Genomic DNA, 141798 nt, shown 5'->3' on the forward strand with positions numbered 1-141798 from the left:
TACTACAAAGAGTCATTTTCCCTCTTTGTATTCTCCTCTTCCCTTCCACTGTTGGGAGTGGACCACACCCCAGTGACTGAATCAGCCTCATTAGCACTTGTCCACCACATAATAATGTAACACTCCCACTTTTCCATGTGTATATATATTCCTGCCAATCTGGAGTTTCCACTTCATGTATCTGATGAAGTGGGTTATAGCCATACAAAGCTAATGCCCAGATCAATGCATTAGTCTCTAAAGTGCCACCGGAGTCCTCGTTGTGTTTACAGCTGTGGAGAGTGACCTGGGTAGGCCAGGAGCTCAGACTCGTGTGGGCCAGAGGGTCTCTCTGGTGAGGTAGCAGTTTTTGCCTTATGCGTGCAGTATAGACGTAGCCTATTCCAAAATAGCAATTCCAAAATAGCACATCTATACTGCAGGGAATCCTTAAAATTAGTCTGAGGCAGGTTCCCCTAATGTAGACGTGCTCTCTTGATTCAGAGCCCCAGGAGGTATGGGGAGGTGTAACTTGGAATGGCCGGGGGAGGGATGAAATAGCAGCAGTGGAGCATCTACACAGGCCTTATTTCAAATTCGCTATTTCGGAAGAGGCGTTATTCCTCGTGGAAGGAGGTTTACAGATTTCAGAATAAGCCTTCTGTTATTTCAAAATTATTTCAAAATAACAGAATGGCTGTGTAGACGCTCGCATTGGTATTTCGAAATAATGCTAGTTCTCTCGAAATAACGGTGCAGAGTAAACACAACCTTAGTTTTTGCCAGTCCGGACAAGGGGTCTCTCACACAGATTTAGCAGCTATCCGTATCCTAGACTAAAAAAGGATGTTCCTTTCCCTGCATAATTTGGTTGCTTTCTTATTAATACAAATTGTTATGCTCTAAGTATCACTGGCATATGAGGTGCGTGGGCTGATTCACGCTCTGATGCGCTCAAGTCTCCCTTTGCAAGGCTCAAATGGGCCTCGCTTCGACAGGATGGGTCCTGCATTTGGCAGCTCAGTTTTCCTGGCAGATTTTCATGTCCAGACTCTGCATTTATCCACTTGATTTTCCTCCCCAGCTGGATTATGCTCCTGTTGCTCGCTCATTTAAGAAACCTGCAGCCATTTTCCCATAAACTCTACCTATATTATGAGGCGTGCCATGGGGACCCCCGGGCAGTACGACTCAGTGGTGATGTTCTCCAGCTTCCTGAGAACAAAGGGTTTCAAAGGGCTTTGCAGACACTCATTAATGCCTTATACACGCAACAGTTCTATTATTATAGCACTGCAAATACATTACGGAGTTTAATCTCCCCAGTCCTGAGTAATAGCATCCCTTTAAATAAGTGGGTTGAGGTAATCGACGTCATTTCCCTAGTGAGGTCATGAGTCACAGTCTCAGAATTCTGGATTCTTTTATTTTTCATTGAAAGCTCACTTTATTGTTCTCCCCCCCTCCCCCATTAACATTCCTTAGTGTAGGGGTCAGATCCTTTTCTGGTGCCCGTGGGCATGGCTCCATCAACTCCAAGGATGGACTTTTAGCTAGCAGAGGCGTTAGCATTATATTTCAAAGAATATTTTCCCAAAATACGCCAGCTCTGCAAGTCACTCGCTTGCCCTTCTTCTGTGGTCGGAAAGGGTGGTCTGTTTGGTATGCCTACACATGCATGGATCTAGTTGCCTGTTGTCTCCCTAAGGGTACGTCTAGACTACATGGCTCTGTCGACGGAGCCATGTAGATTAGGGTTGTAGACATAGCAAAATGAAGCGGCGATTTAAATAATCATCACTTCATTTAAATTTAAACAGCTGCCACACTGTGCTGATCAGCTGTTTGGCGGCTCAGCGCGCTAGTCTGGACGCTCCGTGGTCGACATCAAAGCCCTTTGTCAACCACCCCAGTAAACCTCATCCCACAAGGAATAACGGGGAGGTCGACAAAGGGCTTTGATGTCAACCACAGAGCGTCCAGACTAGTGCGCTGAGCCGCCAAACAGCTGATCGGCTCAGCGCGGCAGCCATTTAAATGTAAATGAAGCGGTGATTATTTAAACCACAGCTTCATTTCCTTTTGCCTACAACCCTAATCTACATGGTTCTGTCGCCAGAGGCACGTAGTCTAGACATACCCTGAGAGTCCTTCGACTGTCAGTCACCGCCCAGTGGGTTTAGCTCTGGGAGAGGACAGAGGGTCTATTGCTCTAGACTTCAGGCTCCGCTTAGACCTGGGTCAGAGCTCAGGCAAGATTTTCCAAAGTGATGAGGTTTAGACTGGAGGCCCCTCAAATGGGCCTCGCTTTGACAGGATGGGATTTGACAGCTCAGTTTTCCTGGCAGATTTTCATGTCCAGGCTCTGATTTATCCATAGGCTCTTCAATCAATAAATAACCTCTTTGCCCTTCCTTCTCCCCCAGAAGGGCCGACAGCCATTGTGGGCCAGGACAAGGGAGGGGTGGCTTAGAATCTCCAGGCCCGGGTCCAATTGCATCCCTTGGTCCCCTCCCATTGGTGGATCTGATCTCCCCAGATGTGACAAAAATGACAAGGGGTTTGGAATGGGTCCCATATGAAAAGGGATTAAAAGAATGGGGACTTTTCAGCTTACAAAAGGGGAGACTAAAGGGGAATATGATAGAGGTCTATATAATAATGACCAGTGTGGAGCGAGTAAATAAGGAAAAGTTATTTTCTTGTTCTTATAACACAAGAACAAGTGGTCACCAAATGAAATGAATTGATTGCAGGTTTAAAACAAAAAAAAGGAAGCACTCCTTCACACAACGTACAGTCAACCTGTGGAACTCCTTGCCAGGGGATGTTGTGAAGGCCAAGGCTATAACAGGGTTCAAAAAAGGGCTAGATAAATTCGTGGAGGACATGTCCATCAATGGCTATTAGCTGGAATGGGCAGGGATAGTGTCCCTGGCCTCTGTTTGTCAGAAGGTGGGAATGGGTCACAGGGGAGGGATCGCTTGATGATTCCCTGTTCTGTTCCCTCCCCCTGGGGACCTGGCATTGGCCTCTGTTGGGAGAATTTGGGAAAGGGGTTCTGCTGGAAGGCCTCCTGAGTAGGTTTTGCCATGGTCCAAGTCTTCCCCAGGATAGATCCGTGTGGCTGTTCGGGCCAGGTTAGTGAGGAGCAAAGAGTAAAACTCCCAGAAACTGAAAGACTCGTCGAACCCAGTGGCAGTTCTTAAACTCTCCACAGACATTGAGAGCAAGACGTGTACCCAGAGCTGTGTCCCCTGTAAGCTGAGCACTTGGGCCGTCACCCAGGAGAGATTCAAATGCCACACAGTTGACTAGCAGAGTGCCCATCGGCTCCCGCATGTTTTTCTATGGGCAGTGAATGCATCAGTGCACATAATAAAATTTATTCCACACAGATATGGAAAAAATTGGAGGGGACATTGGTCCAGACCTTTGTGGGCTGGCAGGGATTTCTAGCTGGGCACATAACTCAAAACAGCTATATCGGTTAGACCAAAGGTCCATCTAACCCAGTGTCCTGGCTGCCGACAGTGGCCAAGGCCAGGTACCCCAGAGGGAGGGAACAGAACAGGGAATCCTCATGTGATCCTTCCCCTTTCATCCATTCCCAGACAAAACAGAACCTAGAGACCCATCCCTGTCCAGCCTGGCTAGTAGCCATTGATGGACCTAATCTCCATGAATGTATCTAGCTCTTCTCTGAACCCTGTTAGAGTCTTGGCCTTCACGCATCCTCTGGCAAGGAGTCCCGGTAGACATAGGTAGCCATTTATTCAGGGGGCGGGGTCTGCCAGTTATCTGGAATCCTGTCTCTCGTGTTTAAGAAAGATGAATTCAAACTGGAGCAGATGAAGAGGCGGTCTACAAAGATGATCAGAGGAATGGAAATTCTACCTAACGACAGGAGATTCAAAGAGTTGGCCTTGTGTAGCTTAAAAAAAATGGACGGCTGAGAGGGAGACAGGATTGCTCTCTATAAACACATCAGAGGAAAGTGTTTCTTAAACTTTTTAAGACCGAGGAACACAAAACAAAAACAAAAAAAAGTCAGGGGAGAGTTAGGAAAGTTAGAGAAAAAAATGTCGCCTGCCCCTTTAAGGGCGGCCATTTTGAATTATGTTGTTCTCCTTGGCACTCTGGTGTGCCATGGAACACAGTTTAAGAAACACTGTGATAGCGAGACATGCAAAGGCGGGAAAGGAGGTTTTTTAAGTTCAGTGAGGGGATAGATTGCACCCTCAGCAAGTTCACAGATGACACAAAGCTGGGGGGTGAGGTAGATACACTGGAGAGCAGGGAGAGGATCCAGAGTGACCTGGACAAATTGGAGGATTGGGCCAAAAGAAATTTGATGAGGTTCAACAAGGACACGTCCAGAGTCCTGCTCTTGGGAGGGAAGAATCCCAAGCATTGGTACAGGCTGGGGACCGACTGGCTAAGTAGCAGTTCGGCAGGAAAGGACCTGGGGGTTACAGTGGAGAAGCTGGAGACGAGTCAACAGTGCGCCCTGGTAGCCAAGAAGGCTAATGGCATATTGGGCTGCATTAGTAGAAGCCTTGCCAGCAGAACTAGGAAGTGATTATTCCCCGGGGGGGGGCGGCCACATCTGGACTTTTGCATCCAATGTTGGGCCCCCCACTACACAAAGGATGTGGACGCATTGGAGAGAGTCCAGTGGAGGGCAACAGCAATTATTCAGGGCTGGAGCACATGACCTACGAGGAGAGACTGGGGGAATTGCCTTTGTTTAGTCTACAGAAGAGAAGAGTGAGGGGGGATTTGGTAGCAGCCTTCCACTTCCTGCAGGGAGGTTCCAAAGAGGCTGGAGAGAGGCTGTTCTCAGTGGGGGCAGATGCCAGAATGAAGAGCAATGGGCACAAGTTGCAGTGGGGGAAGTCTGGGTTGGGTGGTAGGGAAAACAATTTCCCTGGGAGGGTGGGAAGCGCTGGGCTGGGTTCCCTAGGGACGGGTGGAATCTCCATCCCTAGAGGTTTTTACGCCCTGGCTTGACAAAGCCCTAGTTGTGATGATTGAGTTGGGGCTTTAGGCAGGGGGTTGGACTTGATGACTCTGCCAACCCTGTGCGTCTATGATTCTAAGAACAAATGGATATAAACTGGCCATCAACAAGTTCAGTCTTGAAACGAGAGAAACGTTTCTAACCATCCAACAAGTAAAGTTCTGCAACAGCCTTCCAAGGGAGCAGTGGGTGCAAAAGCCTAACCTTTTTTTAACGTTGAGGAGAGGGTCGTGTGATGAGACCACCTCCAATGGCATCTAGCCAGCCTACAACTGCTACCCAAAAATATCGCCAGCCGCTGGATCTGGGACACTACATGGGGAGGACTCTGAGGAGTCTCTCTCCGATGTCTGGCCGGTGGGGCCCCATTTGGAGTCAGGATGGAATTTTCTCCCATGTTAGACTGGCAGAGATCCTGAGGGTAGGGCAGTTTCTCCTTCATCTGCAGCATGGGGCACTGGTCTCTTGCAGGTTAGAACAAGTGTAAATGATGGATCCTTTGCAAAGTGAAGTGTTCCAGTCATGGGGGGGGGGTCAGTAACTCAGCCAGAGGTTACCAGTGTATTACAGGGAAGGGTGGGTGAGGTTCTGTGACCTGCAACATCAAGGAGCTCAGATTAGCTGGTCATGTGCTCTCTTCCAACCTCAAAGTCTAGGAACGGTTCATGCTCAGAGTGAGTACAACTTTCCTCCTGTGCAAGTCAATGTTCCTCCTTTGTTTGTTAATTATCTTAGATTTTCATGATGTACGTAGGCATTCAAAGTGTGGCCTACATGCCATAAATTATCCCTTCCCAAGACTCTGTGGGAATCATTAAAATCAGTGGGGATCAGCCTCAGTTGAAAGGGTTTCAAAGCGCTTTGGAAGCCCTCACTGAAGGCGTAGAGATGCAATGCACTGTATTCGTCTACAATTAAAGGCTTGTGACTGGACATGGATTTCGTAAAACAGTCACCCTAAAAATATGTTCCCAAGTCATATCTGTCCATCCCCTATTTATATAATGAGTCATGGCCTCCACATTCATTGCTCTTCGCTTTTCATTCATGTTTTAATAAAGCATTTAAGACCCCAGTCCTATAGAAAACCTCTCACACCATAGTCCTGCAACAATTTATGCACATGCTAATCTCTAAGGCTGTGTCTACATTGGCACCCCTTTACGGAAAAGGGATGCTAATGAGACCAGTTGGAACTGCAAATGCCGCAGGGGATTTAAATATCCCCCGCGGCATTTGCGTGAACATGGCTGCCGCTTTTTTCCGGCTCGGGGTTTTGCCGGAGAAAAGTGCCAGTCTAGACGGGATCTTGCGGAAAATAAACCCCCCGCGGCATTTGCAGTTCGACTGGTCTCATTAGCATCCCTTTTCTGGAAAGGGGTGCCAATGTAGACACAGCCTAAGGGTATGTCTACACTAGCCCCCTAGTTTGAACTAGGGTGGCTAATGTAGGCATTCGAAGTTGCAAATGAAGCCCGGGAGCCATTTTTAAATCCCCCTAGTCCGAGCTAACTTCCCGCGGCTACACGTGGCAGTCAAACATTAACTAAGTCCTTAGTTTGAATTAACTGTTATACCTCATTCCAGGAGGAGTAACAGGTAATTTGAACTAAGCACTTAGTTTGAATTACCGTTTAGCTGCCACGTGTAGCTGTGGTCAGTTAGTCTGGACTAGTGGCATTTAAAAATGGCGACCGGACGGGAACATGCAAATAAAGCCCGAGATATTTAAATTCTGGGCTTCATTTGCAAGTTTGAATGCCTACATTAGCCACCCTAGTTCAACTAGGGGGCTAGTGTAGACATACCCTAAGCACACTGTGATTACTGCCTTAGTTAAAGTCAAGGGGCGTTGTAAATCTTTGAAAGGTTGTGACCCAAGCCAAGCAATGTTAAAGAACATTAATGCCCCAAAACTTTTAACAAAGACACCAAGCCATGCTCTGTGAGGTTCCAGATTGTTGAGTCTGGTGAATAGCTAAGAAAACATTAAAGTAATATCTGGTCCTGGCCGACAACTTCTATGATGTCCTCAGAAAGGGCATTGAGAGTATAGAAGCATTCTCTTTGTTCTGAATAATGCTATGGGATGGATTCAGCCATCCAGTTTCCGTATTCTTAAACACATTATACTGAGCACTGCAGATCTGTGAAGAACCCGCCATTGCTGTCTGTGACTCCCCAGCACATCTATAGAGGCTAGTGGTCCACAAGTGATGTCAAGGAAAAAGGAGAATACAAGAGTACATGACTGCATTTAGCAACCCTTCATATATTAACAGACTAGAACCCAAGCACACTACAGCGCTGGGGAATTAACAGTCTCCCGTCTCCCAAAAGTGATTCCAACTCACAAGCCAGAGGTTACAAAGGTCATATCCTCTTTAGTAAACAACTTACAAAAGATTATCCATATTTTAAAAAAATACCTGCAGAAGGAATATGAGTTAGAGCCATACAGCTGGAAGAGACCTCAGGAGTCGAGTCCAACCCCCTCCCCAAAGCAGGACCAACTCAATCGTCCCAGCCAGGACTTTGTCAAACTGGGATTTAAATACCTCTAGGGATGGAGATTCCACCCCCTCCCTAGGGAACCCAGCCCAGTGCTTCCCCACCCTTCTAGGGAAATTATTTTTCCTCATATCCAACCTAGACCCCCCCACTGCAACTTGAGCCCATTGCTCCTTGTTCTGCCACCCGCCCCCACTGAGAACAGCCTCTCTCCAGCCTCTTTGGAACCTCCCTTCAGGGAGTTGAAGGCTGCTCTCCAATCCCCCCCCCCCTTCTCTTCTGCAGACTAAATAAAGGCAATTCCCTCAGCCTCTCTTCATAGGTCACATGCTCCAGCCCCCAAATCATTTTGTTGCCCTCCAATAGACTTTTTCCAGAGCATCCACATCCTTTCTGTAATGGGGGCCCAGAATTGGATGCAATGGGCCACGCTTGGAATATCTGTAAGCAGAGATGCTAAGGGTCTCCTAGTTCATTACATTAACTATTGAGTTTGTAATCTGGTTTTAGGTACCTCTGAGTATCTGAGCTCAGGAGTTTTGTATGGATTAAACTCACTACACTTTCCCGGGATCTGCACAAATACAGTCTTAAAAGCAGATCATGTTGGGGGGGGGGGGGGAACGGCAATATAGGAGCACCATGACATGACACCCAATTCGCACCATAATGTGCTGCTGCTGCTGCTGCTAACGTGACTTACTTTTTCTTTCTAATTCAATTTGTTCTTTGATTTTGAAAGCCCTTTGAATTTTGTCCAGACACAGAGCTATTTTGATAGCCTGTCACAGCCTAAGGAATGTCCTGCGCCTGTGCTCGGTTTGCCTGCTTGACTACGCAAGGGCCTTACATTATGAATCCAAAGTGGAAGTGTAACGCTTTGAAAAATAAGTTTTTTTCGGTGGCAGGTCCTCAATGAGAACCTAGGGGCAGCCCGTAATGTGAGTTTTATCATGACGCTGCTCATCACAGTTTTCCCCTGCTGGCAAGCAGTCGTTTACACCAGTGCAGAGAGTCAGTTCTCTGTTTGCATCCTGCTAGTGGCATCTAATTTCTCTATCACATCAGACATGAACTACTAGTTTTCCTTTCCATGTCCAGAGAGGCGTGCTGAGATATTATCTCATTATTTTCTTGCACGTCCCTGTACTTTTGTATCCCTCTTTTGTCTTTCAGATTATACATTCTCTGGGACAGGGACTATCTTTTAGTTGTGTTTGTACAGCACCTAGCACCAAGGCCTGGTCTGCACTAGAGCAGAAGGTTGACTTAAGATACTCAACTCCAGCTACATTAATTATGTAGCCAAAGTTGATATATCTTGAATCACTGTCCACAGAGTAGGAGGTCATCGAATCATAGAACACTAGCACTGGAAGGGACCTCGAGAGGTCATAGGGGTCCAGTCCCTGCCCTCATGGCAGGACCAAGCACCATCTAGATCATCCCTGTCAGGTGTCTGTTCAACTTGCCCTTAAATATCTCCAGTGAAGGAGATTCCACAACCTCCCTAGGCAACTTATTCTGGTGTTTCATAGAATCATAGAAGCAAACGCTCCCATCAGCTTCTGAGCATGATTTAGTGGGTCTTCACTAGACCCGCTAAATCAAACCCTGGAAGATCGACCACAGCAGTGTCAATCTTCCACATAATGTAGAGATGTCCTCAGTGTCCTGTTCCATAATTGAGGACCCTATATACAAGGGTAAAATACTCATGAATGCACACAGCATTATCATTTATTTTATTAAAGGGATCTCACTGGCATACTCTGCTGAAAATCTGTTGTAGCTATGATGAAAATTAAACGAACAAGCAGACACATTGCGTGTGTCTTGCTGTTTACATCCTGCTAGAATTGCATGCCGAAGTTCCCGTTTCCAAACTTGTGTTGCCCATTTTGAGTAGACACCATTTTCAGTGAGTGGCAAACTTGTTCAGCTGTTCGAAGCAGGATAGTGAGGTGGGAAGGGGACCAGTCCTCCCAGAATTTTGTTTCGTGTGTACCTGGGCCGAAAGGATTCACCAGCTGCAACTGTGTAAAGCTTCTCCCCAGGGGTGCATCTCACCATTACAAGGGTAGTGTGTGACTGTGGGCAAACAGTCGTTAGTGGGCCAAACAGTACCTAGGGTTGACCTTGGTGTCTGCCTGTAAGGACAAAAAGGTGTCATGCTCAGAGGAGGATTTAAAGCTTCACCTTTGTTGCAAAATCTATGGTCTGTTCCCACCTTCGTTTCTTTGCACATGTGTTTGCTAACTAGACAAGGTTATTAACTATTCCATAGATGATCCCTAAATTATTATGTTCCCTCTCAGGATCAGCTAGACAATTACTTTTACTGGGAAACTGTGAGGCTTCCCCAGAACAAAGGATTCCGGAGTGTTCCAGAAACGTTCATTAATGGCTGACACATGCAAAGGTTTGCATTACGTTAATAGTCAAAGCAGGAGACTGGAGGTAGAGGCTCAAGGACAACTGAGCCATAGCATCTCTTCAAAATATGTGTGTCAAGGTCACGCGTGTTATTCCTTGAATAGGTCATGAGTCATCACCCTTAAAACTCTTGAGGGGGGGAAGGGTTCCATGCAAAGTATCTTTGTATTGGTTTTAGTTCATATTCTTTTTTAAAAATTCTATCTTTGACCTTAGTGTGTGCCAACTGGCAATACTTCAGTGACTCTGCTCTGATTTACGGTATTTCAAGAGCTGGCCTTAGAGTTGATATATTTTTCTAGAAAACTTCAGCTCTATCAGAACTTGTGCCTGTATGGTATAACATGGCAGTGTCCCACTTCTGTAGAATATCTACACTTGTATATGCCACTCTGCCAGCCATCTGCTTGAGACAACCTTTGCCTTCAACCCTCTGCTACCTACCTCTGATAAAATTATACATAAAGGAAGGTAGGAAGTGTCTGAGGCATGAGACTCATAGAAACGAGCCAGAGAATTCATGAGTGATCCTGGTCAATTCAATTAGATTTCTCTTCCTTCCCCTCCCCATAGATAGGACTCGGCTCCCCTGTTCTCCCCCTGCACGGAATTGAGGATAAAAGCCAACAAGCCCGGACAGCCTCCTCGGATGGATGCCAAAGGTTCCAGGTCTCTCCAAAATTGCAGAGAGCTGCACACGCCCCTCCCCATGGCCTGAAGAACTGGCAGGGTAAAGGTTCTCACAAAGGACTCTATATATCTGGACCAGCCCATGAGCAGCGAAGGATGGGATTCATGTGCACCCAGGTACACAACAAAGAATCATCAGTGGTAGAGATGACAGGGACTCTCTCCGGGGGTGGCTCTAACTCTTCCTACTAGAGCTGAGGATGATTCAGGGCAAACAATGTGCCCAGGCTTTTGTTAGCTCATTTCACAGCCCCCACCCCGTCCTTGACCAAAGCGCCTTACTCTCCCATCTCATGGGCGCTGCTTCTCATCGGAGAGGGTAAAATTGACCCTGTGCAGACGGCTCCCATGAGATTTATGCACCTCTTCAGCTCTACCTACGCACTGCTTTTCAAGCAAGAAAGTGAGACTTTAATCATGCCTGGGCTGCGTGCCGGCCCAATGTGCAGGAGTTCATTTCTACCTGCGTATCGGAGCTCAAAGCCAATCTACCCCCTTGCAGAGATGCCCTGGTGTGTCTCTGGGTATTTTACTAGACCAACAGTGAACAGAGTTAGAGATAACAAAACAGATGGAAATCACCTCGAATCTTCAGATTCACTCTGCCCCAACTAAACTGTAAGCTGGGTTTAAAGAACCGAAGACGCACCGCTGTGCATGACAGCACTTTATGCTACTGATGCGCCTCTGAACCATTTATGTTTGAAAGCTCATAAAGGAAGAACAAAATCAATGTCAGCTGCTTAATTCCTGGAGTAACTGAAATGTGGTTAAGCAAATGAAACCCCGAATTCATTTGGACACACAATTTTGAGATCAAAGGAACGGGCACAGCATAATGCGCAAGCCGTCCCGTGGGGAGCGGAGGATGCACTAGGAGACAACAAACAGAAGCAGCATAATCCCATCAGTAGGAGGAGCTAAGAATACAGCAACATTTGGTTTGTGACTAATTTCCACCTCCCATGGGAAGGGTGTCACATCCTCCAGGCTGTCTGGGAAAGGGGATAAAAGCAGTGGCCATTCGGGAGTCTTCTGTCCACTGCTCAGCTGTTCTCCGTGGTGAACCTGGTAAGTGTTTTTCTTTTAATTATTCATTACTGTTTAAATGTAATTTTAGTGATGGCTCTTAGTCTGCCCAAACAGTATCTGAGTCTCGAGAAAGTTACGGATTTCCTTTCCACAACCCAATCCTTTTTGTAGCCAGTTTCCGGCAGTAGTGCCTGCAGATTTCAAAAATTAAGATTGGGCTTTTGAGAACTGCCTATGTTAATTAAGCTTGAGCTCCTTCTTCTATTGCACATGGATCACAGCGACCCCCCTTTGCACCTGGGTGTTCTGTTAGAAATAAGGTTTGCCTAGAGTAGGGGAAAGAATTTGCTCTGGTAAAGCCTCCGAGAGTTTGCTGTGTGCACTGTCTTGAGTAAAACCCACTTCTCTGCTCATCCGAGGAAGTGGATTTTTTAATATTTATATCTATGGTTAGCCTCTAAGGTGCTACACGACTTCTTGCTCTGGTAACTAGATAGCTTTTTTACATTGTGGATGAAATTGTGAAAAGATTGGTAAGGAGTAACTAGGAAATACACTACAATTAATTTGAAATGACTAAATTAAAAACTAATAAATCCCCAAATCACTGTTTTGAAATAAGCTTATTCCTGGAGGAGTGCAGATTTTGAACTAACCAGCCGACTATTTCAAAATAACAGGCTTGGGAGTGTGGACGCTGTGTTTATTATTTCAAAGTAAGCAGAACTATTTTGAAGCAACTTGCTAGTGTAGACCAGAGCTAAGGGGCCGAGCCATCTTTGTGCACCATTTCCTGTCTACATGGTTCCAAAGCCACAGACTGAGAGTTTTGAACCTCTCATTCGAAAGACTTTTGTGCGTTTTGTGTATTCAACTTGACATTGTGTGTTCCAGGTTTATCTCCATCGCAGAAAGATGTCTTTCTATGGCCCGTGCAACGTGCCATGCGAGGGTCCACACCCAATGCCAAGTGCTATCACCTACCACGAGCCTTGTGTCATCCAGTGCCCTGACTCGATGCACGAGACTGACTCGCCGCCGGGTGTTGCGATCATCCCTGGCCCAACTCTCACCACTCTCTCTCATTATTCTCTAGTGGGATCCTCAGCGCTACTTGACATGGAGCGACCATTTGGTCCCCACATGTGTCTTGGCTCTGAGGGTTGCATGAACTCGTTTGATTAGAGTTTATCGTCCTTTGACACAAGATGCTAGAATCCTTATTCATCCCAGCCGCCCAATATGCTCTGCTACGAAACCTGAGAGCCATGTTCAACCCAGTGGGAGTAGCCAGGATAGAAGTAATAGATTCATGGTTGAGCCCCCAGAACTCCCATTCAAGCCAACAGACGTTGTGAAGGCTCAAACTAGAGCTGGGTGAGAAGAATTCTCAAGGCAGTTAAAATTCTCTACTTTAAATAGCTTAGTTTTGTTCCAAATTAGAAATAATTTTTGAATTGGAAATGGAATTTATGAAAAAGCACGATCTTGACTTTTTACAGATTTTATAGTAAACTATAAAATTAAATTAAAAAACTAAAAGCAGCTTTGAAATGAGGAATCAAATGTGCAATTCCAATGCTATCTGATGATGACACAAAACACTTCCCTCCCCTCCAATTGCAAATCTCATTGAAATTAACAATCTACCGTGGAAAGTTTCAGTTTAGCTAAAAAGTACATTTTCCTTTGTATGTGCATTTTCTATTGGAAAATTAACCAGCTATTTGGTAACTCTTAAAATTAGGCCTAAATAAGTTCCTCATGTTATACGTTACTTTAGAATTATAACAGAATGGCTTTCCAGCTTAATTATCTGCTTGCAATGTGCTTTGCCCTATCTCATGCTGTCTGGGACAAACCAAGTAACTAGAAATAGACAAAAATGGGATCTGATTGTTAAACTCTATAACAATAACAAAATGCAAATCTTGGAGTGGGCGATTAGATGTAGCCTTTTTTGAATCCCTGGAAATGTTTTCTTTATCTACAGAATAATTTCATTTGGCAAGGAAATACTCTATTTGTTATTCTCATTAAAAATTATGCTGCATCACAGAATTGCTCGTTTTCTTTTCTATTCCTTTCTCTATTTACAAACCATTCTGATGAAATTCACCCAGTAGAGATGGTGAAGACTGAGTCTATGAACTATTTAACATGGCCTGATGCTGAAATTCCAGGCTAACCATGCCCCTTATATGGTCTTCAGCATTTTGCTGGCCCTCTGCAAAGGTGATTTTCACTCTTGGCACTCATTTCGGAACTCATCCTATGGTGTGGCAATTCTACTTCCTGGAGAGGTTTGCTTCTGTCTGCTAGCTGCTATGCATAAAAGAGAGAGGCAATGAAATAAAGAAATGGTGTTTAAATGTATGAAGAAGAAATGTATGAAAATGCATCTGTGCTCTAAATATTTATTTACCTGGACAGGGACATCACTGGCTGTTCCACCATCAGGGAGGGAGGGGAAAGGTCCCACTTTGCTGCCTTCCTGGCTCTGGCTGGGGTGCCCAGATGGCAGATGAACCTGCACCTGCCCCACCTGAGGGATATGTTAGATAACAGACAGGTTGGATAGACATCCACCAGGGATGGTCTAGACGGTGCTGGGTCCTGCCATGAGGGCAGGGGACTGGTCCTCAATGACCAGGACTGGCCTTACCATGATGGGAACTGAGGCGGCCGCCTCAGGTGCCAGACTGTGGGGGGGAGGCACCACTAGGACCCAGAATGTAGAAAATTGTGTCTGCTGCTGGTACATATGTACTCTCTCTCTGCTCTAGATGCACAGAGATGGTGGTAGAGTAGAACAGGAAAAAGGCAGAACTGAGACCTTTCAAAGTTTTGGCCCCAGTGAGAGGGCATGGGGGCGTCATTTGAGCTCCCCGCCTCAGGTATTGTGGGCCAGCCCTGTCGATGACCTCTCGAGGTCCCTTCCTGTTCTAGTGCTCTATGATTCTACTTGGCGCTCAGAAACACTCACCCGTTGTTCATGTGTCAATGTCTATTTTGCTTATTTTGAACTGGAACATTTGCCAAGCGTTGCTCCCGTCCTTGACTCTATTTTTGTTTTACTCTCTTAAATACACAATAGATTTGTTGCAAGCTTTTGCCAGCAGATGGCTCCCTACGTCACAAAATAAGAACCCCAGTGCTCAGGTCCTTAATTTTTGTTTTTCTTCATTTAAATACCTGCTCTGGGGTGGGGCAGGAGAGGAGGGGGTCAGGGTGCAGGCTGCCCCGGAGACAGAGGACGACCCCAGACCTCTCTCACCACAGCACTTGTGGCCAGGTAAGAAGCAACTCTCCATGGCTGCTGCAACTCCAGCAGGCACAGCCAGGGGCAGGGTGCACATCCCTCTGCTGGGGCTACATCTACACTGCACCCCTCTTGCGCAAAAGCCTCTGCAAATGAAGCAAGTATTAGCATATTGCTGTGCTTCATTTGCATAATTAATTAGAAATGAGAAAGAACGGCTCTTACACAAGAGGGGGGTTTTGTGCAAAAAGGAGCTGTGTAGACACTAATTAACTATGCAAATGAAGTGTGGCGATATGCTAATCTGCACTTCATTTGCATAGGCTCTCTCACAAGAGAGGTGCAGTGTAGACTAGCCTGGGGCAGATCCAGGTTCATCTGCCCGCCTCCCGCCGGAGCAAAGATTGCAGCAAACTGGGCCCTTCCCCTCCTGCCCTGAAAAGGGGAACAGCCAGCAACGTCCCTGCACAAATTTGGACTGGCAGAGCTTCGGTCTCCTCCATCCTCCCTAGAAGGTGACTGGGAAGTGGGAGGCTCAGGGTTGGGGCAGGCCTGGATGAGGGGGGAAGGGAAGTGCCCCCAACCTGCCCCTTTCGATTGCCTGGTGATGTCTCTTTTCTGTATGATGTTATGCATCCCTGTACGAATGGCGGGAGGGGAGGGGAGGGCTGCAGCACCCCCTACCCTCACTAAAGGGCACCTGGTGGGGAAAGGCTGGAGGCGGGGCAGTCCTGGATGAGGTGGGGATGGGGGCACACCAGCAGTCAGCCCCTTTCAGCTGCTTGATTCTCTCTCTTTTCTGTATGGTTCTATTAGAAGCAATCCCATTCCGGGCACATCCCATTTTCCTGGCACAACCAAACCATGACCTTGGTTTAAGTTATAGGGGAAGCCCCATACCAATTTTGGAGGAGTTTTTAGGCAAACAGACACAGACCGACACAGACATGCACTCACAGACACACAAACTCTCAAATATAGAATAGATAACCTTTGAGGATTAGTGGTACTCTTTGAAAAAGAAGTTTTGCATTTCCAACTTTTTGGTCCCAAATTGGAATGATTTTTTTTCCAGAAATGTATGATGGGATGGGAAATCCAGTTCCAACCCTTCTGTAGTTGTGTATTTTTGCTGCACACCCAGTTGAACCAGGGTGTGTGTGTCTGGTTAGGACAAAGGATGATTCATGCCAAGTTGGTGTGGCTAGAGCTGTCCTTTGCTGTATTGATTTGGGCTAGATATGAGGGAGCTGCAGACAACCCACACTCATACCTTGAGTTGCGATAGGACCGAAAGCCCTGTCCACTTAGGGTATGTCTACACAGCAGGGTTAAAGTTGAATTAAGCGATGCAACTTGAGCTATGTCAATTGCATAGCTTAAGTTGAAATAGCACCAAAAGCCCAGTTAAGTTGTCTACAGAGCAGGAAGTCAGAGGAAGAACACCCTTCCTTCGACTTCCCATATTTCTGAGGGTTACAGGAGTCCGAGTAAGAAGTCCTCCAGCTCAACATTATTTTGAAGTAGCAGTGTACACATGGCACTGGCACGTGTTATTTCGGGATGATGTCGGTTATTCCAAACTAACACTACTGCGTAGACGTACCCTTACACTCCTGCTGCCTTAAGGCTTTCCCCATTACTAACCCCGGAACATGGAATCTGGCTTAGGGCAAAAGCCTATTCTTATCCTGAGGATTATTTGCATATTATTAGCATATCCGTATTAGCATATGGCTGCTGAGTGTAATTCAGCAGTTTATGTTGTCTTCATGAGGGGAAGTAATGTTGCTCAGTAGCACAGGTCTGGTTGCTGTATAGGAATTACGGGGATCCCATGTAGCTTGGAATTAAAGGCCAGACAGGAAGGACAGCCTGGAATCTACACGTTTAAGAAACATTTAAAATAGCCCCTAGTATCCTCCAACGCCATTATAAGGTAGCACAAGATGAATTCTGCCAAATCCACTTACGAAATGACCCAAGAGGAAGACTAAGAGGGAGAGTCTGTAGCTTCCTGGGAACAAAAGATTTCAAAGAGTGTCACAAGCATTCCATACGCAGTGTTTTACTCTAATATTAAATAGCATGCTCCTGGTTTAGATGCCACCAGATTGAGTTATAGCATCACTTTATGATATGTGGCAAGGTCACATCACTCTCTTAATCAAGCCTAATTTACAGCCTCATAATTTGAGACCATTTGATTTTCCATGAAAAGAGAAAAGCCTTTCATTTCTTTTCCAACTTGGCGTTCCCCAGTCAGATCCCTCAGCGTGTGTAAATGCAGCACAAGTCCACAAAATTCCATGATGCTCCTTCAGTTTACACCAAGGGAGGAACTAGAGCTAAACATTTTCCTAGGACAACCCAGTGTGACCCAAGATTTAGTTTCTCTTCCATGAGGAGGCATTAACTACTTCTGTGTTGTGAAAGGATGAGCTGCCTTTTACGACATTTTAAGATTTGCTCTGAGCTTCAAGCTCCCTTGGCCTTCAACAGGAAACTTAGAAAACTAAAAGTCAAGGGTTTCACTGACAACTTGCAGGTCCCAGCGTGCGACATCATCAAGGGGACACATTTGCAGAGGGTAGCGACTCATTTTGTAATAAAGCCCCTTTAAGGTATTTCAACGAGATCAGCGTTCCCTGTAAGCTGGGCACTTGTGGTGCCACTCAGGAGAGATTCAAAGGCTGCCCGGCTGATTAGCAGAGTGCCCACTGCTTGGTTTTTTGTTTCTACTGATGGTGCACATTCACACCTGCCTCAGTGCACATACAAATTTATTCTGCACACGTATGGAAAGGGTTAGAGGAAACATTGCTCAAGATCCAAAAATGCCACTTTTGAAAATTGCCAGCTTGGGTTTAGCTAAAGACACCCTGAGAGATCTTGAGTAAGTCAATCCCTCTCCTCTTCAGCTTACTCATTATTTCAACAGGGCACAACCAGACTTTTCTAGCTGTCTTTGGTATCAATCTATTTGAGGATTTTTCATTGCTCCCACTGGTGCTGATAGTTGTTGGAGACAACATAAAGAACACGGAAATGTAAGACTTCAAAAAAACCTGGAAAGGATGTCTAGTTCAGCCTTAGGTGCTGAGACAAGACCAAGAATACCTAAACCTGACGGGCGTTCTTCAAAAGCTCCCATGATGGGGATTCCACAAATCCCCTTGGAAGCATGTTCCGGTGCTTAACTATCCTTCAAGCTAGAAACCTTCTCCTAAAAGCTCACCTAAATCTCCCTTGCTGCATATGTAGCCAGTGACTTCTTGTCCCACCTTCAGTGGACCTGAAGAACAAAGGATCACCATCCTGCTTAGAATACAGGCAGTCCCCGACTTACGTCGGATCCGCACTTAGGAATGGGGCTTTCTCGCCCCGGAGGTCGAGGTAGCGGATTGCTACCTGCGAGCTCCGGGGCGAGAAAGCCCCGTTCGTAAGCTGCTCTGGTGCCCCTGGTCTGCTGGAGACCGTCTCCAGCAGACCAGGGGCACCGGGCAGGTTCCCGCGCTTCTGAGGCTTTGCCAGAGCAAAGCCTCAGAGGCGCGGCATCCCGCTGCCGCTGCGGCTCTGCTCCCCGTGTCCCTGGTCTGATGGGGGGGGGCGCGGCTAGTGTGTCCCTTCCCCCAGCAGACCAGGCTTTTGTTTTGGACCCTGGAGCAGAGCAGCTGAGGCGCTGCCGATTGGTCCTGCAGCGCCGCTCTGGGCACTACTGGACCAACCCAGCAGCACCCCAGCTGCTCTGCCCCAGGTCCTAATTCAGCCGCTGCTGGTCAATTTCAGCAGTGGCTGAATCAGGACGCCTGGGGCAGAGCAGCTGGGGTGCTGCTGGGTTGGCCCAGTAGCGCCGAGGAGCGGTGCTACTGGAGCAACTCAGCAGCACCCCAGCTGCTCTGCCCCAGGCGTCCCCAAGTCAGCCACTGCTGAAACTGACCAGCGCTGACTACAGGAAGCCCGAGGCAGAGTTGCTCTGCCCCAGGCTTCCTGGAATCAGCGCTGATCAGTTTCAGCAGCAGCTGACTTGGGGACGCCTGGGGTTCTTAAGTTGAATCTGTATGTAAGTCAGAACTGGCGGTCAGTTTCAGCAGCGGCTGAATCTGGACGCCAGTTCCGACTTACATACAGATTCAACTTAAGAACAAACCTACAGTCCCTATCTTGTACGTAACCCGGGGACTGCCTGTAGCCCTTAGCATGTGTAGACATAGCCTGATAGACCTTCAGGCTACAAGGTTTTTTGTGGCAGAGAGTATGCTAATGACGGACTCATTAGCATGAGTCTCAGTGTCATTAGCATATTTTCTCCCGATGCTTTTTGTGCAAGGGGTTTTTGTGCAAAAAGAAGCAGTGTAGCCACTTCCGTTTTGTGCAAAAAAACCCTTGGCTACGTCCAGACTGGCATGATTTTCCGGAAATGCTTTTAACAGAAAAGTTTTCTGTTAAAAGCATTTTCAGAACAGAGTGTCTAGATTAGCACGGACGCTTTTCCACAAAAGCACTTTTTGCAGAAAAGCGTCTGTGCCAATCTAGACGCGCTTTTCCGCAACAAAGCCCTGATCACCATTTTCACCATCGGAGCTTTTTTGCGCAAAATAAATCTCAGCTGTCTATACTGGCCCTTGTGTGCAAAAGTTTTGCACAAAAGGGACTTTTGCCCAAACGGGAGCAGCATAGTATTTCCGCAAGAAGCACTGATTTCTTACAGTAGGAAGTCAGGGCTTTTGCAGAAATTCAAGCAGCCAGTGTAGACAGCTGGCAAGTTTTTCTGGAAAAGCAGCTGATATTCCGGAAAAACCGGCCAGTCTAGACACAGCCCTTTTGCGCAAGATCCAGGAGAGGCATAAGGATCTTGCACAAAGGGTTTTTTTATGCAAAAAGCATCAGCAGAAAATATGCTAATGACATTGCAACTCATGCTAATGAGCCCATCATTAGCATACTCTCTGCTGCAAAAACCTTGCCGTGTAGACAGCCCCAGAGTCCAGAGGGATCACTGCTCTAACGCAGCTTGGCAATCTCGAAGTCCCCAGGTACTTGCTGACCTGTGCTAAGTGGTCTGCATAGAACTTATCGCTCCTAATTCTTCCCTGCTTACAGGAAGCTCTGCTTGGAATGTGTGTAATGAATCGAGGACACTTCCAGCAATGACAATTTTCTTCTTCCCCAAAGAGCAGGGTCTTGATTCCTCTAACCGATTTTCAAACCATGAACTAGCAGGAGAGCCGACAGCCTCCACAGGCCGCTGGGCAAGGTAGAGAAAGAGGGCTGGCTCCGTGCTGGAAGGGGCGGAGCCTTGGGAAAAGGGGCGGGGTCAGGGCAGCCAGGCAGTGCAGACCCTCAGAGTTGCATGGAGCGCACACTGCAGCGCTGGGGCGGCAGTTTAAATGGGCCAGGACTGCCACTGCTGGGCCCCGTCGACTCACCAGGTCCTGGGGCAACTGCCCCTTTTGCCCCCCTGCTGTCAGTGAGCCTGCCGAGCATCCTTTGTCTCACACTGTCCAGGACAGAGCAGTAAGTTCGATATTTCAATTCCAAGCCCTCGTGCAATGCGACACTATTTCCTTTCATCCCCCTTGCTCCTCAGCCCGAAGGAGGGAGCTGCACCGGGCAGCGTGGGGCTGCTCACCCTGAGTCCCTGGACCCAAAGCAGTGAGGCCATGACAGCAAGGCTCTCCAGACCAGAATTCCCAGTTGTTCTGGGATAAAACTCCCCCTGGGCCTCGGAGCAGAAGGCAGGCACAAGCCCCTGTACAGCTGTTCTGCAGACAAGCACTGGGGATCACAGTGGAGGAGAAGCTGGAGATGAGTCAGCAGGGCGCCCTTGTAGCCAGGAAGGCTAATGGCGTATTGGGCTGCATTAGTCTAGAAACGAACCACAACCCCTAGGGTCAAACTCATAGTCCATGGAACACGTGGTTGGAAAGACACTCGCAGACTTCAGTGAGCACTGATCTCTTAGGAGCAAATGGCGTTTGGTGCATTCTCAGTCACTCAAGAGGAGCCCGTAGAAAATGAGAAATGAATTTGCCCCCTAACGTTCTGAGAGAGAAGAATCCTGTAGGCTGCAATGTGCACTTTATATCAGCTCAGGCTGGGAACTCAGTAATAAGGAAATTGGGAGCAAAACAATGGCAGACACACGAAGAGTCGCATGCGCAACCACGCTCAGTTCGTAAGCGAGCAGGGCTTCCTGCATACAGGGCGGCTCATGGCCTCCAGCAATCGCAGAACGCCTATAAAAGTCCTCCCAACTCAGGGCTCAGCTAAAGGCTTCTCTTGACTCATTCTCCTCCGTGAACTGAGTAAGTCCAATTGACTCAATTGGTTTTATAACTATCTTTGGGTAACTAATTACTGTAGAGAGTGTTTTATTAACCTAAAACCAAGTGCGGCACAATAATCTGTGTGTTTCCCAGCAGGGTTGAGGGAGGTTTCTTGCTATAAATCTATGTTTGTAGCCAGTCAGTAGCACTGGGATGCAGCCGGTCTAAAAAGGTGTTCTCCAAAGCCACCTATGGATTTGAGACAATCTTGCCCTGTTAGTTGTATTTGGATAATGGGAAAGCAAATACCTTAGATAATGATGAACAAATTCCTTTTGATTCTAGCCATTTGCATTGCTTTGGCATATGCATGTGCAACCCGGGATGAGAAATGATTGAGATGAATGTATCTATTGACTGCATTTTACTGCTGTTTTCCAGTTGGTTTCTCTAACTGGATGTAGCAGGGATGTAGCAGTGGCTTAGCACTCAGTAAATGAACTTCACACCTTTAGCTGCTTTATCTGGAGTCATGGCAAATGACACCAGCTGTGGATAATCCTATTGTCATGTTCCTACAGTGATCAGCTTTCATAGATCACTATTACAATATATCTTTACTGCTGTTTTTAAATTCATTTGGTCTCTGCAGCTGAAAACTTGAAAAGCTATTTATGAAAAATGGTAAAGCTCCTTGCAGTCCAAGCCAACTTCTCACGTGGGAAGAAAGGCTCGGTGGTCGTGTTTTTCCATTAATGAGCACTGTGTTCCTCAGAAGCAGCTGAGAGTGTTTAAATTTGTGGATTAAATTAGTTTAATGCAGAATGGATATTTCTATGTTCTTATGTGAGCATGTAGCAATTTTAGATCCGCACCCTCGGCTTCAAATGAAGCAGCACAGCCTTGCTGAAGGCAGGGGAACCAATTACAAAGACGCAGTCCTTAAGGGTTGTTGTGACAGCACATGACTGTTTCTTCAGCAATGATTGCTGACTCACAAGCTTCAAGAAACAAGAGCACCAGGGTGATTTGGAAAAACTGGTTTGCACGCTAAGATGAAATCTCAGCCAAGGAACCGGCCTAATGAACACCCTCCCCACCCTCCAGCGTGCGATAATTGTCTAGGGTAGCTTAGAAACACCCATCCATGATACACTAGAGAGAAATGTTGTGTTCCCTGATTAGGCAGGTCTCTCCCCACTCTCCTCTGTAGCAATCACTCTTCTGGGACTGGGAGGAGAACAGCTCTGGGAAAGGCAGGACACACGCTCCAAAAGGTGAGCAACGAATTCTTTTACTGCCAGGAATTGCTGACTTAGGAGCTTCAGGAACAAAGTCCCCCTGCAGCACTGAGCTGGGTTGGTTTGCATGTTACCATTGAATCTGAAGAGGAAATTAGGATTCCTCTTTCCCCAGCCCTAACACAGGCTAGAGTTGTCTGAGCTGGTTTGAAAACACCAGCGGCCCATGAGCCAAATACTCTTCAGTATTAAGTATTAAGTAATCACTACCTCCCCTCTTCCCCCTCTGGTCTAAAATCGGATGTCAGTTTTGTATGTGTTCACTTTTTTTGACTGTATCCCTTTGGTATATATGGTCCTGCCAACTTTCTTCCACTATTTGATCTGAGGAAGTGGGTCTGGCCCACAAAAGCTCATCACCTAATAAACCATCTTGTTAGTCTCTGAAGTGCTGCATAGTCCTGCCTTTTGTTTCAGCAAGACCAGACTAACAAGGCTACGTTGCTATTACTCTTCAGTGTGGCTTTCGCTTATTACAGTCATTGTTTTTAACCCACCCCTCGCCCTTCCTCATTGTGTTGGGGGTAAGTGAACAATTCCAGGAGGTTACATGCTATTTCCACAGACAACAGGAGGTAGAATAGTCAACTGACCACAGCACAGGCTAGATGGCCTTGTAGTTGGACAGGACTTCAACACCCTGGGCCTTCAGCATTGCTGCCCAGCAAGCCTTCTCCCTCTGCCTAGGCTGTACCCACTGGTAAGACTAGGGCAAGAATCCTGCCTCAGGTTGGCTCAGGCAAGTTAGTCCCAATTCTAGGGAGCTGGCATGCTATCCCTGCCTGTGTCTGTACAGCTCACCCCCTCCCTTCTCAGCCACAGCCCCTCAGAGCAACTAGGATTGGCATGGCAGATTAAAAGACCTGGCCACTGGCAAGGCCCCAGAGCACTCCAGCTAGCACTGGTGCCTTAGCTCCCTTAGGAGCAGAGCAGGGACTGTGGCTAGGAAGGGCAGGCGGCTGCTGGGAGGAATGGAGAGTGCACAGAGCAGTTAAAAGATTTCTTAATCTGCAAGGAGGCTGCTACTTACAGAGCCCCACCTAGAACAGTCATCAGCCCAGCAATCACCCCGGCTCTGCTACCAGGCCACACCTGCTGCTCATCCGACCTGCAATCACTTAGCTTGTTAACCGGAGACGCTCCAGAGGAAGCTCCTAGAGTCAATATATTCATTCTGTTGTTTTCTGAAACCCCTTCCTCCTGAGACATCTCTGCCTAGAGGGGTCTCCTCTTTTAAGCAGCTGTTCCTAGCTCACTAGAGCTTTTGCTCCTCACAACTTAGCCTTTCTTGCAAGAACATGCTGGCTTCCAGCACTCCCTCCTCCTGCCCCCTCGTCTCTCCAGCGAGCTCCCTGACAAGCCTTCTTCCTATGCTCTCAGCCCAGAGTCAGTCACGTGGCCAGTTTTCCCCAGCTGAGGAGTCAGGTGGGGAATTAGCACAGGTGCGGCCGACACTCAGCTCCCATATAGAACCAGCCAGGCCCTGCCCCTCTGAAAGCACCAGGGCTCTGCTGGAGGGAGGTTTGGGGGCTAAGGCTGAGAGGGGAGATACAAGCACAGAACAGAATTTCTCAGACTCGTGGGGCAGACTTGGCAGAGGAGATGCCTTTTACAGGCAGCGTCCCCAGAAACAGGGATGTTTCTGGCTGAGTGAGGGGCTGGCTTGCCCAAGGGGCTGTGAATTTGCCGGGTGCTAACTCAGTGGCTTTCAAACTCTTTTCCCCTTCGTGACCCAGTTGAGGAAAATGGCTAAGGCCTGTGACCCAACAGAACTGGACTGGAGTGTGGGCTCTGGGGTGGGGCTGAATGGACATTTTGGGCCGTAGGAGGGGGCTTGTGCTGGGGGTTGCCTTGAGTGGTTCCTAGGCAGCAGAAGGGGCTAAGGCAGCTTCCTGCCCCCCCTGGAAGGACCAGGCTGCCCCCAGCAGCAGACTCCCAAGTTAATGCTCAGAGCAGGGGCATTGTATGGAGCTCTGTATGCTCCTCCTATCCACACCCCCTCCCCCACACACACCTAAGAGTTGGGGTTACTGCTGGCTACTTCTGGGGTGCAGTGCAGTCTGCAGTGTCAGGACAGGCAGGCTTCTGCCTCTTCCCCCCCCCCCCCCAGCGGCTCATCTGATCCCCCTGCAGCAACAAGACCCAGTGCTGGATATTCCACCTCCCACTCTTGGGCTCTGACCCCCAGTTTGAAAACCGCTGTCCTACCCCTCACCGACCGCGTAGCCCCTGGTACCACGCACTCAGGCATGTCTGCACTGGCGGCTTATTGCAGTCTTCTGCAAGAAAACGTCCACACTGCCATGTGCGAGCTGTGCTTTTGCTCAAGAGCATCCATGGCAGCGTGGACACTTTTGCACAAGAAAGCTCCGACGGCCATTTTAGCCATAGGGCTTTCTTGCGCAAGAAATCCCTGCCCGGCGTCCACGCTGCCCTCCAGCGCAAGAGGGCTTACACCTGATAGAAAAGAGCGTGGCTCTTGCGCAAGGAGCTGTCTCTTACCTCGCCGTACTGCAAATTTCCTTGCGCGAGAGCGGGTGGGCAGTGTAGACACTCTGCAGATTCTTGCGCGAGAACGGCCGTATTTGCGCAATAACCCGCCTGTGTAGACATAGCCTCAGTCTGGAGCATGCTGGGACTCCGTGCCCAGTGCTGGTGCCCACCTCGTACGTGGCAGACTAGTGAGCCGCAGCAGCTCCGCCTGGCTTGGGCGCACTTACCAGCTGCATGGAGAAGTCCTGGGAGCGTGACAAGGGCACAGTGGGGCTGGGTAGGCTGGAGGCTGAGGACGTAAGGAACAAGTAAGCAGAGGCAGCTTTGTAGCCAGGAACTGTGGCTAGCCTGGGCCTATCTCCCTATCCTCTGTCCTTACGCAGTTCTTGCTGCCTTAGTACCTGTGTTTCTGCTAGCACTTGTCTCCAATTTACACTGCCACCTCCTCTGTTCTCAGGTGTATCCCCGTCCCAGAAAGATGTCTTTCCAAGGGCCAGCGACGTGCACCCAGAGCTCCCAGCCGTGTGAGGTGAAGTGCGGAGAGCCATGTGTTCTCACGCACAACGAGCCCTGTGTGGTGCAGTGTCCAGACACACGAGTGATCATCTACCCGCCGCCAGTGGTCGTGACCTTCCCGGGGCCCATCCTCACCACTTGCCCTCAGGAGAGCGTAGTGACAGCCGCAGGGCCGCCAGACATTAGCCTGGCTGAGTCAAGTGGTATGATATCCTCAGCGACGGGCAGCAGCGGCAGTGTGGGGCCACAGATCCATGGGTGCGCTCCAAAGGCCACAGCAGGACTCGAGTCCCGGTACACCTCAAAATACTCCTCCACTTCCCGACTGTCTGGGCAAGGTCTGGGCGAGTCCTACTGCTATGGAAACCGCCAGCTGTAGTCCACCCACGCAAGGTGGCCACAGAAATAAGAAAATAAGAAGGCCAGGTGGGAAGAGCCCTCAGGAGGCATCGAGTCCAACCCCCTGCCCAGAGCAGGACCAATCCCAACTCAATCATCCCAGCCAGGGCTCTGTCAAGTTGGGACTTAAAAACCTCTAGGGATGGAGATTCCCCCTTCCCTAGGGAACCCATCCCAGCGCTTCCCCATCCTCCTAGGGAAATCGTTTTTCCTAATATCCAACCTAAACCTCCCCCACTGCAACTTGAGACCATTGCTCCTCGTTCTGCCACCTGCCACCTTTCTCTATCCTCTTTGGAACCCCCCTTCAGGTTTGGCACCTGACCGTGCGGACGTGGCTTTCGGAAGGGCTGAGCAACAGAAATCCATGCTGGGCATGAGTGTGTCGGCCTTCTGGAAATCACAGCGGTCGATGGCGTTTTGTTCTGTCCTCCTGCACCTCAGACGTGCACTCTCATGGCTCCCCCAGCTCAGTTCTCTGTCCGTTTCAGAGGTTGGAAATGGGACCTGGTTGTCAAACATGGCAGCTGCACCACAGAACACGCACCACCTGGGAGTGGATGACTGGGCGCGGCCACTTCTGAATTCTTTATTGTCTTTATACTCTGCATTGTTTTATCCTGCAACTTTATCCCCCCTTCTCAGTCTCATTAAAAATGTTAGTGCATCACAGCATGGGCCTTTGATTTTCCTTTGTCCTTTATTATTTACAGAAGGCCTACCTGGCTCTGCCTGAGTCCTTCAGGGCAGGAGGCCGGAGGTGTGGGAGGTACAGGAGTTAGAGTAGGGCCTTGGGGATATGGAGGAGTGGGGGTGGGGCAGGGCAGGAGTCTGGGGCTGTGAGGGGTACAGGAGTGAGGGTTAGGGGGTGAGAAGGGACTCAGGATGGGGGGCTCCTATCTGTCAGGGGGTTTCTCTTTCCCCTTCCCCCCCAGTCGGTAGGGGTTTTCTTGCCCCCAACCTCCGCCCATCCGACCATGAGGGGCCTTCTGTCTGCCCCCAGACTCCCCCCATTTGGCCACCAGGGGCCTTCTCTTCTCCCATCCAGCACTGTGGCCCATGTCGGGGGGAGGAGGGGTTTGGTACGGGAGGGTCCTTACCCAGTCTGGTGGCAGGCAAGATGGCTGCGCCCAACCCTACTGGCCATTCTCTTGGTGGTGCAGCTGCTCCCCGGGGTGACTCTCCCCTCCGCTCGCTGCCCCCAGTGGCCACTCTCATCATGTCCTTCCGAACAGCAGCCCCTCCCTTTCCGCGTCATGGAAAACTCTCCCATTCCCAGCACTTCCCATTTTCTGGGCACAACCAAACCCTGGCCTGGCTTTGAGCTGTTATGAGAGGAGGAAGCTATGTGCCAAATGTGGTGGCCCCAGCTCTTAGCGTTTAGGAGGAGTTCTTGAACGACCAGACTCACAGACAGACACTTTGAAAATAGCTTGAGGGGTCACCGAGTCGAAAATATATCGCTAGAGATAGAGACTTCTATGGATATTGAGCAGAGGAACGACTCTGAATTCCTTCCGTCCCACACAAGCCCTGTTGTGAAAGAAGAATCTGGCCTTTTAAATGGTCAGTAACGCTGACCCGGCTCTGGTACAGGGGTCTAATCTGTCTCAGTACCCACACTACTGAGTGGAATTTTCCGTTCTGGCTGGGAGAGGTGACAACAAATACAGGGAGACTGACCCATTTTTCAGTTCAATGCACGTGGAGTTCTGGAAACTTCTGTGTGTGGGGGAGGGGAGGCAGAAGAGTTGAAATTTCTGGAAAATGGCAGCCAAGGAAATAAGTCAGCCACAGCGGTGTTCCTGTCAATGACACGTTGCATCGGCAGACCTCTTGCAAATACAAGCAAAGGCAGTGACGGGCTCGATTCCCAAAGTGGAGTGAGGAGGAGTTGTCCTATTACAGCCAAACACAGGGGTGAAGACACCAGCGTGGGATGTGGGAAACCAGGGGGATGATAGAATTGCTCTATCGCTGAGTAATGGGGACGTCGGGAGGGTGGGGGGGGACTGGCTCTGTACTCCCAGCAGGGGCAGGCCTAGGACCAGCCAGTCCTCAGCATCACACAGACTGTGCTGCTGCAGCCCTCACCCAGCCAGTAGCGATGCCTGGCCTGTGCCGCCTGGGGCTCTGGCCGCAATTTGAAGGCTCCAGGGATCCACCCGCCGCTGCGCCATCGTAGGGAGCTGAGTGTTTTGTCTGTCTCCCACCTCCTCAGCGAGTACCCTCCTATCCGGTGTTACAGCCATTTCCACCCTTTCTTTTTCCTCAGGCCACGCCTCCACTTGTGGGAAGATCGATGTTCAAGCGGTCAATCCTCTGGTATTTGATTTAGCGGGTCTAGTAAAGACTCACTAAATCGAATGCTGAGGGTGCCCCTGTCAGCACTGGTAATCTTCACTGTCATGAGGACTTAAGGAAATTCATGGGAGTGTTTCTCCCATTGGCTAACCGCTGTGACCCCTTGAGCCGAGCTTGGTGCTGTGATGTCAACTCCAGCGATGGTCTGTATGTAGTTGCAGTTGTGTTCCGTAAGCCGAACTTCCCAGATAATATAGACCTGGCCTCAGCGTCTATGGACGTATTTTATATAAAGTGACATAGCCCCAGTAGACATCTGCTTCAGAATGCCCTATGGCTATAGAGTCATAGATCTAAAGCGCAAAAGGAACCATCAGATCTTCCAGTCTGATCCCAACACATCACGTTACACTATCACCCAGCATGGGCATGCTAAATCCAGCCACGGAAGTTAGACCAAATTATCACAGCCCACGAGAAACCAGGTTATTATGCACTACAAGCAGCGAACAGCAGCAGCGTCGAAGGCTCTTGCAATAGAAGGGAAATGATAGAGATGCACCTACTTAACCCAGAAAATAAGACCGAGAACATCTTATTGCCTCTATATAAAACCATGGGATGCCCATATCTTGAATACTGAGTATAGATGTGGCTGCCTCATCTCAAAAAAGATATATTGGCATTGGAAAAGGTTCAGAAAAGGGCAACAAAAATGATTTAGGGGCTTGGAAGGGGTCCTATATTGAAGTGAGATTAAAAAGTGTTGGACTTTTCAGCTTAGAAAAGAGAGATTGGGGGGCATATGATCAAGGTCTATAAAATCTTCACTGGTGTGGAAAAAGTGAATAAGGAAAAATTATTGACTTATTCCCACAATAAAAGAACTAGGAGTGTCATCAAATTAAATTAATAGGCAGCAGGTTTACAACAAAGTTTTTCTTCCACAGTCAACCTGTGGAACTCATTGCAAGAGGATGTTGTGAAAACTAGGACTTTAACAGGGTTCAAAAAAGAGCTAGATAAATTCCTGGAGGTTAGGTCCATCAATGGCTGTTAGTCAGGATGGGTAAGAATGGTGTCCCTGGCCTCTGTTTATCTGGAAATGGGTGACAGGAGAGGGATCATGTGAGGATTACCTGTTGTGTTCTGTCCCCCTGGGGCATCTGCCATTGACCACTGTCGGTAGACAGGATACTGGGGCTGATGGACCTTTGGTCTGACCCAGTCTGGCCGTTCTTATGCCAGTTCCTACACCCACCTGCTATAGAGGAAAGTGAAACGTCCAATGTTCCTGCCAGTCTGGCCATGTCTATACTACAGAGTTTTTCAAACCTGGAAAAATTCTGTTGCATGTAGGGAACACGTCCGCTCTTTCGTATCAGTTTGCGAAAAAGCGGATGCGTTCTTTTGGAAGCCCTGTATTCCTTGTTTTCTGAGGAATAAGGGCTCTTCCAAAAGAGGAAGCTTTTCCCACATTTGGCCCTGTGTAGACGGGCCAAATGTCGGAAAAGCCTCTTCCGAAAAAAAATCGGAAAAGGGACACAAATAGCAGTTTGCAATTTGCGTACCGTTTTCCAAAAAATAACTGCAGTGTAGACATAGCCTCTGGCTTGAGGGGAAATTCCTTGCTCACCCCACAGATGTGAATCAGTCAGATCCCGAGCACCTGAGCAAGACCCAGCCAGCCACACCCCTGAGAGAGAGAGCTCAGAGCCCTGGCCCTACCCGTCCAATGTCCCACCTGCAGCCACGGCCACTCCCGCTGCGTCAGAGAAAAGGAGAATAAACGGAACCTCGGGCGGTGAGAAACCCCTTCTCTCTGCAGGCGGCTGGCTGCGTGAAGCAGGATCTGCAGGAGCATTAGACACAAACCAGAAGTGAGCCCCGTGCCCACTGTCCAAGCAAGCCCGTCCTCCGACCCCCCCGAAACGTGTCCAGCTCTCTCACGGCTAATTAGTTATTTGCCCTCGTCTCTCCCACTCGCTGGGGGAGGCTGTTCACCCCTCACCCCTCTGGTGGCTAGAAACCTCATGTGCAGACTGCTGGCATCGCTGGCCTGTGACAACATCGTCCTCTAGCTTCAATAGCTCGCTGCCCTTCCTGGTGCTTACTCCCGGGTGTATTTCTAGATAAGTCAAATTTCCGATATTGCTTTTGTCTGTCAGTCCCCCACCCCCTCTCCTTTCTCTCGCTCTCTCTTTTGTTCTTTCTCTCTCTCATACATATAGGCTGTGTCTAGGCTGGCCAGTTTTTCAGGAAAATCAGCCGCTTTTCCGAAAAAACTTGCCAGCTGTCTACACTGGCCGCTTGAATTTCCGCAAAGGCACTGACGTCCTACTGTCTGAAATCAGTGCTTCTTGCGGAAATACTATGCTGCTCCTGTTCAGGCAAAAGTCCCTTTTGCGCAAAAGTTTTGCGCAAAAGGGCCAGTGTAGACAGCTCAGATTTGTTTTCCGCAAAAAAGCCCTGATCGCAAAAATGGCAATCGGGGCTTTTTGCTCAAAAGCGCATTAGATTGGCCACAGACGCTTTTCCACAAAAAAGTGCTTTTGCGGAAAAGCGTCTGTGCCAATCTAGATGCTCTGTTCTGAAAATGCTTTTAACGGAAAAACTTTTCCGTTAAAAGCATTTCCAGAAAATCATGCCAGTCTAGACGTAGCCATGTAACATGAGCGAGCAAAAGGGAAGACAAGGGTACATCCTTTTCACAACAGAAAGAACTCCCTGAGAATATCTCATGGCCCAGTGGTTAGGGCTGGCTTCTGAAAAATGAGATGCTTAACTTGAAATGCCTTCTCAGAAGGAAGAGCAGAACCACGAGTCTTTTACACCCCAGGCTTCCCCCCTTTCCCACATGCTTAGCAGTCAGAGAAAACACGGTATTCAATATTCTAAGGAATACGGCTGAATTGTTTCAGACCGACATTGATTGACGTGGTGGACAGAAAATGCAAAAACTTTCACCCGGCTCCATCTTCCAACTACAGAGGCTGGAAGGGACAGGAAGGAAAGAGACAAACGACTTCCCGCTTGCAAATATTTCCCTGCTCAAAATACTCTGTGCTTGAAGATCAGAAATGAGTCCCCTCAAGGAGGGATTCGATGATCACGGGGCGGAAGTTGCCTCTGTGAAGCTCATGCGTCCTCTGTGACAGACCCTGTGTAGATGTGTGTCGGACGGCAGGCTCCATTTTGAGTGTGGGGTTCCTTCGTGTTGGGGGGAGGGAGGAAGAGGGCTACAATCCCCACGGATAGCGCCCAAGGCTAGTGAAGGGGTGTTCAGATGTAGGCAAAAGGCGCCTTGTGGCCGTTCCTGAGGTGAATTGGTTTACCAGACAGTTGCTCATGTGGGTTGAAACTGAGCCAAGGGCCACAGGCAGTGGAGCCGATAGCCACCACGGTCCTGGGGGCAAGGGGTGTGTGTGGGGGGGTCTCCACACCCCCGGATAGGGCAGGGCTAGGGGGCAGCCAGCCCTTAGCACCACCTGGAGTGCAGCGCTGGCCCCCATCTGCCCCGCATGGAGGGGCAGGGCAGTGTTCCCATGGCAACTCAAGAGGCCTGGAGCTCCAGGCCCCTTTGAAGCACCAGCCCCCCGGCAATTGCCCACTTTGCCCCCCTCCCCCCGTAGGCAGGCCTGGCGCAGGACAGGAGAGAGTGGGAGGGTGCAGCCGGGCAGGAGCTGCTCTGTTCTGGCTCCGTGGCTGTTTTCTGCAGTTCACGCTGAGGGGAGCCGTTGCAGGCAGCCGAGGGCCTGGCAGGGAACCCTGCCTGGGGGGCTCGTTGGCACCCTCCAGTAACGAGGGACGGGCCAACGGGGAGTCAGGCTGCAGGGCCCATGGGGGAAGGCCGAAGCTCCAAGTCTGGCGGGCAGGGCAACGAGGGCGTCAGGCTGGGGGCCCCGCTCTGTGCCAGCAGCTGCTGGAGCTGGGGCCGAGCTGAGGGGGCCCAGCAGCCTGAGCCAGGCTGGAGGCCAGCTTGGGCACCGGAGCAGAACGGAGCTGCAGCAGCCAGGCCCTCGGCGAGCCAGGTCGGAGGCCAGCTGAGCGCCAAGCCAGCTTGCTCTGCTTTCTGCTGTCACCCGGTAAGTCACTGGGCTGCAGCAGGGAGCGCTCCTGGGGCAAGAGCGATAATGGGGGCAGACAGGGGTGGGAAGAAGTGGGGCAGGCCTGGGGTGGGGGTTGTCTGTGACCCCACTTCCCCCTAGGGCTGGCCCTGGTGGTGAGCCCCTGGGAAGAGCCAGATGGGGACCCTGGGAAAGGCCGATGGGCCCCCAAACCCCTGCACCCAGGTATCCCCTGCCAAAACCATCTTCATTGGTCCCCGCCCTTCCCCCGTGGATTCCTATTGCCCCTGTGCATCCAGATCCCCTTTTAGGCCACCTGCACCCAGGCTGCCCCCCACAGGAGCCCTCTTATCCCCCCACAAAGTCACTCTGCATTGGCATCCTGCCGGCGGCTGAGCCTGCCCACCCATGTCTGGAGCTTCTGGTGCTGGGGGGCAGGGCCCCTGGGTGTTTCTGGGGCAGAGGGGCCTGCCCCTTGTGCTGTGTCGGGGTCACGCACGGCCTCACTGCCACGTCCCTGGGCCGGAGCGGGGTGGGTGAGGCTGCTGGGTGATCTCTGTGCTCCCCAGTGCTAGGCTGGGGGGCCCACGTGTATTTCGTGACAAATACAATTTGCAGAGTTTTAAAATACCGGGCATAGAATTCTTAGTGGTTTTTGATACAGCCTCCCCTCGGCAGCCTGGGGTCTGTGCAGCTGTCATGGTGGGATTGCGAAGACAGTGCTGGGTGGGGGGATCTACGGGTGGGAGTTCTGGGCAGGGGGTGTGCAAGGTGCTGGTCAGTTGAGGGGGAGGGTCAAAAGGGGTCCCTGGGCAGGGGTCCTGAGTACAGGAGCATGGCAGGAGATGACATGCAGTCGCGCTGGGTCTCTGGCTCCATCTGCTGTTGTGCTGAGTGCTAACAGCTCCCAGAGGGATTTGCTGCTTGTCACTAGCAAAGGATTGGGAGGCACAGCCCCGGCTGGAGAGGAAGAAGGGACAGCGGTACCCCAGTTCCAGGCTGTGCCCTGCGGAGCCCACCACAAAGGACAGAGTACACAGTAGCTTGAAGACGAGGGTGGAATCAAGCTATCTAACCTCTAAGGACTTGCCCTGGTCAAACACATCCCCAAAGACGTTGCAATACGTCAGTATTCGCCACCAGCGATATTTCATCCTTGTCCTGATAAATCCACCCAGGACATCACTTGGGCCACCCCTGCCTGAGCCCCTGGTGATGCCTGTTAACACACAGCTTGCTCTCTCCAGAGCTGCAGTGCAGCCTGCAGGACTGGTACAGGGCAGCGTGAAAATTCCAGTGCCAGGGTGGAGGTCTGGGAACGTGCCAGGAATGGATACAAATGGGGGATGTTCTTTGAGTGTCTCTTTCCCTCGTGACATCCCTGCCGTCCTGTTAGCCTCTGAATGGGGCAGAGAGCTCCCTGGGTCCATAGCCCTCACGGGGACTGGCAAGTGCGCTCTGAGGCTACGCCTAGACTGCAAGCTCCCGGAAAAGCTTATTTCGAAAGAGAGCGCCCACACAGCAAAAGCGCGACAAAAAAGCGATGCGCTCTATCGAAAGGTAGCGTCAACACTCACTGGATGCTTCTTCCTCGTAGAATGAGGTTTACTGCCATCAGAAAAACCCCTCCATTCTTTCCTCTTTCTGTCAAAAGACCTCAATGGCAGTGTGGATATAAGTACTGTGTTCTGGAAATACACTGCCGTGTAGATGCCCCCGGAGTCAATAATGCTAAAGAGCAAACCGAGGGATAGTGCAACTGTGGATGAACGCTGTGAAGTCATGCTGAGAAAAGACAGACCTTCCCTGTTTGCAGCCCCTATCGCCCTGCCCAGCTGCAGAATTAAGGGGGAGACAGGGATGGGAAAGGGTAACCAGCTACCCAATTAAGCAGTAAGCCTCACTCTGAGGGTATGTCTACACTACCCCGCTAGTTCGAACTAGCGGGGTAATGTATGCATACCGAACTTGCTAATGAAGCCCGGGATTTGAATTTCCCGGGCTTCATTAGCATAAAGCCGGCTCCGCCATTTTTAAAAGCCGGCTAGTGCGAACCCCGTGCCGCGCGGCTACACGCGGCATGGACTAGATAGTTCGAACTACGTAGTTATTCCGAACGAGGCGTACAGATAGATCGGAATGGCTACGTAGTTCGAACTATCTAGCCCGTGCCGCGTGTAGCCGCGTGGCACGGGGTTTGCACTAGCCGGCTTTTAAAAATGGCGGCGCCGGCTTTATGCTAATGAAGCCCGGGAAATTCAAATCCCGGGCTTCATTAGCAAGTTCGGTATGCATACATTACCCCGCTAGTTCGAACTAGCAGGGTAGTGTAGACAGACCCTGACTGGGTAATGCTGACTAGTTATGATGAACTGGGAACTGGTGAAAGCTGGAGCATCCTCTGTCCGTGGGTAGCCCAAGCCCCCCGTGGACAGAGGCTGCTCTGGAAGGGACTGGGAGGCAACAGCAGCCCCAGTCCAGGTTAGGAGTTGGCAGCCAGCCCCAGCATGGGGTTGGAGCGGGAGCCCCATGGGTTGGGGGCTGATCCACTTGGCCTGCAGCTGGTCCCCAGCCTTGATCCCACTTTAACCAGACAATTCATTCACCAGGATTTTACATCCCTAGTTGGAGAGTGGAGCCCTTATCAGCCAAGTGAGATGCACACAGGTAATCCTGCACCACCCGCTGCGGGGAGGGCATGAAACCTCCAAGGTTCCTGCCAGACTGACCTGGTGGGAAATTCTTCCCCACTCCACCCCACCCCTCATATGGGAATTGGTCAGAACCTGAGCCCAGCAGCAAGACCCAGCCAGCCATACCCCTGAGAGAGAGAGAGAGCTCAGAGCCCTGGCCCTACCCGTCCAATGTCCCACCTGCAGCCACGGCCACTCCCGTTGCGTCAGAGAAAAGGAGAATAAACGGAACCTCGGGCGGTGAGAAACCCCTTCTCTCTGCAGGCGGCTGGCTGCGTGAAGCAGGATCTGCAGGAGCATTAGACACAAACCAGAAGTGAGCCCCGTGCCCACTGTGCAAGCAAGCCCGTCCGACCCCCCCAAAACGTGTCCAGCTCTCTCACGGCTAATTAGTTATTTGCCCTCGTCTCTCCCACTCGCTGGGGGAGGCTGTTCACCCCTCACCCCTCTGGTGGCTAGAAACCTCATGTGCAGACTGCTGGCATCGCTGGCCTGAGACAACATCATCCTCTAGCTTCAATAGCTCGCTGCCCTTCCTGGTGCTTAGCCCCCCATGTCTGTGCTCGTGTGTGTCGAACCTGAGGCTGCAGGACAGCGGAGAGTGGGCCGGGAGAAAGGGCAGGAGCTGCTCCGTTCTGGCTCTGAGGCTGTTTTCTCCAGCTCAAGCTGAGGGGGCCATTGCGGGAACAGGCGCCAGAGGCAGCCAATGGCCTTGGTGTGAGAACTCTGGGGGAGGGGGTTGTTTTCTTCGGCCATTCCTTGTAGCAAGAGAGGGGGCCGGGGGAGGAATCGAGCAGATGAGACTGACAGGCCGCAGGCCCAGTGCGGGAGACGCCAAAGCTCTACATCAGGCCGGTTGATGGGGTCAGGAGGCCGGGGGCCCGTCCTCTGTGCACACTGAGCCACAGTCGGGCTGAGTGGTGGGGGCCCGGCAGCCAGAGGTGGGCTGGGGAGTGTGCAGCAGCCCACGCACCAGGGCTGGCTGGGGGGGCGGAGCAGGCTGCACCGGAGCCGAGAGCGGTGAGCAGAGAGTTCCCATCCACACAACGGCTGGGCCCACGTGTTGGGGGCCCACAGGGTGGCCCCACAGACTAGCAGGGGACCTGGAGCCAGCAGCAGGGATCGGGCCCACCCTGCACTCCCCGGCGGTGGCTGCAAGCCATGGAGCAGGGGGGACCTTAACCCTTCCTCCAAGCCCCCTGCCGTGGGCGACATGGCTGGAGCCAGCTGGGGCCAGGTCTCTACTTCCTGCCACCCCCAGTGAGTGCAGGGGAGGGCCTGACCCTGCTGCTGGCACTGGGTTCCCCCGGTAATCTCCCAGGTTCCATGGGTCGGAGAAGGGTCTTGCGGGAACGATGGGTGGGCAGGGGGCAGCACAGAGTGGGTGGAGGCAGGGCAGGGCCTGAGCTGGAGGGAAGGTGATGAGGCACCGAGGAAAACGAGATGGGGACCCTGGGCAGAGGCCCTGGTACAGGCAGGCTGGGGGGGGGGGCGTGAACCCCAGTACCAGGGAGACGGGTCCTGCCGCCTAGCGCCGGAGGGCACGTGGTCATCGCTGGAGCAGCTGCCTGGCCCGCGGTATCGCCACAGCACAGCCAGCGCCTGGCAGGAGCCCTGGGCTGTGTGAGGAGACTGAACCTCCCTTGCATCCCAGAGACCACTGTGTGTGGCCAGCTCCATGCCCACGGGGTGGCGCCCCTTGTCCCTTTCCCTTTCCCTTTCCCTTCCCCTTCCCCTTCCCCTTTCCCTTTCCCTTTCCCTTTCCCTTTCCCTTCTCTCCTCATTTTCCTCACAGATTCTTGCCCTTTTCACAAACAGCTTTGGTTTGTACATAATGGACGGTTGCTGGGCCGGGGAAGGGGCCGGTGCAGAGACGGTGATGCTCCCAGATAGCGTGAAGGGGTGGGGGGCATACAGGGTGTGAGGTCACATACTATCCCCCCCCTCATTCCTGTGAATACGGAGCTGCCTAGCTGGGGGAGGGGGAAAAGAAGATTCTGCTCAGATCCAAGGACTCTGCAGCTGGACGGCTGGGGCCTAGTGCTGGGTTTTGCCTCCTTTTCTGTGAGGGAACCCAGCCTGGATTTTGTACCCAGCAAGGGCCTGGGCAGGGGCCATGAGGGGGCAGTGGGCTGAGGAGGCGATGGAGCCGTGGGGAAGGGGCAGTGGAAGAAGAGATGGGGGGAAGCAGGAGCCCAGCATGCAGCATCCCCTCAACAGCAGCTGGGGCTCCTCTATTGAACAGGCCCATCAAACCCACCCCCTGACAAGCCTCGACTCCCTGCACCACCCCAATAAACCCCTCCCCGAAGCCTTCTCCATTGAGCTCCGACCAGCTGCAGCTGCACCGAAATTACCCCCAGCTCCCTTGCACCTGGACCTTGCTTCTGGACCCACAGGGGGAAAGCGGATCCTGTCGGGGCTTTCACACTGAAATTTGCCCTTGAGCGTAGGGATGTTAACACTTGAGTAAATGTGTAACCCTGAAAACACATAGAGGCAGTTGGCTCCACAGGAGCTGGTGCACGCAGGTGCTCCTACTGGCTCTCACCTGACATCCACACCCCCGCCCCTGGCTGCTGCCTTTGGGAAAACTTACCCGTTACAATGAACATTTATGTGAGACTTTGCAGGAAAAGACTCTTTGCTAAACAGGTAATGCCAGGAGGAAAGTACAACCTCGCACACAGAAACTTCGCACATGCCCGGAGAGGCCTCCACTACTTGGACGAATTTCAGCCAGTGTGAAGAAGCACAAGAAGCAGAACCAGGAGGCCAATATTATGATGCAGCATAGATTTAATACAAATACAATTTGCAGTTACAGTTACAGAAAGAAATAATACAGCAAAAACCCAAGTATTTCTAGTGCTTCAAAACCAGCAATGAACAATCATCCCAGGGTCCCGGGATGCATTTCAGACAAGCCATTCCTTTTACTTTGCTACCGCTGCAGAGTTTGACAAAGAAATCCCATTTCAACTATTTCAGTTGACCCATTTAATCCTAGTTACTAAGTAATGAGACCAAGAAAATATAGAAGCAGAGGCCAATGCAGCTTCTCTGTTCAACATCTGCCACAGCGAAGTTCAAAGTGAGATTTCGAAGCTGTGTATAAATGGGAAGTTGCAACCTACAGAGCTTAATTCTCCTGGACAGTAAGACCAGCTGGTCCTCCGTAAAGGGATTTAAAGACATAATACATCTCACTGATGTCTGCTTTAAAATCCCTCTTCACTTCACACTGCAGGTTTCATGCAAACAGCCTGGCTATGTCTAGACTGGCCAGTTTTTCCGGAAAATCAGCCGCTTTTCCGGAAAAACTTGTCAGCTGTCTACACTGGCCGCTTGAATTTCCGCAAAAGCACTGACGTCCTACTGTCTGAAATCAGTGCTTCTTGCGGAAATACTATGCTGCTCCCGTTCGGGCAAAAGTCCCTTTTGCGCACAACTTTTGCACAAAAGGGCCAGTGTAGACAGCTCAGATTTGTTTTGCGCAAAAAAGTCCTGATCGCGAAAATGGCAATCAGGGCTTTTTTGCGCAAAAGCGCATCTAGATTGGCACGGACGCTTTTCCGCAAAAAGTGTGGAAAAGCGTCTGTGCCAATCTAGACACTCTTTTCCGCAATTACTTTTAAAGGAAAACGTTTCCGTTAAAAGCATTTCCGGGAAACCATGCCAGTCTAGACGTAGCCCCTGAGTGTACTTCCAAATGAGACTACATTTGACTGAGCGAAGAAGAATGTGGCTGGGGAAGGACTGGCAGAAAGAGTTGAGAAGCAGAACATTCGAAATAGGTCTGTGAGACGAAGGTGCTGGGCAGACCTAGCTCGCATTGAGCTCAACTGGAGCCAGGCTGGCACAGCACTTCTGAAATCAGTATGGGAATCTACAGTTTGCTGGCCATTCCCTGGTCTTTCCTTTTGCCATGGCTATTCCTGCTGTGTCTAGCATGGTGTGCAGCTTCCACTGAGGGACCTACCACAAGATACCCCGGTGCCACATGTTCCCCTAGAGCCGTAAGGGGGTGGGTAACCATATAGTCCTCCATAACCGTAACCGCTCCCATAGCCACCCAACCCCCCTGAACCACACCAATCTCCGTAAAGGCCTCCATGCCCGCACCACCCACCAAAACCAAATGAGACCCCATTGCCGGCTCCGGCCAGAGGAGTTTCTGCAGGACCCACTGAGCACTGCTGAGGGTGAGTGATCATCATAGCGCCTGGTTTTCTAACAACAACCGGTGCTGGTTTGATCGTTGTAACGGAGTCAGGGCATTGCACGACGCACGGTTCCTTATAGGTGGCAGAACCTGGAGTGGACCAGGCCATGCCGTATTCTGGATAGCACAGGCTGGAGCGGGACATCGTTCTGCGATGGAGGTCAACCTGAAACACACCCCAGAAGGAAGATGGATTTAGCTGTGTGTCATTGGTGCATTGACATCCAAAATCTCAGAATGAAGCTCAAATATTTATTCTCTGTTTCCCTAAATCTTTTCAGCTTATCTCCACCATTGCAAAATTAGGAACAAAGAGCCTACGTGGTTGAATTTCCCAGGATGGAACAACGAGGAAAAGCACAAGACTGATATTACGATGCAGCCTGGATTTTAATGCGAAGCTTATCTAGTACAGAAAGAAATGATTTTCAGAAAGAATTGTGAGTGATGACCCACTCTGTTGAGATGCGTTTCAGACCAGATGTTTTTTCCTTTGCTGCTGCTGCATAGTTGAATAATCAATTGCCCCTTTCAAGCATTTCAAAGTGATTTACCCCAGTTCATAGGCAGCGATGGAAAGAAAATCTGAAACAGAAGACTAGGCAGCTTCTTTGTAGTACCTCTGCTACAGGAAAGGTCAAAGTGAGATGCTATCATAGAACACTAGGACTGGAAGGGACCTCGCGAGGGCGTCGAGTCCAGTCCCTGCCCTCACGGCAGGACCCAACACGGTCTAGATTGGGGTGGGCAAAAGGGCCTCCACCGGCTGGATCCAGCCCTGCTGCTCCCCTGCCCCTGGGCCAATTAGCGCCTGGGGGTGGGGGAGCACACAAAGCCTCCCCCCATTCTGCCAGGAGCACGCAGCACTTAAAAGCACCGCACACTGCTCACAGGGCAGAGACAGAGCGGAGGAGGCTTCATGCACTCCCCGTCCCCAGGCCCTCTTTGGCATAGGGGCAGGGGAGCGCGGGACGTTTCCTCCCACGCTAGTGACATGGGCACCTAAGGGAAGCGTGGGGGGGGGGTTGGGGCAAAGGCACTCCCTCATACCCAGACCATTCATAGTCCGGGGGTGGGGAACCCAGAAGTATCTTGGCTCTGCCCCTTCTCTTGGTGCCCCACCCCATCCACTTGATGTCCCTCTCCTTCCTGTGAGGCCCCGGCAAAAAATGATTGCCCACCCCAGTTTAGATCATCACTGACAGGTGTCTGTCTAACCTGCTCTTAAATATCTCCAGGGATGGAGATTCCACAACCCCCCTCGGCAACTTATCCCAGTGTTTCACCACCCTGACAGGCAGGAAGTTTTTCCTAATGTCCAACCTGAACCTCCCTTGCTGCAGTTTAAGCCCCTTGCTTCTTGTCCTACCCTCAGACACCAAACTGAACAATTTTTCTCCCTCCTTGTGACACCCTTTTAGACACTTGAAAACTGTTCTCATGTCCCCTCTCAGTCTTCTCCTCTCCAAACTAAACCAACCCAATTCCTTCAGCCTGCCCTCCTTGCTCCTGTTCTCTAGGCCTTTCATCGTTCTTGTTGCTCTTCTCTGGACCTTCCCCAATGTCTCCACATCTTTCCTGAAATAGTTACATGTAAATGGCAAGGACAGGGTATGTATCGCTGGAAGGGCCTGATTTCCCTGAGCAGCAGGGTCACTTTCTCCCCCATAAAGTGATAATAAAGGTGACTGATGCCAAGGTTAAGGTCATTCTTTAATTCACATTTGAGGTGAGCGCAAACAGGCTGAGCAACACGCAGCGAGTCCCCATGGGACAGGGAGGAGCAGCACATCGCTGGAACAGCATTGGCAGAAGGAGCATAACACTGGAGATGTGCCCATCATGCAAAGGTGCTGAGCAGACAAAGCTTGCTTTGAATTCCGCTGCTGCCGTGCTGAAATCCATGCCGAAGAGATCAGCTGTGAATATGCAGCCTGAGTTCATTGCCTGACTGTTTCTTTTCTGAGGGTATGTCTACACTACCAGCCTAGTTCGAACTAGGGTGGTTAATGTAGTCATTCAAAGTTGCAAATGAAGCCTGGGGTTTAAATATCCCAGGCTTCATTTTCATCTTGCCGGGCGCCGCCATTTTTAAATCCCTGGTAGTGCGGACCCCGTGCCCGCGGCTACACGCGGCACAGAGTAGGTAGTTCGAATTAGGCTTTCTAATTCGAACTACCGGTACACCTCGAACTAGTTCGAACTAGGGTGGTAGAGTAGACATACCCTGAGAGATGTTCCTGCTGGATTTAACATGGTGCACAGCTTCCACTGAAGTATCCGTGGGAGGGTATCCCGGAACCATGCATTCCCCCATAACCATAGTGACCCAGGCAGCCACATATTTCCCCTAACCACACACTCCCCATGTGACCACCAAATCCCACTATGCCTCCCAGTCCTCCGTAATGGCCTCTATAGTCATATAATCCCACCCAAACTCCTATAGCCAGCTCTGACGACAGGTGCTCCTCTAGCTCCCCTCGCATTATGCTGCGTGAAACAGCTGACAATTGGTACTGGCAAGGTTACCACAACTGATGAGGGTCTCATCAGCATTTCAGAGTCAGGACAGTGCCTAATTCATGGCTCGTTACAGCTTCCAATAAGAGGTTTAGGCCGGGTCAACCTCCTGTCTGGATAGCATAGGCTGGCACAAGACCTCTCTCTGCGATGAAGGTCAACCTGAAGCACACAACGGGGAGTAGAGTAAATAGTAAGAGGAGGTACAAGTTTGGCTCTGAAGATCAGTTACTGTTGTAGTCAGTCTACGTTGGGTCCAAGAGGGGAGAGGAGGAATGGACTTAGCCCCCAAATTGAGGGCTAAGGATCTGATCCTTTTTTTATTTCCTCTTTCTACATCTCTTGTCCAGGCAGAGACAGGGCATCCTGGAGGTGAATGCCTGGCTGCAAAGAGGGTGTTGCAGGAAGGATTTGGCTATTCCAGAAAGAAGGACTACTCGGCAGTGATGGAGATCACGTCTCAAGGAAGGGGAAGAGAGTATTTGGACACAGACTGGCTAATGTAGCCCAGGAGGATTACAGGGCTTTCAACTAGATTTTATGGGGCAGGTGACCAAAGCCCACAGGTAAGTGAAAAACATGGAGCCCTGGGAGATGGGTGAAAAATTGGAGGAAGCGTGGGCTGTAATAGCAAGGAGAAACAAGGCAGAACTGGGGGGTAAAATCAAATCAGTATCTTAGTTGTCTGTATGCAAATACAGGATGTGTGGGGAATAAGCAGGAAGAACTTGAAATGCTAGTACATAATCAATTATGACATGACAGCCGTCTTCAAGTATCTAAAAGGGTGTCACAAGGCAAAGGGAGAAAAATTGTTCACACTGACCTGTGAGGGTAGGACAAGAAGCAAGGGGCTTAAACTTCAGCAAGGGAGGTTGAGGTTGGACATTAGGAAAAGCTTCCTTCCTGTCAGGGTGGTGAAACACTGGAATAAGTTGCCTGGAGAGGTTGTGGAATCCCTCTCTCCAGAGAGATTTAAGAGCAGGTTGGACAGACACCTGTCAGGGATGGTCTAGACGGTGCTGGGTTCTGCCATGAGGGCAGGGGACTGGACTTCATGACCTCTCAAAGTCCCTTCCAGTCCTCGTGGTTTCTGATTCTGTGACATAGCTGGTATCACAGAGACTTGGTGGGGTGGTACACATGACTGAAATATTGGTATAGAAGGATGCAACTTGCTCAGAAAGGTTAGGTAGGGGGAAAAAGAGAGGAGATGTTGCCTCATATATTACAAGTATATACACTTGGGTTGAGATTGAGATGGACGGAGGAGACAGACCTGTGGAGAGTTTCTGGCTAAGGTTAAAAGCAGTAAAACAGTAAGTGTGATGCTACAGTAGGTTCTAATACAGACCACCTAACCAGGTAGAAGAGGTGGATGAGGCTTTTTAAAAAAAAAAAAAAACTAACAAAATCATCCAAAGCACAGGACTTAGTGGCAATGGGGGACTTCAGCTATTCAGACACCCATTGGGAATTTAAGACAGCAGGACACAGATTATCCAACAAGTTCTTGGACGCATTAGAGACAAAGTTTTATTTCAGAAGGTGGAGAAAGCTATTGTTGGGAAGCTGTCCTAGATTGGATTTTAACAAATAGTGAGGATCTGGTTGAGAATTTGAAAGAGGAAGGCAGCTTGGATGAAAGTGTTGATGCAGTGATGGAGTTCACAATTCCAAGAAAGGGTAGAAGGGAGAAAAACAAAATAAAGACAATAGATTTCAAAATGGCAGACACGTGCTCTCTGAGTTTGCTATTATGTAAGATCCCATGGGAAGCAAGGCTAAGAAGAAAAACAGTTTTAGACAGTCGGCAGTTATTCAAAGGGACATTATTAAGGATTCAAAATCAAACTAAGTCTCACAAGAAACCACCCTGGCTTACCCAGGAGATCTTGAATGATCTAAAAATAAAAAATGAATTTTATAAAAGCAGAAATCAGGTCAAAGTACAAAGGATGAATGCAAACAAATAACACAAATATGTATGGGCAAAATTAGAAAGGCAAAGGCACAAAATTAGCTCAGCCTTGAAGATAGGGAGAAACGGTGGATCTGGGAATCCTATACTTTAGTAAAGCATTTGACACAATCTTGTATGAACTTCTTATCAATAAACTAGGGAAATGCAACACAGATGGGGCTCTTCAGGAATTGGTTTTGGTACCGGTTCTGGTCAATACTGTTCCCAGCCAATGAGAACTGAAGAAGCAGCGCAGGCTAAGTGATACGCTGGCTGCCACTTCCCGCTACTCCTGTTGACCCAGAACGGTGAACGGCAGCGACCGGGAGATGACAGGCTCCATGCTTGCAGATGCTCTGTGGACACAAACGTCCCAGCACACCAGCAGTTTGCCCTGACGAGCTGGGAAATGACCATGCTGCAAACTGCTGTATTCAAAAAGTTGGAATCAGAAGAAATGCACAAGTTTTAGTAGATTTATTGTAATGCAATCGAACAAAAAGCCTGTTGTAATAACTGAACAAATATGTATCTACGCGCTGTCAAAATTACAGTCCATGTTTTAATGTCTCAAGTCACATTAATGCACTTATTTAAAGTCTTAAATTCTTTCAAATGCTGAATCAGTCTCCAATTCAACAACCCAATCACTGAGATCTTGCTCTAGCTCACGAAATGAAATTCACTTCGCTGGATATTTTTTCTTGCTTCTTGGCATCTTTTAGTGTTCATTTAATTTACCTGCTTCTCACGGATGCAGAATTCTTGCTTATTATAGCACTTCTCTTGACCCTGTGGCAGCTTCTTTCCCTTCCTGCCTGCGTGCGGTTGCAGCGGAGCCTTTGGTTTTACAATTTCCCTTAACATTGGCTGTTCCTCATTCAGTGTCAGCGTTGCTCTTGAAAGGGAAAACCCAGCACCTTTCTAATGCCCGTCTTGTTAAATATGAACGGCTCCTTTTTGCCTCTCCTAATGTTTCTGTGGTTCGTTGTGCCTCTTTAAATCCTGCTACACTGCTCCCTGCACCCCACGAGGGGGAGCCGCATGACTGTTTGCAAGTTGTTCAGGCAATCGCTTCTCCTCGACCTGATCTTTCGGAAACCCCCTTGCATAACCCTGATTTTGTGCTTTATGCAGATGGTTCTTGCTTTTATAATTCTAGTGGAGTTTTAGTAGCAGGCTACGCGGTTTGTACTGTCTGGGATATAGTGGAATCCTCTACTCTACCTGCCGTTTCTTCTGCACAGGTGGCAGAGCTTATGGCTCTTACTCGCGCCTGTCATATCGCTGCGGGAGCTTCTGCTACTATTTACACAGACTCCCGGTGAGCCTTTGGTGAAGTTCGTGATTTTGGCACACTATGGAAGCAGCGAGGTTTTCTTACCTCCTCTGGCCACTCTATAAAGAATGGACCTTATGTAGCTGCTTTGCTTGATGCTGTATTGTTACCCTCAGCTCTTGCTATTGTTAACTGTGAAGCTCATTCCTCTTCTTCTAATGAAGTTGCAATAGGGAATGACATGGCCGATCAGGCTGCTAAGGCAGCCGCCCTATGTCCTCCTCGGGCTGAAGCATTGTACCCTTCTCTCCTACCGTCACCATCTCCTACGCCATCCCTTTGGGAACTGGCCCTCCTGCAAGACCAAGCCCCAGAATCGGAAAAGCAGGGGTGGAGACTGGCAGGGTGCACCCTGCACCCAGACCACTTGTGGCGCAGCTCTGATGGCCGCATTGTTGCCCCAGTGGTCTTGCTACCTCACCTTGCCTCCGTGCTCCATGGATTGTCGCACGTTGGCAAAGGGGGGATGGTAGCAACTCTAAAACAAAATTGGTTTGCTCCCAAATTCTCCCAAGCAGCCCAAGATCACTGTCTGGCTTGCCCTGTCTGCCAAGCCCACAACTTGGGTAAAGCTGTAAAGACAGTTCTGGCAACCAGACCTCTGCCTTTAGGACCATTCCTGAATTTACAAATGGACTTTATTCAATTGCCTAAATGCCTATCCTTTGAATACATGTTGGTTATTGTCTGCTTGTTTCTGGGATGGGTAGAAGCTTATTCCTGTAGGAAAGCCGATGCCATCACAGTGGCAAAGAGACTTCTAAACCATTACATCCCATTACTGGACAAATTATTCAAAATCTGGCAAAGTACTACTCTATCCGACAAGCGTTGCACTGCCCGAACTACCCTAGTCCATGCCGCGTGTAGCCACGTGGCACGGAGTCCGCACTAGCGGACATTTAAAAATGGCGGCGCCCGGCGAGATGGAAATGAAGCCTGGGAAATTCAAATCCCGGGCTTCATTTGCAACTCCGGTTGCCTACATTAACCACCCTAGTTCAAACTAGGGTGGTAGTGTAGACATACCCTTATTAAATAAAGCAAAGTTAAGCTGTTAGCCAGAGGCAGGGCTGCTCACCGAACGTGGTCCAGAGAGCACAGATAGGACAGAAAAACTGATTGGTGCCAGGCACCTGCTGTGAGCACAGTCTGGCAGGATTGTAACAACACCCCATTAAGAAACAACTTAGTACCAACCCTCTCCTCCCGACACAGACATACCGACCCAGGTTCAGCACTGGGGCTGAAATAACAGCCACACTGACGCACCAGAAGTGATGTCTAATTTGTTCGTACCTGTGTATAAAGATGTGTCTTGGAGCAGCTGTCTTCATCTGGTCTAGAGATTAATGGATAGTCCCACCATTGAGCTGGTCCATTCTGAGGGACAGTCCATATGCGGAGTGTGTCAGTAGAGTCTGCTGTCAACTACTACTGCCCTTTGTTTGGTAATAAAGCCTTCCCCCTTTTTTCTGATGTTGGGGGGCTGTCTTGGGGGCTCTCTGAGTCTGCACAGAGCCAGCACATCACACAAGGGGAGCACATGCTCGCCACTGCACAGTTGTCATTGTGGGACAGAGCAAGATATTTGCCAAGATACCACACCAGTGACTTCTGACCACGCCAGAAACTCTCCTGGGCTGGGCCACCCCACCTCCTAGATGGCACAGGCTGGAACAAGACATCTTTCTGTGATGGGGGCAAACCTGAAACACACAACAGGGAATAGTATAAAGAAAAGGTACACGTGTGAGCGGAAGAATGGTGTCAAAGGTTGGTTACTATGACAGTGAGGTCTGCAGGTCACAAGCGAGAAAGGATGAGAATACTGTATTCCTATGTGTGTCCATAGCGATTTTGTTCCTATTTCCTCTTTCTAGGTTCTTATCCCACTCACACTCAACTTCTCTCCCAACTGGTCCCTTTGAACTCTTCTAAATTACTTTATCTGGAAAATGCCACCTGAAACCCGTCCTGTTCTTTCTGTGATGGGCATCTAGGGGCCTGTGTCCATTTTAGACCCTTCTCAAAGAGAACATGGCTGAGATCACACTAAGCCTTTCCTTTCTTTTGAGAAGTCACCCTCAGACCAGTACAATCCAGTGCAAGCCAGTATCAGCGCGTGGATCTTTGGTTTTCCCAACCTTCAGCGTCACCGAGAATGGTTGATGAATGAACAGAAACTTTTCTTTTCTCCATATAACTTACTGACAGCAAGATCTTCAGCTGGGGTAACATAAGTTCAGGTTTAGTGACCAGACTGGAGTGACGTTAAATTCTACCGTCTGAGGAGAAACCTCTTCAATGGGCATGTCTGCTTCTAAGAATATTGAAATTCCTAGACTGAATCATACCACATCAGTTTCATGATTCTCCTATCCCCAATACTGGGGTGTAATGTGGAAGACCCTTGAATTGGCCCTATATGTATTAACATGGCAACAATTCTACCTAAATTAGCTAAGGGAGAAATGGCTAAGGGATTTGCTAAAGTTAGTTAAAAGACTATAAATGTCCTAATTCTGTTTCTAGCTATGAGGAAATATTATCTCCAATTGCATATGGTGTTCCTATAATTTCTCCCCGTTGGCTTCCCCCAGCATCTACAAGAAAGTTATGGAAGAACCCCCTTGTCCCTGATAAAAATAACTGGGGGTCTGTGCAAGACTCAGGATGAAATAGTAGGGCTTCTCTTTGGTTAGAAAGAGATCGAGTCACATTGGACTTACCCAGTGCACTGAGGAGTTGAAGTCCGGAGAAGTGTTTAGAAGAGTCCTACTTGTGAGTGCTTTTATACCGTTTCTAGGACTGCCTGGAGGGATTAGTAATGCATTTTTTTGCAGAAGGTCCCAATTAGTTACCAAAGAAACGTGATTACCTCGGTAACTCCTCCTCGGGATAGAGCAGTGTTCTCAGGGCTTGAGATTAGTGGGATAATCCCAGCCTCAAAGGGAGTGACGTGCACCTTGCATTTAGTATTTCTCTTGTCATTCCACTGAGTTTCAGGGTGGTGCAATGAGAATGAATGTCAAGGTGATTCAGAGGTGCTTCAGAACTGGCTTTCAGGAGCAGAAATCCTTGTTGGTCCTTTCAGTCCATGTAGGTCTGTGTGGGACACTGAACAGTTCTGTCCAAATTTGATGAGAAGCCAAGAGCTGCTTCTCTGAACTCTCACGTCCTTCATCTCAACAAGTCAGAGCCAGCTCCCTTTGAAATGAATCGCAATCATTCCTGGCAGGACCCTGAAGTTCACCTTCGAACCAGGGCACAGCATGAGCATGGGCCTTTGTGATGGCCCTCTGCCCAGTGTCAATTTCACCCTACTGTGATGAAACCTTGAACTCACATTGGACCTCCACTCGTGTCATCAGTGCTGTCTCAAAGGGCTGCTTGGTGCAGCTGTGCCCTTAGGTCAAGAGAAGGGATGGTGGGGAGTGAAGAAAAGCAGTGCTCTTTTGGGATATGTCTACACAGCAACACTATTTCAAAATAACTAGAGCTATTCTGAATTAACTTAATCTACGTCTACACAGCAAGCAGTTCTAAATAGTGTCAAAATACTGTCGAGCTGGAGGATTTCTTACTCCAACTCTTGTAACCCTCATTGTATAAGGAGTAAGGGAAGTTGGAGGAGCAGTGCTCTATTTCAAAATAATATATGCAATTGACATAGCTCAATTTGCATAGCTTATTTTGAGTTAAGCCCTGAAGTGTAGGTGCATCCTTGTAGAAAGGTTTTGACTGGCCATAGGACACACTGCAGGAAAAAAAAAACGTTCCTGCAAGAATCCTAATGTTGTTTGAAATGTAAACTCCACTCCAGGAGTGTGTTCTATATCCAGGAGAGAAGGCAGAAATGTCTTCCTTAGATTTTGACGCCTTGAACTTCTTTGAAGTTGAAGCAACTGGGCTGATTTACCCCAGGAGGGCACTTTCACGTTCCCAGAAAATTATATATATATGTTTATTTGCAAGACTCTACACAGTTGATCATTGTTCCTGTTTAGAAGAGATGATGTTTCACCCAAAAGTTCAGCAGCAAAAGACAATGAAAACAAGACATAACCATATTGAGAGTCGGCCTCTGCAAGTGTCACTCTCCGGTTAATTAAATATTTGGAAGTGATGAATCTAGTCTCTACAGGTTGGACCTCTGTGGTCCAGCACGCCTGGGACCTGACTGGTCCTGAAAGAGGGAATTTGCAGAACCAGGTGAACCGGCCTCCCAAGTACCTTCTGGCTCTGCTTCTGGCCCCAGCTGCCATCCCCCGCTCACCCGCACCCCCACCTTGAGCCAGCTTTGCTGCCAGTCCTGACTGGACCCCTCAGCCCCGGGACTCTCAGCTGCACTGCATGAGCTCCCTTCTGTGGCGCTCCTGGCTACACCACCGGAGCTCACCACATTGCCTGAACCCCTGCTCCAAGGCCATCACTGACCTCCCTGCCCCTCAGCTCTTTGGGCCAGAAATGTCCAGGGTCCTGCTGGACCACAGCTGTTCCCAGACCAGAGAGTTCCGGTGTAGGGAGGTACAACGGGCCATATCTTGTATCCAGGAGTGTTCAGGAGATTGAGATTATCATTTGGCATGAGGAGTCCCATCCATTGCTCTTTTTTTGACTCTTTGACCTTTTCCTTAACATGTCTCTGGCCTGTTTCAAACAGGAGTAATCATAACTTTCCTGGTGGATTGTCTGAGGCTTCCTTTAATCTAAGAGTTTCAAAGCCCTTCACAACCACTCAGCAAGTTTTATACGGCCAAGGAGAGGTATTATTATCATAGTAATAACTTTTTACTGGGAGTAGATGTGCCCACTTAGATGATTCAGTTCAATTTAAAAATGTATGTCAAGGTCAAAAATGTCGTTGAAGGATTCACTTTGCAATTCTCAGCCACTGAAATGGGGGCGCTCTCCTTTTCATTCATTCCTTCTCCTTTGCATTTCCCTTTTATATCTACTTTAAAGTAGAAGGGGCGATGTTGAGCGATGATCTGGACAAACTGGAGAAATGGTCGGAGGTCAATAGGATGAAGTTTAATAAAGACAAATGCAAAGTGCTCCACTTAGGAAGGAACAATCAGTTTCATACATATAGAATGGGAAGCGACTGTCTAGGAAGGAGTACGGCAGAAAGGGATCTAGGGGTTGTAGTGGACCACAAGCTAAATATGAGTCAGCAGTGTGATGCTGTTGCAAAAAAAGCAAACCTGATTCTGGGATGCATTAACAGGTGTGTTATGAGCAAAACACGAGAAGTCATTCTTCCACTCTACTCTGCACTGGGCACGTCTCAGTTGGAGTATTGTGTCCAGTTCTGGGCACCGCATTTCAAGAAGGATGTGAAGAAATTGGAGAGGGCCCAGAGAAGAGCAACAAGAATGATTAAAGGTCTAGAGAACATGACCGATGAAGGAAGGCTGAAAGAACTGGGTTTGTTTAGTTTAGAAAAGAGAAGATTGAGGGGGGACATGATAGCAGTTTTCAGGTGTCATAAGGAGGAGGGAGAAAACTTGTTCATCTTGGCCTCTGAGGATAGAACAAGAAGCAATGGGCTTAAACTGCAGCAAGGGAGGTTTAGGTTGGACATTAGGAAAAGGTTCCTAACTGTCAGGGTGGTGAAACACTGGAATAAATTGCCCAGGGAGGTTGTGCAATCTCCATCTCTGAAGATATTTAAGAGTAGGTTAGATAAATGTCTATCAGAGATGGTCTAGACAGTATTTGGTCCTGCTATGAGGGCAGGAGACTGAAATCGATGACCTCTCGAGGTCCCTTCCAGTCCTGGTATTCTATGATTCTATGACTTCAAAACAGCACAGCTCCAGCAACTTCAAATTGGAGAAAGGAGCCTTGTCCAAGGCAGGTTAGTGAAAACTTTGTTTGGAGTGTACCTGTCGGACTGTTCTCTGCACCTCCACCTGCTCCTATTCAGTGTCCAGCGAAATCGATGGGATGCACCAGCCACTCACCTCTCTAACGGCTCATACCCACATTTCGGTACAGGATTCTTCCGGATCTGTAAACAGCCACTTTTATGGGTGAGGATAGCCATTGTCCAAAGGGATTTCAGGTGTGGCTACTCCAAGTTTGTTGATGTGCGTTGCAGGAATAATACTCTCCAGATTGAATTCTAATGGGAAATGCTTTGGTACCATATACATGACAGAGCCAACGCCTGCAAATAAAGGGAGTTACAGTACATTACAAAACAATCGATTATAATTGACCTGGGTTTGTGCTTCCCTCGTAAAATGTTTCACGCCAAAGTTCCCCAAAAGTCGCCAAAACCAAGTAAGACAAAAGCCAGGATGAGCGTCTCTAAGAGGCCCTCTCGGGTGTGGGACATATTTGAAGTGACGAATGGGAAGTGTCCAGTGGTTTTCAGGTTATTGTCTGGCATGAGGCGTCATTCTCTGTCTGGCCTTCACCTGAATTGCCGCAGAGGCAAACAGAGGCACGGCTGCTCTAATTGCAACATTCCTAGAGGATTAGCTGAGACTCCCTATGATCTGAGCATTTCAAGCACTCAGGACTGGAGTCCTTCCAAATTTGACCAACCAAGAGCCTTCTGCAAGACCCTTCTTCAACAGAAAGCTTTTCAGACATAATTAGAATGAGTTTGACAGTGGAAAACAGAGCCCCAAAGCCATTTCTATTAACCTGAGCAGTAAGGGTGCTTTCCCTCATTTTTACACCATGGTACATCACAGAAGTCTCTGGACCATTGCTGATGTGTAAATTCATCGAATCTACACTTTGGGGGCATCTAATTCCAGGAAAATATTCCCCTATTAAATTCAAATAGAACAGGAGCCCTAAGGTGAATGGTGCGTACACATGTATTGATATTAATGCCTCTCTCCAGTGTCACACAAGTGTGAAAAGACTTTAGTGTCAATTAGAATCCAGATAGGTTGTGTGCTATTCTTGAATATGGACAACTTCCTCCTGCATTTTAACTTTGTAACAACAGCGGCATACGGGAGAAGCTCTGACCTTCAGCTTTCATTGAGTTTTGTTTTCATCGTGACTGTCCCGGAATAACGCGTAATTTAAAAAATGCCTTGTGGATTCCATTGTCCAAAGCTCTGGTTGCTCTAAAGAAGTGAGAAAACTGAGAAGAATACATTCCTTTGGAGTGAGGAATAAGAGATGGGCCTTCATGGAAACATCAAAATTTACTCTTGCTACTCTGTTGTCTTTCACTCCTCTTTATTAAAACCCTTTTTTGTACTTTTCTTCATTATTTGAAATTTGCATTTATCCTACAACTGACTATCGGTCTTCTGGTATTTAATTTCTTTACTTTGAGCTCTTTGGATCTTCTCCCGTCAGGGATCCAAAGTGAATGGCTCCTTAGCAGGGAGGTTGTCATGGCTGAAACCAGAAGTGAGATCACTGGAATATTTGCTGATTTCACCCAGGCCCAGTCATGTTGGAGCTGGATCATGGCATGAAAAGCTCTCACTGGATTCAAAGAAGAAGAATTGCTTGGCCTTCCAATTTTATTTTTAAAAAGGAACAGAAATGAAGTAGATATTGCAGAGAGGAAGAATGGTGACATTGGAGCTTTTGTTCCCAATGAAGCTTGTGATCTGGGGGTTCAAGGCTCAAATTTATTCCTCAGCAGCTTTGAATTTATGATGCCGACACAATGGTGTTTGCAGCACACTGAAGGAAATAGCGATGCAGATGGATCGGTTGCATTTCTTCAAGTTTGGCGGGGAGATATACACTTTTGTTTCCTGGTATCATCCCATAATGGGGTCTGATTGGATTAACAGGGAATAATGGAAAAGTGCCTGTAGGGGCGGGCAATTCCAGATCTGTGTTTGGCTGCATTCTTTGCACCTCCCTGGGAAACATTTGATACTGGCCACGGTTGGAGAGAGGCCCGGTTTTAAATAGAAATGTCAATGCTTATGCATTCAAAGGAGGAGTCTATAGCTCTGCTCCAGTATTTCAGAATAAAGCTCTTTTGCCCTTCAGTAAAATGTTGATGTGAAATGGCTAAATCTCCTTTCCCCCTTTCAGTGTCCTATTATGTCATTGAAGAGGCAGGATGCTTTGCAGCTTTTTTTCCTTTTGTGTCATCAGCTCAAAACTTTGATTCGTAATAAATATTTATCTTCTCAGCACTGAGGCTCACAATAATTTGAAGAACAGTGTAGCAGACAGTGCAGTCTTCCTATCTTCAGCTCCAGCGATATCCAACTCTGATACAATGAGAGGAATTGGTAATACAGAGTGTATTGCACGTTAGGTTCCTGTAATACACCAATGCTCCGTGCCGGAATCTCCTTATGATGCGCATGAAATTCCTAATTGCTGCAGACCAGTTTGGAGAACAGGAATTCGTATCTATGGGCAGAATGAACGGAATCGGGTGGGTTTGCAGCCTCCTTGCCAAATTAATATTGGGCCATGGCATTTGACAAGGGAGTGCAGGTTGCCTGTGACCTGCAGACAAACACATCAAGGCAAAGAAAGAGAAGAAGGTGAATTTTATGGAGTTTTACTTGTGCAATGAAAGTGAACATCTGTGTAAATCTTTGCAGGAAAAGGCTCTTCGCAAAAACTGGAAAAGTGAGGAAGAATTCCACCCCCCACCCTCCGGGCAAGTGGCCTGCATAATCCCAAGGACCCTCTCAGCACCTTTGTTCTCTAATTATTCCAAAGTTTCCAAAATTGCAATTTGAGAATTGCCCAGTGCTGCCTGCACAGATGAGCCACAAGACTTGTATTGTGATGCAACGCAATTTTTAATGTGAATGAGATTTGCAAATACGCAATTACAGAAAACAATAATACAAAGCAGAAAGAACGTATCCTCCGTTCTTAATATGGGCTGCGAATAATCACACACACACTCCTGTTGCTTGGATACATATGAGGCAAGAAGTTCTTTTCCTTTTGTTATAGCTGCAAGGTTGGACAAACAATAAATAAATGCAACGGATGCTTTCATAAGGCCCCTGTTTCCTACACACTGTGGGGTTAGTAAAACACGAGTGAGTCCATATGTGACAAAGGGAATAAACACGTGGTGGGGAAGCACTGGCAGAAAGGGATCCTAGCAAGACATTCGACACGGATCCATAAGAGAAAGGGGCTGGGCAGATACAGCTCACGTGGAGCTCAGCTGGAGTCAGGCCGGCACGGCCCTTCTGAAATCGATATCGGGATCTATCAGTTGCTGTTCATTTCCTGGTCTTTCCTTTGGCCATAGAGTTTCCTGCCGTGTCTAACATGGTGAGCCGCATGCACTCAGGTACCGATGACAAGACACCCCAGTGCCACATGCTCCTCCATAACCGTAACCTCCCCTATAACCACAGAGTCCCCCTAAACCTCCCCCGTAACCACAGAGCCCTCCATAGCCTCCCCCATAACCACAGAGCCCCCCAAAACCTCTTCCATAACCATTCAATCCCCCATAACCATAACGACCTCCATAACCACAGAGTCCCCCAAAATGTCCCCCATAACCACCAAAACCTCCCAAGCCATACAATCCCCCGTAAGGAGCTCCATAGCCGGAGAGTGCGCCTGCACCAAACGAGCCCCCGTAGCCGGATCCCACCACAGGGGCTCCGACAGCTCCCACTTCACTCTGCTGAGGGAAGGTGCTCATAATGGGCCCTGGGATGGTCACGGCAATCGGTGAGGGTCTGATCACCACTTCGGAGTCAGGGCACTGCCTCACGCACGGCTCGTTGCAGGTGCCGGAAACTGGGCTGGGTCGGGCCACCCCGCATTCTGGATAGCAAGACATCTTTGTGTGATGGAGATACACCTAAAACACACAACGGGGAGACAATAAAGAGAAGAGACAAGTGTTGGTAGAAGAATGCTCTCATAGGGTATGTCTACACTATGGCTTCTAATCCGAACTAGCTAGCCGTGCGGCACGGGGTCTGAACTAGCCGGCATTTAAAAATGGCGCCGGCCGGCTTCATGCAAATGAAGCCCGAGAAATTCAAATCCCGGGCTTCATTTGCAACTGCGGATGACTACATTACCCCCGCTAGTTCGAACTAGCGGGGTAGTGTAGACATACCCATAGTTCAACTCCCATTGTCGTGAGATCTGCCTGGGCCCTGAGACACAGAAGCAGTATGTATTTGCCCCATGTCTTCTTTCTCGTCGTATAATCAACGTCCCTCCCAAAGGGCCCCTGGAAACCTTCTCAATGAAAAAAACAGCCTGGAAAAAATGTAACTAATTAATTGATGGAAACCTGGGATTCTGTGTCCATTTAAGACCTTTCTCAGATGACCATGGTGGGCACAATACCAATCCTTTCCTTTCTTTTCCGGGCTAAACCTCTGTATGTAAATCACCCGTGCCTCCTTTCCTAGCAGGGCTCCTAACAATCCCCATGACTCCACCGCAACCTGCAACTCAATCACTTCACAAGATAATGAGGGAAGAACAACACCTCCGTGATGAGAATCGCAGAGCGGCAATGCCGTATTCAGTCTGAAACAGACATGGGCCCTCCTGTGACATCTCCTGAAGGAGAGAGAGACGGAATCAAATTGGACTTACCAGGATCACCGAGGAAATGGAGACCAGGGAAGCGTTTAGAAGAGCTGTGTGTGGCGAGCGCTTTTATACCGTTTCTAGTTCTCCCTGGAGGATTTATGATGCATTTCGTACAGGAAGCCCCAATTATTTCTCAAAGGCACTTGATTGCCTTGGCAAATCCTCCTTTTGATGTAGCTGCATTCTCAGGGTTGGATATTCTTAGGCTAATCCCACTGATGCACCTTACACACTGCATTCCTGCCGTGATTGCACTGAGGCTCTGGGTGGTGCAATGAGAATGAATGCCAAGGTGATGCAAAACTGCATCAGGAGCACCATGGGCTCTCAGGAGCAGCAATTCAGTTTGGTCCTTCCACTTCATATTGGTCCTGTTAGGGACATTGGGCAGTTTGTTCCCAACTGGCTGGTGTGTGGGGAGCTATTTTGGAGCTTTCTTACACGTATCTGTTGGTCAGATCCAATTCCCTTGGAAATTCATCACTCTATTGCCTCCAGTTTATTTTCTGTCGGGACCTTAATTCTCTAATTTGCCTTGTGGCAGGAGGAAAAAACAACGTCACCGTCCATCTACATTCCCACATTAAACTATCTCGGAAACACAGACTGCAATTGAATAGGAGCCTCTCTCATGACACTCTGCTCAGGAGAGAACTTCACCCGTTTCTGACCTAACTTGGCCTAACACTGGACCTCCACTTGTCTCACCAACACTATCTCAAAGGTCTGCCGGAAATTGATTTCCTCATGGATCCAGGGAAGGGATGGAGGCCTGGGACAGGAAGCAGAGCTCTTTGATAGAAAGCTTTTGAGTTAAGTCATGGAACGTTTACTCCATTGGAAACATTCTCTCTGTGACTGAGCTGACAAGAAGCTGAGGTCCTGTTATAAGACAATGCAGATGACTATGCTTTGGAAGAAGCACAGAAGAGGTGGAGATCTTGGATTCTTGCTGAAGGAGGAGATGGCTATGGTGTGAGAGAGGACATGAGTTCTGACCAGCTGTAGGGCACATCGTAGAAAACATTGCAGGAAAAATCTGAATGAGGTTTTAAATGTAATATCCATCCCTAAGAATCTCTTCTATCCTGAGAGAAAAGGCAGAAATGTTTTCCTTTCATTTTAAGCCCTAAGCAAGTGATTCACTCCAAAAGGCACCATATTTTTCTCTCAAAATATATTTTATATATCAAATGAAAAATTGCATTGCAATGAAAATAAACTACCCTAAATTGTGGGACTTTGTGTCATGACCTGATTAAAGGAGAGACACAAGAGACCTTGGCCTCTATTTTTTTTAAAGTGACTCTATTACTCAGTGCAGAGGCATCTAATACCAGAATAATTTAACACTATTTCAGAATATAGCCTCTTTGCATGTGTCAGACACCCAGGAGTGTTCTGAGGTCCTTTGAAATCTTCATTTCGAAGCGCACATTATAATTTCCAGGCCTAACACCCTTAGTATTCCTGTTTATTAGGGACATATGGGTGTGACTTGTATAGCAGAAACACAGCAACATTAATGACTCCTCCTACCACAGGCTCAAAGTGATGTTCATCACTATTACGCCCTTACAAACAGAAAGTTGAATAACATGCCTTGTTGTTATTGCTTTTGTACCATATCCAAAACGAAGCCTATGCCTGCAAATAAGGGGAGGTACAGTACATTGCAAAATGATCGATTATTGACCCGGGTTCGTGCTTCCCTCAGACAATGTTTCACACGAAAATTCCCGAAAAGTTGCCAAAATCAAGTAAGACAAAAGCCAGGATGAGCGTCTCTGAGAGGCCCTCTCGGGTGTGGGACATATTTGAAGTGGCGAATGGAAGTGTCCAGTGGTTTTCAGGTTATTGTCTGGCATGAGGAGTCATTCTCTGTCTGACCTTCACCTGAATTGCCACAGAGGCGAACGGAGGCACGGCTGCTCTAATTGCAAAATTCAGGGTGGATTAGCTGAGGCTCCCTCTGATCTGAGCATTTCAAGCACTTTGCAACCATTCGTTAAGTTGCATATGACCAACGTGCAGCATTGTTATAGGAGTAGCTAGAAAACTGGGATCCTCAGGGCAGGGAGTGGGTGGTGTGGGGGTGCAGGTGTTAGCACATGGCCTTGGGAATGTGGGGGGCTCAGATCAGGAGGCTGGAGGGAGTGGGGGTTGCAGGTGTCAGAGAAGGGGCTCAGGATAAAGAGCTGGGGATGTGAGCGGTGCAAAAGGGAGGGCTGGGCATGAGGAAGGGCTCGAGGCGGAAGGTGGGGGATGCAGGAATCAGGGCAGAGGATTGGGAGAAGGGGGAGCTTAAGGCAGGGGATGGGGGTGGCCCCTGACTTCTCCCCTTTGTTGCCCAGGGCAGCTGAGACTGCCCAACTTGCTTGGCAGCTTGTCCCCAGTGGGGGCAATGCACCCCACCTTCTGGCTTCTCCAGGAGTCATCCAGGGGGAGGGGCCTAGATGAGGCTTTCTCGCTCCCACCTCCCCCATGGTGGGGAAGGAGAACACGGGCTTTCTGGTGTCCCCCTCCCCCTCCTGCCCCATGAGAGTTTGGGGGAGGCTTTCTCCGTCTCCCTTTCTCTTACCGGCCTGGGGGGTTTCTGGTGGGGCCGTTTCCCTCTCCCCATCCAGCAGGGCTTCTCCCCCAGACACACACTTTGGTGCTACGGCCAAAGGCAGGGGGGGAGGGGTTTGAAGCAGGTGGGCCTTTTACCCAGTCCAATGGCCAGCAATATGGCAAGCCCCTTCCCCTGCTGGCCACTCTCTTGGTGCTGTGGCTGCCCCAGTAGTTGCTCTGCTCTACAGCTGACCCCTGCGCTCACTGCTCCCAGTGGTTATGGTGAGTACAGCATCCCTCCACTCCGCCACCTCCCATTCTGTGTGGTGGAAAACAGTCCAATTCCAGGTACCTCCCTTTTCCCTGGCACAACCAAACCCTGACCTTGCTTTAAGTTAGGAGAAGAAGAAGCTGCCTCCCAAATGTGGTGGTCCTAACTTTTACTCTGTAGGAGGATTTCCTGAACAAATGGACTCACAGACAGATGGAAAGATGGACAGACAGAGGCATGTTTTTAAAATATATTGATAGATGACATGTATTGGGATTATGTATTCCAACGACAAACATTAGATACACTTTAACAGTGGATGTCAAAGTCTAAGATGTCATAGCAGGATTCAGTTCATGATTCCTAGCCTCTGAAATTGGGACCCTTTCATTCTCATCCAACGTACCTTTGCAACATAGCCAGGATAGGTTAGAGAAAACTGTGTTGGGAGAGTATCCGTCTGTTGCTCCGCCTGCAACTGCACTGCTCCTATGGACAGTGAAATCACTGAGAACCGTCAGCTACTGCATCTCCGTTCATGAGCAGACAAGAGAACTTGCTCCTGTTGGAGAGTCATCTCATAAAGGAATGGAAGAGAGGTGTGTTGTGGAGTACTTGGGCAGTGGTCAGTTGGCTGTGAGGTGAGACTGGAGTCCTTCCAAATTTGACCAACCAAGAGCCTTCTGCAAGACCTGTCTCCGACAGAAAGCTTTTCAGACATAATTAGCTTGAGTTTGACAGTGGAAAACAGAGCCCCAAAGCCATTTCCATTAACCTGAGCAGTAAGGATGCTTTCCCTCAATTTTACACCATGGAACCTCACAGAAGTCTCTGGACCATTGCTGATGTGTAAATTCATCAAATCTACACTTTGGGGGCATCTAATTCCAGGAAAATATTCCCCTATTAAATTCAAATAGAACAGGAGCCCTAAGGTGAATGGTGCGTACACATGTATTGATATTAATGCCTCTCTCCAGTGTTAGACAAGTGTGAAAATAATTTAGTGTCAATTAGAATCCAGATAGGTTGTCTTCTATTCTTGAATATGGACAACTTCTTCCTGCCTTTTAACTTTGTAACAACAGCGGCATACGGGAGAAGCTCTGACCTTCAGCTTTCATTGAGTTTTGTTTTCATCGTGACTGTCCTGGAATAACGCGTAATTTAAAAAATGCCTTGTGGATTCCATTGTCCAAAGCTCTGGTTGCTCTAAAGAAGTGAGAAACCTGAGAAGAATACATTCCTTTGGAGTGAGGAATAAGAGATGGGCCTTCATGGAAACATCAAAATTTACTCTTGCTACTCTGTTGTCTTTCACTCCTCTTTATTAAGACCCTTTTTTGTACTTTTCTTCATTATTTGAAATTCGCATTTATCCTACAACTGACTATCGGTCTTCTGGTATTTAATTTCTTTACTTTGAGCTCTTTGGATCTTCTCCCGTCAGGGATCCAAAGTGAATGGCTCCTTAGCAGGGAGGTTGTCATGGCTGAAACCAGAAGTGAGATCACTGGAATATTTGCTGATTTCACCCAGGCCCAGTCATGTTGGAGCTGGATCATGGCATGAAAAGCTCTCACTGGATTCAAAGAAGAAGAATTGCTTGGCCTTCCAATTTTATTTTTAAAAAGGAACAGAAATGAAGTAGATATTGCAGAGAGGAAGAATGGTGACATTGGAGCTTTTGTTCCCAATGAAGCTTGTGATCTGGGGGTTCAAGGCTCAAATTTATTCCTCAGCAGCTTTGAATTTATGATGCCGACACAATGGTGTTTGCAGCACACTGAAGGAAATAGCGATGCAGATGGATCGGTTGCATTTCTTCAAGTTTGGCGGGGAGATATACACTTTTGTTTCCTGGTATCATCCCATAATGGGGTCCGATTGGATTAACAGGGAATAATGGAAAAGTGCCTGTAGGGGTGGGCAATTCTAGATCTGTGTTTGGCTGCATTCTTTGCACCTCCCTGGGAAACATTTGATACTGGCCACGGTTGGAGAGAGGCCCGGTTTTAAATAGAAATGTCAATGCTTATGCATTCAAAGGAGGAGTCTATAGCTCTGCTCCAGTATTTCAGAATAAAGCTCTTTTGTCCTTCAGTAAAACGTTGGTGCCAAATGGCTAAATCTCCTTTCCCCCTTTCAGTGTCATATTATATGATTGAAGAGGCAGGATGCTTTGCAGCTTTTTTTCCTTTTGTGTCATCAGATCAAAACTTTGATTCGTAATAAATATTTATCTTCTCAGCACTGAGGCTCACAATAATTTGAAGAACAGTGTAGCAGACAGTGCAGTCTTCCTATCTTCAGCTCCAGCGATATCCAACTATGATACAATGAGAGGAATTGGTAATACAGAGTGTATTGCACGTTAGGTTCCTGTAATACACCAATGCTCCGTGCCGGAATCTCCTTATGATGCGCATGAAATTCCTAATTGCTGCAGACCAGTTTGGAGAACAGGAATTCGTGTCTATGGGCAGAATGAACGGAATCGGGTGGGTTTGCAACCTCCTTGCCAAATTAATATTGGGCCATGGCATTTGACAAGGGAGTGCAGGTTGCCTGTGACCTGCAGACAAACCTATCAAGGCAAAGAAAGAGAAGAAGGTGAATTTTATGGAGTTTTACTTGTGCAATGAAAGTGAACATCTGTGTAAATCTTTGCAGGAAAAGGCTCTTCGCAAAAACTGGAAAAGTGAGGAAGAATTCCACCCCCCACCCTCCGGGCAAGTGGCCTGCATAATCCCAAGGACCCTCTCAGCACCTTTGTTCTCTAATTATTCCAAAGTTTCCAAAATTGCAATTTGAGAATTGCCCAGTGCTGCCTGCACAGATGAACCACAAGACTTGTATTGTGATGCAACGCAATTTTTAATGTGAATGAAATTTGCAAATACGCAATTACAGAAAACAATAATACAAAGCAGAAAGAACGTATCCTCCGTTCTTAATATGGGCTGCGAATAATCACACACACACTCCTGTTGCTTGGATACATATGAGGCAAGAAGTTCTTTTCCTTTTGTTATAGCTGCAAGGTTGGACAAACAATAAATAAATGCAACGGATGCTTTCATAAGGCCCCTGTTTCCTACACACTGTGGGGTTAGTAAAACACGAGTGAGTCCATATGTGACAAAGGGAATAAACACGTGGTGGGGAAGCACTGGCAGAAAGGGATCCTAGCAAGACATTAGACACGGATCCATAAGAGAAAGGGGCTGGGCAGATACAGCTCATGCGGAGCTCAGCTGGAGTCAGGCCGGCACGGCCCTTCTGAAATCGATATCGGGATCTATCAGTTGCTGTTCATTTCCTGGTCTTTCCTTTGGCCATAGAGTTTCCTGCCGTGTCTAACATGGTGAGCCGCATGCACTCAGGTACCGATGACAAGACACCCCAGTGCCACATGCTCCTCCATAACCGTAACCTCCCCTATAACCACAGAGTCCCCCTAAACCTCCCCCGTAACCACAGAGCCCTCCATAACCTCCCCCATAACCACAGAGCCCCCCAAAACCTCTTCCATAACCATTCAATCCCCCATAACCATAACGACCTCCATAACCACAGAGTCCCCCAAAATGTCCCCCATAACCACCGAAACCTCCCAAGCCGTACAATCCCCCGTAAGGAGCTCCATAGCCGGAGAGTGCGCCTGCACCAAACGAGCCCCCGTAGCCGGATCCCACCACAGGGGTTCCTATGGCTCCCACTTCACTCTGTTGAGGGAAGGTGCTCATAATGGGCCCTGGGATGGTCACGGCAATCGGTGAGGGTCTGATCACCACTTCGGAGTCAGGGCACTGCCTCACGCACGGCTCGTTGCAGGTGCCGGAAACTGGGCTGGGTCGGGCCACCCCGCATTCTGGATAGCAAGACATCTTTGTGTGATGGAGATACACCTAAAACACACAACGGGGAGACAATAAAGAGAAGAGACAAGTGTTGGTAGAAGAATGCTCTCATAGGGTATGTCTACACTATGGCTTCTAATCCGAACTAGCTAGCCGTGCGGCACGGGGTCTGAACTAGCCGGCATTTAAAAATGGCGCCGGCCGGCTTCATGCAAATGAAGCCCGAGAAATTCAAATCCCGGGCTTCATTTGCAACTGCAGATGACTACATTACCCCCGCTAGTTCGAACTAGCGGGGTAGTGTAGACATACCCATAGTTCAACTCCCATTGTCGTGAGATCTGCCTGGGCCCTGAGACACAGAAGCAGTATATATTTGCCCCATGTCTTCTTTCTCGTCGTATAATCAACGTCCATCCCAAAGGGCCCCTGGAAACCTTCTCAATGAAAAAAACAGCCTGGAAAAAATGTAACTAATTAATTGATGGAAACCTGGGATTCTGTGTCCATTTAAGACCTTTCTCAGATGACCATGGTGGGCACAATACCAATCCTTTCCTTTCTTTTCCGGGCTAAACCTCTGTATGTAAATCACCCGTGCCTCCTTTCCTAGCAGGGCTCCTAACAACTCAATCACTTCACAAGATAATGAGGGAAGAACAACACCTCCGTGATGAGAATCGCAGAGCGGCAATGCCGTATTCAGTCTGAAACAGACATGGGCCCTCCTGTGACATCTCCTGAAGGAGAGAGAGACGGAATCAAATTGGACTTACCAGGATCACCGAGGAAATGGAGACCAGGGAAGCGTTTAGAAGAGCTGTGTGTGGCGAGCGCTTTTATACCGTTTCTAGTTCTCCCTGGAGGATTTATGATGCATTTCGTACAGGAAGCCCCAATTATTTCTCAAAGGCACTTGATTGCCTTGGCAAATCCTCCTTTTGATGTAGCTGCATTCTCAGGGTTGGATATTCTTAGGCTAATCCCACTGATGCACCTTACACACTGCATTCCTGCCGTGATTGCACTGAGGCTCTGGGTGGTGCAATGAGAATGAATGCCAAGGTGATGCAAAACTGCATCAGGAGCACCATGGGCTCTCAGGAGCAGCAATTCAGTTTGGTCCTTCCACTTCATATTGGTCCTGTTAGGGACATTGGGCAGTTTGTTCCCAACTGGCTGGTGTGTGGGGAGCTATTTTGGAGCTTTCTTACACGTATCTGTTGGTCAGATCCAATTCCCTTGGAAATTCATCACTCTATTGCCTCTAGTTTATTTTCTGTCGGGACCTTAATTCTCTAATTTGCCTTGTGGCAGGAGGAAAAAACAACGTCACCGTCCATCTACATTCCCACATTAAACTATCTCGGAAACACAGACTGCAATTGAACAGGAACCTCTCTCATGACACTCTGCCCAGGAGAGAACTTCACCCGTTTCTGACCTAACTTGGCCTAACACTGGACCTCCACTTGTCTCACCAACAATATCTCAAAGGTCTGCCGGAAATTGATTTCCTCATGGATCCAGGGAAGGGATGGAGGCCTGGGACAGGAAGCAGAGCTCTTTGATAGAAAGCTTTTGAGTTAAGTCATGGAACGTTTACTCCATTGGAAACATTCTCTCTGTGACTGAGCTGACAAGAAGCTGAGGTCCTGTTATAAGACAATGCAGATGAATATGCTTTGGGAGAAGCACAGAAGAGGTGGAGATCTTGGATTCTTGCTGAAGGAGGAGATGGCTATGGTGTGAGAGAGGACATGAGTTCTGACCAGCTGTAGGGCACATCGTAGAAAACATTGCAGGAAAAATCTGAATGAGGTTTTAAATGTAATATCCATCCCTAAGAATCTCTTCTATCCTGAGAGAAAAGGCAGAAATGTTTTCCTTTCATTTTAAGCCCTAAGCAAGTGATTCACTCCAAAAGGCACCATATTTTTCTCTAAAAATATATTTTATATATCAAATGAAAAATTGCATTGCAATGAAAATAAACTACCCTAAATTGTGGGACTTTGTGTCATGACCTGATTAAAGGAGAGACACAAGAGACCTTGGCCTCTATTTTTTTTAAAGTGACTCTATTACTCAGTGCAGAGGCATCTAATACCAGAATAATTTAACACTATTTCAGAATATAGCCTCTTTGCATGTGTCAGACACCCAGGAGTGTTCTGAGGTCCTTTGAAATCTTCATTTCGAAGCGCACATTATAATTTCCAGGCCTAACACCCTTAGTATTCCTGTTTATTAGGGACATATGGGTGTGACTTGTATAGCAGAAACACAGCAACATTAATGACTCCTCCTACCACAGGCTCAAAGTGATGTTCATCACTATTACGCCCTTACAAACAGAAAGTTGAATAACATGCCTTGTTGTTATTGCTTTTGTACCATATCCAAAACGAAGCCTATGCCTGCAAATAAGGGGAGGTACAGTACATTGCAAAATGATCGATTATTGACCCGGGTTCGTGCTTCCCTCAGACAATGTTTCACACGAAAATTCCCGAAAAGTTGCCAAAATCAAGTAAGACAAAAGCCAGGATGAGCGTCTCTGAGAGGCCCTCTCGGGTGTGGGACATATTTGAAGAGGCGAATGGAAGTGTCCAGTGGTTTTCAGGTTATTGTCTGGCATGAGGAGTCATTCTCTGTCTGACCTTCACCTGAATTGCCACAGAGGCGAACGGAGGCACAGCTGCTCTAATTGCAAAATTCAGGGTGGATTAGCTGAGGCTCCCTCTGATCTGAGCATTTCAAGTACTTTGCAACCATTCGTTAAGTTGCATATGACCAACGTGCAGCATTGTTATAGGAGTAGCTAGAAAACTGGGATCCTCAGGGCAGGGAGTGGGTGGTGTGGGGGTGCAGGTGTTAGCACATGGCCTTGGGAATGTGGGGGGCTCAGATCAGGAGGCTGGAGGGAGTGGGGGTTGCAGGTGTCAGAGAAGGGGCTCAGGATAAAGAGCTGGGGATGTGAGCGGTGCAAAAGGGAGGGCTGGGCATGAGGAAGGGCTCGAGGCGGAAGGTGGGGGATGCAGGAATCAGGGCAGAGGATTGGGAGAAGGGGGAGCTTAAGGCAGGGGATGGGGGTGGCCCCTGACTTCTCCCCTTTGTTGCCCAGGGCAGCTGAGACTGCCCAGCTTGCTTGGCAGCTTGTCCCCAGTGGGGGCAATGCACCCCACCTTCTGGCTTCTCCAGGAGTCATCCAGGGGGAGGGGCCTAGATGAGGCTTTCTCGCTCCCACCTCCCCCATGGTGGGGAAGGAGAACACGGGCTTTCTGGTGTCCCCCTCCCCCTCCTGCCCCATGAGAGTTTGGGGAGGCTTTCTCCATCTCCCTTTCTCTTACCGGCCTGGGGGGTTTCTGGTGGGGCCGTTTCCCTCTCCCCATCCAGCAGGGCTTCTCCCCCCGACACACACTTTGGTGCTACGGCCAAAGGCAGAGGGGGAGGGGTTTGAAGCAGGTGGGCCTTTTACCCAGTCCGATGGCCAGCAATATGGCAAGCCCCTTCCCCTGCTGGCCACTCTCTTGGTGCTGTGGCTGCCCCAGTAGTTGCTCTGCTCTACAGCTGACCCCTGCGCTCACTGCTCCCAGTGGTTATGGTGAGTACATCATCCCTCCACTCCGCCACCTCCCATTCTGTGTGGTGGAAAACAGTCCAATTCCAGGCACCTCCCTTTTCCCTGGCACAACCAAACCCTGACCTTGCTTTAAGTTAGGAGAAGAAGAAGCTGCCTCCCAAATGTGGTGGTCCTAACTTTTACTCTGTAGGAGGATTTCCTGAACAAATGGACTCACAGACAGATGGAAAGATGGACAGACAGAGGCATGTTTTTAAAATATATTGATAGATGACATGTATTGGGATTATGTATTCCAACGACAAACATTAGATACACTTTAACAGTGGATGTCAAAGTCTAAGATGTCATAGCAGGATTCAGTTCATGATTCCTAGCCTCTGAAATTGGGACCCTTTCATTCTCATCCAATGTACCTTTGCAACATAGCCAGGATAGGTTAGAGAAAACTGTGTTGGGAGAGTATCCGTCTGTTGCTCCGCCTGCAACTGCACTGCTCCTATGGACAGTGAAATCACTGGGAACCGTCAGCTACTGCATCTCCGTTCATGAGCAGACAAGAGAACTTGCTCCTGTTGGAGAGTCATCTCATAAAGGAATGGAAGAGAGGTGTGTTGTGGAGTACTTGGGCAGTGGTCAGTTGGCTGTGAGGTGAGACTGGAGTCCTTCCAAATTTGACCAACCAAGAGCCTTCTGCAAGACCCGTCTCCGACAGAAAGCTTTTCAGACATAATTAGTTTGAGTTTGACAGTGGAAAACAGAGCCCCAAAGCCATTTCCATTAACCTGAGCAGTAAGGATGCTTTCCCTCAATTTTACACCATGGAACCTCACAGAAGTCTCTGGACCATTGCTGATGTGTAAATTCATCAAATCTACACTTTGGGGGCATCTAATTCCAGGAAAATATTCCCCTATTAAATTCAAATAGAACAGGAGCCCTAAGGTGAATGGTGCGTACACATGTATTGATATTAATGCCTCTCTCCAGTGTTAGACAAGTGTGAAAAGAATTTAGTGTCAATTAGAATCCAGATAGGTTGTCTTCTATCCTTGAATATGGACAACTTCTTCCTGCCTTTTAACTTTGTAACAACAGCGGCATACGGGAGAAGCTCTGACCTTCAGCTTTCATTGAGTTTTGTTTTCATCGTGACTGTCCTGGAATAACGCGTAATTTAAAAAATGCCTTGTGGATTCCATTGTCCAAAGCTCTGGTTGCTCTAAAGAAGTGAGAAACCTGAGAAGAATACATTCCTTTGGAGTGAGGAATAAGAGATGGGCCTTCATGGAAACATCAAAATTTACTCTTGCTACTCTGTTGTCTTTCACTCCTCTTTATTAAGACCCTTTTTTGTACTTTTCTTCATTATTTGAAATTCGCATTTATCCTACAACTGACTATCGGTCTTCTGGTATTTAATTTCTTTACTTTGAGCTCTTTGGATCTTCTCCCGTCAGGGATCCAAAGTGAATGGCCCCTTAGCAGGGAGGTTGTCATGGCTGAAACCAGAAGTGAGATCACTGGAATATTTGCTGATTTCACCCAGGCCCAGTCATGTTGGAGCTGGATCATGGCATGAAAAGCTCTCACTGGATTCAAAGAAGAAGAATTGCTTGGCCTTCCAATTTTATTTTTAAAAAGGAACAGAAATGAAGTAGATATTGCAGAGAGGAAGAATGGTGACATTGGAGCTTTTGTTCCCAATGAAGCTTGTGATCTGGGGGTTCAAGGCTCAAATTTATTCCTCAGCAGCTTTGAATTTATGATGCCGACACAATGGTGTTTGCAGCACACTGAAGGAAATAGCGATGCAGATGGATCGGTTGCATTTCTTCAAGTTTGGCGGGGAGATATACACTTTTGTTTCCTGGTATCATCCCATAATGGGGTCTGATTGGATTAACAGGGAATAATGGAAAAGTGCCTGTAGGGGCGGGCAATTCCAGATCTGTGTTTGGCTGCATTCTTTGCACCTCCCTGGGAAACATTTGATACTGGCCACGGTTGGAGAGAGGCCCGGTTTTAAATAGAAATGTCAATGCTTATGCATTCAAAGGAGGAGTCTATAGCTCTGCTCCAGTATTTCAGAATAAAGCTCTTTTGTCCTTCAGTAAAACGTTGGTGCCAAATGGCTAAATCTCCTTTCCCCCTTTCAGTGTCATATTATATGATTGAAGAGGCAGGATGCTTTGCAGCTTTTTTTCCTTTTGTGTCATCAGATCAAAACTTTGATTCGTAATAAATATTTATCTTCTCAGCACTGAGGCTCACAATAATTTGAAGAACAGTGTAGCAGACAGTGCAGTCTTCCTATCTTCAGCTCCAGCGATATCCAACTATGATACAATGAGAGGAATTGGTAATACAGAGTGTATTGCACGTTAGGTTCCTGTAATACACCAATGCTCTGTGCCGCAATCTCCTTATGATGCGCATGAAATTCCTAATTGCTGCAGACCAGTTTGGAGATCAGGAATTCGTGTCTATGGGCAGAATGAACGGAATCGGGTGGGTTTGCAACCTCCTTGCCAAATTAATATTGGGCCATGGCATTTGACAAGGGAGTGCAGGTTGCCTGTGACCTGCAGACAAACACATCAAGGCAAAGAAAGAGAAGAAGGTGAATTTTATGGAGTTTTACTTGTGCAATGAAAGTGAACATCTGTGTAAATCTTTGCAGGAAAAGGCTCTTCGCAAAACCCGGAAAAGTGAGGAAGAATTCCACCCCCCACCCTCCGGGCAGGTGGCCTGCATAATCCCAAGGACCCTCTCAGCACCTTTGTTATCCAATTATTCCAAAGTTTCCAAAATTGCAATTTGAGAATTCCCCAGTGCTGCCTGCACAGATGAACCACAAGACTTGTATTGTGATGCAACGCAATTTTTAATGTGAATGAAATTTGCAAATACGCAATTACAGAAAACAATAATACAAAGCAGAAAGAACGTATCCTCCGTTCTTAATATGGGCTGCGAATAATCACACACACACTCCTGTTGCTTGGATACATATGAGGCAAGAAGTTCTTTTCCTTTTGTTATGGCTGCAAGGTTGGACAAACAATAAATAAATGCAACGGATGCTTTCATAAGGCCCCTGTTTCCTACACACTGTGGGGTTAGTAAAACACGAGTGAGTCCATATGTGACAAAGGGAATAAACACGTGGTGGGGAAGCACTGGCAGAAAGGGATCCTAGCAAGACATTAGACACGGATCCATAAGAGAAAGGGGCTGGGCAGATACAGCTCATGTGGAGCTCAGCTGGAGTCAGGCCGGCACGGCCCTTCTGAAATCGATATCGGGATCTATCAGTTGCTGTTCATTTCCTGGTCTTTCCTTTGGCCATAGAGTTTCCTGCCGTGTCTAACATGGTGAGCCGCATGCACTCAGGTACCGATGACAAGACACCCCGGTGCCACATGCTCCTCCATAACCGTAACCTCCCCTATAACCACAGAGTCCCCCTAAACCTCCCCCGTAACCACAGAGCCCTCCATAACCTCCCCCATAACCACAGAGCCCCCCAAAACCTCTTCCATAACCATTCAATCCCCCATAACCATAACGACCTCCATAACCACAGAGTCCCCCAAAATGTCCCCCATAACCACCGAAACCTCCCAAGCCGTACAATCCCCCGTAAGGAGCTCCATAGCCGGAGAGTGCGCCTGCACCAAACGAGCCCCCGTAGCCGGATCCCACCACAGGGGTTCCTACGGCTCCCACTTCACTCTGTTGAGGGAAGGTGCTCATAATGGGCCCTGGGATGGTCACGGCAATCGGTGAGGGTCTGATCACCACTTCGGAGTCAGGGCACTGCCTCACGCACGGCTCGTTGCAGGTGCCGGAAACTGGGCTGGGTCGGGCCACCCCGCATTCTGGATAGCAAGACATCTTTGTGTGATGGAAATACACCTAAAACACACAACGGGGAGACAATAAAGAGAAGAGACAAGTGTTGGTAGAAGAATGCTCTCATAGGGTATGTCTACACTATGGCTTCTAATCCGAACTAGCTAGCCGTGCGGCACGGGGTCTGAACTAGCCGGCATTTAAAAATGGCGCCGGCCGGCTTCATGCAAATGAAGCCCGAGAAATTCAAATCCCGGGCTTCATTTGCAACTGCAGATGACTACATTACCCCCGCTAGTTCGAACTAGCGGGGTAGTGTAGACATACCCATAGTTCAACTCCCATTGTCGTGAGATCTGCCTGGGCCCTGAGACACAGAAGCAGTATATATTTGCCCCATGTCTTCTTTCTCGTCGTATAATCAATGTCCCTCCCAAAGGGCCCCTGGAAACCTTCTCAATGAAAAAAAAAAACCAGCCTGGAAAAAATGTAACTAATTAATTGATGGAAACCTGGGATTCTGTGTCCATTTAAGACCTTTCTCAGATGACCATGGTGGGCACAATACCAATCCTTTCCTTTCTTTTCTGGGCTAAACCTCTGTATGTAAATCACCCGTGCCTCCTTTCCTAGCAGGGCTCCTAACAATCCCCATGACTCCACCGCAACCTGCAACTCAATCACTTCACAAGATAATGAGGGAAGAACAACACCTCCGTGATGAGAATCGCAGAGCGGCAATGCCGTATTCAGTCTGAAACAGACATGGGCCCTCCTGTGACATCTCCTGAAGGAGAGAGAGACGGAATCAAATTGGACTTACCGGGATCACCGAGGAGATGGAGACCAGGGAAGCGTTTAGAAGAGCTGTGTGTTGCGAGCGCTTTTATACCGTTTCTAGTTCTCCCTGGAGGATTTATGATGCATTTCGTACAGGAAGCCCCAATTATTTCTCAAAGGCACTTGATTGCCTTGGCAAATCCTCCTTTTGATGTAGCTGCATTCTCAGGGTTGGATATTCTTAGGCTAATCCCACTGATGCACCTTACACACTGCATTCCTGCCGTGATTGCACTGAGGCTCTGGGTGGTGCAATGAGAATGAATGCCAAGGTGATGCAAAACTGCATCAGGAGCACCATGGGCTCTCAGGAGCAGCAATTCAGTTTGGTCCTTCCACTTCATATTGGTCCTGTTGGGGACATTGGGCAGTTTGTTCCCAACTGGCTGGTGTGTGGGGAGCTATTTTGGAGCTTTCTTACACGTATCTGTTGGTGAGATCCAATTCCCTTGGAAATTCATCACTCTATTGCCTCCAGTTTATTTTCTGTCGGGACCTTAATTCTCTAATTTGCCTTGTGGCAGGAGGAAAAAACAACGTCACCGTCCATCTACATTCCCACATTAAACTATCTCGGAAACACAGACTGAAATTGAACAGGAACCTCTCTCATGACACTCTGCCCAGGAGAGAACGTCACCCGTTTCTGACCCAACTTGGCCTAACACTGGACCTGTACTTGTCTCACCAACACTATCTCAAAGGTCTGCCGGAAATTGATTTCCTCATGGATCCAGGGAAGGGATGGAGGCCTGGGACAGGAAGCAGAGCTCTTTGATAGAAAGCTTTTGAGTTAAGTCATGGAACGTTTACTCCATTGGAAACATTCTCTCTGTGACTGAGCTGACAAGAAGCTGAGGTCCTGTTATAAGACAATGCAGATGACTATGCTTTGGGAGAAGCACAGAAGAGGTGGAGATCTTGGATTCTTGCTGAAGGAGGAGATGGCTATGGTGTGAGAGAGGACATGAGTTCTGACCAGCTGTAGGGCACATGGTAGAAAACATTGCAGGAAAAATCTGAATGGGGTTTTAAATGTAATATCCATCCCTAAGAATCTCTTCTATCCTGAGAGAAAAGGCAGAAATGTTTTCCTTTCATTTTACGCCCTAAACAAGTGATTCACCCCGAAAGGCACCATATTTTTCTCTAAAAATATATTTTAAATATCAAATGAAAAATTGCATTGGAATGAAAATAAAATACTCTAAATTGTGGGACTTAGTGTTAAATTATTCTGGGATTAGATGTCTCTGCAATGAGTAATAGAGTCTTGTGTCTCTCCTTTAATTGGGTCATGACACAATTTCAAAGTATAGCCTCTTTACATGTGTAAAACACCCAGGAGTGTTCTGAGGTCCTTTGAAATCTTCATTTCGAAGAACACTTTATAATTTCCAGTCCTAACACCCTTAATATTCCTGTTTATTAGGCACATATGGGTGTGACTTGTATAACAGAAACACAACAATATTCCTGATTCCTCCTACCACAGCCTCAAAGTGATGTTCATCGCTGTTACGCCCTTATCAACAGCAAGATGAATAACATGCCTTGTTTAAAAAGTGTGCATCTAAGCACTAATGCTAAAAGCTGGCTAAAGTTTTCTCCAATTTAACTGTGTCTCCTTTAGATACAAAGACAATACTTTCCATAAGTATGGTAGCAATGTAAATCACAGCATCTAATTCTAGCATCCAAAACTTGCTTTGAAGCATGTCACCCATTGGGATGAAATCGCCCACTGCCCTGTGTGTGCAACGTTTTCTCTCCTTGGGAACATGTCTCTTTAATGGGTCGTAATGACCTGGTGGTGTGGAATTCCTTCATATTTGTGAAATGAGGTTATAATTGTCCCAAAGAATTCCAAGCGTCTGCATTTTTGAAGTTTGTTCATATGCAGTGCAGGAATAATACTCTCCAGATTTGATTCAAAGGCAAAACACTTGGCTACTATATCATTTAAATCTGCTGAAATGTAACTAGCCATCTGTATGTTGACATCTGCAACTAATCTATCACTTGCTGTCCATGGTTCACACTTACATCAGACAATGATTGGCTCAATGGTTCTCCCTAAATCATCAAACCAAAATAAGAAAATTAGATGTGCTCTCAGGAGAGGGACGTATTTCGAAGTGATGAAAGGTAATTGTCCAGTGGGATTCAGGAGAGGTTGGGGTTTTTTGATTTGCCAATCGCTCTCTGTGTGATCTTCACCTTAACATGCTTCTCTTAACCTCTGTGGTAAACTGTTGTAATTGTAACTTTCATGGTGGATTGTCTGGGGCAGGAGTTCCCAAACTTTTTGACACGGGGACCAGTAAATCCATTCATGAACTTTTGGAGGACCAGTAATGTTCATTTGCATATTCATTAATCCAATGATGACTATTCAAATAGTTGTTTCTGGTACTCCCAAATCTCCCAGTGCCAGCTTTAGCAAAGCTTTTGATATGGTCACCCACACTATTCTTGCCAGCAAGTTAAGGAATGTGGATTGGAGAAATGGGCTGTAAGACAGACAGAAAGCTGGTCAGACCAGGGTTTCCCAAACTTTTTACTTTAATTGGAACCTTTTTTTTCAGTTTTGCTTTTTGCAGCCCAAAAATATAAGCACATGAAAAACAAACTGAGAAAATACCAGACATGTAACATGTCTGGTATTTTCTCAGTAGGGAAGTTGTACTATTACTAGATGTATCAGTTTGTAGTTTCGAACTGCTTGGTTGGTAGATGTGCTCAGGCTGCATGAAGCAAAATGCAGGACAATGTAGCACTTTAAAGACTAACAAGATGGTTTATTAGATGATGAGCTTTCGTGGGCCAGACCCACTTCCTCAGATCAAATAGTGGAAGAAAGTAGTCACAACCATATATACCAAAGGATACAATTAAAAAAATGAACAAATATGAAAAGGACAAATCACATTGCAGAACAGGAGGTGGATGCGGGGGCGGGGGGGGGAGAAGGAAGGAAGGTAAGTGTCTGTGAATTGATGATATTAGAGGTGGGGAGAGTGGGATGTTTGTGAGTTAATGGTATTAGAGGTGATAATTGGGGAAACTATCTTGGTAATGGGTGAGATAGTACTTGAACTATCTCACCCATCTCACCCATTACCAAGATAGTTTCCCCAATTATCACCTGTAATACCATTAACTCACAAACATCCCACTCTCCCCACCTCTAATATCATCAATTCACAGACACTTACCTTCCTTCCTTCTCCCCCCCCGCCCCCGCATCCACCTCCTGTTCTGCAATGTGATTTGTCCTTTTCATATTTGTTCTTTTTTTTAATTGTATCCTTTGGTATCTATGGTTGTGACTACTTTCTTCCACTATTTGATCTGAGGAAGTGGGTCTGGCCCACGAAAGCTCATCACCTAATAAACCATCTTGTTAGTCTTTAAAGTGCTACATTGTCCTGCATTTTGCTTCAGCTACCCCAGACTAACACGGCTCCATCTCTATCACTAGGCTGCATGAGTGTGTCTACCAGCCAGATAGTTCGCAACTACTCGAGGGGTGGGAGGGGGGGCGGGGGGGAGACAGTAGAATCCCTGCGCCGGACTAACTCGTGCTTTGTGGGTGGGGGAGGAGGGAGGAACGGGGTCGGGTCAGTCCCACTCCCCGCAGGCCGATTCATTCCTCCCCCCTGCTCCCCCCGCTGTGCCTCTGGCCAGCCCCACTTCCCCCACCCCCTCCTGGGCAGCCAGGTCTCCCCCGATTCTCCTCCCAATCTCCCTTGGCAGCCCCACTGCCTGCGTCCAGCCCTCCTTCCAGTGGCCGCTTCTCCCACCCCACCCACATCTTCCCCGCCAGCTCCCTGCCCCCAACCCACAGCAGCCTTGCATCCACCAGCCCCCCAATCTCCCCAGATTCCCCTGTCTAGTTCTGCTTCCAGTGGCCGGCTCTCCCCTCCTCCTCACCCTAGAATCCCCCGGTACCTGCACCCTCCCTTTGCCCTCTTTTCCCTAATACCCACCCCCTCACCAGTCTCTGCCCCATTCCCCTCCTGCCCCTCTGGGCCCTCACATACGACTTGCTCCATCCTGGCCTTCCTCATGCCCACCCCTTCCTTCAGCCTTTTCCCAGCACCTCTCCCCCGCCCCAGTGCCCTTCCCCCTCCTCTCCCAGCATCACCCTGCCCCCTCCCACTGACACCTCCCCCCCCGCCCCAGCCCCCAGTGCCCTTCCCCCTCCTCTCCCAGCATCACCCTGCCCCCCCTCCCACTGACACCTCCCCCCCAGCCCCCAGTGCCCTTCCCCCTCCTCTCCCAGCATCACCCTGCCCCCTCCCACTGACACCTCCCCCCCAGCCCCCAGTGCCCTTCCCCCTCCTCTCCCAGCATCACCCTGCCCCCTCCCACTGACACCTCCCCCTCCAGCTCCCAGTGCCCTTCCCCCTCCTCTCCCAGCATCACCCTGCCCCCTCCCACTGACACCTCCCCCCCAGCCCCCAGTGCCCTTCCCCCTCCTCTCCCAGCATCACCCTGCCCCCTCCCACTGACACCTCCCCCCCAGCCCCCAGTGCCCTTCCCCCTCCTCTCCCAGCATCACCCTGCCCCCCCTCCCACTGACACCTCCCCCCCAGCCCCCAGTGCCCTTCCCCCTCCTCTCCCAGCATCACCCTGCCCCCTCCCACTGACACCTCCCTCCCCAGCCCCCAGTGCCCTTCCCCCTCCTCTCCCAGCATCACCCTGCCCCCTCCCACTGACACCTCCCCCCAACCCCCAGTGCCCTTCCCCCTCCTCTCCCAGCATCACCCTGCCCCCTCCCACTGACACCTCCCCCTCCAGCCCCCAGTGCCCTTCCCCCTCCTCTCCCAGCATCCCCCTGCCCCCCTCCCACTGACACCTCCCCCCTAGCCCCCAGTGCCCTTCCCCCTCCTCTCCCAGCATCACCCTGCCCCCCTCCCACTGACACCTCCCCCCCCGCCCCCAGTGCCCTTCCCCCTCCTCTCCCAGCATCACCCTGCCCCCTCCCACTGACACCTCCCCCTGCCCTTTCCCTCATTGTCTGCACTTGGCCCCTTGGCCCTTGTCTCTCCTGCACCCCTGTCCCTGGGTGCTGCCCCAGCCCCTTCTCCTCCCCACCCCCTGCCTCGCCTCTCCTCTCCCCTCCCCCCGCCACACGAGCCGGTTCCCCCCTTCTCCTTCCGCGCTGCAGGGCCAGGTCCGCACTCAGGCCCCAGAGGCTGAACCAGGAGCCCGCCCGGCCCTGCCATGTGCCTCCTGCGGGGTCCAAACCCTGGGCCATGACATCATGTCCTCCCCGCCCACGTGCAGCTCCGCACATGGGCGGCCGGCGGCGAGGAGGAGCCGCGCAGGGACGGTGCGGGGTCAAGGGGGACGCTCTGGGGGCGGGGTGGGGGGGTGCGTGGGGGGACATACCCCGCGGCGCGTAGCAGTGGAGCAGGGCCTGGCTCGTAACACCGGTGCAGGCGCACGGGCCAAATGGGTCGAGTCGGGCTCAGGGCAGCCAGGCACGCTGAGGCCCGTGGACCGTAGCTTGGGAAACGCTACCCTGGGCATCCCCTGGTCCGAGCGTTGGGAGCCCTTGGCAGCCCCTCGCTGTGCTTCAGGCCGAGGATCTGTATCCTTACAAGAGCAGTAACGCAACCGGGCGCTGTGTTCCATGGTGAATATTAGACTCACCTGTCGAAGCTGTAGGAACCGTTTCATATTTAGCAAGAAGCCACCTTGTATAACAGAAACCATTTCAGCTTTTCCCTCTCACACCTAGACCAGAGTGAACTTTCTGTCACCCCGTGAGAGAGCCTACAGGATGGGCTATTGGAATGTGTTAATTGGGCTGGTTGGGACAGGAGTTGCACTCCCTCGTACCTGTCCGCCATCTTGCTGATAAGGCTTTGTTTTTTCAAGTTTAATTGAGGATTTCTGTAATTGGATGCCCTGACATCAGACTGTTTGGCTAAGGGTATAAAGATACTAGGACTGATTGTACTAGCCAGCCAATGGCACGTTGTATGAACCCTGGGATGACATATTAGATCTTGACATAATTTTCTAAAGTGGAAGATTCTCTTTGTAGGTGAATGATGAGTTGTACATATCACTGGAGGTCCTGACACAGGAGAAGAAAATAATGTCCTCCAGTTATTCTCAAAGACAGCTGCCGACTCCATAATTACAGCAGAATGTATCTTTGAGAGTTTTATAATGGAAACTGTTCTTGGGATGACCTGACAGAAACAAACTGGTTTTAATGCTCATTCCTAGCACTGGGAGTCTTGAAAGTGATGGAAAGAGTGATTGGTTTGGTCAAGTCAAGGTTGACTATCCCAAACTGTTTAGGATAGTCAAGACAGAAGCAGACTGTGAGGGACTCCAAAAAGATCTCACCAAACTGAGTGGTTGGGCAACAAAATAGCAAATGAAATTTAATGTGGATAAGTGTAAAGTAATGCACATCGGGAAAAATAACCCCAACTATAGATACAGTATGATAGGGGCTAATTTGGCTACGACAAATCAGGAAAGAGATCTTGGAGTTATCGTGGACAGTTCTCTGAAAACTTCCACGCAGTGTGCAGTGGCGATCAAAAAGGCAAATAGGATGCTAGGAATTATTAAGAAAGGGATAGAAAATAAGACCCAGAATATCTTACTGCCCCTTTATAAAACTATGTTACACCCACATCTTGAGTACTGTGTACAGATGTGGTCTCCTCACCTCAAAAAAGATATTTTGGCCTTGGAAAGAGTTCAGAAAAGGGCAACTAAAATGATTAGGAGTTTGGAACAGGTCCCATATGAAGAGAGGTTAAAGAGACTGGGACTTTTCAGTTTAGAAAAGAGGAGACTGAGGGGGGATATGCTAGAGGTCTATAAAATCATGAGTGGTGTGGAGAGGGCGAATAAAGAAAAGTTATTTATTAGTTCCCATAATAGAAGAACTAGAGGACACCAAATGAAATTAAGGAGTAGCAGGTTTAAAACTAATAAAAGAAAGTTCTTCTTCACACAGCGTGTAGTCAACCTGTGGAACTTCTTGCCAGAGGAAGCTGTGAAGACTAGAACTATAACAGAGTTTAAAGAGAAGCTAGATAATTTCAGGTCCATAAAAGGCTATTACCCAGGGGATAGAAATGGTGTCCTTGGCCTCTGTTTCTCAGAGTCTGGAGAAGAATGGGAGGAGACAAATCGCTTGGTCATTGTCTTCGGTCTACCCTCTCTGGGGCACCTGGTGCTGGCCACTGTCGGCAGACAGGCTATTGGGCTAGATGGACCTTTGGTCTGACCCAGTACGGCCGTTCTTATGTTCTTAGAAGTGGATCATTCCTAGCGTATGCTCTGTAGCTGTGACTATTCCGAGAGGGGAATTTGCCTTTGTAATGCATTAGCCAGTTGAGATCCCTATTCAGTTCTTAGCTGACAGTGTTGACTTTGTAAGTGAATTCCAATCCACGTGTCTCCTTTGTCACTGGCTTGGAAATGCTTTTGTGGAAGGAGGGCTACTTTCAAGTCCATTGCTCAATGTCCCCTCAAGCGTGTGTGTGCTACCATTCCTGAGGTCTGATACGTGTTCATTTAGCCATTGTGTGCCCATGTCCTCATTAGGTACAATTCTTGGATATTTTCCTTTTCCTTTTCCTTCAGAAAACCTGGGTCCCTCTAGGGCAAAAACTTTCCCAGACGCTTACCACAAACCATGTGATTGGACTTCTGGAAATGAAAGAAAAACCATGTAGCTATTGAAAGTCAAAAGGCTCTTTGCTCAATCAAGAAATGCGAGAGGGAATTTCACTTCCTGCAGGTGGCCTGCATAATGCCATGGACCCTCTCCGCAGCTTTCTTCTCCATCATTCCATTGTTTCCCAACCTGCTGTTTGAGAATTGCCTATTGCCGCCTGAACTACAGGATGAACTTTCATCCGGTACAATCCATAAACAACAAAGGACGAAGGAGAAGAACCACGACATTGATATTCTGATGCAGCAGAGTCTTTAATGTGAATGACATTTGCGATAAACAATTACAGAAAGCAATAATACAAACCAGAGAGAATGTTTTCCCGCTGCTTTAATATGGGCTATTGGAGGCAAGAAGCTTTTTTTTCTTTTTTTGCAGCTGCAAGGTCGGCCAAAAAATTAATAAATATGACTGATGCCTTTCTTAAGCCCCTTCTTTGCTTCACACCTTAAGGTTATTATAAACAGAGTGAGCGTAATTCAGAGTGAGTCCACATGTGACTAAGAGAAGAAGCATGTGTCTGGGAAAGCATTGGCAGAAAGAGTTCCTAGCAAGACATTAGAAATGGGTCCATGAGAAAAAGGGGCTGGGCAGATACTGCTCATGTGGGGCTCAGCTGCAGCCTGGCTGATACAGCCCTTCTGAAATCGATATCGGGATCTATCGGTTGCTGTTCATTTTCAGGGTTCCTTTGGCCATAGAGATTCCTGCCGTGTCTAACATGGAGTGCAGCTTCCACTCAGGTACCGATGACAAGATACCCCGGTACCACAAGATCCTCCATAACCATAACCTCCCCTATAACCACAGAGCCCCCCATAACCTCCCCCATAACCACAGAGTCCCCCAAAACCTCTCCCGTAACCATAACCACCTCCATAACCACAGAGACCCCCATAACCAAAATGTCCACCATAACCACCCAAACCTCCCAAGCCGTACATTCCCCCATAAGGCGCTCCATATCCAGAGAGTGCTCCCGCACCAAATGAGCCGCCGTAGCCGGATCCCACCACAGGGGCTCCGAGAGCTCCCACTTCACTCTGCTGAGGGAAGGTGCTCATAATGGGCCCTGGGATGGTCACGGCAATCGGTGAGGGTCTGATCACCACTTCGGAGTCAGGGCACTGCCTCACGCACGGCTCGTTGCAGGTGCCGGAAACTGGGCTGGGTCGGGCCACCCCGCATTCTGGATAGTACAGGCTGGAGCAAGACATCTTTGTGTGATTGAAGTGAACCTGAAATAGAATAGAATGGAATAAAGATAAGGTTCATTGTCTCATAGCTCGGACTGAGAGAAAGAGGAAGGGTGGATTTCTATATTATGTTTGTTGGTATGTATTAGTTCCTAGTTCATCTTTCAATGCCTCTTATCCACTTTCACTAAACTTCCCTCCCAGAGGTCTCCCTTGAAACCTTCTCAATGATTTAATCTGAAATACACAGCCTGGAAAGAGTGTATCTATTTAATCGATGAAAATCTGGGATTGTGTGTCCAGATCAGACATTTCTCTCAGGGTATGTCTACACTATGGGAAAAAGTTGAATAAAGAAATGCAACTTCAGCTATGTTAATTGCATAGCTGAAGTGAAGGCTCTGTGGACACTGCAGAAAGTCAAAGGGAGAACACTCTTCTTTGGACTTGTCTTACTCCTCGTACACAGAACTATTGATATGGACCGAATTGGCCTTTTCCTTTTAATAACCTGTCTTAAGTGGACCCGCTAATACCAACCCTGGATAATTGACAGTGGCAGCTTCGATCTTCCTCTGTGGCATAGATGTACCCAAAGACACTATAGCTGGAATAATGCCAATCTTTTCCTTTTCTTTGAGGAGCCAACCTCGGCATGCAAACTAATTTTCTCTCCTTTCATAGTGCTTCTTTGGTTTACCAACTCCTAGTGGTCACCAACGATTGCTGATTATTGAAGAGAAACTTTTCTTTTTCCCATAGAAATCACTAAGGACAAGATCCTCAACAGAGTAAAATGAGTCCAGGCCCAGTGATGTCAATGGAGCAAACCATACCTATACCATTTGAGGTGAAGCATCTTCGGGGAGGATACATACTCATGAGAACAGAGGAATTGGTACATTGGATCATATCAGTTGGCAGCTTAAGAATTATCCTATCCCCCTAAGCGAGGTGTAGCAGCTGCTTTAGAATATATTAGGAGAGTGCTGAATTAGCCATGTATGAACTAAACTGGGAAAGTTTCTTCTGATCCCAGCTACATGAGAAACTGCCAAAGGACTTTCTATAGTTCCTTTAAAGGTGAAACCCTTTCTTTTGTTTCCAGTTAATGGGAAATCTGTTTTGCAATTCCATGTGTTGCTCCAAAAAAACCCATCTTTGGCTTCAAATCGTACATCCATCAAAACCTGCAACTGAATAACTATGTGGGATAAATATGGAAGAAAAACCTTGTTCATGATAAGTATCATGGAGACTCAAGGCAAGATTCACTCTAACGTGGAGAAGGCCCTTAATGTGCCATCTCTTGGAGGACAAAGAGATGGAGTCAAATAGGACTTACCGAGATCACCGAGGAGATGAAGTCCAGAGAAGCGTTTAGAAGAGTTTTGAATTCTGAGCGCTTTTATACAGTTTGTAGGATGGCCTGGAAGATTTATGATGCATTTTGTACAGGAACCGCCAATTAGTTATCACACAAACTTGGTTTACCTAGGTACATCCTCCCTTTGAGGCTGCTGCTTTCTCAGGGCTGGGTGTTATTATTATTAGGGCTAATCCCATTGATGCACATTACACTCAGCATTCCTGGGGCCTTGGTGGTGCAATGAGAGCGAATGTCAAGGTGATTCAGAGCTGGATCAGGAGCACAACTGGGTCTCAGGAGCAGAAATCCAGTTTGATCATGTTGGTCAATCGTGGGGACACTGTGTAGCTTATTCTAACTTTGGTAGGATGTGGAGAGCTATTCTTGAGTGTTCTTACAGATACCGACTTTTCAGATAGATGTTCTGATATCAATCACCACCAGTCAAAAGTCTTTAAGGCACTTCAGGCTCAATCTATTTGTTCAGTTCAGAATATTGTGGTCACCTTGACATTTGGTCACGTGAAGCTGAATTCTCTTCAAGGACCCAATTCTCTTGGTTTCCTTGTCCATTGGTTTCCTTGTCCATTGGTTGAAAGCAGTTTTCTCTGAACTATGCAGGGTAAAGAGACTTTATTCTCTGGCTCTTCATCTTCCCTTCAGCTTTACAGCAAATATTAAAGGGAAATGAAGAAGTACATTGAATGAGAATGAAAGAGCCCCAATTTCACAGGTTCGGATTCAAGAAGCAAACCCTAAAATGACATGTTAGACCTTGACTTACTTTTTTTAAGTCATTCTAATATTTGTCATTGAAACATGTAATCCTAATACCTGTTATTACTCCTATAATAACACAATTCTTTGGCCGTCTAAAACATAATGGCTGCGTCTAGACTGGCAAGTTTTTCCACAAAAGCAGGCGCTTTTGCGGAAAAACTTGCCAGCTGTCTACACTGGCCGCTTGAATTTCCGCAAGAACACTGACGATCTCATGTAAGATTGTCAGTGTTCTTGCGGAAATACTATGCTGCTCCCGTTCGGGCAAAAGCCCTCTTGAGCAAATACTTTTGCGCAAGAGGGCCAGTGTAGACAACGCGGTATTGTTTTGCGCAAAGAAGCCCCGATCGCAAAAATGGCAATTGGGGCTTCCTTGCACAAAACCGCGTCTAGATCGGCACAGATGCTTTTCTGCAAAAAGTGATTTTGCGGAAAAGTGTCCGTGGCAATCTAGACGCTCTTTTCCGCAAATGCTTTTAATGGAAAAACTTTTCTGTTAAAAGCATTTGCAGAAAATCATGCCAGTCTAGACGTAGCCACCGAGTTGTTGTGAAGTGCTTTAAATGCTTAGATCAGAGGAAGCACCAGACAATCCACCATGATAGTTACAATTACACCAGTTTGCCACAGAGGTCAACGGAGGCACGTTAAGATGAAGGTCAGGCAGGGAGAGATTGGCGAATCAAAAACAAAAAAAAGAAGTGGTTGGGACCCTGAATCTCCTGATCCCCACTGGACACTTACCATTCTCCCCTTCGAAATACGTCACTCACCTGAGAGTAGTTCTTGGAGAGGCTTCTTCTGGTATTTGTCTTATTTTAGTGTGATGATTTTTGGAAAAAGTTTCAGTGAAATATTGTCTCATGTAAGTGTGAACCAAGATCTACAATCCATATTTTGCTGTCCATTATAGTTCCCTTTATTTGCAGGGGACAGCGCTGTGATGGCTATTTCCATATGAGTAGATTTAAATTATATTGTATGAAAGATTATTCCAGTGGATTTTAATGTGGGCAGTTTGATTCCTGCACTGCACATGAACAAACATGAAATGCACTCGCTTGGAATTCATTGGACAATCAATGTCCTCACAAGTAAAGGTGGCTAATGTTAGAAACACGACCTATTTCATCCCTCATTTCACAAATCTTGAGGAATTCCAAACCACTGAGTCATTACGACCCATTAGAGAGACGTGTTCCCTAAGGAAAGAAAAAGTTGCACGCACAGGGCAGAGGGCGATTTCATCCCACTGGGTAACATGCTCCAAAGGAAGTTTTTGGTGCTGGAATTCTTTATGGTGGTTTCCATCGCTACCACACTTACAGAAGTGATATCAATATGATGGACTGTAATTCTTTTGGAGAAGTATTGTCTTCAGCAATAAAGAAGAGACAATTTAACTGGACCAGCTGTTACAATTGATGCTTATGTTGAAGGATGCACACTTTTTAAACAAGGAATGTAATTACCTGGCTCTCTATAAGGGTGTAACAATGACGGACCTCACGTTTATCCTGTGGAAGAGTCAGAAATTCTGTGTCATGTTTCCATTTCATCACTTCGCACCCCGTAATCTTCACCTCAAAGTGCCTTTTTTTGACACCTATAAAATGGGTATAATAGGATTTTAAAGGAAGAAGTTATTCAGCATTCTTTGAAATGAATATTTCTAAGGACTACAAAACACTCAGTGGTGTTTCATACACGCAAAGCAACGTACTCTTAATTAACATTAAATTATTCGGGGATTAGACACTCCTGCAATGAGTAATAGAATCACTTAAAAAATAGAGGCCAAGGTCTCTTCTGTCCTTGAATTGGGTCATGATTGAGAGTCACAGAATTTGGAATTTTTTTTGCATTCAAATTTATTGTTTCATTTGGTATTTAAAATATATTTTATAGAAAAATATGGTGCCTTTTTATGTAAATCAGTAAAATTGCTTCAGGGCCTTAAAACTGAAGGAAGATATTTCTACCTTCTTCCCCATCTATGAAAGACATTGCTATGGACGTGTATTATAGTGAGATCTTCATTCAGGATCTGGAAGGAATATTTTCTGCAACACGACCTATATCTGATCAGATTACCTGTCTTATCCTATCCCAGAGCCATCTCCTCCTCACCGAGAATCGATGACCTCCACCTCCTCTGGGCATCTCAGGGCCTATTCAAATGTGTTATCTTACAAGACCTCTCTTTCCTGTCAGCTCAGACACAGAGAGAATGTTATGGATGGAGTCCACGTTTTATGGCTTAACACAAGAGCGTTCCATCAAAGAGCCCTGCTTCCTGTCCCAGACCTCCATCCCTTCCCTGGACCCATGAGGAAATCAACTTCCTGCAGCCCCTTGAAATCGTGTTGGTGACAAAAGCAGAGGCCCAGAGACAGGTCAAATTTCAGTCATCGGTGGGAGAATTTCACTCCTCAGAGAGGATCATGTTCTATTTTATTGTGTGCTCAGAGATAGTGTAAAGCAGGAATGTGGATGCACCTGGGTGTTATTCTCTCTTCCTGCCAAAGGAGAATTTGAGAATGAAACTCCCGATAGAAAATGCTCTGCAGGAAATGGAGTGACTGATTGCACCGAGAATGGGATCTGAACATTCGATATTCATAAGAACACTCAACAATAGCTCTCCACATCCTACCACAATTAGAATAAACTACACAATGTCCCCCAAAGAGACCAATGTGAAGCAAAAGATCAAACTGGATTTCTGCTCCTGAGACCCAGTTGTGCTCCTGATCCAGCTCTGAATCACCTTGACATTCGCTCTCATTGCACCACCAAGGCCCCGGGAATGCAGAGTGTAATGTGCATCAATGGGATTAGCCCTAATAATAATAATGCCCAGCCCTGGGGAAGCAGCTGCATCAAAAGGAGGATGTACCAAGGCAACCAAGTTTGTGTGATAACTAATTGGGGGTTCCAGTTCAACACGCACCATAAACCCTCCAGGCCATCCTAGAACGTGTATAAAAGCACCTGAGACACTGAACTCTTCTAAACGCTTCTCTGGACTTCATCTCCTCGGTGATCTCGGTAAGTCCAGTTTGACTCCATCTCTTTCTCCTCCGAGAGATGGCACAGTGGGGGCCATATCCGCTTTAGAGTAAATCTTGTAAATCTCTGAAATTTGTACCATGCATGATATTGGTCTTCGATCATTATCCCATATAGTTATTCAGCTGCAGGTTGTGGTGGATGTATGATTTGAAGCTAAAAGTGTGTGTGTGGGAAGGGGAGGGGGTTCAGGAGCAACACATGGAATTCCTATCAACTGGAAACAAAATTATGGCCTTTTAACCTTTAAAGGAACTATAGGAAGTCCTTTAGCCATTTCTCACTAAGCTAGATTAGGAAGAAAGTTTCCCAGCTTACTCCACACGTGGCCAATTCAGCACTCTCCTAATGTATTCTAAAACAGCTGCTACAATTCAGTTTTGGGGATAGGAGAATTTTTAAGCTGCCGACTACTGTGATATAATATCCTAATTCCTCTGGGTATGTCTACACTACCCCGCTAGTTCGAACTAGCGGGGTAATGTATGCCTACCGCACTTGCTAATGAAGCCCGGGATTTGAATTTCCCGGGCTTCATTAGCATAAGCGGGGAGCCGCCATTTTTAAATCCCCGCTGCTTCGAACCCCGTGTAGCGCGGCTACACGGGGCTCGAACTAGGTAGTTCGGACTAGGGTCCTATTCCGAACTACCGTTACTCCTCGTGAAACGAGGTGTACCGGTAGTTCGGAATAGGCACCCTAGTCCGAACTACCTAGTTCGAGCCCCGTGTAGCCGCGCTACACGGGGTTCGAAGCAGCGGGGATTTAAAAATGGCGGCTCCCCGCTTATGCTAATGAAGCCCGGGAAATTCAAATCCCGGGCTTCATTAGCAAGTGCGGTATGCATACATTACCCTCCTAGTTCGAACTAGGAGGGTAGTGTAGACATACCCCCAGTTCTCATGAGCATGTATCCCCATGGAAGATGCTTCTCCTCAGATGGTATAAGTGAGGTGTGCTCCACTGTAGTCATTTTAGCCCAGTTGAGAATATTGCCCTTCGTGATTTCTATGGGAAAAAGAAAACTTTCTCTTCAGTTATCAGCTAGCATTGGTGACTGCCGGAGTTGGAAATCCAAAGAGCCACACTATGAAAGGAGACAAAACTGGTTTGCATGCCTAGGTTGGCTCCTCAAAGAAAAGGATAAAATGAGCATAATCCTAGATGTAGTCTCTTTGGATTCGTCTATGCCGCAGAGGAAGATCGAAGCTGCCACTGTCAATCACCCAAGGTTCGAATTAGCGGGTCTACTTAAGACAGTTCATTGGAAGGAGAGGGGCTCTTCAGTCGAAGCCAGTGGTCTCTGTTTCATGAGGAGTAAGGGCAGTTCCTTTGACTCTCTGCAGTGTTGGCAGTGCCTTGATTTCAATTATGTAATTAACGTAATTAATTTGTCCCATAGTGTAGACATACTCTGAGAGAAATGTTTGAAATGGAAACAGAATTCCAGATTTCTATCAATTAAATGGTTACACTCCCAGTTGATTTGAGACAAAATCAGTGAGAAGGTTTCAAAGGGGCCCTTTGGGAGGAAAGTTTACTGTAAGTGGATAAGAAGACTAGAAAGAGGAAACAGGAACAAATACATACCACCGAACATTGCAAAGAAATCCACTCTTCCTCTTTCTCTCAGGCCCCAGGCAGATCTCACAAGAATAAGAACTGAGCTATGAGGCAATTCCTCAACAAACACCTGCATCTTCCCTTTATGCGATTCTATTCTATTTCAGATTCACTTCCGTCACACAAAGATGGCCTGCTCCAGCCTGTACTATCCAGAATGCGGGGTGGCCCGACCCAGCCCAGTTTCCGGCACCTGCAACGAGCCGTGCGTCAGGCAGTGCCCTGACTCCGAAGTGGTGATCAGACCCTCACCGATTGCTGTGACCATCCCAGGGCCCATTATGAGCACCTTCCCTCAGCAGAGTGAAGTGGCAGCTCTCGGAGCCCCTGTGGTGGGATCCGGCTACGGCGGCTCATTTGGTGCAGGAGCACTCTCCGGATATGGAGCGCCTTATGGGGGATACTACGGCTTGGGAGGTTTCGGTGGTTATGGGGGACGTTTTGGTTATGGGGGTCTCTGTGGTTATGGAGGTGGTTATGGTTACGGGAGAGGCTTTGGGGGACTCTGTGGTTATGGGGGAGGTTATGGGGGGCTCTGTGGTTATGGGGGAGGTTATGGGGGACTCTGTGGATATAGGGGAGGTTACGGTTATGGAGGAGCATGTGGCACCGGGGTATCTTGTCATAGGTACCTGAGTGGAAGCTGCACACCATGTTAGACACGGCAGGAATCTCTATGGCCAAAAGAAAGACCAGGAAATGAACAACAACTGATAATTTCCGATATCGATTTCAGAAGGGTCGTACCGGCCTGGCTCCAAATGAGCTGCACGCGAGCTGTATCTCCCCAGCCCCCTTCTCTCATAGACTCGAGTCTAATGTCTTGCTAGGAATGTTTTCTGTCAATGCTTTCTCCCACCACATGCTTCTGCTCTTATGCGGACTCACTCTGAATTACGCTCACCCTGTTATAATAACCCTAAGGTGTGAAGCAAACAAGGGCGTTAAGAAAGGCATCAGTTGCACTTATTAAATTTTTGCTGATCTTGCAGCTTCAAAAAAAGAAAAGGAGCTTCTTGGATTAAATAGCCCGTATTAAAGCAGTGGGGGAACATTCTCTGGAATTTTATTATTGCTTTCTGTAATTGTGTATCGCAAATGTCATTCACATTAAAAACTCTGCTGCATCCGAATATCCGTCTTGTGGTTCTTCTCCTTCCTCCTTTCTTGTTTATGGATAGGACCAGATGAAAGTCACCCCTGCAGTTCAGGCAGCAATAGGCAATTTTCAAACTGCACGTTTGGAAGCTATGGAATGGTGGGAGAAGAAAGCCGCGGAGAGCGTCCATGGCATTATGCAGTCCACCTGCAGGGGGTGGAATTCCTTCTTGCATTTCCTGTTTTAGGAAAGAGCCTTTTTCTGCAAGATTTACACAGCTTGTGACTTTCAATGGCTAAGTGGTTTTTCTTTTATTTCCAGAAGCCCAATATGGCAAGCTTCTGGGAGAGATTTTGCCCTAGAAAAAAAAAGGGAAATACCCAAGAAATGTACACAATATAGACATGGATGTCTATATGTACACGTCAGACATGACGAATGGTGGCACACTCACACCTGTAGGGGACACTAACACTAATATTCAGCAATTGACTTGAAAGTAGCCCTCCTTCCACAAAAACATTTCCAATCCAGTGACAAAAGAGACACCTAGATTGGAATTCACTTGCAAATTCAACACTGTCAGCTAAGAACTGGATAGGGATCTCAACTGGCTAATGCATCACCAAGGCAAATTCCCCTCTCTTAATAGTCACAGCTACAGAGCACATGTTGGGAATGACCCACTTGTACCCTGACTTCACCAAGCCAATCCCCGTTTCCGTCGTTATCACAACTCCTGGTACTCTGAACGAGCATTCAGACCAGTTTGTCTCTGTCAGGTCATCCCTAGAGCAGTTTCCATTATAAAACTCTTAAAGATACATTCTGCTTTAATTATGGAGTCTGGAGCCTTCTTTGAGAATTGCTCCAAGACATTTTTCTCTTCTCCTGTGCCAGGACCTCCAATGATATGTACAACTCCGCATTCATCTACAGAGAGAGTCTTCCATGACCATCTAAGGAGCATTTAAATTCAAGCAGGTCTGCTCCTTTTTCAAATTTGCACTCAAATTGTTGTGCCGGGGATAAGATGAGACGATTTAGGACAATGGGGCAGAAATACTTTTCAGCTCCATACTGAGATTCTGGATTTCAGTGCATCCTAGAACTCAGTAAAACTAACCTTGTTGTCTTTGGTGGCCTTGCTGTGTTCATCGGCCGTTCAAAAGCAAACTCCACTCCTTTGTCAAATAACATGACCAAATGTTCATTTGACAAGGATATTGAAACCCAACTGAGTCCATTTTGCCTATAGACACTGTCACAACTTGGTTTGGTGATGTGGTGAGAGCCCCAAGGGTTTAAAGCCGACTACCCAGTGAAAACTGCCAGATGATGGTGAAACAAATGATTTTTTATTAAACAGAATTATTCTTTTATCAAAAACAAATGACTTTCTAATGAGTTTTAAACAAGCAATTGCCTAATGCTTTTACAGGGGGGAAAACCTGAACTAAACTGCACTTAACTGATTACAAACTCTCTGATTACAGTCCAATTATATCAGATCACTGTCTCTAAGTCCCTTGAGGCAGTGCAGAGTGCAAGCAAAAAATACAAAAAACAGAGCCAATCTAATACTAATAAAAACTCCACCCACAGCCAGTCCCTCTATGGTTATTTTTGAGCAGCTGGTGGAGTTAGTCATTAATCTACTTCTACAATTTAACAACTCCTAGGTTTTTATTTCTAACACTTATACTTGGCCTAAATACAACACTATTACACAACACAAGATTATACAATTTACACAGTGTGATTAATAGGACTCAGTTACACTCTACAGAATTACACAGCGTGATTAACACAAATCAACTATTAACTGAACCAATGATTAATATATTTAAGTGATACTTACAAATCCAGCAACGATAACAGCATAAAGACACACAAGAACTCGAAGCATGCTCAGGACTCGCACACCCCTATCTTTGGCTCGGAGGGTGGCAAGGCAGCCTCAGGGCTGGGCAAAAAAGACACGCGCCCCCAATACACGGAACTCCCCCAAACAAAGGAGTCGAGGGTCTTTTATACCATAACCTGATGTCCGGTACCATATTAGGGTCTGTTCTTTGACAGGGCCTGATAGGCTGGTAATAAGGTAATGTGGCAATATTGCCCTATAGGATTTTTCATGATATCCGCCTGATGGCCCCGTGGACAGTGCCTGATGTGGGCATGGTCAGTGTTCATGACAATTGCGCTTTATCTCCTCATGCTCACTTCCCTGTTCTTGGATGCCTGCAAGGTATCCAGAGGAGAAGCTGTTCTGGATTTGGTTTTAACAAATAGGGAGGAACTAGTTGAAAACTTGAAAGTGGAAGACAGTATAGGGGACAGTGATCATGAAATGATAGAGTTCATGATCTTAAGGAAAGGTAGAAGGGAGACCAGCACAATTGAGGTAATGGATTTCAGGAAGGCAGATTTTGATAAGCTCAGAGAACTTGTAGGTAAGGTCCCATGGGAAGCAAGACTGAAGGGAAAAACAACTGAGGAGAGTTGGAAGTATTTCAAAGGGACGTTGTTAAGGGCCCAAAAGCAAACAATTCCGCTGTGTAGGAAAGATAGAAAATATGGCAAAAGACCAGCTTGGCTTAACAAGGAGATCTTGCACGATCTCAAAATAAAAAAGGAGTCGTATAAAAAATGGAAACTAGGACAAATAACAAAGGAGGAATATAGGCAAGCAACATGGGAACTCAGGGGCAAGATTAGAAAGGCAAAGGCACAAAATGAGATCAAACTAGCTACAGGCATAAAGGGAAACAAGAAGGCCTTTTATAAATACATTAGAAGCAAGAGGAAGACCAAGGACAGGGTAGGCCCACTGCTTAGTGAGGAGGGAGAAGCAATAACAGGAAACTTGGAAATGGCAGAGATGCTCAATGACTTCTTTGTTTCGGTCTTCCGCGAGAAGTCTGGAGGTGTGCCTAACGTAGTGAATACAAGCAGAGAGAGGGTAAGTTTAGAAGATAGGATACACAAAGAACAAGTTAAAAATCACTTAGGAAAGTTAGATGTCAGCAAGTCACCAGGTCCTGATGAAATGCATCCCAGGATACTCAAGGAGCTGATAGAGGAGGTATCTGAGCCTTTAGCTATGATCTTTGAAAAATCATGGCAGACAGGGGAGATTCCAGGAGACTGGAAAAGGGCAAATATTGTGCCCATCTATAAAAAGGGGAATAAGAACAACCCAGGAAACTACAGACCAATCAGTTTAACGTCTGTCCCAGGGAAGATAATGGAGCAGGTAATTAAGGAAATCATATGCAAACACTTGGAAGGTAATAAAGTGATAGGGAATAGCCAGCATGGGTTTGTGAAGAACAAGTCATGCCAAACTAATCTGATAGCTTTCTTTGATAGGATAACGAGCCTTGTGGATAAGGGAGAAGCGGTGGATGTCATATACCTAGACTTTAGTAAGGCATTTGATACGGTCTCGCATGATATTCTTATTGATAAACTAGGCAAATATAACTTAGATAGGGCCACGATAAGGTGGGTGCATAATTGGCTGGATAACCGTAGTCAGAGAGTTGTTGTTAACGGTGCTAAATCCTGCTGGAAAGGGATAACAAGTGGAGTTCCACAAGGGTCTGTTTTGGGACCCATACTGTTCAATATCTTCATCAATGATGTAGATATTGGGATAGAGAGTACGCTTATTAAGTTTGCAGATGATACCAAACTGGGTGGGGTTGCAACTTCTTTGGAGGATAGGGACATAATTCAAAATGACCTTAGCAAGTTAGAGAAATGGTCGGAAGTAAACAGGATGAAGTTTAATAAAGACAAATGCAAAGTGCTCCACTTAGGAAGGAACAATCAGTTCCATACATACAAGATGGGAAGCGACAGTCTAGGAAGAAGCATGGCGGAAAGGGATCCAGGGGTCATAGTGGACCACAAGTTGAATATGAGTCAACAGTGTGATGCTGTTGCAAAAAAAGCAAATATGATTCTAGGTTGTATCAACAGGTGTGTTGTAAGCAAAACTTGTGAAGTCATTATGCTGCATCAGAATATCCGTCTTGTGGTTTTACTTGTTCCTCCTCCTTTCTTTGAAAATGACCCTGGATGTAAGACCTCTCTCTGTTTCAGGAAGCAATAGGGAATTCTCAAAATGCAATTTTCGAAGGGATGGAATGAGGGGAGAATAAAGGTGCATGGTGTTATGCAGGCCACCTGACCGAGGGTGAAATTCCTTCTTGCACAGCAGAGCAGACAGTTAATTGAAGGCACATGGTTCAGTGGACTGAAATATTCAACTCCGATTATGAGAACAAAACAAGAAAGAAAGAAAGAAAGAAAGAAAGAAAGAAAGAAAGACCTCACCTGCTATTTTGAGCACTTGTTACTCTGTTTCTCCTAAATATCCCTCTTTCTCCTAAATAATTACATAGTAAGTTGCAAATTTTACTGCCATGGAGTGATGGGAGAAGAAAGAGCTTTCAGAGGGTTCATAGCTTTAAGACATCTGTCTGCTAAATAGTTAATGAAAGGAGAACCTGAACCCCTGTGCTAAAGAGCCTTTTGCTACAAAGACTTGCCAGCTTTTGTATCATGAGGATGCAGAGGTGGCTTTGATTTAAAAAACTCAATTTGCAATGAGCATCTTTATGAGAGATTGTGGGACAGAACCTGGATTATCAGATGCAAAAGAAAAGCAGCCACCAAACCCTTTGGAGAATACAGAGTGAGCTTTTTCCTGGACACCTTGACTGGCTGCGAGACATTCAAGATGGGAGCCTGTTGCTTCTGCAGTCAGAAAGTTTGAGTCTTCACTAGGAAGCTGTAATCAGCCGCAAGTCCAGGGGTAACTTTGCTTTTCTCTGGAGCTCGCCAGCTTCAAGCTTTGTGTGTTTCACACAGGTGAATGTCAGGTTACTGCTCTGTCCATTTTTCATGGCTGATTTATCTGGAAGCCTTGGGCCAAACCAGTCCCTGTTCCCACGGCTATTGCTGCACTCGCTGCCAAAGATGGATTTCAAAGCCGTGTGTCTTTGGAATTAGATTTTGAAAACATTTTCAATAATCCATTCTCAGAAAGAAAATCTGGAATTACAGAGTCAGCAGTCCCATTGCAGAGTACTTCTTCTGTTTGCCTGGCATTTGTATATTTTTCTCCGGTGGGATCTCTAGTGACAGGCAGCGCTTTGCATGGATCTCAAAAGCAGTCTTTTCTGACAACCTAATGAGGGTGCGAATTCAACCAGTCTGTCCCTTGACACAAACAGGGCACCCACTTTGCAGTGCTGGAGACACATGTCAGCTTCTTACTGAGATACTGGATGTCAGAGCACCAATTACACTAACTTAAAGTAATCTTCCCGTTCTTTGTCCTGATGTGTGCTTTGAGTGGCCGGCAGGAACCTCTCCTGCTTGGTCAAATGACAGGAGCCCTCAGGAGTACAGGGCTTTTCCTGCCCTACGAGCACCGTACCAAACAGTCTAACCCCCCATGGCTCAGAATTCTTCTCATCACTTATTCTCCCTGGTGACACAGGTCGTACTGGACTCAGTCGTTCTGGCCTTGTCTACGCTGATAGGTTTAAAGAGCAACAGAGTATTCTGTATGAATAGTCACTGCTGAGACACTCAAAGCTTGGGGACAGCAAGCTCCAAGGGACAGTGAGGTCTCACGTGGAGTTCGGGTTGAGATGCACTTTCTAGCTAAGACCCAAACTTTCTAAACACCCTAGAAATAACATCATCCTAACTTGAAAGCTACTCAGAGTGAAAGGGGGACAGTTTTATCCAATGATGTGGTGGCTACTTTGCTTTTGCAAACTTTCTAAACACCCTAGAAATAACAGAAGGGTAGCCGTGTTAGTCTGAATCTGCACAAGCAGCGAGGAGTCCTGTGGCACCTTATAGACTAACTGAAGTGTTGGAGCAGAAGCTTTTGAGGGCAAAGACCCACTTCGTCAGATGCATGTAGTGGAAATTTCCGAGAGGCAGGAATAAATATGCAGGCCAGAATCAGGCTGGAGATGACGAGGTGGATCCAGTCAAGGAGGATGAGGCCCACTTCTAGCAGCTGATCTGGAGGTGTAAATTCCAAGAGAGCAGAAGCTGCTTTTGTAGTTAGCGAGCCATTCACAGTCTGTGTTTAATCCACTTTAAACAGCTCAGCTGTTTCTCTTTGAAGTCTGGTCCTGAAGTTTTTTTGCTGCAGGATGGCTACCTTGAGATCTGCAATTGTGTGCCCAGGAAGAAAAACCTGTAGGGAAACACTTCAATCTTCCTGGACACACAAATCCACCTCCTCATATCCAGCCTGATTCTGGCCTGCATATCTATACCTGCCTGTGGAAATTTCCACTACATGCATCTGACGAAGTGGGTCTTTGCCCACGAAAGCTTATGCTCCAACACTGCAGTTAGTCTATGTGGGTATGTCTACACTACTCTCCTAGTTCGAACTAGCGGGGTAACGTAGGCATACCACACTTGCAAATGAAGCCCGGGATTTGAATTTCCCTGGCTTCATTTGCATAAGCGGGGAGCCGCCATTTTTAAATCCCCGCTGGTTCGAACCCCGTGCTGCGCGGCTACACTGGGCTCGAACTAGGTAGTTCGAACTAGGTTCCTATTCCAAACTACCGTTACTCCTCGTGAAACTTCATTTGCAAGTGCGGTATGCCTACATTACCCTCTTAGTTCGAACTAGCGGGGTAGTGTAGACATACCCTAAGGTGCCACAGGACTCCTCGCCGCTTTTCTTAAAAATATCATCATCCTAACTTGAAAGCTACTCAGAGTGAAAGGGGAACTGTTAACTCTGTTTTATCCAAATGATGTGGTGGCTACTTTGCTTTTGCATCTCCTAATCTGGGTTCTATCCTGCATAAGGATGCCCGATGTGAATCATATGATTGTTCTTCTTCAAGTGAAAACCTAAGTAAGTCTTTGAAGGAAAATATTCTTTGCTAAACAGGAAATGCCAGGAGCAACAGCTGGCATAAAGATATGAACCCTCTTAAACGTCTTTCTTCTCCCATCCCTCCATAGCTTTGAATTTGCAATTCACAAAGTAGTTATTTCGGAGAAAGAGAGAGCGTAGTGTCCTAAATAGCTGGGTAGGTATTAGTGTTGACTTGCTTGCTTGCTTGCTTGCTTTCTTGCTTTCTGTGTTCTCATGACCCCTTTTGAATATTTTATTCCACCGAGCCATGTACCTTCAATTAATTCTCTTCTCTGCTGTTTGTCCCTGATTTATCTGCCCTGTTGCACAAATGTGGAGAGTGAAATCCCTCAGAGCTCGTGGGGTTGGTGGGAAGAAGCCACACGTACGGCTGTGCCCTGACTGCACATTGCTGATCCAGCCACTCGCCGCTGCTATGATCTTCCCTGGACCAATTCCCAACACTTTCTCTCAGGAAAGCACAGTAGGATCTTCAGCAGCTGATCTTGGAAGGGTACTAGGGACACGTGTGGATAGAGCCTTGTAATATTATGGAGGCTTTTATGTTGAGACAGGTCCCAGTGGTTATGGGACACGACACTATGCCCTGGGTCCCTGTGGTGAAGAAAGAGTCTATAGTCACATGGACCCTATGATTGTGTGGAAATATTCCGTCATTGCTTCCTGGCAAAACTTGATTTCTCAGCAGCTGTGAATTTATTGACCCTGTTATAGCGCAAAGGAAGGACGACAGGAGACTTGTCCGTGGTGATGCTGATGCAATGGTGTTCCTCGAACACTTAAGGAAATAGCGGCTGCAGTGGATCTGCTGCATTGCTCCAAGTTTGGCGAGGATATCAATTCTTGTGCTTGGGGTATCAGGGATCATGGGGGTGAGGCTGGATTAACAGGATAATGCTGAAGTTCCTGTGCAAGTGGGCAGTCGCAATGCTGAGGTCTGCTGAGTTCCCCGTGTTGGAAACCAATTGTAGACACCGTGTAGAGTCAGCAGGGGGGTTTGTTATGCACAGCGCTGGCGGAGTGCCACCTTGCCACTCGGGCTCAGTGAACACTGCTAAGAAATTGATTACACTAGATTATATAGGGAGCCAATGGGCAGAGAGAAGCGATGAGGGGGAAGTTCCCGAGCCCCTGGATAGGTTCTGACAGCAAGACTAATGAGCATAACACTCATAAGCTCGGATTGTTAGAGGGGGAGGGAGTTGTCTCCTAGTGTTGTGATAGGGCCTTTCCTTGAATCTGTGGTTGGCCTTGGGAAGGTAGATGTTGTTTCTGTCCCATGCCGGATGGCTGACTATGAGAAACCTTGCAGAGCTGTAACCTTGACTGTGTGTGAGACTCACAATTATTGACGGGGTTGTTTTCTATGCTCATCCTTCTTTCCCGGAGCCATCTATTGTCTCTTATGGCTCAGCTAAGCCTTGTATCCCTGCTCTGACTGGACAGCAGGGCCTCTGAGGGAAAGCTTTACTAGAGACCTATATATCAATGGGCGATTAGCTATTTATACCTACAACTCCCCCTCCCTCTAAACGGGGCAGAACGTGTAATCTTCCTATCCACAGTTCTAGCCATTTCAACCTATTGTACAGGTGGGGATTATACAAGAAGGCTTATATGGCATGTAGTGCAAAAGAGATAACCCAAATGCATTAAGTTGCTCTGCTGCATTAATGGCCTGTGTCTTAATGTCCTCGTCTCACACAAGAAATTCCTGATTGCTGGAGACCAAAAGTGAAATTTGTGTCTGTAGGCAAAATGGACTCAGTCAGTTGGGTTTCAATATCCTTGTCAAATCAACATTTGGTGATGTCTATTGACAAAGCAGTGGAGCTTGTGTCTGACGAGCAGATGAACACAGCAAGGCAACCAAAGACGACAAGGTTAGTTTTACTGAGTTCTAGGGTGTGATGAAATCCAAAATCTCAGCATGAAGTGGAAAAGTATTTCTGCCCCATTGCCCTAAATCATCTCATCTTATCCCCGGCACAGCAAAGTGAGTGCAACTTTAGTCAAGGAGAAGACATGGTTGAATTTAAATGCTCATTAGGCAGTCATGGAAGACTCTTTTTGTAGATGAATGCTGAGTTGTACATATCACTGGAGGTCCTGGCACAGGAGAAGAGAAGAATGTCCTGGAGTTATTCTCAAAGAAGGCTGCCGGCTCCATAATTACAGCAGAACGTATCTTTGAGAGTTTTATAATGGAAACTGTTCTCGGGATAACCTGAAAAAGATACAGTTGTCTGAATGCTCGTTCCTAGCACCGGGCATCATGATAGCGATGGAAACGGGGATTGGCTTGGTCTAGTCAGCATAGAAGTGGATCATTCCTAGCATGTGCTCTGTAGCTGTGACTATTCCGAGAGGGGAATTTGCCTTTGTGATGCATTAGCCAGTTGAGATTCGTATTCAGTTCTTAGCTGACAGTATTCAATTTGCAAGTGAATTCCAATCCAGGTGTCTCCCTTTGTCACTGGCTTGGAAATGCTTTTGTGGAAGGAGGGCTATATTCAAGTCAATTTCCTGAATATCTATGGAGGTTAGTGTCCCCTACATCTGTGAGTGTGCCACCATTCGTCATGGCTGTTGTGTGTCCATGTCTATATTGTGTGCATTTCTTGGGTATTTCCCTTTTTCCTTTTCCTTCAAAAAATCTGAGTTTTTCTAGGGCAAAATCTCTCCCAGAAGCTTGCCATATTGGGCTTCTGGAAATAAAAGAAAAACCACTTAGCCATTGAAAGTCACAAGCTGTGTAAATCTTGCAGAAAAAGGCTCTTTCCTAAAACAGGAAATGCAAGAAGGAATTCCACCCCCTGCAGGTGGACTGCATAATGCCATGGATGCTCTCCACAGCTTTCTTCTCCCACCATTCCATAGCTTCCAAACGTGCAGTTTGAGAATTGCCTATTGCTGCCTGAACTGCAGGGGTGACTTTCATCTGGTCCAATCCATAAACAAGAAAGGAGGAAGGAGAAGAACCACAAGACGGATATTCGGTTGCAGCAGCGTTTTTAATGTGAATGACATTTGCAATACACAATCACAGAAAGCAATAATAAAATTCCAGAGAATGTTCCCCCACTGCTTTAATACGGGCTATTTAATCCAAAAAGATCTTTTTCTTTTTTTTGAAGCTGCAAGATCAGCAAAAATTTAATAAGTGCAACTGATGCCTTTCTTAACGCCCTTGTTTACTTCACACCTTAGGGTTATTATAACAGGGTGAGCGTAATTCAGAGTGAGTCCGCATAAGAGCAGAAGCATGTGGTGGGGAAAGCATAGGCAGAAAGTGTTCCTAGCAAGACATTAGACATGGGTCCATGAGAAAAAGGGGAACTGGAGATACAGCTCGCGTGGAGGTCAGCTGGAGTGAGGCCGGCACGGCCCTCCTGAAATCTATATCAGAATCTGTCAGTTGCTGTTCATTTCCTGGTCTTTCCATTGGCCTTAGAGATTCGTGCCGTGTCTAACATGGTGTGCAGCTTCCACTCAGGTACCTATGACAAGATACCCCGGTGCCACAAGATCCCCCATAACCGTAACCTCCCCTATAACCACAGAGTCCCCCATAACCTCCCCCATAACCACAGAGCCCTCCATAACCTCCCCCATAACCACAGAGTCCCCCAAAACCTCTCCCGTAACCATAACCACCTCCATAACCACAGAGACCCCCATAACCAAAATGTCCACCATAACCACCTAATCCTCCCAAGCCGTAGTATCCCCCGTAAGGAGCTCCATATCCGGAGAGTGCTCCTGCACCAAATGAGCCACCATAGCCAGATCCCACCACAGGGGCTCCTAGAGCTGCCACTTCACTCTGCTGAGGGAAGGTGCTCATAATGGGCCCTGGGATGGTCACAGCAATCGGTGAGGGTCTGATCACCACTTCGGAGTCAGGGCACTGCCTCACGCACGGCTCATTGCAGGTGCCGGAAACTGGGCTGGGTCGGGCCACCCCGCATTCTGGATAGCAAGACATCTTTGTGTGATGGAAGTGAATCTGAAATAGAACAGAATGGAATAAAGAGAAGATGCAGGTGTTTGCTGAGGAATTGCCTCATAGCTCGGTTCTTATTCTTGAGAGATCTACCTGGGGCCTGAGAGAAAGCGGAAGAGTGGATTTCTTTGCAATGTTCGGTGGTATGTATTTGTTCCCAGTTCCTCTTTCTAGTCTTCTTATCCACTTACACTAAACTTTCCTCCCAAAGGGCCCCTTTGAAACCTTCTCAATGATTTTGTCTCAAATCAACTGGAAGGAGTGTAACCATTTAATTGATAGAAATCTGGAATTCTGTTTCCATTTCAAACCTTTTTTCTCAGGGTATCGCTACACTATGGGACAAGGTTGTATTAATTACGTTAATTGCATAGCTGAAGTCAAGGCACTGCCAGGACTGCAGAAAGTCAAATTGACTGCCCTTATTCCTTATGAAACCGAGACCAATGGCATCGACCGAAGAGCCCCTCTCCTATACCCGCTAATTTGAACCCTGGATAATCGACAGTGGCAGCTTCGATCTTCCTCTGTGGCATAGACGAATCCAAAGAGACTACAGCTAGGATTGTGCTCACAGACTAACGGACTTCCTATAGTTCCTTAAAAGGTTAAAAGGCCTTAATTTTGTTTCCAGTTAATAGGAACTCTGTTTTGCAATTCCATGTGTTGCTCCTGAACCACCCCTCCCGCACACACATGCTTTTAGCTTCGAATCATACATCCACCACAACCTGCAACTGAATAACTACATAGGATAATGATCAAAGACCAATATCATGCATGTTACAAATTTCAGAGAATCAGTACAAGATTTACTCTAAAGCAGATATGGCCCCCACTGTGACATCTCTCGGAGGAGAAAGAGATGGAGTCAAATTGGACTTACCGAGATCACCGAGGAGATGAAGTCTAAAGAAGCGTTTAGAAGAGTTCATTGTCTCAGGTGCTTTTATACAGGTTCTGTGATGGCCTGGAGGGTTTATGGTGCGTGTTGTACTGGAACCCCCAATTAGTTATCACACAAATTTGGTTGCCTTGGTACATCCTCCTTTTGATGCAGCTGCTTCCCCAGGGCTGGGCATGTTTATTATTAGGGCTAATCCCATTGATGCACATTACACTCTGCATTCCCGGGGCCTTGGTGGTGCAATGAGAGCGAATGTCAAAGTGATTCAGAGCTGGATCAGGAGCACAACTGGGTCTCAGGAGCAGAAATCCAGTTTGATCTTCTGCTTCACATTGGTCACTCTTGGGGGCAATGTATAGCTTATTCTCAATGTGGTAGGATGCAGAGAGCTATTGTCGAGTATTCTTACAAATATTGAATGTTCACATCCCATTCTCGGTGGAATCAGCCACTCAATTTCCTGCAGTGCATTTTTTCTATCGGGAGTTTAATTCTCACATTCGCCTTTGGCAGGAGGAGAGAATAACACCCAGGTGCATCTACATTCCCGCTTTACACATTATAATAGAACGTGATCCTCTCTGAAGAGTGAAGTTCTCCCACCGATGTCTGAAATTTGACCTGTCTCTGGACCTCTTCTTGTGTCACCTATGCGGTCTCAAGGGGCTGCAGGATGTTGATTTCCTCATGGGTCCAGGGAAGAGATGGAGTCTGGGACAGGAAGCAGGGCTCTTTGATGGAACGCTTTTGTGTTAAACCATAAAACATGGACTCCGTCCGAAACATTCTCTCTGTGACTGAGCTGACAGGAAAGTGAGGTCTTGTAAGATAAAACATTTAAATAGGCCCTGATATGGCCAGAGGAGGTGGAGATCATCGATTCTTGGTGTGGAGGAGATGGCTCTTGGATACGATAGGATCAGGTATAGGTCGTGTTGCAGAAAACATTCCTTCCGGATCCTAAATGAAGATCTCACTGTAATACACATCCATAGCAATGTCTTTCATAGATGGGGAAGAAGGTAGAAATATCTTCCTTCAGTTTTAGGGCCCTGAAGCAATTTAATTGATTTACATAAAAAGGCACCATATTTTTCTATAAAATATATTTTAAATACCAAGTGAAACCATAAGTTTGAATGCAAAAAAATATTCCAAATTCTCTGACTCTCCATCATGACCCAATTCAAGGAGTGACATGAGAGACCTTGGCCTCTATTTTTAAGTGACTCTATTACTCATTGCAGGAGTGTCTAATCCCCGAATAATTTAATGTTAATTAAGAGTACCTTGCTTTGCGTGTATGAAACCCCACTGAGTGTTTTGTAGTCCTTTGAAATTTTCATTTCAAAGAATGCTGAATAACTTCCCCCTTTAAAATTCTTAATATACCCATTTTATAGGTGTCCAAAAAAAGGCACTTTGAGGTGAAGATTACGGGCTGCAAAGTGATGAAATAGAAACATGACACATAAGCATCAATTGTAAAAACTGGTCCAGTTTTATTGTCTCTTCTTTATTGCTGAAGACAATACTTCTCCAAAAGAATTACAGTCCATCATATCGATATCATTTCTGTAAGTGTGGTAGTGATGGAAACCACCATAAAGAATTCCAGCACCAAAAACTTCCTTTGAAGCATGTTACCCAGTGGGATGAAATCGCCCTCTGCCCTGTGCGTGCAACTTTTTCTTTCCTTGGGAACGTGTCTCTCTAATGGGTCGTAATGACGCAGTGGTTTGGAATTCCTCAAGATTTGTGAAATGAGGGACGAAATAGGTCGTGTTTCTAACATTAGCCACCTTTACTTGTGAGGACATTGATTGTCCAATGAATTCCAAGCGAGTGCATTTCATGTTTGTTCATGTGCAGTGCAGGAATAAAACTGTCCGCATTAAAATCCAGTGGAATAATCTTTCATACAATATAATTTAAATCTACTCATATGGAAATAGCCATCACAGCGCTGTCCCCTGCAAATAAAGGGAATTATAATGGACGGCAAAATACGGATTGTAGATCTTGGTTCACACTTACATGAGACAATATTTCACTGAAACTTTTTCCAAAAATCATCACACTAAAATAAGACAAATGCCAAAAGAAGCCTCTCCAAGAGCTACTCTCAGGTGAGTGACGTATTTCGAAGGGGAGAATGGTAAGTGTCCAGTGGGGATCCAGGAGATTCAGGGTCTCAACCACTTTTTTTTTTGTTTTGATAACCCTAACTCTAACCCTCTCCCTGTCTGACCTTCATCTTAACGTGCCTCCGTTGACCTCTGCGGCAAACTGGTGTAATTGTAACTATCATGGTGGATTGTCTGGTGCTTCCTCTGATGTAAGCATTTAAAGCACTTCACAACCACTCATTATTTTGTAGACAGCCAAAGAATTGTGTATTATAGAAGTAATAACAGGTATTAGGATTACATGTTTTAATGTAGAATAATAGAATCATAGAATACTAGGACTGGAAGGGACCTCGAGAGGTCATCGAGTCCAGTCCCCTGCCCTCATGGCAGGACCAAATACTGTCTAGACCATCCCTGATAGACATTTATCTAACCTGCTCTTAAATATCTCCAGAGATGGAGATTCCACCTCTCTGGGCAATTTATTCCAGTTTTAACCACCATGACAGTTAGGAACTTTTTCCTAATGTCCAACCTATACCTCCCCTGCTGCAGTTTAAGTCCCTTGCTTCTTGCTTTATCTTCAGAGGCCAGGAAGAACAATTTTTCTCCCTCCTCCTTATGACACCCTTTTAGATACCTGAAAACCATGTCCCCCCTCAATCTTCTCTTTTCCAAACTAAACAAACACAATTCTTTCAGCCTTCTTTCATCGGTCATTCTTGTTGCTGACTTTAAATTGACTTTAAAATAGTAAGTCAAGGTCTAATATGTCATTTCAGGGTTTGCTTCTTGAATCCGAGCCTGTGAAATCGGGGTTCTTTCATTCTCATTCAGTGTACTTCTTCATTTCCCTTTTATATTTACTTTAAAGTTGAAGGGTAGATGATGAGCCAGAGAATAAAGTCTCTTTACCCTGCATAGTTCAGAGAGTATTTGTGCATACGCTGCTACTCCATCTGCACCAGCTCTCAATCAGTGGACAAGGAAACCAATGGGGAGGATCCGTCATTGAATCTCAGTTCACGAGAAGCCAAGAGAATTGGGTTCTTTTAGAGAATTCAACTTCACGTGACCAAATGTCGAGGTGACAACGATATTGTGAAATGAACAGATTGATTGAGCATAATATTGATGCTGGTGGTGATTGAGCATAATCTTGATATCAGCACAGCTATCTGAACATTCGATATTTGTAAGAACGATATTTGTAATAGGACCAGATCAGGGATTCATTTGGAAGCCTGTGGTGTGAGGGGTTGGTACTGAAAACCTGCACAGGGGAAAATGTTACCCCCTGCACTTGGGGAGGAAAGAAGTGAGGAAAAGGAAAACCAGAAGGCCAATGCTAAGATACAGCATAATGTTTGATGGGAAAGAAAGGTGGAGCACACAATTGCAGAATACATTGTTGCTGAGTATTTCAGGGTTCCAAAAAGAGTTAACCCAGCCCCCGCTCCAAAATTATGCATTTTTACACACAGGATGTTCTGGGTTCTTTCTTGAAGGCACAGAGTTTGAAAACCATGTCCGATTCTCACGCCACTGACTTCTTCTATCTCACTTCACATCACAGAGAACAAAGTAGAATAGGAGCATAAGACTAAGCTGCAAAACCATTGGATTCTAAAAGTGCAGAAATGGGTAAAAACTGGAAGGCGCAGAGAATCTGGATTCATAGAGGCGATGTGGGCACGTTGTTCATTAGGCCAGCGATGAATCTTGGTTTTGGTATCCCTCAACAATAGCTCTGTGCATCCTACCAAAGTTAGAATAAACTACACACTGTCCCCACGATTGAACACAGTGAAGCAGAATATCAAACTGGATTTCTGCTCATGAGACCCAGTTGTGCTCCTGATCCAGCTCTGATCCAGCTCTGAATCACCTTGACATTCGCTCTTGCACCAGCAAGCACAGAGAATGCAGAGTGTAATGTGCATCAATGGGATTAGTCCTAATAATAATCATGCCCAGCCCTGGGGAAGCAGCTGCATCAAAAGGAGGATGTACCAAGGCAACCAAGTTTGTGTGATAACTAATTGGGGGTTCCTGTACAACACGCACCATAAACCCTCCAGGCCATTTTGGAAACTGTATAAAAGGCCTTGTAACTCAAAACTGTTCTAAACACTTCTCTGGACTTCATCTCCTCGGTGATCTCGGTAAGTCCAACTTGACTCCATCTCTTTCTCCTATCAGAAACGGCACAGTAGAGGCCTTCTCCACTTTAGAGTGAATCTTGCATTGATTCTCCGAGATACTTATCATGAACGAGGTTTTTCTTCCATGTTTATCCCACATAGTTATTCAGTTGCAGGTTGTGATGGATGTACGATTTGAAGCCAAAGGTGGGTTTTTTTGGTGCAACACATGGAATTGCAAAACAGATTTCCTATTAACTCTAAACAAAATTAAAGCTTTAACCTTTAAAGGAACTATAGGAAGTCCTTTGGCACTTTCTCATGTAGCTGGGATCAGAAGAAACTTTCCCAGAGTAGTTCATACTTGGCCAATTCAGCACTCTCCTAATATATTCTAAAGCATCTGCTACACCTCGCTTGGGGGATAGGAGAATTCTTAAGCTGCCAACTGGTATGATCCAATGTACCAATTCCTCTGTTCTCATGAGTATGTATCACCATGGGTCATGCTTCTGCTTAGATGGTATAAGTATGGTTTGCTCCATTGAAGTCACTGGCCAGAGCTCATTTTACCCCATCGAGGATCTTGTCCTTAGTGATTTCTATGGGGAAAAAAAGAGTTACTCTTCAGCCATCAGCAAGTGTCGGTTACCAGCAGGAGTTGGAAAACCAAAGAAGCACTATGAAAGGAGACAAAACTAGTTTGCATGCCAAAGTTGGCTCCTCAAAGAAAAGGAAAAGATTGGCATTATCCCAACCATAGTGTCTTTGGGTACGTCTATGCCACAGAGGAAGATCGAAGCTGCCACTATCGATCATCCAGGGTTGGAATTAGCGGATCCACTTAAGACAGCTCATTCGAAGGAAATGGGCACTTCAGTCGACGTCAATAGTTCTGTTTGAACGACGAGTAAGACAAGTCCAAAGGAGAGTGTTCTCCCTTTGACTTTCTGCAGCGTCCACAGCACCTTCACTTCAGCTATGCAATTAACATAGCTGAAGTTGTGTTTATGCATTCGACTTCTTTCTATAGTGTAGATGTACCCTGAGAGAAATGTCTTAACTGGAACCGAATCCCAGATTTTCATCAATTAAATAGTTACACTCTTTCCAGGCTATTTGTTCCAGGCTAATTCATTGAGAAGATTTCAAGGGGGCCCTTTGGGAGAGAAGTTTAGTGCAAGAGGGTAAGAGTCATCGAAAGATGAAGTAGGGACAAAGACATACCCATGAACATTGCGAAGAAATCCTCTCTTCCTCTGTCTCTCAGGCCTCTTGTAGAATAAGAACCGAGCTATGAAATAATTCCTCAACAAGCTGCTGAACCTTCTCTTTATTCCATTCCATTCTATTCTATTTCAGGTTTCCCTCCATCACACAAAGATGTCTTGCTATCCAGAATGCGGGGTGGCCCGACCCAGCCCAGTTTCTGGCACCTGCAACGAGCCATGTGTGAGGCAGTGCCCTGACTCCGAAGTGGTGATCAGACCCTCACCGATTGCTGTGACCATCCCAGGGCCCATTATGAGCACATTCCCTCAGCAGAGTGAAGTGGCAGCTCTCGGAGCCCCTGTGGTGGGATCTGGCTATGGTGGCTCATTTGGTGCGGGAGCACTCTCCGGATATGGAGCTCCTTACGGGGGATACTACGGCTTGGGAGGTTTCGGTGGTTATGGGGGACGTTTTGGTTATGGGGGTCTCTGTGGTTATGGAGGTGGTTATGGTTATGGGAGAGGCTTTGGGGGACTCTGTGGTTATGGGGGAGGTTATGGGGGACTCTGTGGTTATGGGGGAGGTTATGGGGGACTCTGTGGTTATAGGGGAGGTTACGGTTATGGAGGATCTTGTGGCACCGGAGTATCTTGTCATAGGTACCTGAGTGGAAGCTGCACCCCATGTTAGACACGGCAGGAATCTCTATGGTCAAAGAAAACCAGAAAATTAAAAGCAACCAATAGATTCTGATATTGATTTCAGAAGGGCTGTATTAGCCAGGCTGAAGCTGAGCCTCACACGAGCGCTATCTGCCCAGCCCCTTTCTCTCATGGACCCATTTCTAATGTCTTGCTAGGAACTCTTTCTGCCAATGCTTTCCCAACCACATGCTTCTTCTCTTAGTTACATGTGGACTCACTGAGAATTACGCTCACCCTGTTTATAATAACCGTACAGTGTGAAGCAAAGAAGGGGCTTAAGAAAGGCGTCAGTCGTATTTATTAATTTTTTGGCCGACCTTGCAGCTGCAAAAAAAGAAAAAGAGCTTCTTGCCTCAAATAGCCCATATTAAAGCAGCAGGAAAACATTCTCTCTGGTTTGTATTGTCGCTTTCTGTAATTGTGTATCGCAAATGTCATTCACATTAAAAACTCTATTGCATCCAAATATCCGTCTTGTGGTTCTTCTCCTTCTTCCTTTTTTGTTTATGGATTGCACCGGAGGAAAGTTAGCCCTGTAGCTCAGGCAGCAATAGGCAATTCTCAAACTGCAGATTCGGAAGCGATGGAATGATGGAGAAGAAAGCTGCTGAGAAGGTCTATGGCATTATGCAGGCCACCTGCATGGGTGATTGAGCAAAGAGCCTTTAGACTTTCAATAGCTACATGGTTTTTCTTTCATTTCCAGAAGTCCAATCACATGGTTTGTGATAAGCACCTGGGAATGTTTTTGCCCTAGAGTGACCCAGGTTTTCTGAATGAAAAGAAAAAGGAAAAGGAAAATACCTAAGAAATGTACCTAATGTGGATATGGGCACATGACGGCTAAATGAACATGTATCAGACCTCAGGAATGGTGGCACACTCATGCCTGAGGGGACACTAACCTCCACAGACATTCAGCAATGGACTTGAAAGTAGCCCTCCTTCCACAAAAGCTTTTCCAAGCCAGTGACAAAGGGAGACACCTAGATTGGAATTCACTTGAAAATTCAACACTGTCAGCTAAGAACTGAATACGAATCACAACTGGCTAATGCATTACAAAGGCAAATTCCCCTCTCGGAATAGTCACAGCTACAGAGCACATGTTAGGAATGACCCACTTCTACCCTGAGTTGGCCAAGCCAATCCCCGTTTCCATCGCTATCATGATGCCCGGTGCTAGGAACGAGCATTCAGACCACTGTATCTTTTTCAGGTTATCCCGAGAACAGTTTCCATTATAAAACTCTCAAAGATACATTCTGCTGTAATTATGGGGCCGGCAGCCTTCTTTGAGAATAATACCAGGACATTCTTCTCTTCTCCTGTGCCAGGACCTCCAGTGATATGTACAACTCAGCATTCATCTACGAAAAGAGTCTTCCATGACTGCCTAATGAGCATTTAAATTCAACCATGTCTTCTCCTTGACTAAAGTTGCACTCAAATTGCTGTGCTGGAGATAAGATGAGACGATTTAGGGCAATGGAGCAAAAATACTTTTCCACTTCATGCTGAGATTTTTGATTTAATCACACACTAGATCTCAGTAAAACTAAGCTTGCTGTCTTTGGTCGCCTTGCTGTGTTCATCTTCCAGTCAGACACAAGCTCCACTCCTTTGTCAATTGACATCACCAAATGTTGATTTGACAAGTATATTTCAAACCCAACTGACTGAGTCCATTTTGACTACAGACACAAATTGCACTTGTGGAATTTCTTGTGTGAGACGAGGACATTAAGACACAGGCCATTAATGCAGCAGAGCAATTTAATGCATTTGAGTTATCTCTTTTGCACCATACGCCATATAAGTCTTCTTGAATAATCCCCACCTGTACAATAGGTTGAAATGGCTAGAACTGTGGATAGGAAGTTTGCACGTTCTGCCCCATTCAGAGGGCAGTGTAGGTGTAGGAATAAATTGCCAAAAGCCCATTGATATATAGGTTAGACATTAAATTACGGTCTCTGGTGAAGCTTTCCCTCAGAGGCCCTGCTGTCCAGTCAGAGCAGAGACACAAGGCCTAGCTGAGCCATAAGAGACAATAGATGGCTCCGGGAAAGAAGGATGAGCATAGAAAACAACCCTGTCTGTTTATCAGAAAGGAAAGAAGCTGGCAGCACAACACCAAATGGAGAGCTATAATTGGCTCACACACAGTCAAGGTTACGGCTCTGCAGAGTACCTCATAGTCTGCCATCCGGCATGGGACAGAAACAACATCTACCTTCCCAAGGCCAACCACAGATTCAGAGAAAGGCCTATCACGACACTAGGAGCTTGTTTATCAAGCTTGGATTGTTAGAGAGGGAGGAGTCCTTTCCTAGGGTATGTCTAGACTACATGGTTCCGTCGACGGAGCCACGTAAACTAGTTTACCTGACATAGGCAAAGAAGCGGGGATTTAAATAATCCCTGTTTCATTAAAATAATCATGGGCGCCGCGCTGCGCCGACAATCAGCATAAGGCATAAGGGATCAGTTGGCAAAGGCTTCCCCTGTTCATCGGCACAGTGCGGCGTCCACGTTTATTTTAATGAAGTGGGGATTATTTAATTCCCCACTTCTTTGCCTATGCTGGGTAAACTAGTTTACATGGCTCCGTCGACGGAACCATGTAGTCTAGACATACCCTAGGAAAGGACTCCTCCCTCTCTAACAATCCAAGCTTGATAAACAATTGCTTTGCTGTATACCTGATATTGTCTTTTTGCTTTGTACCCCTAGACAAACACCTATCAACCGCACGGCTCCCCGCCCCTTTCGGGAAAACACCGTCACCGCTCCTATGGATTCCAATTGGGATGTAGCTTATGAAATACAGGGACGTTCTCGGGGGTGGGGAGCAGGGGCAATACTTGCGTTTTAGCAAATATGTTAACCTGTGCTATGGGCGGAGCGCCTTTATAATCTCTTAAGAATATTGGCTTACCATGCTCAGTAGTCTTGCTGCCAGAACCTATCCAAGGGCTCGGGAACTTCCACCTCATCACGTCTCTCTGCCCATTGGCTCCCTATATAATCTACTGTAATCAATTTCTTAGCAGTGTTCGCTGAGCGCGAGTGGCAAGGTGGCACTCCGCCAGCGCTGTGCGTAACAAACCCCCCTGCTGACTCTACACGGTGTCTACAATTGGTTTCCAACACGGGGAACTCAGCAGACCTCAGCATTGCGACTGCCCACTTGCAGAGGAACTTCAGCATTATCCTGTTAATCCAGCCTCACCCCCATGATCCCCGATACCCCAAGCACAAGAATTGATATCCTCGCCAAACTTGGAGCAATGCAGCAGATCCACTGCAGCCACTATTTCCTTAAGTGTTCGAGGAACACCATTGCATCGGCATCACCACGGACAAGTCTCCTGTCGTCCTTCCTTTGCGCTATAACAGGGTCAATAAATTCACAGCTGCTGAGAAATCAAGTTTTGCCAGGAAGCAATGACGGAATATTTCCACACAATCATAGGGTCCATGTGACTATAGACTCTTTCTTCACCACAGGGACCCAGGGCATAGTGTCGTGTCCCAAAACCACCAGGACCTGTCTCAACATAAATGCCTCCATAATATTACAAGGCTCTATCCACACGTATCCCTAGTACCCTTCCAAGATCAGCTGCTGAAGATCCCACTGTGCTTTCCTGAGACAAAGAGCTGGGAATTGGTCTGGGGAAGATCATAGCAGCGGCGGGTGGCTGGATCAGCAACGTGCAGTCAGGGCTCAGCCGTACGTGTGGCTTCTTCCCACCAACCCCACGAGCTCTGAGGGATCTCACTCTACACATTTCTGCCACAGGACATATTGCTGCAGCGCAGATAAATCAGGGACAAACAGCAGAGAAGAGAATTAATTGAAGGTACATGGCTCAGTGGAATAAAATATTCAAAGGGGGTCATGAGAACAGAAAGAAAGAAAGAAAGAAAGAAAGAAAGAAAGAAAGAAAGAAAGAAAGAAAGAAAGAAAGGGCTCACTTGCTATTTTGAGCACTTGTTACTCTGTTTCTACTAAATATCCCTCTTTCTCCTAAATAACTACCTAGTAAGTTGCAAATTCCACTGCCATGGAGCGATGGGAGAAGAAAGAGCTTTCAGAGGGTTCATAGCTTTATGACAGTTGTCTGCTAAATAGTTAATGAAAGGAGAAACCGAACCCCTGTGCTAAAGAGCCTTTTGCTTCATAAGACTTGCCAGTTTTTGAATCATCAGCATGCAAAGGTGGCTGTTCTTTCCAAAATTCGATTTTCAATGCGCATCTTTACAAGAGTTTGTGGGATAGAACCCGGATTATCAGATACAAAAGAAAAGCAGCCACCAAACCCCTTGGAGAATACAGAGTGAGCTTTTTCCTGGACACCTTGACTGGCTGCGAGACATTCAAGATGGGAGCCTGTTGCTTCTGCAGCCAGAAAGTTTGATTCTTCACTAGGAAGATGTAAACAGCCGCAAGTCCAGGGGTAACGTTGCTGTCCTATGGAGCTCGCCGGCTCCAAGCTTTGTGTGTTTCATACAGGTGAATGTCAGAAAGGTTACTGCTCTGTCCATTTGTCATGGATGCTTTATCTGGAGTCCTTGTCCCAAACCAGTCCCTGTTCCCACGGCTATTGCTGCACTCAGTGCAAAAGATGGATTTCAAAGCGGTGTGTCTTTGGAATTAGATTTTGAAAACATTTTCAATAATCCATTCTCAGAAAGAAAATCTGCTGAAATGGAATTACAGAGTCAGCAGCCCCATTGCAGAGGAATTCTCCTGTTCGCCCGACATTTGTGGCTGCATCTAGACTGGTGCTTTTGCAGAAAAGCTTGCCAGCTGTCTCCACTGGCCGCTTGAATTTGTGCAAGAACACTGACGATCTTATATAAGATTGTCAGTGTTCTTCCGCAAATACTATGCTGCTCCTGTTCGGGGAAAAAGCCTTCTTGCGCAAATGTATTTGCACAAGAGGGCCAGTGTAGACAGCTAAAAACTGTATTGCGCAAAAAAGCCCCGATGGCGAAAATGGCGATCGGGGCTTTCTTGCGCAAAAGCGCGTCTAGATTGGCACGGACGCTTTTCCGCAAAAAGTGCTTTTGCGCAAAAGCATCCGTGCCAATCTAGACGCTCTTTTCCACAAATGCTTTTAATGGAAAAATTTTTCCGTTAAAAGCATTTGCGGAAAATCATGCCAGTCTAGACGTAGCCTGTGTGTTTTCCTCTGCTGGGATCTGCAGTGACAGGCAGTCCTTTGCATGGATCTCGAAAGCAGTCTTCTCTGACAACCTAATGAGGATGTGAATCCAAAAGGCTGTCCCTTGACACAAACAGGGCGCTCACTTTGCAGTCCTGGAGACTTGGCTGGCCTGCAGGAACCTCCCCTGCTTGGTCAAATGACGTGAGCCGTAAGGAGCACAGAGCTTTTCCTTGCTCTCTGGGTCCTAAACGAAACAGTCAAAACCCCCCATGGGTCTGCAATCTTCTCATCACTTATTCTCCCTGGTGACACAGGTCGTACTGGACTCAGTCGTTCTGGCCTTGTCTACGCTGATAGGTTTAAAGAGCAACAGAGTATTCTGTATGAATAGTCACTGGGGAGACACTCAAAGCTTGGGGACAGCAAGCTCCAAGGGACAGTGAGGTCTCACGTGGAGTTCGGGTTGAGGCGCACTTTCTAGCTCAGACCCAAACTTTCTAAACACCCTAGAAATAACATCATCCTAACTTGAAAGCTACTCAGAGTGAAAGGGGAACAGTTAGCGCTTTTGCATCTCCTAATCTGGGTTCTATCCTGCATAAGGATGCCCGATGTGAATCACATGATTGTTCTTCTTCAAGTGAAAACCTAAGTAAGTCTTTGCAGAAAAATATTCTTTGCTAAACAGGAAATGCCAGGAGCAACTCAGTCCTTGTGCAGACAGCTGACATAAAGCTGTGAACCCTCTTAAAGGACTTTTTTCTCCCATCCCTCCATGGCTTTGAAATTCGCAACTCACAAAGTAGTTATTTAGGAGAAAGAAAGAGCGTAGTGTTCTAAATAGCTGGCTTGGTATTAGTGCTTGCTTTCTTTCTTTCTTATGATCGGAGTTGAATATTTCAGTCCACTGAGCCATGTGCCTTCAATTAACTGTCTGCTCTGCTGTGCAAGGAGGAATTAAACCCTTGGTCAGGTGGCCTGCATAACGCCATGCACCTTTATTCTCCCCTCATTCCATCCCTTCCAAAATTGCACTTTGAGAATTCCCTATTGCTTCCTGAGACACAGGGACGTATTTCATCCAGGGTCATTTTCAAAGAAAGAAGGAGGAACAAGTAAAACCACAAGATGAATATTCTGATGCAGCATAATTTTTAATGTGAATGAAATTTGCAATCCACAGTTACAGAGAGCAATAGCCCAAGGCAGGAAGAATGGATTCTCAGTGTTATAATAGGGGCTGTGAATGACCACTGCCTACCCTTGGATGCACAGGAGGAAAGGACTTTGTTTTTCCAAATTTACAGCTGTACCAAAGGAGAAAGAATTAAAGTGATGATAAATACATCCAATGCATTTCTTATGGGCCCTGTTTCCTGCACACTGCGGGGTTCCGGAAGGAGTTCACCTGTGACTAAGAGAAGAAGCATGTGTCTGGGAAAGCATTGGCAGAAAGAGTTCCTAGCAAAACATTAGACATGGGCCCATGAGAGAAAGGGGCTGGGCAGATACAGCTCACGCGGAGGTCAGCTGGAGCCAGGCCACCACAGCCCTTCTGAAATCGATATCGGAATCTATTGGTTGCTGTTCATTTCCTGGTCTTTCCTTTGGCCATAGAGATTCTTGCCGTGTCTAACATGGTGAGCCACATGCACTCAGGTACCTATGACAAGATAGCCCGGTGCCGTAGCCTCCCCCGTAACTATAACGACCTCCATAACCACAGAGTCCCCCATAACCACCTGATCCTCCCAAGCCAGACAATCCCCCGTAACCAGCTCCAGAGCCGAACAGTCCTCCAGCTCCAAATGAGCCTCCGTAGCCGGATCCCACCAGGGGGGCTCCGACAGCTCCCACTTCACTGTGCTGAGGGAAGGTGCTCATAATGGGCCCTGGGATGGTCATGGCAACTGGTGAGGGCATGATCAGCACGTGGGAGTCAGGGCACTGCCTCACGCATGGCTCGTTGAAGGTGCCGGAAACTGGGCTTGGTCGGGCCACTCCACATTCCGGATAGCTCAGGCTGGAGCAGGCCATCTTTGTGTGATGGAGGGAAACCTGAAACACACAATTGGGAATGGGACAAACATAAGTAGTCAGTGGAAGAATGGTCTCATAGCTCATTTCCTGTTCTAATGAGCGTTTTTGAGACTTGATAATAGGTAGAGGGGTGGATTTAGATACCGTAGGTATTCGTCACTTTCTCTTCTTATTATACCTCTGATCCGCTCATACTGAACTTCCTTCCCAAAGGGCCCCTTTAACACCTTCTCAATAACTTTGTCTGGAAAAAAACCAACTAGTCCTGGTGTAAGTGTGTCATTGATGGAAATCTGGGATTCTGTATCCATTTGAGAACTTGCAAAAATATACCATACCTCACATATTGCAAATCTTTTCCTTTTCACTGAGGAGCCAACATCTTCCTGCAAACCAGTCGTATCTCAGTTCCTAGTGAGGCTTTTTTGGTTTTCCAAATCTCGGGAGGATCCAACATTTGCTGATGAATGAACAGAACCTTTTCCTTTCCCATATTAATCACTTAGGACAAGATCCTCATCTGAGCTAAAAATGAGATCAGGCCATTGAACAGAATAGAATGAACCCCAATTGCACCAGCTGTGGACAACCATCTTTTCTGGGCATTTCTGCTCAGAAGTATGTGGAGATGGGTTCACTGGATCACACCAGCTGGCATCGTAGGAATCCCTCATTCCCATAAGAGAAGTGTATCAGTTGCTTGCGAATGCAGGAGGAGACTGTTGAATTGGCCATGTAGGGACTAATCTTGGTCAGTTTCTTCCATAGCTAAGTAAGTGTCAAATGGCTCAAGGGCTTTCTCAAGTTACTTTAAAGGTTTAAATGCCTTAAATCTATTTCCAGTTCATTGGAAATATATTTTCCTATTCTACGTCATGCCCCTAAAACCTCCACCTTCAAATCATGAATGAACCAGCACCTGCAACGGAATGTCTATGCACGATAACTATGGAAGAACAACATCATCTGTGATGAGCAGTAGGTGGTCAATGCAAGGTCCAGTCTGAAATTGACGTGGACCCTACAGTGCCATTTCTCGGAGGAGAAGGAGATTGAGTCAGATTAGATTTACCGAGATCACTGAGGAGAGGAAGTCCAAAGAAGCGTTTAGAAGCGATCTGAGTCGTGAGCCCTTTTATACAGTTTCCAGGATGGCCTGAAGGATTTATGATGCATTTTGTACAGCAACCCCCAATTAGTGATCATACAAACTTGGTTGCCTTGGCTCATCCTCCAATTGATGCAGCTGATTTCTCAGGTTTTGGCATTTAATAGGCTAATCCCAGTGATGCTCATTACTCTCTTCATTCCTCGTGTCATTCCCCCGAGTTTCTCGGTGGTGCAAAGAGAGTGACTGTCGAGGTGATTCAGAGCTGCATCAGGAGCACAATTGGCTCTCATGAGCAGAAATCCAGTGTGGTCTTTCCACTTTGTATTGGTCCAAGTCAGGGCCATTGGGCAGTTCATTCTCAGCTTGCTAGGATACAGAGAGCTATTTTTCTACATTCTTACAAATATGAGATGAGTCAGATCCAATTCCCTTTTAAATCAGTTGGAATGAATCCATTCCCTTCTCAGCGTTTTTTTTTGGGGGGGGGGGGGACACCCAATGATGACTCCCCCAAAGTGAATTTCACCCATTTCTGACCAAAAGTTGATCTAACACTGGACCACCACTGGTGTCATCTATGCTACTTCAAGGGGCATTTCCTCATGAATCAGGGGACAGGATGGAGGCCTGTGGTAGAAAGCTTTTCAGTCAAGTCATGGGACTTGTACTTTATCAGAAACCTTTTCTCTGTGATTGAGCTGACAAGAAGCTGTAAGATAATGTACGATATGACAGGGGCTAAGTAGGCTATAACTACTCAAGAGACCTTGGAATCATTGCAGCGACCATCAAAAAAAGCAAGTAGAATGTTAGGAATCATTTAGAAGGGATAGAAAAGAAGACTGATAATCTCTTCTTGACTCTCTATACAACCATGTGACACCCACATCTTGAATACCGTGCACAGATGCGGTTGCCTCATCTCAAAGAAGATATATTGGCAATTAAAAAGTTCCGAAAAGGGCAACACAATGATTAGGTATTTGGAACAGGTTCCATATAAAGAGAGATTAAAAAGACTTGGACTTTTCAGCTTAGAAAAGTGGAGACAAAGTAGGGGGGAAACAATAGAGGTCTATAAAATCATGACTTGTGTGGAAACAGTGAAAAAGGAAAAGTTATTTACTTATTCCCACAATGAAAGAACTAGGGGTCATCAAATGAAATGAATAGGCAACAGGTTTAAACCAAACAAAAGGAAGTTTTTCTACATTCAGTGCACAGTCAATCTGTGGAACTCCTTGCTAGAGCATGCAATGAAGGTTAGTACTTAAACAGGGTTCAAAAAAGAGATAGATAAATTCATGGAGGTTAGGTCCATCGATGGCTATTAGCCAGGATGGGTAGGAATGGTGTCCCTAGCCTCTGTTTCTCTGGAGATGGGTGACAGGAGAAGGATCATGTGAGGATTAGCTGTTGTGATCCCTCCTTCTGGGGCATCTGCTATTGGCCATTGTCGGCAGACAGGACATTGGTCTAGATGGACCTTTAGTCTCTCCTAATATGGCCGTTCTTAGGTTCTTATGTAAATCATGATTGCTGGAGACCAAAACTGTAATTTCTGTCTATAGGCAAAATGGACTCAGTCAGTTGGGTTTCAATATCCTTGTCAAATGAACATTTGGTCATGTTATGTGACAAAGGAGTGGAGTTTGCTTCTGAACGGCCGATGAACACAGCAAGGCAACCAAAGACAACAAGCTTAGTTTTACTGAGTTCTAGGGTGCACTGAAATCCAGAATCTCAGTATGGAGCGGAAAAGAATTTCTGCCCCATTGCCCTAAATCGTCTCATCTTCTCTCCAGCACAGCAATTTGAGTGCAAATTTGGAAAAGGAGCAGACCTGGTTGAATTTAAACGCTCATTAGGCAGTCATGGAAGGCTCTTTTCATAGATGAATGCTGAGTTGTACATATCACTGGAGGTCCTGGCACAGGAGAAGAAAAGAATGTCCTGGAAATATTCTCAAAGAAGGCTGCCGGCCCCATAATTACAGCAGAATGTATCTTTGAGAGTTTTATAATGGAAACTTTTCTCCGGATGACTTGACAGAGACACAGTGGTCTGAATGCTCCTTCCTAGCACTGGAAGTCGCAATACTAACAGAAAGGGCGATTGGCTTAGTCAAGTCAGGGTAGAAGTGTGTCATGGCTAGCTTGGTCCTGCCTTGAGGGCGGGGGGCTGGACTCGATGACCTCTCGAGGTCCCTTCCAGTCCTATTATTCTATGATTCTATGATTCTATGTGCTCTGTAGCTGTGACTATTCAGAGAGGGGAATTTGCCTTTGTGATGCATTAGCCAGTTGAGATCCCTATTCCGTTCTTAGCTGACAGTGTTGATTTTGCAAGTGAATTCCAGTCTTTGTGCCCCCCTTTACCACTGGCTTGGAAATGCTTTTGTGGAAGGAGGGCTACTTTCAAGTCAATTGCTGAATATCTATGGATGTTAGTGTCCCCTACAGGTATGAGTGTGCCACCATTCATCATGTCTGACGTGTACATATAGCCATTGTGGGTCCATGTCCCTATTGTGTACATTTCTTGGGTATTTTACTTCTCCATTTCCTTCAGAAAATGTGGGTTGCTCTAGGGCAAATTCTCTCCCAGAAGCTTACCATACTGGGCTTCTGGAAATAAAAGAAAAACCACTTAGCTATTGAAACTCAAAAGCTCTGTAAATCTTGCAGGAAAAGGCTCTTTCCTAAAACAGTAAATGCAAGAAGGAATTCCACCCCCTGCAGGTGCCTTCCAAAATGCTATGGACCCTCTCTGCGGCTTTCTTCTCCCACCATTCCATTGCTTCCAAATCTGCAATTTGACAATTGCCTACTGCCTCCTGAACTGCAGGGATGACCTTCATCCAATCCAATCCATAAAGAAGAGAGGAGGAACAGGAAGAACCACAAGAAGGATATTCAGATACAGCAGAGTTTTTTATTTGAATTTACACAATTACTGGAAGCGATAATACAAAACAGACAGAATGTTCCCCCACTGCTTTAATATGGGCTATTTAATCCGAGAAGCTCTTTTTCCTTTCTTTCAGTTGCAAGGTTGGCCAAAAAATTAATCATTGCAACTTCTGCCTTTCCTAAGGCCCCTGTTTCCTAGTTAAACACGGTGAGCATAATTCAAACGGAGTGCACATATAACCTAGGAGAAGCATGTGGTTGGGAAAGCATTGGCAGAAAGAGTTCCTAGAAAGACATTAGAGATAGGTCCATGAGAGAAAGGGGCTGGGCAGATAGAGCTCGCATTGAGATAAGCTGGAGTCAGGCTGGCATGGCCCTTCTAAAATCGATATTGTAATATATCAGTTGCTGTTCATTTCCTGGTCTTTCCTTTGGCCATAGAGTTTCCTGCTGTGTCTAACATGGTGAGCCGCATGCACTCAGGTACCGATGACAAGATACCCCGGTGCCACATGCTCCTCCATAACCGTAACCTCCCCTATAACCACAGAGTCCCCCATAACCTCCCCCATAACCACAGAGCCCCCCATAACCTCCCCCATAACCACAGAGTCCCCCAAAGCCTCTCCCGTAACCATAACCACCTCCATAACCACAGAGACCCCCATAACCAAAACGTCCCCCATAACCACCGAAGCCTCCCAAGCCGTAGTATCCCCCGAAAGGCGCTCCATATCCGGAGAGTGCTCCTGCACCAAATGAGCCACCATAGCCGGATCCCACCACAGGGGCTCCGAGAGCTCCCACTTCACTGTGCTGAGGGAAGGTGCTCATAATGGGCCCTGGGATGGTCACAGCAATCGGTGAGGGTCTGATCACCACTTCGGAGTCAGGGCACTGCCTCACGCATGGCTCGTTGCAGGTGCCGGAAACTGGGCTGGGTCGGGCCACCCCGCATTCTGGATAGCAAGACATCTTTGTGTGATGGAGGTAAACCTGAAATAGAATAGAATGGAATAAAGAGAAGATGCAGGTGTTTGCTGAGGAATTGCCTCATAGCTCGGTTCTTATTCTTGAGAGATCTACCTGGGGCCTGAGAGAAAGAGGAAGAGTGGATTTCTTTGCAATGTTCGGTGGTATGTATTTGTTCCTGTTTCCTCTTTCTAGTCTTCTTATCCACTTACACTAAACTTTCCTCCCAAAGGGCCCCTTTGAAACCTTCTCACAGATTTTGTCTCCAATCAACATCCTGGAAGGAGCGTAATTATTTAATTGATGGAAATCTGGAATTCTGTGTCTATTTCAAACATTTCTCTCAGGGTACATCTACACTATGGAACAAAGTCGAATTAATTACGTTAATTGCATAGCTGAAGTCAAGGCACTGCCAACACTGCAGAAAGTGAAAGGGACTGCCCTTACTCCTCATGAAACCGAGACCACTGGCATCAACCGAAGCGCCCCTCTTCTTCGAATGAACTATCTTAACTGGACCCACTAATTCAAACACTGGAAGATTGGCAGCGGCACCTTAGATCTTTTACTGTAGTATAGACATACCCAAAGAAACTACAGCTGGGATAATGCTAAGCATTTCTTTTCCTTTGAGGAGCCAACCTCGGCATGCAAACCAGTTTTGTCTCCTTTAATAGTGTGGCTCTTTGGATTTCCAACTCCTGGTGTCACCAATGCTAGCTGATACCTGAAGAGAAACTTTCCTTTTTCCCATAGAAATCCTAAGGACAAAACCCTCCACTGGGCTAAAATGAGTCCAGACCCAGTGACTTCAATGGAACTAACCACACTTCTACCATCTCAGGATAAGCTTGTTCCATGGCGATACATACTCAGGAGAACAGAGGAACTGGGACATTGGATCACACCAGTTGGCAGCTTAAGAATTCTCCTATCCCCAAAAGCAAGGTGTAGCAGCTTCTTTAGAATACAGTAGGAAAGTGCTGAATTGGCTGTGTATGGACGAAGCTGGGAAAGTTTCTTCTACATATAGCTAAATGAGAAATGGCCAAAGGACTTTCTAAAGTTTCCTTAAAGATTTAAGGGTATTAATTTTATATCCAGTTAATACAGAATCTGTTTTGGAATTCTAAGTGTTGCTCCTAAAAAAACCACCTTTGGCTTGAAATCGTACATCCACCACAGCCTGCAACTGAATAACTATACGGGATAAATATGGAAGAACAACCTCATGAATTTTAGGAATTACAGAGAATCAAGGCAAGATTCACTGTAAAGTGGAGAAGGCCCCTACTGTGCCGTCTCTCAGAGGATAAAGAGATGAAGTCAAATTGGACTTACCGAGATCACCGAGGAGATGAAGTCCAGAGAAGTATTTGGAAGAGTTCAGTGTCTCGGGTGCTTTTATACAGGTTCTAGGATGGCCTGGAGGGTTTATGGTGCGTTTTGTACAGGAACCCCCAATTAGTTATCACACAAACTTGGTTGCCTTGGTACATCCTCCTTTTGATGCAGCTGCTTCCCCAGAGCTGAGCATTATTATTATTAGGGCTAATCCCATTGATGCACATTACTCTGTGCATTTCCTGGGGCCTTGGTGGTGCAATGAGAACGAATGTCAAGGTGATTCAGAGCTGGATCTGGAGCACAACTGGGTCCAATGAGCAGAAATGCAGTTTGATCTTTTGCTTCACATAGGTCACACTTGGGGACATTGTGTTGTTTAGTCTAAATGTGGTAGGATGCAGAGAGCTACTGATGAGCTTTCTTACAAATATTGAATGTTTAGATCCCATTCTAGGTGCAATCAGTCACTCCACTGCCTGCAGTGTATTTTCTGTCGGAAGTTTAATTCTTGAATTTGCCTTTGGCAGGAAGAGAGAATAACATCCAGGTGCATCCACATTCCCGCTTTACATTATTTCTGAGCACACAATAAAATAGAACGTGATCCTCTCTGAGGAGTGAAATTCTCTCACCAACGACTGAAATTTTTCCTGTGTCTGGACCTCTGCTTGTGTCACGAACGCGGTCTCAAGGGGCTGCAGGAAGTTTATTTCCTCGGTTCCAGGGAAGGGATGGAGGTCTGGGACAGGAAGCAGGGCTCTTTGATGGAAAGCTCTTGTGTTAAGTCATAACATTTGGACTCCGTCCGAAACATTCTCTCTGTGTCTGAGCTGACAGGAAAGTGAGGTCTTGTAAGATAACACATTTGAATAGGCCCTGAGATGCCCAGAGGAGGTGGAGGTCATCGATTCTTGGTGAGGAGCAGATGGCTCTGGGATAGGATAGGACAGGTAATCTGATCAGGTATAGGTCATGTTACAGATATTCCTTCCAGATCCTGAATGAAGGTCTTACTGTAATACACATCCATAGCAATGTCTTTCATACATGGAGAAGAAATAAGAAATATCTTCCTTCAATTTTAAGGCTCTGAAGCAATTTTATTGATTTACATAAAAAGGCACCATATTTTTCTATAAAATGTATTTTAAATACCAAATGAAACAATAAATTTGAATGCAAAAAAAAATTCCAAATTCTGTTACTCTCCATCGTGACCCAGTTCACGGAGTGACACGAGAGACCTTGGCCTCTATTTTTTAAGTGACTCTATTACTCATTGCAGGAGTGTCTAACCCCCTGAATAATTCAACATTAATTAAGAGTAGCTTGCTTTGCGTGTATGAAACAACGAGTGTTCTGAAGTCCTTTGAAACCTTCATTTCAGTGAATGCTGAATGATGTGCCATTTTAACATCCTTAATATCCTTATTTTATAGGTGTAAAAAAAGAGGCACTTTGAGGTGAAGATCATGTGGATATGAAGTGATGTAATAGAAACATGACACAGTATTTCTGACACTACTACAGGTTAAATGTGAGGTCCATTATTGTTACACCCTTATAGACAGCCACGTTATTACATGTCTTCTTTAAAAAGTGTGCATACTTCCACATAAGCATCAATTATAAAAGCTGGCTAAGGTTTGGTCCAGTTAAACTGAGTCTTCTTTTTACCTGAAGACAATACTTCTCCAAAGGAATTACAGTCCCTCATATGCGTATCATTTCTGTAAGTGTGCTGGCAATGTAAACCACCATATAGAATTCCACCACCAAAAACTTTCTTTGAGGCATGTCACTGAGTGGGATGAAATCGCCCTCTGCCCTATATGTGCAACTTTTTCTTTAATGGGCCGTAATGACCCAATGGTTTGGAATTCTTCAAGAACTGTGAAATGAGGAACAGAATAGGTCATGTTTCTCACATTAGCCACTTTTACCTGTCAGGATATTAATTATCCTGTGAATTCCAAATTTGGTCCTGTGCAGTGCAGGAATAAAACTGGGCTCATTGAAATCCAGTGTGATAAACTTTTGTAGAATATTATTTAAATCTGCTCATATGTAAATAGCCATCTCAGTGCCATCCCTAGCAAGTACAGGGCGCTATCACTGACTGCTGAATACCGACTGTAGATCTTGGTTCACACTTACATCAGACAATGTTTCACCCAAACTTTTCCCAGAAATCTTCAAAATAAAATAAGACAAATGCCAGAAGAAGCCTGTCTTAGAGGCACTCTCAGGTGAGTGACGTATTTGGAAGTGGAGGATGGTAAGTGCCCAGAGGGCATCAGAGGATTCAGGGTCCCAATCACTTCTATTTTTTTGGTTTTGATTTTGATTCGCTCTCTCTCCCTGTCTGACCTTCACCATAACGTGTCTCTTCCGACCTCTGCAGCAAACTGGTGTAATTGTATCTTTCATGGTGGCTTGTCTGGAGCTTCCTCTGATCTAAGCATTTAAAGCCCTTTACAGCCACTCATTACGTTTTATATGGCCAAAGAGTTGTATCATTACAGAAGTAATAACAGGTATTAGGGTTACTTGTTTTAATGACAAACATTACAAGTTCATGTCAAGGTCTAAGATGTGACTCCAGGGCTCACGTCATGACTCTGAGCCTGTGAAGTTGGGGCTCTGTCATTCTCATGCAATGTGCCTCTTCATTTCCCTTTTATATTGATTGTCAAGTTGAAGGGCAGATGTTGAGCTAGTGAATAAAGTCTCTTTACCCTGCATAGTGCAGAGAAAACTGTGATTGGCGAGGGTCTGGGCACAATCTGCACCTCCACCTGCAACTGCTCTCAGCCAATGGATAAGGAAACCAATGGGAAACATCAGTCATTGCATCTCAGTCCATGATCCCTAGCTTCTGTTTCTCTGGAGGTAGGTGATGGGAGGAATCACAAGAGGATTAACTGTTCTATTCCCATCCTCTGGGGCATCTGGTATTGGCCGCTGTTGGCAGACAGGACACTGGGCTAGATGAAGCTGTGGTCTGACCCAGTCTGGCCGCTCTTATGTTACTATATTCTTATGAGCAGTCAAGAGAATTGGGTCCTGGAGGAGAATTCGCCTTCATATGTCCAAATGTCATTGACAACGATATTGCGAACCGTACAACTTTATCGAGCCAGACGTGCCTCGAAGTCCCTTCACTGGTGGTGATAAAGCATCATATTGATATCAGAGCACCTATCTGTGGAAGTGAGCAAAGGCACTGAGGAGAAGATTACCTACAATGTATACATGAGATCATGACCTTTTGGGGCAAAACCTGGTAGTTTCTAAGGGTGTGTCTAGACTACATGTCTCTGCCGACAGAGGCATGTAAATTAGACTACCCGACACAGTCAATGAAGCGGGGATTTAAATCTCCCCTGCTTCATTAAATAAAAATGGCCACCGCGCTGTGCCAGCTCAGCTGATCGTCAGCACAGCGCGGCAGTCAAGACGCAGATCTGTCGACAGGGAAGCCTTTGTCGACCGCTCCCTTATGCCTCATGAAACGAGGTTTACAGGAGCGGTCGACAAAGGTGTTCCCGGTCGACTTATCTGCGTCTTGACTGCTGCGCTGTGCTAACGGTCAGCTGAGTCGGCACAGTGTGGCGACCATTTTTATTTTAATGAAGCGGGGGATATTTAAATCCCCCCTTCATTGAATGTGTTGGGTAGTCTAATTTACATGCCTCTGTTGGCAGAGGCATGTAGTCTAGACATATCCTAAGATGCTACAGGGATCAGGTGGTAGGATCAGAAGTAAAATCCACTAACTGTGATCATTAATGCCGCATACTCAACATAGGCCATCAGATCCACTGGACACTTCCTCTTCTAGAATTCCAAATGTCCCTTTTCACCACCAATTACTTCAATACAGTGAATGCAGGGACAGGACAAAGGGTTAAGGAGCCAGGTGCATGCCACTCCATGTGCAGTTTGGCCACTCTATGTGCAGTCAAAATCATGGAGGAGAAAAGACTACCTCTACTGGTGACATCACACAAAGATTGTATGAATTTAGCCTTGCGGCACACCAAGCCATGCTGCAGCCTGTTGATGTGACACAAGAATGTTCATACGGAGCGCAGTGAGACACAAGGACCTCGAGAGCCATTAGATCCTCAGACTGAGTTAATGTTCTCTGCATTAATCTCTTCATAGCTCATGTGGGATTCCTAACTCGGGAGGTGACTTAGTTGTAATGAAATTTGGCTACATGGAGGAATGAACGTTGGCGGGGAGGTTTGCAAGATTCTGGAATTAACCACTGGTCATGTCACTTGACTAAGCAGAGGAGGTTCCTGCCGTCCAGCCAGAACACACATCAAGAGAAAGAACGAGAAGATTACTTTAAATTAGTTTAACTGGTGCTTTGAAATCCAAAATCTCAGTAAAAAGCTGACGTGTCTCCAGCACTGCAAAGTGAGCACCCTGTTGTGTCAAGGGACAGACTGGTTGGAGTCACACCCTCATTAGGTTGTCAGAAAAGACTGCTTTCGAGATCCATGCAGAGCACTACATGGAGATCCCAGCAGAGGAAAACACACGAATGTTGGTTTAAAAGGAGGATTACTCTGCTACAGGGCTGCTGACTCTGGAATTCCATTTCAGCAGATTTTCTTTCTGAGAATGGATTATTGAAAAAGTTTTCAAAATGTAATTCCAGAGACGCACTGTTTTGAAATCCATCCTTCTTTCTCAGTTTATATCTCATTCCATCTCTCTTTCTATGTTCTCATGACCTCAGTTGAACATTTCATTCCCCTGAGCCATCTATCTTCAATTAACTCTCTTCTCTGCGGTGTGTTCCTGATCTATCTCCACTGCAGCAGGAGGTCCTGTTTCAGAACTGTGTGGACTGAGATCCCACAGAGCTTGTGTGGTCGGTGGGAAGAGGCCACACGTACGGCTGTGCCCTGGGTGCACATTGCTGATCCAGCCACCCGCCACTGTCATAAGCTTCTCCAGACCAACTCCCAGCTCTTTGCTTCAGGAAAGCACAGTGGGATCTTCAGGAGCAGCTGATCTTGGAGGGGATACTAGGGCGGTGTGTTGATAGAGCCTTGTAACGTTATGGAGGCTGTTATGGTCCTTGTGGTGAGGAAAGATTCTATAGTCAAATGGGACCACATGATTGTGTGGAAATATTCCGTTATGGGAGTCTGTATGGTTGTGTATAAATACAGAGATGGGGGGATGCTGATTGGCCATTAGTACCTTAATGACAACTGTGGTCTGATTAGGTGACCTGTAGTAGACCCCTAGCAAGTATGGGGAACAAGCAAGAAGAACTTGAAGTGCTAATAAATAAACACAACTATGACATTGCTGGTATCACAGAGACTTGGTGGGATAATACAAGCGATTGGAATATCGATATAGAACAGTACATCTTACTCAGGAAGGATAGGCGGGGGGGAAGAGAAGAGGTGTTGCCTCATATATTAAAAATGTCCACACTTGTACTGAGGTGGAGATGGAGGTAGGAGACAGACATGTTGAGAGTCACTGGGTTAGATTAAAATGGATAAAAAACAAGGGTGATATCATGCTAGGGGTCTACTACAGGCCACCTATCCAGGTAGAAGAGGTGGATGAGCCTTTTTTAAAACAACTAACAAAGTCATCCAAAGCGCAGGATTTGGTGGTGATGAGGGACTTCAGTGCAGTCCAAGAACTTATTGGATAGTCTGTGCTCCACTGTATTAGGTTCCCAACATATGTCTGGATAGTTGAAAACAACTTTTTATTTCAGAAGGTTGAGAAAGCTACTGGGGGGAAGCTGTTCTAGATTCACTTTTAAGAAATAGGGAAGAATTGGTTCAGAATTTGAAAGTGGAAGGCAGCTAGGGTGAAAGTGACCATGAAATCATAGAGCTCATGATTCTAAGGAATGGTAGAAAGGAGAACAGCAACATAGAGACAATGGATTTCAGGAAGGCAGATTTTGGTAAGCTCGGAGAGCTGGTAGGTGAGGTCTCATAGGAAGCAAAGCTAAAAGGAAAAACAACTGAGGAGAGTTGGCAGTTTTTCAAAGGGACATTATTACGGGCCCAAAAGCAAGCTATTCCGCTGCCTAGGAAAGATAGGAAGTATAGAAAAAGATCACCTTGGCTTAACCAGGAGATCTTGCAAGATCTAAAAATAAAAAAGGAGTCCTATAAAAAGTGGAAACTAGAACAAATTACAAAGGATGAGTATGAGCAAACAATACAGGTAAGCAGGGGCAAGATTAGAAAGACGAAGGCACAAAACGAACTCAAACTAGCTACAGACATAAAGGGTAACAAGCAGACTTTCGACAAATACATTGGAAGCAAGAAGAAGACCAAGGACAGGTCAGGCCCACTGCTCAGTGAGGAGGGAGAAACAGTAACAGCAAACTTGGAAAGGACAGAGGTGCTTAATGACGTCTTTGTTTCTGTCTTCCCCAAGAAGTCTGATGATGAAGGAATGCCTAACATAGTGGATGCTAGTGGGAAGTGGGTAAGTTTAGAAGATAAAATAAAATAGGTAAAAATTACTTAGAAACGTTAGATGTCTGCAAGTCACCAAGGCCTGATGAAATGCATCCTAGAATACTCAAGAAGCTGATTGAGGAGGTATCTGAGCCTTTGGCTCTCATCTTTGAAAAATCACGCAAATGCCGCGGGGGATATTTAAATCCCCCGCGGATTTGCAATTCCGAAGTGTCTCATTAGCATACCTTTTCCGGAAAGGGATGCCAATGTAGACACAGCCTTAAAGTTTGCAGATGATCCCAAGCTGGGAGGGGTTGCAAATGCTTTGGAGGACAGGGTCCTAATTGAAACTGATCTGGACAAACTGGAGAAATGGTCTGAGGTAAACAGGATGAAGTTTAATAAGGACAAATGCAAAGTGCTCCCCTTAGGAAGGAACAACCAGTCTCACACACACAGAACGGGAAGCGACTGTCTAGGAAGGAATCCTACAGAAAGGGATCTAGGGGTCATAGTGGACCACATGCTAAATATGAGTCAGCAATGTGATGCTGTTGCAAAAAAAGGAAACCTGATTCTGGGATGCATTAACAGGAGTGATATGAGCAAGACATGAGAAATCATTCTCCTGCTCTACTCTGCGCTGATTAGGCCTCAGTTGGAGTATTGTGTCCAGTTCTGGGCACCACGTTTCAACAAAAACGTGGAGAAATTGGAGATGGTCCAGAGAAGAGCACCAAGAATAATTAAAGTTCTAGGAAACATGAGCTATGAGGGAAGACTACAAGAATTGGGCTTGTTTAGTTTGGAAAGGAGAAGACAGAGAAGGGGACATAATAGGGGTTTTCAGGTATCTAAAAGGATGTCACAAGGAGGGAGGAGAAAAATTGTTCTCCTTGCCCTCTGAGAATAGGACAAGCAGCAATGGGCTTAAACTGTAGCAAGGGAGGTTTAGGTTGGACATTAGGAAAAACTTCCTGCTTGTCAGGGTGGTTGAACACTGGGATAAATTGCCTAAGGAGGTTGTGGAATCTCCATCTTTGGAGGTATTTAAGAGCAGGTTAGAGAGACATCTATCAGGGATGATCTAGATGGTGCTTGGTCCTGCCATGAGGTCAGGGGACTGGACCCCTATGACCTCTCGAGGTCCCTTCCATGTCTAGTGTTCTGTGATTCTATGATTCTATGACATCACCCTTGCATTGTACTTCTTTTAACCTAACCCAGAGACTCTCAACACATGTCTCGTATATCCATCTCAATCACAGTTCAAGTATGTACCTTTTTATGAGGCAACACCTCCTCACGTTTTTCCCTGCACATCCTTCCTGAGCAAGCTGTACCCTTCTAAACCAATATTCCAGTCCTGGGTACTCTCCCACCAAGTCTCCGTGATACACACTATGGCATAGTTGTGTTTCCTTACGAGCACTTCAAGTTCTCCCTGCTGCTTACCCATATTTTTTGCATTTGTATACAGACAACAAAGTTATGATTTGATTTGGCCGCAGGTTCTGCCTTGCCTCTCCTTTATCATTGCTATTATAGCCCCTGTCACCCCCCAATTTCTGACCCTTCTCCCATGTCTCTATGTCATCCATTTACCTGTGGGATTTGGTCACCAGTCTTGTGTTTTAGGGTAACATCCGGTCATGGAGGCTGGATTGGATTAATAGGAAATAATGAAAAACTACCCCAGAGATGAGAATTGCAGACCTGTGCTCCACTGCATTACCTACACCTCCCTGAGAAGCCTCTGCAACGGCCCACTATTGGAGAGCATCCTGATCTTGTCTATGGTCATGTTCATGCATTCTACGTACGAGTTCATAGGTCGTACTCCAGTATTGAAGAAAATGCTCTATTGGCCAGGTGGCTAAATTGGTTTCACCATGCATTAAACAATATGTTTCTTGAGAAATTTTATTTTGCTTGAGAAACCTGGGGTTTTATCATGCAAAGACACACCCAGAAGCTTATGCAAAACACGCCATTAATCTTCTTGAAATGAAAAACATGGTGCTATTCCAAGTGAAAATCTGGGCAAATCTTTGCAGAAAAAGGCTCCGTGCTAAAACTGGGCATACAAGGAGGAATTCCACCCTTGTGCAGGTTGCCTGCATAACACCATGCATTCCATCCCTTCCAGAATCCCTCCCCTCATTCCATCCCTTCCAAAATTACTATTTGAGAATTCCCTATTGTGTCCTGAACTACAGGAATGAATTTCATCCAAGATCATTTTTAAACAAAGATGGAAGAACCACAAGACGGATATTCTGATGCAGCAGAGTTTTTAATGTGAATGGAATGCGCAATACACAATTACAGAAAGCAATAATACAAAACAGAGGGAATGTATCCCCACTGCTTTAATATGGGCTATTTGAGGCAAGAAGTTCTTTTTTTGTTGTTGTTGCAGCTGGTAGGTCGGCCAAAAAATAAATAAAAGCACCAGAACCTTTCTTAAGGCCCCCAATTCCTTTACACTGCAAAGTTAATACAAACACAGTGACTGTAATTCTGAGTGAGTCTACATATGCATAAGAGAAGAAGCATGTGGTAGGGAAAGCATTGGCAGAAAGAGTTCCTAGCAAGATGTTAGAAATGGGTCCATGAGAGAAAGGGGCTGGGCAGATACAGCTCGCGTGGAGCTCAGCTGGAGCCTGGCTAATACAGCCCTTCTGAAATCGATATCAGAATCTATCAGTGGTTGTTCATTTCCTGGTGTTTCCTTTGGCCAGAGAGATTCCTGCCGTGTCTAACATGGTGATCCGCATGCACTCAGGTACCGATGACAAGATACCCCGGTGCCACATGCTCCTCCATAACCGTAACCTCCCCTATAACCACAGAGTCCCCCATAGCCTCCCCCATAACCACAGAGCCCCCCATAACCTCCCCCATAACCACAGAGTCCCCCAAAGCCTCTCCCATAACCATAACCACCTCCATAACCACAGAGACCCCCATAACCAAAACGTCCCCCATAACCACCGAAACCTCCCAAGCCGTAGTATCCCCCGTAAGGAGCTCCATAGCCGGAGAGTGCTCCCGCACCAAATGAGCCGCCATAGCCGGATCCCACCACAGGGGCTCCTAGAGCTGCCACTTCACTCTGCTGAGGGAAGGTGCTCATAATGGGCCCTGGGATGGTCACGGCAATCGGTGAGGGTCTGATCACCACTTCGGAGTCAGGGCACTGCCTCACGCACGGCTCGTTGCAGGTGCCGGAAACTGGGCTGGGTCGGGCCACCCCGCATTCTGGATAGCAAGACATCTTTGTGTGATGGAGGTAAACCTGAAATAGAATAGAATGGAATAAAGAGAAGATGCAGGTGTTTGCTGAGGAATTGCCTCATAGCTCGGTTCTTATTCTTGTGAGATCTACCTGGGGCCTGAGAGAAAGAGGAAGAGTGGATTTCTTTGCAATGTTCGGTGGTATGTATTCATTCCTATTTCCTCTTTCTAGTCTTCTTAGCCACTTACACTAAACTTTCCTCCCAAAGGGCCCCTTTGAAACCTTCTCACTGATTTTGTCTCAAATAAACAGCCTGGAAAGAGCGTAATTATTTAATTGATGGAAATCTGGAATTCTGTGTCTATTTCAAACATTTCTCTCAGGGTACGTCTACACTACGGAACAAAGTCGAATTAATTACGTTAATTGCATAGCTGAAGTCACAGCACTGCCGACACTGCAGAAAATCAAAGGGACTGCCCTTACTCCTCATGAAACCGAGACCAATGGCATCAACCAAAGCGCCCCTCTCCTTCCAATGAACTGTCTTAACCAGACCCTCTAATTCGAACCCTGGATGATCAACAGTGGAAGCTTCGATCTTCCTGTGTGGTATAGATGAATCCAAAGAGACTATAGCTAGGATTATGCTCATCTTATGCTTTGCTTTGAAGAGCCGACCTCGGCATGCAAACCAGTTTTGTCTCCTTTCATACTATGGCTCTTTGAATTTCCAACTCCTGGCAGTCACCAATGCTAGCTGATAACTGAAGAGAAAGTTTTCTTTTTCCCATAGAAATCACTAATGGCAATATTCTCAACTGGGCTAAAATGACTACAGTGGAGCACACCTCACTTATACCATCTGAGGAGAAGCATCTTCCATGGGGATACATGCTCATGAGAACAGAGGAATTCGTATATTATATCACAGTAGTCGGCAGCTTAAGAATTCCCCTAGCTCCAAAAGCAAGGTATACCAGCTGCTTTAGAAATATAGTAGGAGAGAGCTGAATTGGCTCTGTATGGACTAAGCTGGAAAAGTTTCTTCCCAATCTAGCTCGGTGAGAAATGGCTAAAGGACTTTCTATAGTTCCTTTAAAGGTTTAAAGGCCTTAATTTTGTTTCTAGTTAATAGGAACTCTGTTTTTCAATTCCATGTGTGGCCCCTAAAAAAACCCCACTTTTGGATTCAAATCATACATCCACCACAACCTGCAGCTGAATAACTATATGGGATAATGATCGAAGACCAATATCATGCATGATAAAAATTTCAGGGAATCAATACAAGATTTACTCTAAAGCAGATATGGCCCCCACTGTGACATCTCTCGGAGGAGAAAGAGATGGAGTCAAATTGGACTTACCGAGATCACTGAGGAGACGAAGTCCAAAGAAGTGTTTGGAAGAGTTCAGTGTCTCGGGTGCTTTTATACAGGTTCTGTGATGGCCTGGAGGGTTTATGGTGCGTGTTGTACTGGAACCCCCAATTAGTTATCACACAAACTTGGTTGCCTTGGTACATCCTCCTTTTGATGCAGCTGCTTCCCCGGGGCTGGGCATTATTATTATTAGGGCTAATCCCATTGATGCACATTACACTCTGCATTCCCGGGGCCTTGGTGGTGCAATGAGAGCGAATGTCAAGGTGATTCAGAGCTGGATCAGAAACACAACTGGGTCTCACATGCAGAAATTCAGTTCGATCTTTTGCTTCGTGTTGGTCATTCTTGGGGACATTGTGTAGTTTATTCTAATTGTGGTGGGATGTGGAGAGCTATTGTTGAGCTTTCTTACAAATATTGAATGTTCAGATCCCATTCTCGGTGCAATCAGTCACTCCATTTCCTGCAGTGCATTTTCTATCAGAAGTTTAATTCTTGAATTCGCCTTTGGCAGGAAGAGAGAATAACACCCAGGTGCATCCACATTCCCGCTTCACACTATTTCTGAGCACACAATAAAATAGAACATGATCCTCTCTGAGGAGTGAAATTCTCCCACCGATGACTGAAATGTTTCCTGTGTCTGGACCTCTGCTTGTGTCACCAATGTGATCTCAAGGGACTGCAGGAAGTTGATTTCCTCATGGGTCCAGGGAAGGGATGGAGGTCTGGGACAGGAAGCAGGGCTCTTTGGTGGAACGCTTGTGTTAAGCCATAAAACGTGGGCTCCGTCCGAAACATTCTCTCTGTGTCTGAGCTGACAGGAAAGAGAGGTCTTGTAAGATAACACATTTAAATAGGCCCTGAGATGCCCAGAGGAGGTGGAGGTCATCGATTCTCAGTGAGGAGCAGATGGCTCTGGGATAGGATAGGACAGGTAATCTGATCAGGTCTAGGTTGTGTTACAGAAAACATTCCTTCTGGATCCTGAATAAAGGTCTAACTGTAATACACATCCATAGCAATGTCTTTCATAGATGGGGAAGAAGGTAGAAAGATCTTCCTTCAGTTTTAAGGCCCTGAAGCAATTTTAATGATTTACACAAAAAGGCACCATATTTTTCTATAAAATATATTTTAAACACCAAATGAAACAATAAATTTGAATGCAAAAATACATATTCCAAATTCTGTGACTCTCCATCATGACCCAATTCAAGGAGTGACATGAGAGACCTTGGCCTCTATTCTGGGAGTCAATGCCTCTGCAATGAGTAATAGAGTCACTTAAGAAATAATTTAACATTAGTTAAGAGTACCTTGCTTTGCGTGTATGAAACAACGAGTGTTCTGAAGTCCTTTGAAATCTTCATTTCAACGAATGCTGAATAATCTCCCATTTGAACATCCTTAATATCCCTATTTTATAGGTATTGTAAAAGAGGCACTTTGAGGAGAAGATCATATGGGTGTGAGGTGGTGAAATAGAAACACAACACAGTTTTTCTAACTCTACCACAACATAAATGTGAGTTCCGTCACTGTTACACCCTGATAGACAACCACCTAATTGCATGCCTTGTTTTAAAAGTGTGCATCCTTCAACATAAGCATCAATTATAAAAGCTAGCTTACATTTGGTCCAATTTAACTGTCTCTTCTTTATACCTGAAGTCAATATTTCTCCTAAGGAATTACACTCTGTCATATGGATATCATTTCTGTATGTGGTAGACTACTATGTGGTAGAGATGTAAACCACCACATTGAATTCCAGCACCACACACTTCCTTTGGAGCATGACTGCATTGGAATGAAATCCTGTTTAAATTTGTGTACAACTTTTTTTCCCTTCAGAACACATCTCTCTAATGGGCCATAAAGACCCAATGGAATTCTTCAAACAATGGCCACCCAACTTTTCCCAACAATCATCAAAATAAAATAAGAGAAATGCCAGAATAAGCCTCTCTAAGAGTGTCTCTCAGGTGAATGACGAATTTGGAAGTGGAGATCGGTAAGTGCCCAGAGGGCATCAGAGGATGCAAGGTCCCTCCCACTTCTATTTTTTTTGATTAGCCAATCTTTCCCTGTGTGACCTTCACCATAACGAGCCTCCATTGACCTCTGCGGCAAACTGGTGTAATTATAACTTACATGGTGGATTGTATGGAGCTTCCTCTAATATAAACATTTAAAGCACTTCACAACCACTCATTATGTTTTATAAGGCCAAAGAGTTGTATCATTATACAAGTACTAGTCGGTATTGGGATTACATGTTTCAGTGCCAAACATTAGATTCACTTTTAAAATGTATGTCAAGGTCTAAGGGTGTGTCTAGAGTACAGGGTTTTGTCGACAAAAGTGGACTTTTGTCGACAAAACTATACCGCGTCTACACTACCGCCGAGTTCTGTAGACGTAATGTTGACAGAACTCAGCAGTTCTGTCGATGGCGGTAAACCTCATTCTTTGAGGAATAACGCCTTTTCTCGACAGAGTTCCATGGACAGAAGGTGTTATTGCATCTACACTGTCCTTTGTGTCTACACTCTCATGTCGACAAAGCAGCTTGCTTTGTTGACAGAACTGGATGTAGTCTAGATGCTCTTTGTTGACAGAAGCTTTGTCGACAGTATCTGTCGACAAAGCCTCTGTCGACAAAAGTCTAGACATACTCTTAGATGTCACTCCAGGATTCACTTCATGACTCTGAGCCTGTGAAGCTGGGGCTGTGTCATTCTCATTCAATGTACCTCTTCGTTCCCCTTTTATATTGATTGTACTGGGCTAGAGGGACCTGTGGTCTGAACCAGTATGGCCGTTCTTATGTATTTATGAGCAGCCAGGAGAATTGGGTCCTGGAAGAGAACGTGTCTCGATATGTCAAAATGTCAAGTTTACAACAATATTGCAAGCCATACAACTTTATTGAGCCGGACGTGCCTTGAAGTCCTTTGCTTGGTGGTGATCGAGCATAATATAGATATCAGAGCAGCTATCTGTGGACGTGAGCAAGGGCACTGTGGAGAAGATTTCACAGGTTTTGCCCACGAAAGGTCATAATCTCATGTGAATATTGTAGTTAGTCTCTAAGGTGATACAGGACTCCTTGTTTTTTCACAGGAATCAGGTGGTAGGATCAGAAGTAAAATCCACTAACTGTGATCATTAATGCTACATACTCAACACGGGTCATCAGCTCCACTGGACATTTCCTCTTCTAGAATTCCAAATGTCTCTTTGCACCATTAATTACGTCAATACAGGGAATGCAGGGAAGGGACAAAGGGTTAAGGCACCAGGTACATATTACACCATGTGCAGTTTTGAAGAAACTAATTATCAAACACATAGAAGGGAAAAACCTACCTCTGCTGATGACATTACACAAAGATTTGTACGAATTTAGCCTTGCAGCACACCATGCTAGTCAAGTTCTCCAGGTGGTCTACAAAGCCATCAAACGTCCATGGCTCAGCAACCTGCTAATCCCTCGGTGACTGTTGGACTCAGTCTGTCTGGCCTTGTCTACACTGATGAGCTTAAAGTGCAGCTGTGGCCACCTTTTAACATGATAGTGTGGTCTGGGCACGAGCCTTGGGATAGAATTCTCCCAGCATGGTAGGAAATGCAGCTCTGTGAGGGGAGTAGGCAACAGCCCTAGAAGCCTGATCCTACCGGAGATTTGCTGCTCTGTAAATTGCAGCATTAGGGGACTGCAGCCCAGCGTAGCAGCAGTGTACCTAACTCCTCTGAAATCAGCCATTTGGCACATCAGGAACTCGAGTCAGAGACACAAAAATATTGTTCAAAAATATTGTGGAAAAGAACTTTCTGTCTGCAGCCCCTGCAGGAACAAGCCACGGCACAGCCTGGTGACGTGATACAAGAATGTTCACATGGAGCTCAGTGACACACAATGACCTCGGAGAGTCAGACCGAGTTAACGGTCTGTGCATTCATCTCTTCATAGCACATAGGGGATTCCTGACTCAGGAGGTGAAATTTGAAATTTGGCTACATGAAGCAATGAACGTTGGCGGGGAGGTTTGCAACATTCTGAAATTAACCACTGGCCACGTCATTTGACCAAGCAGGGGAGGTTCCTGCCAGCCACTCAAAGCACACATCGGGACAAAGAACGGGAAGATTACTTTAAATTAGTGTAATTGGTGCTCTGACATCCAGTATCTCAGTAAGAAGCTGATATGTGTCTCCAGCACTGCAAAGTGGGTGCCCTGTTTGTGTCAAGGGACAGACTGGTTGAATTCGTACCCTCATTAGGTTGCTTTCGAGATCCATGCAGAGCGCTGCCTGTCACTGGAGATCCCAGTAGAGGAAAACACACGAATGTCGGGCGAACAGGAAAATTACTCTGCAACGGGGCTGCTGACTCTGTAATTCCATTTCAGCAGATTTTCTTTCTGAGAATGGATTATTGAAAATGTTTTCAAAATGTAATTCCAGAGACACACAGTTTTGAAATCCATCTTTGGCACTGAGTGCAGTAATAGCCATGGGTACAGGGACTGAAGTGGCCCAAGGCCTCCAGATAAAGCATCCATGACAAATGGACAGAGTAGAAGCAACAGCCTCCCATCTTGAATGTTACTCACACAGTTCATTTGTCCGGGAAAGAGTTAATTCTGAATTATTCAAGTGGTTTGGTGGCTGCTTTTCTTTTGCATCTAATAATCTGGGTTGTATCCTACAAACTCTGATAAAGACACTCATTGTAAATCTAATGTTTGGATTTTTGAAACCACAGCAACCTCTGCACCCTTCTGATACAACATGTGTTAAGTCTTTGTAGAAAGAAGGCTCTTTGCTAAAAAGTTAATGCAAGGAGAAACTGAGCCCCTGTGCAGACAGTTGGCATAAAGCTATGAACCCTCATAAAGCTCTTTTTTCTGCCATCACCCCATGGCTTTGAAATTTGCAACTTACAAAGTAGTTATTTAAGAGAAAGAGAATAACAAGAGCTCAAAATAGCTAGTGAGCTTGCTTGCTTGCTTTCTCAATCTCATTCCATCTCTCTCTTTCAATGTTCTCATGACCTATGTTGAATATTTTATTCCACAGAGCCATGTACTTTCAATTAACGGTCTTTAATGCTATGGAAGGAGGAATCCCACCCTCGGTCAGGTGGCCTGCATAACACCATGAACCTTTATTCTCCCCTCATTCCATCCCGTCTAAAATTGCTATTTGAGAATTCCCTATTGCTTCCTGAAACACAGAGAGGTCTTTTATCCAGGATCATTTTCAAAGAAAGAAGGAGGAACAAGTAAAACCACAAGACGGATGTTCTGATGCAGCATAATTTTTAATGTGAATGAAATTTGCAATACAGAGTTACAGAAAGCAATAACAAGGCAAGAAGAACAGATTCTCAGTGTTAGTAGGGGCTGTGAATGACCACTCTCTACCCTTGGATGCATAGGCAGCAAGGTCTTCTTTTTCCTTTGTTACAGCTGTAAATTTGGACCAACAAATTAAAGTGATGATAAATGAATCCAATGCATTTCTTAAGACACCTGTTTCCTTCACACTGCAGGGTTAGTACAAACAGCCTGAGTGTAATCCGGAGTGAGTTCACCTGTGACTAATAGAATAAGTATGTGGCAGAAAGATTTCATGGCAAGACATTAGAAATGGGTCCATGAGAGAAAGGGGCTGGGCAGATACAGCTCGTGTGGAGCTCAGCTGGGAATAGGCGGGCACGGCCCTTCTGAAATCGATATTGGTTGCTGTTCATTTCCTGGTCTTTCCTTTGGCCATAGAGATTCCTGCCATGTCTAACATGGTGAGCCGCATGCACTCAGGTACCTATGACAAGATACCCCGGTGCCGTAACCTCCCCCATAACCATAACGACCTCCATAACCACAGAGTACCCCGTAACCACCTGATCCTCCCAAGCCAAACAATCCCCCGTAACCAGCTCCAGAGCCGAACAGTCCTCCAGCTCCAAAGGATCCCCCGTAGCCGGATCCCACCACAGGGGCTCCGACAGCTCCCACTTCACTGTGTTGAGGGAAGGTGCTCATAATGGGCCCTGGGATGGTCATGGCAACCGGCGAGGGCATGATCAGCACTTGGGAGTCAGGGCACTGCCTCACGCACGGCTCATTGAAGGTGCCGGAAACTGGTCTGGGTCGGGCCACCCCGCATTCTGTGTAGCAAGACATTGTTGTGTGATGGAGGGAAACCTGAAACTCAACAGGGAATGGGACAAAGATAAGTAGTCAGTGGAAGAATGGTCCCATGGCTCATTTTCTGTTCTAAAGATTCTTTATGAGCCCTGATAGAAAGAGGAGGGGTGGATTTAGACACCGTTTTCATTGGTATGTATTTGTTTCTATTTCTTCTTTTTATGCTCTTATCCACTCATACTAAACTTCCCTCCCAAAAGGCCCCTTCCTTTGTCTGAAAAAAACCACCAGTCCTGGTGTAAGTGTGTAAAAGATGGAAATCTGGGATTCTGTATCTAGTTGAGCTCTTTCTCAAAAAGACCACCCCTGGCATAATGCAAATCATTTCCTTTTCATTTAGGAGTCAACATCTGCCTGCAAATCAGTGGTGTCTCAGTTCCTAGTGAGGCTCTTTGGGTTTCCAAATCTTGGGAGTAACCAACATTTGATAATAAATGAACCAAACCTTTTCTTTTCCCATGATCACTAGAGACAAGATCCTCAACTGAGCTTAAATGGGATCAGATCATTGAACCACAAGTGCACCATCTGTGGAACAGTCTTCTCTGGGCATTTCTGCTCATAAGTACATAGAAAATGGTTCTCTGGATCATACCAGTTGGCATCGTAGAAATTCCCCATCCCTCAAAGTGAAGTGTCTCAGTCGCTTGGGAATAAGGAGGAGAGTCCTGAACTGGCCACGTAGGGACTAACCTGGGAAAGTTTTTTCCAAATGCAGAAGAGTGAAAATGGCTCGAGGGCTTTCTAAAGTTACATTAATGCTATGTCTGGACTGCAAGCCTCTTTCGAAAGAAGCTCTTTAGAAAGAGAGCGTCTAGACTGCACGTTGAACTTTCGAAAAAGCGGCTTGCTTTTTCGAAAGAAAGCATCCAGTGAGTCTGGATGCTCTCTTTTGAAGAAGCCCTATTTACATTGAAGAACGCCTTCTTTCGAAAGAGGAACTTTCGAAAGAAGGCGTTCTTCCTCGTGAAATGAGGTTTGCCGCCATCGAAAGAAAAGCCGCGTTCTTTCGATTTAATTTCGAAAGAACGTGGCTTGAGTCTGGACGCAGGGGAAGTTTTTTCGGAAAAAGGCTACTTTTCCCGAAAAAAACCCTGAGTCTGGACACAGCCTAAAGGTTTAAATGCCTTAAATCTATTTCCATTTCATATGAAATCTGTTTTGCAATTCCACGTGATGCCTCTAAAATCCCCACCTTCAAATCATGAATGAACCAGCACCTGCAACTGAATATCTATGCAAGATAACTATGGAAGAGCAACATCATCTGTGATAAGCTATAGGTGGCCAATGCAAGATTCAGCCTGAAATAGAGAAGGACCCTACAGTGCCATCTCTCGGAGGAGAAAGAGATGCAGTCAAACTGGACTTACCGAGATCACCGAGGAGATGAAGTCCAGAGAAGTGTTTAGAAGAGTTCTGAGTTACACGTCCTTTTATACAGTTTCCAGGATGGCCTGGAAGATTTATGATGCATTTTGTACAGGAACCCCCAATTAGTGATCATACAAACTTGGTTGCCTTGGCCCATCCTCCTTTTGATGCAGCTGCTTTCTCAGATGTTGGCATTTGTTGGGCTAATCCCGTTGATGCTCATTTCACTGTTCATTCCCTGTGTCATTCCCCCGAGTTTCTCGGTGGTGCAATGAGAGTGACTGTCAAGGTGATTCAGAGCTGCATCAGGAGCACAATCGGCTCTCGTAAGCAAAAAATCCCCTACGGGTATATATGTGTGACCATTCCTGATGTCTAATTTATGTTCATTTACCCATTTTGTGTCCATGTTCATGTTGTGTACTTTTCTTGAGTATTTTTCTTTTCCTTCTGAAAACCTGGGTCACTATAGGGTAAAAACTCTCCTGGAAGTTTACCACAAACCATGTGATTGGGCTTCTGGAAATGAAAGAAAACCCACTTAGCTATTGAAAGTGAAAATCTGTGTAAATCTTGAAGGAAAAGGCTCTTTCCTAAAACAGGAAGGGTGTGTCTAGTCTACAGGGTTTTTTCGAAAAAACTTCTCCTGCGTCTAGACTGTTGCCACGTTCTTTCAAAAGTAAATAAAAAGAAGTCGGCAATTTTTTCGACAGTGGAAATCCACTTTTTACGAGGAATAACGCCGTTTTTCAAAAGTTTTCTTTCCAAAAAAAGCGCTATGTAATGCAAACTGTGCTTTTCGAAAGTACTGATTGTAGTCTAGACACTCTTTTTCGAAAGAGGCTTTTTCAAAAGTATCTTTCGAAAAAGCCTCTTTCAGAAAATGAGTGTAGTATAGACATAGCTGAAGTGCAAGAAGGAATTGCACCCCTTGAAGGTGCCTAGCAAAATGCCATGGACCATCTCCGCAGCCTTTTTCTCCCATCATCCTTCGCTTCCAAATCTGCAATTTGAGAATTGCCTACTGCTGCCTGAACTGCAGGGCTGGCTTTCATCGGGGACAATTTTTAAACAAGGAAGGAGGAATAAGAAGAACCACAAGGTCAGGTGGCCTGCATAACACCATGCACCTTTATTCTCCCCTCATTCCATCCCTTCCAAAATTGCACTTTGAGAATTCCCTATTGCTTCCTGAGACACAGGGACGTATTTCATCCAGAATCATTTTCTAAGAAAGAAGGAGGAACAAGTAAAACCACAAGACGGATATTCTGATGCAGCATAATTTTTAATGTGAATGAAACTTGCAATACACAATTACAGAAAGCGAAAATGCAAAACAGAGAGAATGATTCCCTGGTGTTTTAATATGGGCTATTTGAGGCAAGGAGTTCTTTTTCTTTTGTTGCAGCTGCCTGGTTGGCCAAAAAATTAATATATGCAACTGATGCCTGTTTCCTTCACACTGCGCAGTTTGTACAAACACGGTGAGCGTGATTCTGTGTGAATCCACGTGTGAATAAGAGAAGGAGAATGTGATTGGGAAAGCATTGGCAGAAAGAGTTCCTAGCAAGACATTAGACATGAGAACATGAGATACAGGGGCTGGGCAGATACAGCTTGCATGGAGCTCAGCTGCAGCCAGTCTGGCATGGCACTTCTGAAATCGATATCGGATCTATTGGTGGTTGTTCATTTCCTGGTCTTTCCTTTGGCTATAGATATTCCTGACATGTCTAACATGGTGTGCAGCTTCCACTCAGGTACCGATGACAAGATACCCCGGTGCCACAAGATCCTCCATAACCGTAACCTCCCCTATAACCACAGAGTCCCCCATAACCTCCCCCATAACCACAGAGTCCCCCATAAGCTCCCCCATAACCACAGAGTCCCCCAAAACCTCTCCCGTAACCATAACCACCTCCATAACCACAGAGACCCCCGTAACCAAAACGTCCCCCATAACCACCGAAACCTCCCAAGCCGTAGTATCCCCCGTAAGGTGCTCCATATCCGGAGAGTGCTCCCGCACCAAATGAGCCGCCATAGCCGGATCCCACCACAGGGGCTCCGAGAGCTGCCACTTCACTCTGCTGAGGGAAGGTGCTCATAATGGGCCCTGGGATGGTCACAGCAATCGGTGAGGGTCTGATCACCACTTCGGAGTCAGGGCACTGCCTCACGCACGGCTCGTTGCAGGTGCCGGAAACTGGGCTGGGTCGGGCAACCCCACATTCTGGATAGCAAGACATCTTTGTGTGATGGAGGGAAACCTGAAATAGAATAGAATGGAATAAAGAGAGGGTTCAGCTGTATGTTGAGGAATTGTCTCATAGCTCGTTTCTTATTCTGGTTGGATCTACATGGGACCTGAGCAAAAGTGGAAGAGTGGATTTCTACACTATATTCACTGGTATGTCTTTGTTCCTATTTCCACTTTCTAATCCTCTTACGTAGTTACACTTTTTCCAGGCTGTTTTTATCAGATAAATTCATTGATAACGTTTCAAGGGGGCACTTTAGGAGGGAAATTTAGTGTAACTATTTAACTGATAGAAATCTGGGATTCTGTATTCCATTTCAGACATTTCTCTCAGGGTACATCTACACTACGGGACAAAGTCGAATTAAGATACACAACTTCAACTGCATTAATTGCATAACTTAAGTCAAGGCACTGTCGACACTACAGAAAACCGAAAGGAGAACAGTCTCCCTTCGACTTCCTTACTCATCGTTCAAACAGAGTTATTGACGTCTACTGAAGTGCCCCTCTGCTTTGAACGAGCTGTCTTAACTAGACCCACTAATTTGAACCCTGGAAGATCGGCAGTGGCAGCGTCGACCTTCCTCTGTAGCACAGACGTACCCAAAAAGAATACATTAGGAGAGTGCTGAATTGGCCATGTATGATCTATGCTGGGAAAGTTTCTTCCAAATCTAGCTCAGTGAGAAACGGCTAAAGGACTTTCTAATATTACTGTAAAGGTTTAAAAGTCTTAATTTTGTTTCCTGTTAATAGGAAATCCGTTTTTCAATTCCATGTGTTGCTCAAAAAAACCCTCCACCTTTGGCTTCAAATCACACATCCACCACAGCCTGCAACTGAATAACTACATGACATAGATATGGAAGAACAGTATCGTGCAAGATAAGAATTACAGAGAATCAATGAAAGATTTACTCTAAAGTGGATATGGCCCCTACTGTGAAAACTCGTATGGCTCCCCTGTGACATCTCTTGGAGGAGAAAGAGATGGAGTCAAATTGGACTTACCGAGATCACCGAGGAGATGAAGTCCAGAGAAGGGTTTAGAAGAGTTCAGTGTCTCGGGTGCTTTTATACAGGTTCTAGGATGGCCTGCAGGATTTATGGTGCGTGCTGTACAGGAACCCCCAATTAGTTATCACACAAACTTGGTTGCCTTGGTACATCCTCCTTTTGATGCAGCTGCTTCCCCAGGGCTGGGCATGTTTATTATTAGGGCTAATCCCACTGATGCACATTACATGCTGCATTCCCTGTGTCCTGGTGGTGCAATGAGAGCGAATGTCAAGATGATTCAGAGCTGGATCAGGAGCACAACTGGGTCTCATGAGCAGGAATCCAGTTTGATCTTCTGCTTCACTTTAGTCTCTCTTGGGGACATTGCATCCTACCACATTTAGAATAAACTACACAGAGAGCTATTGCTGAGCTTTCTTACAAATATTGAATGTTCACATCCCATTCTCGTTGCAATCAGTCACTCCACTGCCTGCAGTGCATTTGCTTTCGGGAGCTTAAGTCTCGAATTCGCCTTTCGCCAGAGGAGAGAAGAACGCCCAGGTGCATCCACATTCCTGCTTTACACTATCTTTGAGCACACAATAAAATAGAACATGGTCCTCTCTGAGGAGAGAAGTTCTCCCACCAACGACTAAATCTTGACCTGTCACTAGACCGCCCCATGTCACCAACGCAGTCTCAAAGGGCCCAGGGAAAGGATGGAGGCCTGGGACAAGAAGCAGGGATCTTTACAAAGCCTTTGTGTTAAGCCATGGAATGTGGACTCCATCCGAAACGTTCTCTCTGTGTCTGA

The 141798-nt window shown here is 46.6% G+C and overlaps 9 protein-coding genes and 1 long non-coding RNA gene across 12 annotated transcripts; 2 read left to right on the plus strand and 8 right to left on the minus strand.

The window, feature by feature from the left end:
• Window positions 1–21067: 21067 nt before the first annotated feature.
• On the plus strand, window positions 21068–87437 carry LOC149521778 (uncharacterized). 2 transcript variants are annotated; one of them, XM_089772426.1, is made up of 3 exons: window positions 21068–21241; window positions 42074–42289; window positions 86418–87437. In XM_089772426.1, the coding sequence occupies exon 3, from the start codon at window positions 86439–86441 to the stop codon at window positions 86967–86969; it is 531 nt and encodes a 176-aa protein (XP_089628552.1). In that variant the 5' UTR covers window positions 21068–21241; window positions 42074–42289; window positions 86418–86438; the 3' UTR covers window positions 86970–87437. The 2 variants fall into 2 exon arrangements, with proteins under 2 accessions (XP_089628552.1, XP_089628551.1); XM_089772425.1 differs by lacking the exons at window positions 21068–21241; window positions 42074–42289 and adding an exon at window positions 84646–84666.
• Window positions 36833–48285, minus strand: LOC142819527 (uncharacterized). Its single transcript, XR_012897447.2, has 3 exons — window positions 47758–48285; window positions 46325–46734; window positions 36833–39366 (listed from the first exon to the last, which is right to left on the minus strand). It is a non-coding gene; the product is annotated as an uncharacterized LOC142819527 (long non-coding RNA).
• On the minus strand, window positions 68578–70790 carry LOC149521779 (uncharacterized). The gene is made up of 2 exons (XM_089772382.1): window positions 70531–70790; window positions 68578–69770 (listed from the first exon to the last, which is right to left on the minus strand). The coding sequence occupies exon 2, from the start codon at window positions 69747–69749 to the stop codon at window positions 69219–69221; it is 531 nt and encodes a 176-aa protein (XP_089628508.1). The 5' UTR covers window positions 69750–69770; window positions 70531–70790; the 3' UTR covers window positions 68578–69218.
• On the minus strand, window positions 78519–80965 carry LOC149521780 (uncharacterized). Its single transcript, XM_089772358.1, has 2 exons — window positions 80812–80965; window positions 78519–79508 (listed from the first exon to the last, which is right to left on the minus strand). Exon 2 carries the CDS (start codon window positions 79485–79487, stop codon window positions 78987–78989), a length of 501 nt encoding a protein of 166 aa, XP_089628484.1. The 5' UTR covers window positions 79488–79508; window positions 80812–80965; the 3' UTR covers window positions 78519–78986.
• A 9914-nt stretch (window positions 87438–97351) lies between the features above and the next one.
• LOC149521781 (uncharacterized) lies at window positions 97352–99282 on the minus strand. Its single transcript, XM_089772561.1, has 2 exons — window positions 99242–99282; window positions 97352–98358 (listed from the first exon to the last, which is right to left on the minus strand). The coding sequence occupies exon 2, from the start codon at window positions 98335–98337 to the stop codon at window positions 97819–97821; it is 519 nt and encodes a 172-aa protein (XP_089628687.1). The 5' UTR covers window positions 98338–98358; window positions 99242–99282; the 3' UTR covers window positions 97352–97818.
• Window positions 99283–103519: 4237 nt separating this feature from the next.
• LOC149521782 (uncharacterized) lies at window positions 103520–105911 on the plus strand. The gene is made up of 2 exons (XM_089772583.1): window positions 103520–103559; window positions 104901–105911. The coding sequence occupies exon 2, from the start codon at window positions 104922–104924 to the stop codon at window positions 105438–105440; it is 519 nt and encodes a 172-aa protein (XP_089628709.1). The 5' UTR covers window positions 103520–103559; window positions 104901–104921; the 3' UTR covers window positions 105441–105911.
• A 5904-nt stretch (window positions 105912–111815) lies between these two features.
• LOC149521783 (feather keratin 2-like) lies at window positions 111816–112687 on the minus strand. The gene has a single exon (XM_089772522.1). The coding sequence runs from the start codon at window positions 112669–112671 to the stop codon at window positions 112267–112269; it is 405 nt and encodes a 134-aa protein (XP_089628648.1). The 5' UTR covers window positions 112672–112687; the 3' UTR covers window positions 111816–112266.
• Window positions 112688–116713: 4026 nt separating this feature from the next.
• On the minus strand, window positions 116714–119102 carry LOC149521784 (uncharacterized). Its single transcript, XM_089772579.1, has 2 exons — window positions 119014–119102; window positions 116714–117693 (listed from the first exon to the last, which is right to left on the minus strand). The coding sequence occupies exon 2, from the start codon at window positions 117670–117672 to the stop codon at window positions 117154–117156; it is 519 nt and encodes a 172-aa protein (XP_089628705.1). The 5' UTR covers window positions 117673–117693; window positions 119014–119102; the 3' UTR covers window positions 116714–117153.
• Window positions 119103–127772: 8670 nt separating this feature from the next.
• On the minus strand, window positions 127773–137734 carry LOC149521785 (uncharacterized). 2 transcript variants are annotated; one of them, XM_089772385.1, is made up of 2 exons: window positions 137713–137734; window positions 127773–128790 (listed from the first exon to the last, which is right to left on the minus strand). In XM_089772385.1, the coding sequence occupies exon 2, from the start codon at window positions 128767–128769 to the stop codon at window positions 128251–128253; it is 519 nt and encodes a 172-aa protein (XP_089628511.1). In that variant the 5' UTR covers window positions 128770–128790; window positions 137713–137734; the 3' UTR covers window positions 127773–128250. The 2 variants fall into 2 exon arrangements, with proteins under 2 accessions (XP_089628511.1, XP_089628512.1); XM_089772386.1 differs by lacking the exon at window positions 137713–137734 and adding an exon at window positions 130101–130178.
• A 1256-nt stretch (window positions 137735–138990) lies between these two features.
• Window positions 138991–141038, minus strand: LOC149521786 (uncharacterized). The gene is made up of 2 exons (XM_089772516.1): window positions 140994–141038; window positions 138991–139989 (listed from the first exon to the last, which is right to left on the minus strand). The coding sequence occupies exon 2, from the start codon at window positions 139966–139968 to the stop codon at window positions 139450–139452; it is 519 nt and encodes a 172-aa protein (XP_089628642.1). The 5' UTR covers window positions 139969–139989; window positions 140994–141038; the 3' UTR covers window positions 138991–139449.
• Between the last annotated feature and the right edge of the window lie 760 nt (window positions 141039–141798).

This window comes from Pelodiscus sinensis, chromosome 22 (assembly GCF_052426305.1).
Source record: "Pelodiscus sinensis isolate ZL-2025 chromosome 22, ASM5242630v1, whole genome shotgun sequence".
Classification (NCBI taxonomy): domain Eukaryota; kingdom Metazoa; phylum Chordata; order Testudines; family Trionychidae; genus Pelodiscus; species Pelodiscus sinensis.

Excerpts from the sequence above, each read along its gene's own strand:
- LOC149521779 (XM_089772382.1), bottom strand. The coding sequence starts at position 69,749 with ATGTCTTGCTATCCAGAATGCGGGGTGGCCCGACCCAGCCCAGTTTCC.
- LOC149521780 (XM_089772358.1), bottom strand. The coding sequence starts at position 79,487 with ATGTCTTGCTCCAGCCTGTACTATCCAGAATGCGGGGTGGCCCGACCC.
- LOC149521778 (XM_089772426.1), top strand. The coding sequence starts at position 86,439 with ATGGCCTGCTCCAGCCTGTACTATCCAGAATGCGGGGTGGCCCGACCC.
- LOC149521781 (XM_089772561.1), bottom strand. The coding sequence starts at position 98,337 with ATGTCTTGCTATCCAGAATGCGGGGTGGCCCGACCCAGCCCAGTTTCC.
- LOC149521782 (XM_089772583.1), top strand. The coding sequence starts at position 104,922 with ATGTCTTGCTATCCAGAATGCGGGGTGGCCCGACCCAGCCCAGTTTCT.
- LOC149521783 (XM_089772522.1), bottom strand. The coding sequence starts at position 112,671 with ATGGCCTGCTCCAGCCTGAGCTATCCGGAATGTGGAGTGGCCCGACCA.
- LOC149521784 (XM_089772579.1), bottom strand. The coding sequence starts at position 117,672 with ATGTCTTGCTATCCAGAATGCGGGGTGGCCCGACCCAGCCCAGTTTCC.
- LOC149521785 (XM_089772385.1), bottom strand. The coding sequence starts at position 128,769 with ATGTCTTGCTATCCAGAATGCGGGGTGGCCCGACCCAGCCCAGTTTCC.
- LOC149521786 (XM_089772516.1), bottom strand. The coding sequence starts at position 139,968 with ATGTCTTGCTATCCAGAATGTGGGGTTGCCCGACCCAGCCCAGTTTCC.